At 43.8% G+C, this 140,062-nt stretch overlaps 8 protein-coding genes and 1 pseudogene across 13 annotated transcripts in view; 6 read left to right on the forward strand and 3 right to left on the reverse strand.

Annotated features, from left to right (window-relative positions):
* Window positions 1-8,178: 8,178 nt before the first annotated feature.
* Window positions 8,179-10,079, reverse strand: LOC105080257 (ubiquitin-conjugating enzyme E2 E1 pseudogene; annotated as a pseudogene).
* On the forward strand, window positions 9,974-14,246 carry NICN1 (nicolin 1, tubulin polyglutamylase complex subunit). The gene is made up of 6 exons (XM_010969182.3): window positions 9,974-10,209; window positions 11,375-11,551; window positions 11,804-11,917; window positions 12,384-12,455; window positions 12,763-12,867; window positions 12,942-14,246. The coding sequence occupies exons 1-6, from the start codon at window positions 10,078-10,080 to the stop codon at window positions 12,981-12,983; spliced, it is 642 nt and encodes a 213-aa protein (XP_010967484.1). The 5' UTR covers window positions 9,974-10,077; the 3' UTR covers window positions 12,984-14,246.
* A 148-nt stretch (window positions 14,247-14,394) lies between these two features.
* On the forward strand, window positions 14,395-19,550 carry AMT (aminomethyltransferase). Its single transcript, XM_010969181.3, has 9 exons — window positions 14,395-14,836; window positions 14,927-15,094; window positions 15,633-15,713; window positions 16,707-16,838; window positions 17,208-17,286; window positions 17,591-17,736; window positions 17,821-18,001; window positions 18,406-18,561; window positions 18,664-19,550. The coding sequence occupies exons 1-9, from the start codon at window positions 14,744-14,746 to the stop codon at window positions 18,840-18,842; spliced, it is 1,215 nt and encodes a 404-aa protein (XP_010967483.1). The 5' UTR covers window positions 14,395-14,743; the 3' UTR covers window positions 18,843-19,550.
* A 271-nt stretch (window positions 19,551-19,821) lies between these two features.
* TCTA (T cell leukemia translocation altered) lies at window positions 19,822-23,063 on the reverse strand. Of its 2 annotated transcripts, none has more exons than XM_045506045.2 (3): window positions 22,650-23,063; window positions 22,249-22,393; window positions 19,822-21,227 (listed from the first exon to the last, which is right to left on the reverse strand). In XM_045506045.2, the coding sequence occupies exons 1-3, from the start codon at window positions 22,870-22,872 to the stop codon at window positions 21,185-21,187; spliced, it is 411 nt and encodes a 136-aa protein (XP_045362001.1). In that variant the 5' UTR covers window positions 22,873-23,063; the 3' UTR covers window positions 19,822-21,184. The 2 variants fall into 2 exon arrangements, with proteins under 2 accessions (XP_045362001.1, XP_010967485.1); XM_010969183.3 differs by having other exon boundaries at window positions 22,249-22,303; window positions 22,650-23,061.
* A 202-nt stretch (window positions 23,064-23,265) lies between these two features.
* RHOA (ras homolog family member A) lies at window positions 23,266-68,291 on the forward strand. The gene is made up of 6 exons (XM_074344897.1): window positions 23,266-23,477; window positions 27,204-27,282; window positions 60,794-60,951; window positions 62,485-62,605; window positions 65,991-66,121; window positions 67,018-68,291. Exons 3-6 carry the CDS (start codon window positions 60,796-60,798, stop codon window positions 67,189-67,191), a joined length of 582 nt encoding a protein of 193 aa, XP_074200998.1. The 5' UTR covers window positions 23,266-23,477; window positions 27,204-27,282; window positions 60,794-60,795; the 3' UTR covers window positions 67,192-68,291.
* A 1,069-nt stretch (window positions 68,292-69,360) lies between these two features.
* On the forward strand, window positions 69,361-70,572 carry GPX1 (glutathione peroxidase 1). Its single transcript, XM_010969258.3, has 2 exons — window positions 69,361-69,729; window positions 70,009-70,572. The coding sequence occupies exons 1-2, from the start codon at window positions 69,469-69,471 to the stop codon at window positions 70,366-70,368; spliced, it is 621 nt and encodes a 206-aa protein (XP_010967560.3). The 5' UTR covers window positions 69,361-69,468; the 3' UTR covers window positions 70,369-70,572.
* Window positions 70,573-78,484: 7,912 nt separating this feature from the next.
* Window positions 78,485-111,770, forward strand: USP4 (ubiquitin specific peptidase 4). 4 transcript variants are annotated; one of them, XM_074344898.1, is made up of 22 exons: window positions 78,492-78,649; window positions 80,452-80,579; window positions 83,919-84,049; window positions 85,134-85,260; window positions 85,882-86,027; window positions 86,126-86,187; window positions 92,454-92,594; window positions 93,412-93,529; window positions 95,308-95,481; window positions 97,087-97,245; window positions 98,260-98,484; window positions 99,284-99,367; window positions 99,959-100,053; window positions 102,312-102,503; window positions 103,134-103,222; window positions 104,922-105,149; window positions 106,444-106,514; window positions 106,753-106,871; window positions 107,167-107,316; window positions 108,357-108,460; window positions 110,692-110,780; window positions 111,181-111,770. In XM_074344898.1, exons 1-22 carry the CDS (start codon window positions 78,549-78,551, stop codon window positions 111,337-111,339), a joined length of 2,892 nt encoding a protein of 963 aa, XP_074200999.1. In that variant the 5' UTR covers window positions 78,492-78,548; the 3' UTR covers window positions 111,340-111,770. The 4 variants fall into 4 exon arrangements, with proteins under 4 accessions (XP_074201002.1, XP_074201001.1, XP_074200999.1 ...); XM_074344899.1 differs by lacking the exon at window positions 92,454-92,594; XM_074344900.1 differs by lacking the exons at window positions 103,134-103,222; window positions 104,922-105,149; window positions 106,444-106,514; ... (3 more) ...; window positions 110,692-110,780; window positions 111,181-111,770 and adding an exon at window positions 101,576-101,672 and having other exon boundaries at window positions 78,486-78,649; window positions 102,312-102,451.
* Window positions 111,771-111,910: 140 nt separating this feature from the next.
* Window positions 111,911-120,161, forward strand: C17H3orf62 (chromosome 17 C3orf62 homolog). 2 transcript variants are annotated; one of them, XR_012500012.1, is made up of 4 exons: window positions 111,911-113,128; window positions 113,936-114,027; window positions 115,105-117,598; window positions 119,153-120,161. XR_012500012.1 is itself a non-coding variant. In XM_010969189.3 (3 exons), the coding sequence occupies exons 1-3, from the start codon at window positions 112,632-112,634 to the stop codon at window positions 115,368-115,370; spliced, it is 855 nt and encodes a 284-aa protein (XP_010967491.2). In that variant the 5' UTR covers window positions 111,911-112,631; the 3' UTR covers window positions 115,371-117,796. The 2 variants fall into 2 exon arrangements, 1 of the variants encoding a protein (XP_010967491.2); XM_010969189.3 differs by lacking the exon at window positions 119,153-120,161 and having other exon boundaries at window positions 115,105-117,796.
* A 1,820-nt stretch (window positions 120,162-121,981) lies between these two features.
* Window positions 121,982-140,062, reverse strand: part of IHO1 (interactor of HORMAD1 1) — a 19,258-nt gene continuing 1,177 nt past the window's right edge. The window contains exons 2-7 of the mRNA XM_010969190.3: window positions 138,418-138,592; window positions 136,926-137,089; window positions 131,273-131,321; window positions 131,002-131,089; window positions 124,785-124,891; window positions 121,982-124,443 (exon numbers count right to left, since the gene is read on the reverse strand). Of these exons, the coding sequence (XP_010967492.1) occupies window positions 123,298-124,443; window positions 124,785-124,891; window positions 131,002-131,089; window positions 131,273-131,321; window positions 136,926-137,089; window positions 138,418-138,592 (1,729 nt within the window). The 3' untranslated portion in view covers window positions 121,982-123,297. The remainder of the gene's footprint in view (window positions 124,444-124,784; window positions 124,892-131,001; window positions 131,090-131,272; window positions 131,322-136,925; window positions 137,090-138,417; window positions 138,593-140,062) is intronic.

Here is a 140,062-nt window from a genome sequence, read left to right on the forward strand (position 1 = left end):
GGCTTCCAGATTTGAGAGAAACAGGGCCAGGTCTCTGTCTCCTTCTCTTTTTGTTCACATGGCTGGTGGCCACCCTGGCCTCACCTTGGTGGGGTCTTGACACTTGCTGATTGTGGGAATAGTCAGGGACCAGTGAGGGAGGGAAGAGGCTGCAGGAACCTCAGTGAGGAAGAAAAGGCAGGTAGCTCCAGGTCAGCCAGCCCCTTTCAAAGAGCAAAGAGGCCTGGGGCCAGTGTTTGGACAGAGGTGTCCTCAGGGTGGCATTCTTCAGATCCTGACTGTTAAAGGGTAAGGAACTGGGTGAAGGGCAGGGAAACAATCAAATCAAATCCGAAAGCCCTTTTCTGAGCAACTACTCTGTTCCCAGACACACAAAAAGGCCAGTTTGGAGAACTAGAAGTCATAGTTAGGAAAACAGAGGAGCCTGTGTTTCAGCTCCTCCCAGGGAGAGCTGTACCAGGAAACAAGGAGGTGTGTGGGGAGGACTCAGGCAGCCTGGCCTAGTCTGAGGAAGCCACCTGGAGGAGGGGGGTCACTAAAGCTGGGTCTTTGCGGAGAGGAGCAGCTAAGGTTCCTGCTGGCTTGAGGAACTCCCTGGAAGGGCTCAGCAGTAGCAGAGCCTGTGCAGGCCTGACCAGACGGACAAGAATGGGGCAAAGGTGACTGCCTGAGTGGGCTCTGACTAGGCATCCCAGACTTTGCTGGAACTTGCCTGATGACTCTAAGCAGAATGGTCTGGAGTGGGGGCCAAGCAGGGGGAACTCAGGGAAGGAGGTTGGGAACAGACAAGATAAGCCAGCTGAGCAGCCTCCTGCTGGTCCTGCATTGCCCAATGCTACAGTCATCTCGTTCCAGATTCCTTTCATAATGGGATAAAATGTACCAACAGTAAGGCCCAGAATGGGGCCTGGTGGGGTCCAGTGACTTCAGTGGCAGGACAGTGGGTCCTGGGAAAGCCAGTGAAACACAAACATTCCTGGCTCTCTGTCCCCAACAGCTGCAGGAAGCTGCTTCAAGTCCCAGCTGTACCCAGCAGCCCCCAAGGACCAGAGAAAGTCTTATTCCCTGCTACCTCCTTGATTGGACACACACGCTCCTGGATGGGAGCTGCTGAGTACTCCGTGGCAGAGATGGTGGGGCTGTCAGCTGACATTTGGGAAGACAGCACAGAGCCTGTCTGGAAACCAACTCTGAGAAGGAGGTACCATGGATTTCATGCCCTGTGGCAGGGTCCCCAGCCTTCCTTACCTCCATCATCTGAAGAAGCTATTGGCACCTTTCCTAGACAAACACTCCCTACACACACAACTTTGCCTATAATTTACAAGGGTCCCAAACATCCTGTTGTACTTGCAGGGACTCCAAGCTAGAAGCCCCTGCAGTGTGCTAAAGGTCCAAGAATTCCAGTCTGGTTTTGCCCCAGTTGGCTAAGCCTTGGGGCCAGCTCCTGGCCATCATGACTTGCATTGCCTTCTTGAGCCTGAGGGTTTGGGCTAGGGGAGCCTCCAGGGGCCCATCTGCCCTACTGCCTCCTTGGAGCTACTTCACATCATCCTATTGGAGATGGTATAAAAGATAGATCGGCTTCAAACCCTGCTGAGAATCCAGACCTGTACTCGCCAGAGCTGGGCTGTTATACTTACACTAGGGACCCCCTGATTCCCAGAAGCATCTGCTGCCCCCCTGCCTCCTGCCCATCCAGATGGGACTGGCTGCCAACCTGTGGGCCTCAGGGAGCTTTTGAATCTCTGGACTCTCATTCACACACGCCCTTCAACACACCTTTTGGGTTTTTGTTTGGCTCGGTTTGTTTTTTTTCATTTATCGGCTCTATCAGTTATTCACCACATTTATTGAGCACATTTACGTACCAGGCCTTAAGCTAAGCATAGCCCAAGTCCAAATTATGCCCAGACTTCTGGGTCCTTCCCAAATCTCACACCCTCCCAAACTTCACTGCCCACCCAAGACAGCCCTCCCAAATGGTTCATCTTGAAACCGAATTCCTCTTATGCTCATTTTGCCTAGTATGGCCACCTCTAGGCAGAGCCTGGCCTGTTAGTCATGTTCTTGCCACCTCTTGCTGCCAGCCAGCAACTCTGAACCTACAGTTAAGAAATGAGGAAAGAAATATTGCCTACCCTAGGAGCCAGGAGGCTTTTAACAAAGGGCCTGGCTGAATCCTGGCAAGAGTATGTTGGTCTATTTATTTTAGACGATAACTTTTGTATTTTGGGTTTTGCTCAGAGTACTTATCACTACTGGACATTGTATGTAAACTGATTTGTCTTGTCTCCTCCACTAGAATGAAAACTCTGTAAGACCAGAGACTTTTGTTTACTGCAGTATGTCCATGTGAAAAAAGTACTCAGTAAATATTTATAAAATGAAAAAAATTCATGGAGTTGAGACCAGATTTTATATACAACATGATTTCCTTCTGCCAGGATCGAACACCTATATGGCCACTCTTCAGCAGTATGGCCTTGGGCCATTTATTTAATTTTTCCACTAATTTCTTACCTGTGATATTAGAATAATTGTGATTTGTATCTTGAAGGGGAGTGGGATGAGGGAAGAACACAAGCGTAAAGAGAACAATGCCTGGCATAGAGTGAACGCTAAGTAAATGTTAGTGGTTATTATCATTGTTGCTATTATTATTCTGCTTTGTTCATTCAACATAGCTAGGAGATTTCCCCACCTGGATCAGAAACTTGATTGTTCTTGGAGACGCATTATGACAAAGGTGCCATTCATTTCGTATAAGTTTATATATTGACTCTTTCTGGATCCCCAAACATTATGAGTAAGAGCAGCTTGTGTGTGTGAGTGTGTGTGTGAATGTATGTGAGTGTGTGTGTGTATGTGTGTGTGCAGTGCATATGTGTGTACAGTGCACTCTTGGGGGAGACTGGCTTTCATCATGTTCTCAAAAGGTCTACGCCCAACAGAAGTTAAGAAGGACTGGGCAGAGGGCCTGCCTGTAGGAGACTTTGAGGCAGCCATTCCCAGAGTCCAGGTGTAGACCATGCCAAAGGGAGCCTGGCACGGTCTCCTTGGTTTTGATTACTGATGGAATTCTTGATATGATCATTGCTTTGGTAATGCTAGGAAATAAGGTCTGGGAAAGATTTCTGGAAAGTTGAGGGTCCAAGACTCAGGTAAGGAATATCATTCCAGGGACCCAGAGCCCACCTCCCACCTACGCTGGCTCCACCAGCCTGAATCCTAGAACCTGATTCTCATGGGCGGGAGACTCTCCATTCCCCAGCAGGTGGCGCTGCTGTCTTGACTATGCCGAGGGTTGCCAGCCAGGAGACGTGTTCTCAGAGGGCTGCGACCTGCTCTAGGGGAGGATGCTGGTAGGGAGGAGTGGAAAGCCTTTCCATTCATTACCAAATTGAGCAAACACTAATTGAATATCTACTATGTGCCAGGCACTGTTCTAGGTGCTGGGGATTTAGCCGGGAACAAGACAAACCAAGTCCTGCTTTTATAGTGTTTACATTTTACAGCTGTGCTGTCAAATATGGTAGCCACTAGCCAAATGCTACTATTGGGCACTGGAAATGTGACTAGTATGAATTGAGAAGTGCTGTAAGTGTGAAATACATACCTCATGTCATGTCAAAAATTTAGTAAAAAATAATGTAAACTATTTAATGTTTTAAATATTGATTTTATATCAATATTTGATGGAAATGATTTTTTTTTGTATTTTGGGTCAAATAAAATATCTTGTTAAAATAATTTAACCTGTTTCTTTGACTTTTTTGACGTAAGTACTAGGAATTTAAAAATTACACATGGGGCTCACATTTGTGGCTTGCATTATATTTCTGTTCTACAGGATGATCAGACAACATGTAAACAAATGTGCAATACTATGTCAGGTGAGGAGATATTAGGGCTAACTGACATAAATCTGTGAACCTGGGACAACGTGGAGGCCAGTGTGGCCGGAGCTGGGGAGTGAGGAGTGTCAGAGATGAGTCAGGAGAAGAGGGCGAGAGAAACAGCTTAAAAGGATTATTGCTTATTGCTGTATGACCATTTTAGGAAGAAGTTTGATGTTGCTGATTAAATTTAAGGATGTGCATTCTCTCATAGCCATGATCTAGCAAATTAACTCCCAGAAATAAATCCTAGAATAGCAGGATTTTTTTTTGATTGAAGTATGATTTTTTTTCCCAAAGTTTTTACTCTAAGAACCATGTATACTTTTTTTTTTTAAATTGAAGTATGATCAGTTTACAATGTGTCAATTTCTGATGTACAGCACAATGTTCCAGTCATATATATATATATATTCTTTTTCATTATAAGTTACTTAAAGATATTGAATATAGTTCCCTATGCTGTACAGTAGGACCTTGTTGTTTATCTATTTTATATATAGTAGTTAGTATCTGCAAATCTCAAACTCCCAATTTATTCCTTCCCACCCTCTTTGCCCCAGTAACAATGTTTGTTTTCTGTGTCTGTAAGTCTGTTTCTGTTTTGTAAATAAGTTCACTTGTGTCTTTTTAGAACTACATACACTATTAAAATGACTAAGGACTTGAGTGATTTTATGTGAGTTATATCTATAGATGTTTATAATATTAGAAATTAAAACCAAAGAAAATTTAAACTATTTGCTTATTTTAAATAAACAGCAATAACAACAATATAGCAAAAAATGCTAAACAGAGTTTTTTAGGTTAAAACGAAGGGACACTAGATAGTAACTTTTTTTAAATTCCTTTTTTTGGGGTGGGGGGAGGGAGGTAATTAGGTCTATTTATTTTAGACGGTAACTTGAAGCCATAACTTAAAATAAAGAACACTAATAAAGGCAACTTAATAGGTAAATATAAAAGCCAAGACCATGATACTCTTGGTTTGGTATGTAGTTTCTCTTTTTTCTACATGATTTAAAAGGCAAATGCATATTTTTCACAGAACTGGAAAAAATAATTTTAGAATTTGTATGGAAACACAAAAGACCATGAATAACCAAAACAATCTTGAGAAAGAACAGAGCTGGAGGAATCACACTCCCTGACTTCAGCCTATACTACAAAGCTACTGTAATCAAAACAGTATGGTACTGGCACAAAAACAGCTGCATAGTACATTGGAACAGAATAGAGAACCCAGAAATAAATTCACACACTTATGGTCAATTAATCCATGACAAAGGAGCCAAAAAAATACAATGGAGAAAAGACACTCTCTTCAACAAGTGGTGCTTGGAAAACTGGACAGCTACGTGTAAAAGAATGAACTTAGAACATATTTCAATACCATATACAAAAATAAACTCAAAATGGATTAAAGATCTAAATGTAAGACTGGGTACCATAAAACTAGAGGAAAACACAGAACACTCTGACATAAATTGTAGTAGTATTTTTTTTGGATCCGTCTCCTAAAGCGAAGGAAATAAAAGCAAAAATAAACAAATGGGACCTAATTAAGCTTCAAAACTTTTGCACAGCAAAGGAAGCCACTGACAAAGTGAAAAGATAACCTACTGAATGGGAGAAAATATTTGCAAATGATATGATCGATAATGGGGTTAATATCCAACACATATATATAAACAGCTTATACAACTCAAAATCAGAAAAACCCCCAAACAACTGGATTGAAAAATGGGCAGAAGAACTGAATGGATATTTTTCCAAAGAGGAAATGCGGATGGCCAACAGGCAAATGAAAAGATGCTCAACATCGCTGATCATCAGGAAATGCAAATCAAAACCACAATGAGACATAACTCACACATGTCAGAATGCCTATCGTCAAAAACTACACAAACAACAAATGTTGGTGAGGATATGAAGAAAAGGGAACATTTGTATACTGTTGGTAGGAATGTAAATTGGTACAGCCACTGTGGAAAATAGTATGGAAATTTCTCAAGAAAACTAAAAATAGAAATGTCATATGACCCAGCCATTCCGCACCTGAGTATATATCCAAAAAACCTCAAAACACTAATTTGAAAAGATACCTGCACCCCAATGTTCATAGCAGCATTATTTACAATTGCCAAGTTATGGAAGCAACCTAAGTGTCCATAAATAGATGAGTGTGGTATATTTATACAATGGAATAATTTTAAAAAAAATAATGAAACCTTGCCATTTGCAGCAACATGGATGGACTTGGAGGGAATTATGTTAAGTGAAATAAATCAGAGAAAGACAGATATCATATGATACCACTTATATGGGAAATCTAAAAACCACAACAAACTGGTGGACATAACAGAAAAGAAGAACTCAAAGATAAAGAGAACAAACTAGTGGTTACCAGTGGGGAGAGGGAAGAGGGGAGGGGTAATATAGAAGAAGGGGATTAAGAGGTACAAACTACTATGTATAAAATAAACTACAAGGATATGTTGTACAACACGGGGAATATAGTCAATATTTTATAATGACTATAAATGGAGTATAACCTTTAAAAATTGTGAATCACTATATTGTACATCTGTAACTTAAATAATATTGTACATCAACTACACTCCAATTAAAAAAGCTTTAGGAGGGAGGGTATATAGGTCATTGGTAGAGTGCATGCCTAACATACATGAAGTCCTGGGTTCAAACCCCAGTACCTCTATTAAATAAATAGATGAATAAACCTAATTAACAACCCCCAAAAAGATTAATTTAAAAAATAAACAAAGAAAAATTTTTAAATTTTAAAAATCTTTTAAAAAGGCAAATGCATAAAACAATGATTATAAGCCTATGTTAGTAGACATAAAATGTATGAAAATATAATTACAATATGAAGGGGGAGGAACAGAGATGTATAGAAGCAGAGTGCTTGTCAACTATTGAAACTAGGTTGGTACCATTCAAAGTAGCTTGTTAAAAATTAAAGATGTCAATTGTAATCCCCAAGTAAGCCACTAAGGAAATAGTTCAAAAATACACAAAAAAGGAAAGAAAGGAATCAAAGTGATATTGTATAACAGATCAACTAAAATTTTTTTAAGGCAGAAATGGAGTAAATAAGGGTCCCTGAACCCAGTTCCATTGTGTGTGTGGAGGCTTCCCCATGGGGTATCTGAGAATTCAACTCAGGTCTATGCAGAGATGGAGTCAGATCCCAAATGGCAAGGGCTCAGTCCCACAAGACTGCCCTCTACTTCAGACACTGGTCAGACACAGGTCCAGGTTGTTACCTGTACTTCTAACCAATTGGTTACAAATGAGATTCCAATAACCCCCTCTGATTTAGGATGCCAATCACAAGTCCAGGTTGTCACCTGTACTTCTGACCCACTGGCTATATATCAGAGGTTGTCATGACCACTTCTCAGTTTAGGACAGCTCACGGAACTCCAGAGAAACATTTTACTCACTTGGTCACTGGTTTATTACAAGAGGATTATTAAAGGATTCCAGTCAACAGCCAGATGAAGAGATACACAGGGCAAGGCATGGGGAAGGGGCACTGGAGCTTCCATGCTCTCTCTAAGCATTCCATTCTCCCCAAATCTCCACGTGTTCACCAACTCAGAAGTTCTCTGAACTCTGTGCTTTGGGGGTTTTATGGAGGCTTAATTACATAAGCATGATTAATTAAAGCACTGGCCATTGGCGATTGACTCAACCTCCAGCCCATAGTTCCTCCCTGGAGGTCTGGGGAGTGGGACTAAAACTTCTCCTGACAACCAGCTCCCACCCTTGGGTGGGATCCAAAAGTCACTTTCCTGGAAGCTATTCAGGAATTAAGGACAAGAGACCAAATATTATCCCATTGTTATTATCCCTCAGGAAATCCCAAGGGTTTGGGGAGTTGTGAACCAGAAACTGTGGATGAAGACAAAATACATATGAGAAAAGTGTATTATGGTGATTCAGATTATCTGTCTATCTATCTATCTATCTATCTATCTATCTATCTATCTATCTATCTATTTATATCTTAGAATTATAACATCATATGGAGGAATTTAGGAATAACAACAACAAAAACCCCATAAAATATACAGAAAACAAATAACTAAAGGTCACAAGTAAATCCTTCTTTATCAGTAATCACATCAAATATAAATGACTAAACCTTCCTATTAAAGACAGATTGGCAGATTGGATTAAAAAAGATCTATATGCTATCTAAAAGAGACTCACTTTTTTTTTTAATGCCTTCATGAGCATGTTTATTGTGTTTGAGATGATAACATCAGGTGCTCTCTGAGCTACAAAGGGTAAAAGGAAATCCTCTCAGTATGAACTGACAAAGGTAAAAGGTAAAACATTTTTCACAACAGCATGAATGACATACTCAGAAATAGATCTGGGTTTAATACAAATGACATAATTCCTAGTCATCTATAGCTACTTTTATAACTTCATACAGATAACTTCATACAGATAATGAAATATAACACTAAAATGCACTATAGTGTCTGGCAGATTCAAGACCAGTATCCTTAGTACATCACAAAATACATTTTGATATCCCAAAGAAGCAAGGCTTGCAAGTAGGCATTTTAAACATAACAAATCTACAGCTACAAAATTCTACTCTTGATAGCATTTACCTTTTGGGGGAGTCTCCCAGTCTCCAAAGGATAAAAGCAGAGAGTAGAAACAGTATAACATATACATAGAAGTCCATATTGTAAAGGCTATAAAGATTTGCAGTACAGTGAGAAGATGCCTCTGCTCCGTCAGACTGTGTACAAATTATGTTAATTATGTTGTGCATCTCTTGGTCCACTGTCTGGCTATCCTGTCATGTTCTGCTCTGTTGGTCAAATACTGAGTGGCTATGCTTCCAACCACAGGATCCGCAGGATTGCAGTTTGTCAAAAGAGAACAAATTGACAGCAAAACCTTTGAAATAGTCAAAGCAGGGCTCCAGTTGTCTTTAATGATGTCCAGGCAGATGACTCCCTGACTGTTGATGTTGCAGTGATAGACTCTGGTACAGAAAGTAACCTTTAGTGGCTTAAATGGATAATTGGATGAAAATGTGATATTCAGAAAAAACACCACTTTCATATACAGAAACTGGTGGACCAAGTATAGTCGATCTCCATTCATAAATGTTATCTCCTTTAGGCCCAGCACTGCAGTTAGGGAAGACTCACTTTAGATAAAAGAACACAAAGAGGTTGAAAGTAGGGGTGGAAAAATACATCCCATTCAAATAGTAACCAAAAGAGAGTTGGGTTTTGTTTACCCATTCATCTGTTGATAGACTCCTGGGATTTGTTCACTTCTTTTTATTGTTGAGTAGTATTCCTTTGTGTGGATATACTATAGTTAGCTCATCTGTTCATCTGTTCATCTGTTGGACGTGCGGATTATTTCCAGTTTTTGGCTATTATGACATATGCTTTCATTTCTCCTGGGTAAATACTTAGGAGTGCAATGACTGGATCATACTGTAGTTATAGTTATAATTTTAGTTCTTAAATAATGAACACACACACACACACAAAAGGCCAAAATGCTTTTCAAAGTGGCAAGAAATTATCAATAGATGAGGGATCCACACTTTTGTTAGTCTTTAATTTTAGCCTGTTCAGTGGCTGTGTAGGGGTCCTAATATGTATTTCTCTGATGAATAATCATATTAAGCATCTTTTCATGGGCACATTGGCTATTCACCTACTCTTGCGAATTCTCTTTAAATCTTTTGCCCGTTAAAAAAAAAAAAGGGTTAACATTTATTTTTGCAATTAATGTCGTCCAGGCACTATGCTCATTTGTGCTCACGGTTTTACGTGCTTTAACTGACGTCCACCCTGCATAGAAACAGTAACTAAGCGCGATTCGTAAAACTAACATGGCTCGGCAAGCCTTGTATGCAGAATGCTCGGCGGTTTCTGGGCACGGCCGGCCGTAGCTCTAAAGCTCGCGTGGTGATTGGCTGAAGGGGCACTTCCGCAGGCACTTCCGAGTCCCCGCCCGCCCCGAGAATCGGTGATTGGCTGGGCTGGCCGAGCGCGAGTCTTCTCGGGAGTTGTAGTTCTTAGGGTTCGGCTGGGGATGCCAGGAAGGACCATTGGTCTCAGGCCAGGAGCGGCGGTTGTGTTTGGTCGCCGCCGCGAGCACCATGTCCCGCGTGTCAGTGCCTTGCCATGTGAAAGGCACTGTGGCCCTGCAGGTGGGCGACGTGCGGACCTCCCAAGGCCGGCCTGGCGTGCTGGTCATCGATGTCACCTTCCCCAGCGTCGCGCCCTTCGAGGTGAGCAAGCCCCGTGGGCGCGACCGGTGCTCCTGGGTGGGGCTTATCTGGGAACTCGGGCGTGTCCCAAGCATTAAATATTTTTACAGAAAGCCTCTGCAGTGTCCACGCCCTTGCGAGTCAGTTAGCCATTTACTTTTTACCTCAGTTAACACATACTTACTAGAATGCAGCTTCCTTTTCTGTTCTCTTTCACATCTCTTTACCATATCCAGAACAGCGCTGGCACGGAAGTGCCAGGATAGTAGGCTAGGTGCTGGAAATACAGTTGTGAACCAAATAGAGATGAGAGGTCATTTTGTCCCTGGCCACTGGCTAGGTATCATTAGACAATGAGCTACCCCAAAACCTGCCTCCTACCCATTCCTACAGTCTCTGCTGGAGGTCAGGTTCAACTCATCCCTCATCAGGATCTTCCCAGGGGCTCCAGTTTCCAGTCTTTGGTTGCCCTTCCCCATCTGCTGGCTGAGTGACTGGACACACTGCGGGACCTCAATACAGCAGATAAAGTCCACTTTCTAATAGCCTAGCATTCACTCTCTGTCCCACTTGCCTTTTGGCCCCATGCACTTTGTCCTGTAGTGTGTGTTTCTCCACTGAGCTGTTCTTTAAGCTGGTAGACTTCACTCAAGGACCCAACCCTGGAAATCCTGATTTAGTAGGTCTGGGGTGGAGCCTGTACACCTATATTAAAAAAAACAAACAAAAACAAAAACAAAACCTCCTTGGGTAATTCTGATGAGTATCCAGTGATGACAACTGCTGTAGCTAGGCTGAACCATGCTCTGTTCCAGGGGTGTGCTGGGTTTTGTCACCCCTTGGTGCTCCTTTGGATATGCTACTTTTTACATTCTCCACCCTTCTTGGTCTACGTGGTGGACTCCTCTGTCAGGCCTCATCTGTACATTTTCTGCCTCCTCTAGAGTTAGGGCTCTGATCTCTGGCTGCATCTTGGACATGAGGCCAGATCTGAGGTCATGTTTTTTTTGTATGACATGCTCACTTAGACTGTGCATTCTTCTAAGAAAGCAAAATTTCTCTGGGTTTCAGTGGATTCTTGTTGAAATTGTTAGATTAGTAGGAATACATTCCTAAGTGGAGGAGGAAATGGTTCCTTTGTATCCTTCAGGCCCTGGGCCTGGGTCTGATGTTGTGTGTGTTTTAGTTGCAGGAGATCACTTTTAAGAATTACTACACAGCCTTTCTGACCATCCGTGTTCGCCAGCACACCTCAACACACACTCCGGCCAAATGGGTGACCTGCCTACGAGACTACTGCCTGATGCCTGACCCACACAGTGAGGAGGGAGCCCAGGAGTATGTATCGCTGTTCAAGCAGCAGGTCAGCTGGGACTCAGCATGGCCAGGGCAGCCCAGATGAGGGCTCACAAGGGGTCTGGGGATTGAGCCAGGATCCTAGGAGGGAAGGGGTAGGGGCCAGTTCTTTGGCAAGTGCCTTGGAAGAACTACTGTTCTTTCCTTCTCAAAGGCCTGAGGAGGAAGCACCTTGGCTCATTGCTGGTTGGCTCCTGGGCAGTGAGCTGGGGCCTCGCTGGTCCTTGTGTGTGTGTGTGTGTGTGTGTATGTGTATCAGATGCTGTGTGACATGGCCAGAGTACTGGAGCTGCGCCTGATCCTGCGACAGCCGTCGCCACTTTGGCTGTCTTTCACGGTGGAGGAGCTGCAGATCTACCAGCAGGGACCAAAGGTAAGTGACTAGCTCAAAGCTGGTGGCTGGCCCTTTCTCCAGGAGTCTCCTAGCTATGGCTGGGAGGCCTCAGGGTGCAGATGGGGGTGGGAGTGGATGGGTAAGGATGGGGAGACTCAGAAGGAGGCCTTCATGGAAGTTAGTGAAGTGGGAATGCTGGAAGCTCATGATGAGGGGTGAGGCCATGTCCCCATATCCCCTGACCTTTGGGGCTGCCTGCCTCTTTCAGAGCTGGAACCTTCAGGTGCCGGGAGACACTTCTGTTCCTTGTCTTATGGGGCTTCCTTCTGCATAGCAGAAGAGCTTAAGTAGTCTGTCTGCCCCTTAGAGTCTCTGTGGACCCCTGAACAGGATTTTCCCAGTGTCTGAGGCTCAGGGGCCCTCTCTCTGCTCTTAGGACCTTGGAATCTGGTTCCAGGGCTCTCCCACTCTGCCTGCCTCAGGGCAGTATGCCTTTGCTTTGCAGAGTCCTTCCATGACCTTCCCCAAGTGGCTCTCCCACCCAGTGCCTTGTGAGCAGCCTGCTCCCCTTCTTGAGGTAAGCCCTCACCCTGGGTGAGAACCATGTGTGAATAGTCCCTGGGGAACCCCCTTCAGCAAGAATCTGGGGCTGGACCCAGGGCCCTTGGTTCACTCTGTGCCACCTTCCTTCCGGGATTTGAGGACTCTCTGTCAGGGGCTGGGCTGCCTACTCCACAGCAGGCCCCATCCTCATGTTTCACAAGTCATCTGGGGATGTTACTGGTCTCAGCTGAAGAACCCCATAGCCCAGCTTGACCTCTCTGGAGTCTAAGGGCACTGCTGGGGAGAGACCCATGGCCACTGACCTCCTCCTTCTGGAGCAGGGTCTCCCAGAACCCAGCAGGGTATCCTCCGAGGTACAGCAGATGTGGGCGCTGACAGAGATGATCCGGGCCAGTCACACCTCCACGAGGATCGGCCGCTTTGATGTGAGTGATCGCTTCCCTTTTCTTGACTCCCATTGGCCTGAGCAGGTCAGATCTGATGGTCTTTTGTGTTGCAGGTGGATGGCTGTTATGACCTGAACTTGCTCTCCTACACTTGAGCCGTGACTCTTAGTCAAGACGATGGCCTTCCGTGCCCACCCAGGCCCGGTTTGGGCCATCAGAGGCCGAAGTGCTTTCCCTGTACATTCCGAGTGTTGCCTGCATGCCCATTCCGTCTGGGCCGTGTTCACAGATTCATGATTCTTGGGGGCTCAGTATGTTGCTTCAGCATGAGCTCCTGGAGGGGGCGCACTCTGTCCTTACCTGACTGCAACCTGAAACTCCTCTTCCTTCCCTAAAAACACTCCAATTCTATTGCTAAGAATCCCCTTGCAGCTTTTGTCCCTCCTGCCAACATGCACATTCCTATCTTCTGCTTGCTTCCTCACCCTGAGTGCAGTGGGCTGAGGTAACCTACTAAGACCTGCTCTGTCTAGCCCTGGAAGACTGCTGTAGCTTGGCACTCTGGTAGTTTGGAAGCCTGAGGGAGAAACAGGAGTCCCGTTTCCTCCTTCTGCACTCCCTACTGGCCTTCTTTCCCTTTGTGTTACACTCACAAAAAGAAATTTCCTGTCTAAACTCTGCTGCTTGCCTAGGGAGCCACACAAAACTGGGAAGATGGGCAGCCCAAGTCCCTTGGTCCCTCAGTTGGCTTCCGGCTGTGTGTTCAAATGGGTCTGCCCATCGAGTCTGGGTGGGTGCCACTGGCAAGGCCGGGGCCTGAAAATAAGTCCTGCCACCTGTCTGCCACTGACACAGCCCAAAGCACATCCTTGTCCCTCTCCCAGTTGCCCCTTCTAAGAGCCGTGCTCGTAGTGATCAAGCTCGGTAGGGGGTGGGTCCAAGTGAGGGTTCTCACTGGTGTCTTTAAGAGGCTGAGGTTTTCTACAATCCCAGGCCAGCAGCTGAATAAGACAGGCTACTCTTTCTTATGAGAAAATCCTGCTTCTCTCTAGTTTTTCCCCTGGGGGCTGTTATGAGGCAGTACTGCAACATGGGTTGGACCTGGAAAACTGAATGTCTGTGTAGCTCAACAGCTTTGTCGGGGGAGGTAAGCCACCTTTTGATGGCCACCTTCTGCTCTCACCCATCAGAGTTTATGCAGGTGGTATCTGCCCTCAGGGTCACTTGCTTAGCCCTGGTCAGCTTTGGATAAGAGGGTAATGATCACAGTCCTATGCTCAGGGAGTAGCAGCCCTCAGTGTGTATGTGTGTGACAGGGGAGGTCCCTGGGAGGGACCATGCTTCCTGCACAGCTGTGTCCCCAGCACCCAGCACAGGACCTAGTGTGCAGCAAGATCAATAAATACTTGTGGAATCCATCACTGTGCTGGCCGCCTATGTTTGCCCAGCAAGACAGCTGGAGACCCTCACATGAGGCTAGGTTACTTTGGTGCTCCTGTGGCTGGCTCCACCCTCCTGTGCCCTCTCCACCCCTTCCCCTCCCCCGTGTGACCTTACACTCCTGTTGTCCTAAACTGGTGATTCAGGCCTTTCAGCCATTTGCAGAACTTTGGCCCTTTGGAGGCAGGGCAGTCAGCCAGGGAGGTCTAGCCCCCAGCTCTGTTCCTGAGCGGCTTAACTGGCTCCAACTGTCCAGTTGGGGCTGGTCAGAGGGAAGCGCCTGGGGCTATTTCCCCGCCTATGGGAGTTCAGGCATTCTGTTCTCTAAAGCCCCGCCTGCCCTTGGGGCTGCCCACTCCCTCTTCTGATCCCCCCTGGCGGGGGAGAGACCTCTTCAAGCAGGGCCTGGACTACATCTCCCAGCGTGCCTGGCAGAGTGGTGGCCTCTGTGTGCCGACTGCACCAGTTGCGGGCAATGATGCAGCGGACTGTGAGCATGGTGTCCCGTTTGGGCTTGCGTCTGCAGGCGCCCCCCTTGGCCCTGGGCCGTCCGCTCAGTTGTGCACAGGTGGGATGGAGGGTGCTGGTGTGTGGAGGGTGGGGGAGGGAGAGGGCTGGGGTCTGGGGCCTTGGTGGCACTGAGCCCGGCCGCCCGCAGGACGTGCTCCGCAGGACACCACTCTATGACTTCCACCTGGCACATGGCGGGAAGATGGTGGCATTCGCGGGCTGGAGCCTGCCAGTGCAGTACCGGGACAGCCACATTGACTCACACCTGCACACACGCCGGCACTGCTCACTCTTTGACGTGTCCCACATGATGCAGGTGAGCCAGGGAGTGTGCTGACTGCGAGACCAGGGCTTCCTCCTCATCCACAGTGGTGCAGCCCTCGACTTTCTTTGCTGGGAGCTGGAGTCCAAGGGCAGCCCTCTTAGAAGAGATGGAGGTCTTAGGGGGTTAGTGGAATGTGGCCCCCAGTAAATTAACTCAGACGGTCTTCTGATCACCTCCTGTTTAATCTCTCCAACCTGCCCCCACTGAGTGATGTAACTCAATGTCTTGGGTTTTCCAGGGCTGCCACTCATTCTCATCCACTGTCCTGGGTATTGGTTTGGAAAGGGGGTATTTCAGGAAGGTGCTGGGCCTTTTCAAGTTCCCTAAAACCACAAGTATACCCCTCTGTATTGGCCAATGTAAGGGAGTCAAAGTGGCGTTTCTGCCACCTGCAGAACCAAAGGACCAGTAGTCAGGCACTTTGGCTGCATTGAACTGTGCTGTGGGTGGCAGGAAGGATGCCTCCTTGCTCTGTGGCTGTCTAGATTTAGCTATTGCAGTGGCCTGAGGCTTTTGATCTCTTTCCCAGACCAAGATATTTGGCCGTGACCGGGTGAAGCTGATGGAGAGTCTAGTGGTTGGTGATATTGCTGAGCTAAAGCCAGACCAGGTGGGCCCCTCTTTTATTTCTGCTCAGTGAGTGAGCAGTCATGAGCCAGCAAACCAGTCTGAGTCCCTGCTTCGGGCTTGGGGGCACAGTGTCTCAGGGGTTGCATTCTTGAGGGAGGAGTCCCTGAGTCATGTCTAGACACCCAGCTGTCTGCAGGGAGAGTCCTATCCCATCCCCATCACATCAAGCTGGGAGGCCAGAAACCCAGGTTCATGTCCTATTCTGTGACCTTCCATGGTGCCAACCCCTTATGATTCAAAGTATAGTCCCTAAACCAGCAGCCTTATCACCATGTGAAGCTTGTTAGGAATACACTTTCAGGCCCCACTCCAGACCTGTTGAATCAGAACCTACATTTTAACAAGATCTCAGGTGATTCATATGACCTCTTAACCTCTGAGGCCAGCCTCACAGTATTTTGGGACATTGCCGTGGAACACATGGGATCCTTAAGATAAACTTCAAAGCTTCTGTCCTGAGGTTTGGGGCCGGGGTCCTGGGGGAACCTGAGTGAAGAGGTCTTGATGCTAGACGGATGCCCTAGGTCTGGGTGGGAAAAATTATAGATTAAGTGTGAGATGAGGTGCTCAGTACTGAGTAGGGAGGGGTGCAGAGGCTCCACCAGATCAAGTAGGTCCCCCAAGGTGAGGAAGAGATAAAAATTTTTCACTATATGAGGATCAAAAACCTGGACTTGGATGGGTTGGTGTATAGCTCAATTGGTGGAGTGCATGCTAAGCATGCACGAGGTACTTGGTTAAATTCTCAGTACCTCCATTTGAAAAAGAAAAAAACCAAACAAAATGAAAAAAAACCTGGGGTTCGGCAGGGGTCTGGGATGACCCAGGCTTGCTCCTTGCAACCTACACCCCCAGCCCTGTGCATGCGGGTTCATGAGTTTGTGGTGGCTGAGTGGGCCCAGAGACGTGTCTGACTCACACTCAATCTTGACCTCTTGGATCTGGAGGCAAAGGTGCTCTGCTTTGATGCTAGGGGACACTGTCGCTGTTTACCAATGAGGCTGGAGGCATCTTAGATGACTTGATTGTGACCAACACTTCTGAAGGACACCTATATGTGGTGTCTAATGCTGGCTGCTGGGAGAAGGACCTGGCCCTCATGCAGGTACAGCCCCTCTGTGTGCTAAGTACCCTGTCTTCCTTGTTCACCACAGCATCCTTGTTGTCCAGGACAGACCTGGAATGGACAAGGGGCTCAGAAAATGGCTCTTTGAAAGAACAGCAGGCCTGAGCAGGCCCTCCCTGGAGCGTGCTAGGTGAGGGAGGTGGGGAGGTGGGGAGGTGAAGTTGACCCTGGCCCCTAACTGAGCATCCCCTGGTGAAGGTGGAGGGCTGGACCCTGATGTTAGAGCTGGCAGACCCGGGCGTAATATAGGAACCAGTCTACTCGGCCCAGCTCTGCAGCACCCGAACTACGGTAGGTGCTCAGTAAGTGGTCCTAGAGCTAATGTGCTATTCCTATCTTTCCTTTCAGGATGGGGTTAGAAAGCTTCATAACATGGGCAGTGATGTAGGCCTGGAGGTGATGGATAATGCTCTGCTAGCCCTGCAAGGTAAGCAGGACAGGCTGGGTTTGGAGTTGACTTTTGCCTTCCAGGTTTCCTCTATTGCTTAGCACAGAGGCCATGCCAGGAGGAAGGTAAGGATGGTGTGCTATTTGTGCACAATAATTCTAAGTTTGGTACCATGCCTTCCCTCTACCTGCGTCTACAAGGCTCCATGGGCTGTGGACAAGACCATCTTCACTCACCTACAGAATAGGGCTTGCTGAGGCCTTGTTCTAGTTCCTAAGGGCTGTGATCCAGCTTTGCAGGGCACTGGGACCCAGACACTTGGTTTCTGACTCCCTGGGTCCAGGCCCTACTGCAGCACAGGTGCTCCAGGCTGGTGTGGCAGATGACCTGAGGAAACTGCCCTTCATGACCAGTGCTGTGATGGAGGTGTTTGGAGTGTCTGGCTGCCGTGTGACCCGCTGTGGCTACACAGGAGAGGATGGTGTGGAGGTATGTCAAGAAGTGGGCACAGGGTAGTGCAGGGCACAGGGCTCTGGGACTCGCTGCCCACCTGCTCTCTGGTGTCTCTTGTAGATCTCCGTGCCGGCAGTGGAGGCAGTCCGCCTGGCAACAGCTCTGTTGGAAAACCCAGAGGTGAAGCTGGCCGGGCTGGCAGCCCGGGACAGCCTGCGCCTGGAGGCAGGCCTCTGCCTGTATGGGAATGACATTGATGAACACACCACACCTGTGGAAGGCAGCCTCAGCTGGACACTGGGTGAGCTGGGCTAGCACTCAGGCAGGGGATCCTGAAGGCTGGAGTGGCCCTTCATGGGACCAGCCAGCTCATGACTTCTTCCAAGGTTGTATAGCCTGGAGCAAGTGACACAGCCTCCCTGAACCTTCATCCTCTGAAGGCATCACAGTGGCTTTGCCCACTGAATGCTGAGGACCCTCAGGCTGAGGTGGGCAGCATGGCCTCTGAGACTAGCGGGCAGGAGGTGGGCAGCTGAATGACTCATTTCAGAGGAGGAATGGGGCCTGGGGGAAGGGGGCCTGGACCTTGGTCCCCAACTGAAGGGGCCTTGATGCTGGATAGATGTCACTTGGGGTCCTTGTTGCTAGGACCTCCTGTGGTCAGGAGTCCTGTGACTGTGGCTTAAGTCTTGTGTCATGTTCCAGGGAAGCGCCGCCGAGCTGCCATGGACTTCCCAGGAGCCTCAGTCATTGTTCCCCAGCTGAAGGGCAAGGTGCAGCGGAGGCGTGTGGGGTTAACGTGTGAGGGGGCTCCTGTGCGGATGCACAACGCCATCCTGAGCACGGAGGGCACCGTGATTGGTAGGTGGACCAGGGAAGTTGGAGAGTCCTTGTCTCTTCCCCAGGAGGGTGGGGGTACTGGACTGGCAAGGTGGCATTGACAGATGGCCTCTGCCCGGACAGGTACTGTGACCAGTGGCTGCCCCTCGCCCTGCCTGAAGAAGAATGTGGCGATGGGTTATGTGCCCTATGAATATAGTCGGCCAGGTACCCCACTGCTGGTAGAGGTGCGGCGGAAGCAGCAGGTGGCTGTGGTCAGCAAGACGCCCTTTGTGCCCACAAACTACTACACCCTTAAGTAAGGATGATGGGGCAGGGCTCTCCCCTCTAGGAGCCTTGCTCTGGAGGGCACTGTACAAGGGGTTAGTCAGGAAGCTGAGGGAGAACACACTATAGGTAGGTGGCGGCTGATTCCGGTTGAGGTGGGATACACCACCTGTCCCATCTCATCCAGTGCCGCTGCAACCTCAAGACCCCATTTCTCAGTAATGGAGCCCACATTCCCATTGACCCCACTCTTGCCTGCTGGGGAAGCATCAGTTCTGGCACCTCTCCCTCCCACTCTGCTAGGTGCTGGCTGTGAAGGAGAGGCTCACCTTTAGCCGGAGGATAAAGCCTGCCCAACCTACCTCACCACGGTTGTTCATACTGCAAAGGGTTATTACCTTGGGCAGTGCTGGCTACCTCCTCTAGTTCACTTTCCCTGGGCAGGAATAACTTTTGACTCACAGAGGGTTGGCCCAGTAGGGCTGCCGTGCCTGTGTGTAAACTTGGGGATGGCTGAGGGGGCATGGACTCACTCTTCCACGTTCTTAGTTGGTCCAACCTGCTGCCCAGTAGCCAATGCTGCCAGGCTCACCTCCTGTTCTGAGCCCCAGGGCTGTTGTAGGGCAGGCTGGGCCTCCTCCTTGACTTGCCTTATCCTGGGCTGACTTTCGCCCCTGGGGGTCATTACTGGACTCCACTGACTCCTAAAAACAACATTAAACGAGCTTTCTTCTTGCTTGCCAGTCTCTAGCTTCACTGTTCTCTGACCATAGGGTTCCTGGGGTGCCAAGCCAATGCCTTCCTTCCTGGCCTCTGAGACAGGCTCAGAGTGGGTTCCCCTTAAGAAGGGCAGGTCTATAAAAACTCATGGGGATAGTGCCTCTGTTGGGCACCCATCACCTCTGCCAGACGTTGCATTTTGGGTGCTCCAAGAGCAACAGCCCCCAGGGTATTCCCTCTCCAGTTTCCCCCATGCATGCATACTCTGTCTTGTCTGAATAACCACACAGCTGGTGCACTTCCATGTTTAATAAGCTATATCCTCAATTGAGCCTAGGGTGAAATGTGAGACCCTGACACCAGTTGTGGTGTTTGTAGGCCTAGGACTGCAAAACCATCATCTCCCACCAGCCAGAGGATACTCCAGAGGATATGTGCATGAGCTCAGCATAGTCCTACTCCAGTGCACTCTTCAGACTGTCTAGGCAAAGGCTGCCAGATGGAAATGTGACATTTAACAGAGGAAGCAGGCAGCGGGACACTGAAGTACCTGGTGGCCCTGCAGAAGCAGGCAGAATAGTATGGCCATCAGGGAAGGAGGCAGGTCTAGGGCCACATGGCTTTCAGGGACTGGCGTTTGCCACTTATACTTTTGGAAGCTCCCTTGGCCCACTGTGGAAGTGGCAGGTCTGCCTAGCTTGTGGCTCTTCCCTGTTGAGGGTTTTTGGGGGTCAACTAGTGGGGAGGAGCTAAGCCTGTACCCCAGGGTTTTGGGATGAAGCTCTTATGGTTCCAGGTCAAGACAGGAAGTGGTGAGGCCGCAGGGCTTGGTGGGGCCGCTCTGCACTAACTGCTTAGTACCTTCCTGTGGGGCAGGATATAAACCCACAATCCTGTGGGCACTTAAGCAGTGGGGATAGGAAGTCACCCCTGGGACTCAGCCTCTTTCAGGCACCCAGCTTCCTTCTGTGAAGGACTGAGAGGAATATAGTACAGTGCTTGGGAAAAGATAATTTCCATAGCCTGATTCATGCCTGCAGAACTCAGGATGGGCCAAGGGAGGTGGGTGTTCAGTGCCTCCATGTCCAAGGGGTGCCAGCTGCCCCCTGCTTTGTACTTGAATGGCTAGCTAAGTAACCAGATATTATAAGGCTGTGTCCAGGCTAGGATTCCCTGGCTCCCTGCCAACAAAGCCAAACCAAAGAAATTCCAGAAACTCAGGGCTTAGGGGAAAACAGACTTGCCTTACAAATTTCAGAGCTGCTCACTCAGGCTTACTCTCAGAAGGAAAAAATCTCTACAGGGTCATATCCCAGAGGGATGAGAAGAGGAACAGGATAAAGCCAAGACAGAAAATGGACTGTTCGCCTCCCCAACCCAGAGGCTTCTGAGCTGACCCCTGAAGAAGGAGGAGCGTGCCTTCTCTCCTTAAGGCACCCAGATCAGGGTAGAGGCAAACTCTTTACTGGCCCGGTGCCTGGGGCTGCTGGAGGCAAGGCCAAGGGCAGTGAAGGCCCATCCCTGCAAGTGCTGGGGTGCTCCCTGCCCCAACCCCCTACCCCGCTGCAGTCGTCCCTGGTGTCTGGGCAGTAGCAGAACCCAGTGTGGGAGCCAGCAGACCCGGTGATGTCCCTGGAGACCCCTCTGCTGCCTTCCCTTATTCTCTGTGGGTTTTGAGAGGCTCATTTGCTGCTGTTTCCCTGAAAGTGATGGAAAAGAGAAGAGAGGGGTTATTCCAGAGGCAGCACAACAGTCCCCTTTTTGGGGGCTGACCTGGGCTCAGTAAGGTCACACTATAATGTAGATCTCTCTGCTGAGGTTCTGGCCACCATAGGCCTGCAGGCTCGTTCTCCTTCTGGCTTCCCCACCTTGTGATGATGCTCCCATTCTTCCCCAGTTGCCCAGGACAGAAACTGGGCAGTGGCAGACGTCCTAACTGGCCTCTTGCCTTCTCTATTGGACCCCTTTATCTATTTGCCATGAAGGAGGCAGTTATAAAGGCAAATGAGATCAGGCCATGGTCTTGCTGAATCAGTCATTCAATAGCTTCCTGAGTCTTGGGACAGGGTGTTACAGGTCCTTTCAGGCCTTTATGTTTGAGCTCCAGTGTCACAGCCTTGTCTCTCCTCCAATAGTTACCCTTGTTCTTGCCTCTGGGCCTTGTTTTATTCATTCTCTTTATTTGGTACACTTTACCACCCCCTAGCCTTTGCCCTTAGCTTAGGTGTCTTTGGGATACACCTGCTCTGACAGCACTCCCCTTTTAAAACTCTGGCTCCTCTTGTAAGCAGGACCTGCGTTGTTCTTGTTCTCTAAGCCTAGTGTGGCTGCTGCCATGTGGAGCTCAGAGATCAGCTGAATGAGTTTATGTTGTACAGATGAAGAGGCTGATCCTGATGAGGCCAGGCAGTGCACTAAGGACAGAGGCTCCTGCCTTTCCAACTGAGGGGCTGACAAGTGGAACCCAACAGACTTGCCACTTCATCTCAGAAACTGTAACAATAATGCTTCCCACCCCACAGATTACTGAAAAGCATACTGATGAAATGTTCAGACATCAGTGTCACCCAAAGCCTGGGCTCTACTTGCAGACCTTAGAGTTTGCTGCAAAGGCCACTAAGCTGGTGGACTCCTACCCTGAGAATGCCCCTTCCCTGTTCTTAGTATAGGAGTGGCCTCTGCCTGCCAAGATGGGGTTGAGATGGGAACAGATTTACTCACCAGGAAGGGAAATGCGTGGAGCCATCAGGTGTGGATCCGTTCTGGCCGCCCAGACCTGGGGGCAGGAACACATCCAGAGCTGCAGCAGACTTGGGGAGGGTATCTGAGCAGTCATCAGCCCAGGTCAGGTTAGAGGCCAGAGATACTGTTTGATAGAGTGTGGTGGAGACCCTAAGGGATTATTGGTATTGTCTGGTGGAGATTCAAAGGAAGTTATAATGTGATGGGTGGGCTGGTGGGGTTTCTTTCATGAAATGGTATGTTGGCATGGGTCAGGGTATAGCGTTAAGTCGTGATGAAGTTCTCAGGGGACCAGGGGCAGTCTAGGGAGGTTCTGGGGAGCCCAAAGGTACAGTCGGTGGTAGAGGGGACGGCCAGCGGGAGTTGGTGGGGAGCCTCACCTGGGCGGTGATACAACCCGGTCACCGTACTCCCGTAGAACCCCCACGCCAGCTGGATGCCCAGAAGACTTAACACCAACCAAAGCAGCAGCAGCTTGAAGAGAGTCACGCGCATGTCCTGCGCCTCCCACTCCCGCAGGAACTCGCTGCCAAGGGCGCCCAGGGCGCCCAGCACCGTGGCCGACAGAGTCTGCAAAGACTGTCCAGACCAAGGCTCCGCCATGACTGGCTGGCGCCCCACCCGGACAACTGTCACCGTAGTCCCCACTGCGCAGGCGTCTGAGCTTCCGGGGCCAGGCCCACTAATGCGCACGCGTAAACCCAGGCAAAGAGCGCCTACCTCGCTTGCGCGAAGAGTTGGCAGTTCGGGGAGGAGTATTAAGACCGCGCACGCGCACCTAGCCCCACCCAGCTTACTTAAAGGATGAGTGACTCGGGGAGTATAAAATAGCAACCAGGTCTTTTATAGTCCCAGAGTTCCCGTGATGCCCCACGAGGCTGCAATGATTGGTTAAGAGCCTTGCTCTTAGGGCGTTGACGCGCTTCTGAGCAATCGTGGCTAGGCAACGAGTGCGCGCGTGTGCGCGGGACCGCGACTGGGGCCGGCTTGAGCCCGCTGGGCACACGGGGGCGCGCACGTCGTTCCCCGCCCTCCCGCCGCCGTCGCCGCCCGCTCTTGCTCGCTCGCGCTCCCGGCCCACCGCCCTCCGTCGGTTCTCTCGTTAGTCCGTCGCCGCCTCCTAAGCCACCCGCCGTAGTCTTCGAGCTTGCGACTCGCGGACAGGCGTCCTCGGCGCGGAGAGGCCGGACTCGGAATCGTCGCCTGAGGTGAGCGAGAGGTTTCCCTCCTGGCGCCGCGGTGCCCCGGGCCCGCCCGCCCGGCACTCTTCCGGCCGCCGCCCCGCCGCGGCCGCGCCCCACCTGCTGCTCTCGGCCCGCCGCCCCAAGACCCTAGCCCCTGACCCTGACTCCGGGCCTGGGACCCGTGCCCAGCTCCCCGAAGCCGCAGCCCCGCCCGTACAGTCCCCGGAAGCGCGCCCCGCGGCCTCCCGCGCCCCTTCCCCCGCCCCGCCAGGCCTGGTGGAGCCCTAGCCACCCGCCTGCGGTCCCCGGCGCTTCCTCTCTTAGGGCCCGGCAGGGCGGGGACTCCGAGTCTGGCCCCGCGACCCGCTGGGCTGCCAGCCCCTACGGAGCGCGCGTGGCTATCGGAGTTGAAATAAGAAAGAAACTTCACAACTCCATTTTGGCTTTTACATTTAATATGAAACATGAATCACCGTTTTGTACTGGGTGAAGTCCAGTTATATTTTGAATATTTTCTTCTTTAATGCAGTATTCTTTGAGATTGTGTAAGTAAAACATATTGTTGAAATCTTAGTAGGATTCTTCGGTATTGAAAAGAAGGGAATTTTCTAATTGCAAAGAACATTTTTCATGATTTAAACTAGCATCAAAATAGAGTATTAACTTACAGTTTTGCTTAGTCTGTTACTACCTTAGGAGTCCCCTAAACATCTGTCTTTTGTTACCGATTGGTTTTAGTTACAAGTTCATTAAGTAGCACTATTTGTACTCAAATTGATTTGGTCAAAACCATTTTTAGTAGTTTATGATAGAAAAGTGGCATTCTTTTTACCTTAGAGTCTCTTTCACTTGTGTTTCTTAATAGTTCTGATTTAAAATTTTTAACTCTGTTGGTAACTTGTTTGGTTCTTTCTGTGTTTAAGACAGTCTTTTGAAGTAAGTGTTCCTTGCAGGTGTGTAATCAGATTACATTCCTGGTGGATCTGAAGGGGGGAAAATACTTTAAAAAAAATTCTTTTAAACGTTGTATGTGGTGAGAATTTTTCAGGCACTTAGTGTCGTACACCCAGATAGTAGGATACTGCGTATGTACCAATGCATGATTGTCACTTTAGACATGGCTAAATTGGAAGAGTTTTTTTTGAGTATTTGGCACAAGTGATATCATTTGGACTGAAAATACAAGATTAGTTTTTAATTGTAAAGGATAACTTATTGAAGGATCTCTTTTGATAAATTGTCTGCTTTTGTAGAGCACTGGTGGCTCTTGGGGACGCAAAGTATATAAGATGGAACTTGGTTTTGATCAGTCTAGTACCAGACTTACCTGTTCTCCTAAAAATCTGTACTAGGGGGAAGAAGAGAATAGGAATCCACTGACTTTTTCATTGATCAAAAATTTTAGACCTGAAGGGAATCCTCAGGATTTGTAGTCCAACCCCAGTTGCAGGTGAGAAACTGAGTCCCAGAGACTTCGGTAAATTTCTGAAGGTCATGTTTAGTCAGGTGCCAGCCAGAACTATTTTCACTGTAAGATCTTCTCCATGTACTCCCAAACATCTTGCTTAGAGTCAGCTAAAATTCTGAACTTATTCCAGTGTTTCTCCTTATATATATATTGTTGATTTTGTATATAGTGAAAGAATCTGAAAAAAACCAAACAAATTTCAGTTCTTTAGCTTTTAGTCTTCTTTGTGTAATTAGATGATCCTACAGCAGTTGATTGAAATAGGTAAATGAATATACAAAGTCTGTGTCTGGCCTAGTCCCAGCTTTAGATGTTTTGGTTTTCTTGAGGACCAGCTTCTTCAAGAGGGAGGCCCAGACTCCCCTGCTCCAAATCCAACATAATTAGGCCCCAATAAGATGTTATCAGGTGACTACTGACTCTTGTGACTATTGAGGTGGGATGGAGAGAAACAGTGTATATCAAGTATATAGATTACTGAGTGTGTGTATGTGGTAGTGATTTTGCTGGAGTATTTTCAGTCCTGAGTCCTATTTTGTCTGTCAGTTAACTCCTTTAAAAGTTTATCCTGGTTGTGTAGGGGTGTAAGTTATTAGGAGAGTAAAAACAGGTAGGTCTTCAAGTGTTTCCTGTTGATAGGGTGGAGTCCAAGCAGTGACTGGAGGAGGTGGGTTGCTACTTTGGGCCTTCTTAATTGTACTGTAGCTAAGAGAATTATGTTAACTTTGCCGGAAGAAAGACTGATAATTTCAGTTTTTAAAATTACTAATTTGGGTTGGTGAGCTAATATAGACAGCACTTTGGGTTTAATTGCATTATGCTACTAGTGATAATGGTAAATATTAAATAATCACTGGGTTTTAATCATGTATATTTGTAGTTTTAAAAGGTCCCTAAAGGTATTTTGTCTTCCCTTATTCCTTTATGCACCTGATCGGAGAACTGTTTCTCTGCACCTTCACACTAATGTAACCAAATTTTAAATTTGTGTTAATATGTCTTGCTGTACTCTGCTCTTTGGGGACATGCTCACTGTTAAGTACTTGTGAGATTAATAAATTAAAATTTTCAAGATAGTTTGAAATTAGTAATTAGTGTAAAATTTCTTTTTCAAGTGTTTGTATTTCAAGTGACTCATTTTTAATCTGTGGTGCTGTAGTATTAAGTAAAGGCCTGGTATACTCATAATTATGATAGTCATGTGACTGAAAATCAGATAGGCATGAAGCTGCTCATTCTGGGTGTTGGTCTGAGTTTATTAGTGCTTCCTCCAGATGATTCTGAATACATTTTTATAGCTAATAATTATCAAAATATGGGATACACTGTTAAATTGGAGCCAGTTTGCAGTTAGTACCAAATTGAGCTTGATTTTTTTTTTGAGGGTGGCTAAAGTAAATGTGCTTAAGCATATTTATTACAGTATCTTAATTTTCAAGTGAAGGGAAAGAGAACATAAGCAGCCAGTGAAGTAAGTTTGGAATGGAGTGGAGTCAAGGGAAAAGTGGGAGATAAAATGAAATTAGAGAGGTGGGTAGAGACTACATCATTTAGAACCTTTTAGGACATGGGAAGTTCTTTGGATTTGTTTTGAGATGAGGAATCATCAGATATTTTTTAGCAGGTGAATGATGGAATCATTCATCAAGAGTAGGGGGTAGATTAAGTCCATTCTGACTTTAAACAGTAAACTGCTGCTGATGATTTCTGACAGAGGTATCAGATGGATCTCGTAATATTAATTTCCTTAACCTAATGACTTCAACGGTTTTCTTTTTTGAAGCCATTGACTTTCTGATAGTTGTCTTTTAGCCTGTATTTCTCTGTGATGCCTGTATTAAAAAGGAAACGTAATTTGATAAAGCAGGTCGTTCAGATGTTCTTGGTAGGCTGGGTGGTAGGGATACCAGTTTGCTGTAAAAATTTTTTTAACTTTGCTTTGTGTTTGTAAATTTTTATAATGTTGGAAAATTAATTTACATAGGTTTAATCGGCTTTGGGGTTTTGCTTTTAAAAGGGCAACTTTTTAAAAAAGGGCAAATATTTGTAATATTCAGAAAATAAGGTTGATGGTGTGCATTTGTTAAGTGAAGGAAGCCAAGATTTGTGTAAAAGTGGTGAATTTTATGGTGTGTCAGTTAAAATTAAATTCTGCACCCCCCCCCGGGGGGGGGGCATTCTAAATTCATGGAGCTTTGGGCAAGCCCATTTTACATCCTGTGCTTTGGTTTTTTTCCTTCTAAATGAATAGATGTAATTCCTAATTTTTTTTGTTTTTGTAGTGCCTTACGTCTGAGAAGTTCAAGGCACTTTGTAGAACTTCTGCCATACAGACTGTGGGTCTTGCAGCACATTTGTAAGGTATGTAAATGGAAGACTCTTCTTTCATTCCCCTTCCCCCATGGAAAAGAAATTATTACTTATTTTATATTATATATTAATGTAAGTTCTAGGGAAATGTGGGTACAACACTATTAATGATTCTCTTCCCTACCAATCTTGAGATGTTTATCTTACTCTGTAACTTTTCTCTCTGATCTTATTTTCCTGTCTCTGTAAGATATTTCTCTAACTTCCTTTTTCTCTTCTATTCTAAGCAATATTTCTTCCTTAGATGAAGATATATTTCCAAACCTCTTAATCTTTAAGGAGGTGGATTTACCATGTTATACATATACTTGTCTCACTTCTGGATCATTCCCATCTTGTTTCTTGTTCTTCATCTTTAAGTTTCATTTTTTCAATAGAGTAGTTTGGTCATCTTACAGTTTTCCCACAGCCTGTGCTGTGGGTATGTCTAATTATCAGTAGAAAATCAGCCAACCAGAGAATAAGGACCAGAGGACAGTCCTCCCTCTTACCAGAGGGGTCAGCAGTCATACTGGCTTGGATGGGAGCTATGTTAATAATAGTAGGTGTAACAGCCCATCCAGGGGCTATTTAGATACTTAAACTGATTACAAATAAAGGAAATAATAACATCTTAATTTATTTGCTACCATGTAAGTATCCTGGTCTGTTACCATTTTGATTACCTTTTCTTGTTCTCTTTGGGTCTGAAGGAACTGTATATAAAGAAATGAGCTGTTAAGGGGATGAATATTCTCATTTGGAGATGAACTACCTGGCATGGAAGGCATATGATGGTAGTTGTTTCAGTTGGCTTTGAAATTCTCCTTGGCATGGTAAGAGGAATGGTCAAGCTAGCTTGTGGTTTTGTCATTATTCGTTCATTGAACAAGTAGTTACTGAATAGCAGCTATGTGCCTGGTGCTGTTCTGGGACACATTTGAGGAAAACAAAGGTTCCTGCCCTCAGGTAGTTTTTACAGTGTCTTTATTCTTAAAAACACAAACATTTTTGAATCATTTCATCTGCTTTTTTCAGTGTCACTGATGAGAAAGGGGAAAGCACATCAGGTATTAATAATCACAAAAACATTAATATCCCTGCTCATTTTTGTTCTAGTAGGGACTACTGGTGATAGACAAGGAAGGAATAGGCTTGCCTTTTTTAGGGAATAGCATAAAAAGGTTTGAATAGCTGGAGGCTGTAAAACAAGCAGGAGGAGTAGAAGAAATAAAGTCTTACAGGTAGGCAGGGCCCAGATCTTGTAGAGACTGAATTTAGAATTTATTCAGAGTACATTGAGAAGCCATTGAAGGGTTTTTTTAATAAAGGAAGTGATGTGATATTTCTTACTTATATTTTTGGCTGCTCTTTGGAGAATATAGGGAGGCAAAAATGGGAGCAGGGAGATCTTTCAGAGGTTCTTTCAGTCCAGTGACAGATAATAGTGGCTTAGACAGAAATGGTAACAGTGGAAGTGGTAGAGTTCGTTGTAAGGGAGTGCTGATAGGCTTTGCAGATAGATTGGAAGATGTGGCTTCAAGAAGCTCTGATCCATGGCAAAAGATCAGCCCAGTGCAACTGCTGGACCCAGCACCACTGGGCATGATACTCTGTTGCTGTTCCATGAGGCTTGAAATTTCTCCTTTCAGCATATTCAAGTGATGCATTAGGGTGGTTTGATTGGATGACCTCCCTTAATAGATTGCAGACTGTGTTTCAAAGTTGTTTTCTCAGTTTTTTTTTTTCCCACATTACTGAGTTAAAAACAAAAAAGTAAGGTTATGGTTTTGCTCTGTAGATTTGCTTAAATCAGATTTTTTACCAGAAATGCCTATGGCCCTGTAATTACAAAGGATTTCTGCTGTAGACATGTGTGTGTCTGTTTATTTTTAAGCAGATTATTTTATTTCTCTGAGCCTCAGAACCTAAATTTGTGAAATGAACATTCCATTTCATAGAAATTTTAGATTAAGTAACATGTGAATAGCATAGTGCTCAATACATATTAGTTTTCTCCCTTGGTGGAAATAATTATTCTAACTTTGTAGATTCTTCAAGTGTATTTTTCTTTCAGGATATCAGTGCATTGTATTTATATAGTGACTGCTTTCAGAATGATGAGAATTTTGATAGGAAACTTAAAATTATATAAATTTCTTTACTGCCACCTGACCGAGTAGGTCAGGTTTGGTGTTTTCATTTTGTTTGTTTCAATATGTTTGGTGTTTTCATTTTCTTGTCTTGTTTAACAGTAGGAGTTAGTATTTTGGGACTTATGTCCTAGGGTTTTATCATTTTTATAAATGTTAACTGACATCACGAATAATAGTTTGGTAACATGAGACCATGTAAATCACAAATTGTCTAGATTCATTCTTGGGTCGTAGTAGTGATTCTGCCTTTATCTGACTCTGAGATCATTGAGTTCTACACTTAAGCATCAGTAAATAGTAGCAGCAGAGATGGTACTCTGACAAGTGGACAGAAGAGTAGATACATGAGGTGGAGATTTTTTTTCTACTGTTACTTGCTGCCACTACTTTTTATAACTGACGGGGTTTTGAACAATATCTAATCCATGCCAACTCTCATGTCCACTCATGTGTCTGACTGTGGCTGAAGAATCTTTAATCATGAAGTTAGAAGCATTTGTTTATCATGTATTGGCTATATGCAAACTTCATTTATCTTTCAGGCTTATTCTTTAGAAATTGTATTTTCCATTAATTAAGTTTTCCAATTTTATTAACCTTGCATCCTTACCATAGTCCCTAGGACAAAAATCCCTAAAACTTCTGGGAAAATGTTTTGAACCACTTTGTCAATTTAACAGTGTGCCTCAAAAAGCAGTCCCCCACAAAAAAAAAAAAGATTTTTTTTGCAAGAAAGAGGGACAAAAGAAGATAGAGTTTTATTTTACGAAGTTCCCGACTGCTCTAAATAGAGAGATTCAATTCCATCACTTTAAACAATTGTTTGTTTTTACTTTGTTGTTGAAACTTCTACATTTGTTATATGTACACTATTATTTTTTACCTTACTCTCATGGTGGTTGTGTCTAAGTCAGTGTGGTGCCCATGTGTTGTCCTCGGGTGCCTCTTCCATGGACCCAGAGAGCAGATGTTAAGTGCCGTTGTGCTGGTGTACTTTTACATAACTTTACTATTTGTTATTTAAATTTTGAGGTTTAAAGAAGTATGTTTAAGATGGATATTTAATGTAACAATACAGTTTTTGGCCATGAGATAATTTTTATTATGTGATTTGACAGTTTTATCGGAAAAACTGCATTTAGAGTTTTTTGTGGGAAAGTTCTTTTCTGGATAGTCTTTTGTTTAACTTTTAAAGTTATTCAGAAGGAAGCTCTGTTTATCTTTTAAAGGCCTTAAGTTCAGAAAAGAAAGGCAGTAGAATATCTGAGGTAAGAACATGGGCTCTCTGGAGAGACTGACAGTTAAGAACCAGCTCTTACACTTGACAGTTTATGACTCTGGATAGTAAGATGACCCCTTTACAGCTCAGTTCCTCTTCTGTAGAATGAGGATAACAGAGTGCTGTGAAGGTTCAGTGAGAATATTTAATATCCCTTAACTGTACACTTAAAAATGGTTAAGTTGCTAAATTTTGTTATGCATATTTTACCACAATTATTTTTTAAAAAGGGAAAATGCACTAGGCAAAAATAAAATAATACAGTAAGGTTTATTATAAAAACTATGTTCTTCCTATCCCAGAGTATAGTCCTTCTCTCATAGTATTGCTTCCTTTGGATCTCTGAAGATATTTTGGAGCAACACACAGCAGCCTCCTTAAACCTGCTCTCTGCACTCCACTCTGAGGTGAGCTCAGTAGACGGCTCTCAGCCCTGTCCTGCAGCTTTGTCATCGAGGGAGTGACCTGGGACCTTCTCTTCCTGCTGGCAAGCCTGCCTGCCTTGGAGCCCAGTGACCTGGTTGTTAAAGACAGTTGATTCTGCTATGACTGGCAAGGCCTGCAGCCAGGCTGGATGATCTGTGCAGTACTCCTATGCATCACTGGAATCTTGTTCGCCTGAGTGGCAGATGCAAATGTTAGCACAATCAGAAACACAGCTCCTTACCTGAAGAAGTAGTATCTCTCATCACTCTAGGCTCTGCCAGTACCTGCTGAACGCAGAACCAGCTTCATGCTGCCCCTCCCCCATGAGGGCCTTATATTTTATGATGGCCCTTCTCTCTAAGGGTGGGGCCTTAGGCTCCCTTCTGAATGGGAGGCTGTTCTAAGCTTATTTCTAAATTAAACTCATCCCTTACCCTGGGGGAAAAAAAAGAAATTTTAGAGCAAGGAGGTTGATAAAACATGTATATTAAATGCAGTGTAAGAGGGGTAGAGCATGAAAACAAGCCTTTCTCACAACTTAGCCTCCCAAGGTTTTTGCTTCAGAGAGAACTGCATACCAGTTTCCTGTGTATAAACCAAGTAACTGTTTCATACGTATCCTTCTAGAGATATTGTGTCCTTTTTGATATATAGACTGTTGCACATCCCACTGTTATGCATCTTATTCTTTCCCCTTAACAATAGGTCTTGGTGGTTATCTGGCAAGATAGTTAAAAGTATATACTGTGGAAAACAGTTTGGCAGTTCCTTAAATAGCTAAATATAGAATTACCATATGACCCAGCAATTCCATTCCTAGATATATACCCAGAAGAATTGAAAACAGGTACTCAAACAAATACTTGTACATAAATGTTCATAGTAGTACTGTTCAAATACCCAAAAGATGGAAACATTCCAAATGTCCATCAACAGATAAATGGATAAACAAACATACAATGGAATATTATTCAGCTGTTTTTGTAAACGAAGCACTGATACATGCTGCAATACGGATGAACCTTGAAAGCGTTAATGCTAAGTAAAAAGCCAGGCACAAAGGCCACATATTGTATAATTTCACTTAAATGAACTATGTAGAATAAGTAAATCCATAGACATACAGCAAATTGGTGGTTGTCAGGTGTTGAGGGTGAGGGGAAACTGGGGATTGAATGCTTAAAGAGTATGAAGTTTTCTTTTGTGGTGGTGAAAATGAATATGTTTTGGAACTTGACAGAGTTGATGGTTGCACAACATTGTGAATGTACTAAATATCACTGAATTAAACACTTTAAAAGATTAACTTTAGGGGCAAGGGTATATAGCTCAGTGGTAGAGAGTGCACTGGGTTCAGTCCCCCAGTGTACCTTTGTAAATAAACAAACAAATACATACACACACACACACCTAATTACTCCCTTCCAAAAAAAAATTAAAAAGGTTAACTTTGTGAATTTCACCTTAATTTAAAAAAATTTTTAATAGATGTTCAGGCCCCACCCTGAAGAGTTTTCAAATCTGTTGTGGAACCTGGAGAGGAATAGCAGTTTTTGTGCTAAAATGCAGGGTGCCTAGCATTGCTGAGACATCTCAACAGGGCATAAGACAGTTCATTGGGGCTCTTGGTCCGTTCTTCCCTGTGTGTCAGTTCTCCAGACAAGCATTGTCTTAGGGACAGTGTAAGTGGAGAATTGGGCTACACAAAGTCTGTGCATCTATTTGAGGTTCACCTTGAAATATTTACATTTTGAGGTCAGTGACATGATGCGATCTTTTAGGAAGCCAGAAGGAATGTTTCTTTGCAGCCCAGCCCCACAAAGAAGAATTTAAGTCTGGGATGATTTCCATTTGGCAGTATATTGGAAGCTTTGTCTTTGTCCTCTGCTTGCCTTTATGTACCTTAGGCCTGCTGCTCTCTATCTCCAAGGCACTTGAACTGACATTGACCTGTGGCAACTGCTTGATCAAGATGGCCAAATAATAATAGTACCAGGTTCAAGTTCATTATGAACAAATGGGCAGATGCTAGTTTGGGTCTTCTTGCCAGAGGTTTCCTATGTAGCCTGTAACAAATTACATGGCTTTATGTTTTTAATTTAATTTCCCAAGTGTTTAATGGTGTTTCCAGTGTGCCAGGCACAGTCCTAGGTATGGGTGAACCTGGAGTTGATAGGACAGGTTTCTGCCCATTACACTGACACAGTTTCTTCCTCTGACTTAAAGTACACATGTAAATGAATAGAATACATGTTACTTTCTTAACAAAGGACCAAACCAGTGGAATGGAGGAGGGTATTGGAGAAGACAGTGCTTATAAAAAGTAGCCAAGTTTATTGTTTGAACAAAAATCTGATTCCAGTTTGGTTGTTAATTTTAGGAATCTGGAGAAAAGACTGTAGTTTGACTTCTATTTTCAATTTTATAGTCCTCATAGCTTTGCTTCAAGAGGGTGCTTTGTAAGGCATCCTGTAAGCTTTTATTCATGTGTGTTTAGGTACAGGAAGTGTGGCTCTTGTACAAAAACAGATCTTAAACCACTGAAATAGTATCATTATGTTCTGGATAATTGAAGTAGGTTTCTTTAAGCTTTAAAACTTGTTTTATTCCTGTAGTGAATGTCTTCTTTTTCTCTCTTATAGTATCTGGGTCTTTAGCTTCCCTGTGTAATGATTGAGGTATTTCCTCCTGAAGCGCTTTTGAGGTCTGTACTTGGAATATATTGCCCTGCCTTAGGATTCTGGCCTGGCCTGAATGACCACCCTCCTGTTTTACATTTCTGAGCCTGATTTACAGGGTTTTCTCCTACTTACTTGTCACAAGCTACACCTCTTTCTCACCCAAGCATGCATTTTTCTAAACTGCTATGAATTGAACTACTGGCCAATTAGACTTAACAAAGTTGTCTAAAATAAGAGCAAATGAGTTCATAAGGGGGATCTGAGTTTTAACACTCCTTGTTACAGATAATTGAAGTTTCTGACTATATGAGGAGCTTCTATAATTCTCTAAGGATGAATTCTTAAACTACTGAAACAGTGTCCTAGGAGGTAGTTCACCACTGGTGTACATAGCTGGTCTTGTTGTAACTATTTTCTTTTTAAAATTTGCATGGAGCAAATAGGTTATATAAAGTTTCTTTGCTCCGGGAAACTTATTATTTTCAAATTTGTTATTCAAACACTTAACTGTTAAGTGCCTGTGCAACAATGGTGAATAAGAGAGATGATTCTTACACTAATACTCATTGGATTTTGGCAGGAAGGAACTTTGGAGGGGTATGATGAGTGAGGTAGAGAGAGATGTTACATGCTGGAGAAGTACCTAAAGGGGACTGATGTAAGTTGGGGGCTCAGGGATGGCCTTAAGAGAGAATGACTTAGTCTTAAGTATGAGATTATGTAAAGTGGAGGAAGGGTAGGTGGCATATATTCAGGGTAGAAGAAAGAGGAAGGAAGAAAGCATGGCTTAATATCCTGAGGTATAGGATATTTTATTGTTTTGGCCAAGGGTGGTTGTATGTGTTAGGCTTTATGATTTCATAAATTTATATGAAATTAAATTTGGAATTTATAATTATTTCCTTATCTTAAGTATAAAATTTTGTACACACATTTCATCCAGAATTTTTTTGCACCACTTGCATTGCCACTATTCCCTTCTACAGAAACTAACAATGGCAAAACCTAGGGTTGGGAGAAAGTTTTTATGTACTCTAGGATTATCAGTCTTCATAATGAAATTTACAAGATTTAAAAAAAGGTTTTTATTTATTTTTTGCAGGGCGAGGTAATTAGGTTTACTTACTTATTTTTGGAGGAGGTACAGGATATTGAACCCAGGACCTTGTGCACACTAAGCATGCGTGCGCTCTACCACTTGAACTAGTCTTAAAATTTCATTTTAAGTTTTCAAGTTTAGTTTACAAAAGACTAGACAATTTTTGCTTTTATAATAGTCTTATGTACAATATTGATTTGTAGCAATATGTTTGGAGAGAAAAACAGTATAACAATATAAAAGTTTAGCTGGGCATATGGATGTCAACAAGGTAAGTCTTGATGAATTAAGCTTCTAATCTGTTGTGTCTACTGTGTTTAATGAATGCACTAATAGGTAAAAATTAAGTAATGTCCAAAGCTATGCTGTATTAAATGCTTTTATTGCTTGGGTGGTTGAGAAATGGTAGAAAGCTTGCCATAACCACGATTTCTTTTGTGTAATTAGTCTCTTTGAAGAATTATGAAGTAAAATGATAATTATCTCAACTGTGCTGAATTAGTAATTTTTAAAGCTATGATTATTTTATCTGCATGGAAATTTATTCATTATCTTTCCAAAATATTGTAAAGGTCTTGATCCAGCAGAAGCAGCGTAGTTATTCAGTTGAATTATTTCTACTTCCGTTTCTTGGCTGAAGAATTGTTTTGTGCCTGCTTATAATGAATGTTTGGCTAATAAGTTTATGTATATATAATGCATTGTAACCTGATAGCACCATCTCAGATGTCTTTGGTGGCTCCTTCTCTGCCAAAAATGAGCTTGAAATTGTGCAGAGAGGCAGATTTCCTGTGAATCTAAGGAAATAAGTATCGTAAAATGTATAGTCCCTAAACAAGTTATCAAATTATTTAGCTAATTTAGTTTGTAGAATTCAAATTACCGTCTGCCTTGCAGTTTAGCTTGGAGGCATAACACACCAAACCCCCAACTCACCTAATTTAAAGCTTATTTTAATTTTCCAAGAGAAATATCAGGAGAGGCTTAATCCACTTCTCTGAGATAACAGCATGATAATCAGTCAAGGAAGAATCAGACTTGAGGGCATTAGAAAAGGTCCTCAAAAAGTATTGAGAGAAATATGATTGTGGGTTTAAAACAAATTGGCATTGGGTTAAGGATTTCATAATTGCCATTCAGAAAGTTCTAAAAAGTGGATATATTTGATGGCAAAACCTGAACTAAACTGATGAAAGGTTGTGTAGTATTTTCCTATTTAATGTGAATATCTGTTTATTTTACTGAAGAACTATCAACTCACTGGGTTTGTTACAAAATGTTTGGCATTTGCACCATATTGCCTTTCTAAATCTGAAGAATTCTGAATTTAGAAATGTCTGACCCCAACCAAGGCTTTTGGATGAAGAATTGTGGGCATATAGTTCTGGACAGTGAGAGATGAGCTGAGTCTTTTTAATGGGAAAGAGGAGGGTGGGATCAGGTATGGATGGGATGTGCACTTTGGGAAAATAAGTATTTGCTGAGCTGGTAAAAGTTTAATTTTAGGAAAAACATCTTTTTCAGATCAGGCCATATTATAAACTAGCAGTTGGAATTTGAATGAGTTGCCGTTTTTATAAAATAAGACCTAAATAATAGTGACACGGTTATTGAACATGAACCTATTTTCAGTATAGGTAAGCTCTTTTTGTGTAATATCTAATTTAATCTTCATACTGGCTCTATTTAGAAGGTTCTGTTCTCCACTTGACACATAAGGAAACTGTAAAGGGGCACAAAGCCTGTAAGATAGAGCCTGGATTAACTTTCAGGTAATGGAGCACCTTTGCTACTACTATAAACTGCCTTCTTTTTAGTCCTTTAATACCTATAACTGAAATTAATTTCTAAAAGAACCTTTTACTTTGGTTGGTCTATATGAGACCTATCAATGTAATGAGTATTTCTGATTTTATTGAGTAGTCTATATAGTAGATGCTGTATGCTCATGAGACACACCCGGGATGGAACTCAGATGTTGAAACCCCAAAATAATCTTTGGTCAAGTAAGATTGGTGGTAGTGTTTTGGGTGGGAAAGGGATGTGGGTAAGAATCACCTGGAACTCAGAGCTTTTGTCAGCTGGCCCATTCGAGAATCTGTGGATCGGATAGGGATTAGAGTGCATGTGATTACACTTGCCTCCAATTACAGTTAATGATCATTATTCACAAGGTAAGACAACCATAGTGGTAATGCACGGTTTCCAGGCCTTTTCTCTTTTGCTTGGGAACACTTAATAGAATACAAGTAAGGAATGCTTATACACCTTAATAACTCTTGGCCTCAAAACATAGTTATTTACTAGATTGGGGAAAGTTTCATTTTAGAAAAAAACACCACTATAGTCAGGTAACGTTGAGTCTGCTCTAATTTATGGATAAAATAAATTGCTTGCAATCTTCAGTACTTGAGCTATTATTAACAAATTACTTTTGATCCCCTATCATGAATCTCTTCATCATGGTTGAAAACTGCTGCCCTCTAAAATATTCCAAGAGTTCTGGTCTCTTCGTTATGGCTTTTTGCCATGTCTAAGGTGAAAAGATGGGTGTTTGGTCTTTTTTTCTCCTCTTTATGGTGGTATTTCATACATAAATGTAGGGACTAGGGAGTTCTATATACAGTGGTGTGTTACTTGTAAGTCTTGTTTGAAAAGAAGTGACTTCCTACTTGAGGAATGAAACTTAAGGCCAATTTGGGAAAAAGGGGAAGTAACTAAGAGGAAGTAATTTTGAAGGCTAATACCTAATTTTAGTAACTTAAGCTTTTGAAAGTTTCCTTTTAAAAAGTTAGAAAATTAACTCTTTCTTATACCAACAGGTTTTTAATCTATTAATTTAGGAAAGCTGGGTTTCTTACCATTAATTCAGTTGGTGAACACATACTTCTGTTCAGTGCTATTTTTGACCCTGTTAGGCATTGTAGGGAGTATGGAAATGAAGATAGTTATCCCTTGGAGGATTGGCTCCAGGACCCTGGCAGATGCTTCCATCCCTTATATAAAATGGTGCAATATCTGCATGTATCTTATGCATATCCTTCCATATACTTTGAATCATTTCCAGATTATGTATAATACCTAATACAATGTAAATACTATGTAAATACTGTAGTCCGTTAGTATCCACAGGGAAGTGGTTTCGCGACTTGCCCTGGATACCGAAATCTGGATGCTCAAGTCCCATAGTCAGTTGGATTCAGCCAACCATGAATCATGTATTCCTATTTATTGAAGAACGGTATATAAGTGGGGTTGTGGAGTTCAAACTTGTGTTGTTCAAGGGTCAACTGTAGTAAATTCAATGTAAATGATATGTAAACCTTTGTAGGCATGTGACAGATTCAAGTTTTGCCTTTTGAAACTGTCTGGAATTTTTTTCTCCTGAATATTTTTGATCCATAGATATGCAACCTGTAAGATGCAGGGTGCTTACTGTGTAGTCTTTTTTTACTGGTGCTTTTGGATAATAGTACCCAACAGTAAAACATTAGCTGTTATGTGCTAGGTATTGTTTATTCTAAATGCTTTCCTGTATTAATTCATTTCATAATTACCACTGTCCTGTGAGGGTAGGAAACATTTTCCCCATTGGTACAGATTAGGAAGTAAAGGCACAGAGAGAGGAGTTAAAGTAACTTACCTAAAGAGCCACAGCTGCTTTGAACCCTAGCATCTGATTCCAGAGCCTTCTGTCTACCAGTGCAAACAGTATTAAGTGATGCAAGCTTACACAATCATTTGGGAAACAGCACTGAGTAGACCAAGTGCTATAAGAGTTCAGGGATGAAAAAGAAATTATACTGGAGTAGCCAGCAAGTCATCTCTGGGAAGGGTGTAACTCTTGGCCTAAAAGGAGATAAAGGGGAGTGTTATGAGTGGTGCATATCTGCCCTTGGCAATGTTAAACTGCTTGAACACAGATAATCTTGTCACCTTATATAAGAGAGAGAGGGCAATGTGCTCCTGTCAGATTCAGTATATAGGAGGTTATAGAAAAGCAAGATGGATATCTGCATATGTACTACTTGCTTCCCCCTCCTTTTTTTGCTAATATACTGTATAGACCTTTCCAAGTCAGTAAATATTAAAATTTATTTTATTAATCATTTTTTAAAACATAATACATATATTTTGTAGATTCAGAAGATGTAAAAGGACATGTTTCTAGAGGCAACCATTGCCAAGAGTCTCTTGTGTATTTTTTGAGAGTGTGTATTTACCAGTGTTCATTGTTCTTGAATGAATGTTTTTTTCATATTATTTTTCATTAAAGGTTTTTACAAGATACTGAATATAGTTTCCTGTGCTATACAGAAGAAATTTGTTTTTTTATAATCTATTTTTATATATAGTGGTTAACACTTGCAAATCTCAAACTGCCAAGTTTATCCCTTCCCACCCCCTTTCCCCCAGTAACCATCAGATTGTTTACTATGTATGCAAGTCTTTCTGTTTTGTAGATGAGTTCATTAGTGTCCTCTTTTTTTCTTTTTTTTTTAGATTCCACGCATGAGTGATATCATATGGTATTTTTCTTTCTTTTTCTGGGTTACTTCACTTAGAATGATGATCTGCATGTTCATTCCTGTTGCTGTAAATGGCATTTTATTCTTTTTTGTGGCTGAGTAGTATTCCATTGTATAAATATACCACAACTTTTTTATTTAGTCATCTGTCATTGGACATTTATGTTGCCTCCATGACTTGACTATTGTATATAAGTGCTGCTATGAACATTGGGGTGCATGTATCTTTTTGAATTAGAGTTCCCTCTGGATATATGCCTAGGAGTGGGATTGCTGGATCATGTGGTAAGTCTATTTTTAGTTTTTTAAGGAACCTCCATACTGTTTTCCATAACGGCTGCACCAAACTACATTCCCACCAACAGTGTAGGAGGGTTCCCTTTTCTTCATACCCTCTCCAGCATTTATCGTTTGTGGACTTTTGAATGATGGCTGTCCTGACTGGTGTGAGGTGATAGTTCATTACAGTTTTGATTTGCATGTCTCTGATAATTAGCGATATTGAGCATTTTTCATGTGCCTATTGGCCATTTGTATGTCTTCATTGGAGAATTTATTGTTTAGGTCTTCTGCCTGTTTTTGGATTGGGTTCTTTGTTTGTTATTAAGTTGTATGAGCTGTTTATGTATTCTGGAAATTAAGCCTTTGTCAGTTGCATCATTTGCAAATATTTTCTGCCATTCCATAGGCTGTTTTGTTTTGCTTATGGTTTCCTTTGCTGTGCAAAAGCTTATAAGTTTAATTAGGTCCCATTTATTTATTTTTGCTTTTTGTTCTTCAGTAAATGTTAACTGTGCCCCTCTGCTAGACCCTGTTCTGTGTATTTGTGCATTCCACCATTACGCAGTGGTATTACAGTGTAAATACTCAGCACCTTATTTTTTAATTTAATAATCTATCTTGGATACTTAACCAGTCCTTGAAAGGGACACCTAGGTTTCTTTCTAATCTTTTGTTGTTACAATAATATAAATATTGCTGAAATGACCGTTCTTTTTTGTTTGTATTTTGTTAAGTGAACATAAATATTTGCATCCATGTGTATGTTTGTAAGGTAAATTCTTGTAAGTGGACTTGCTGGTTCAAACGATATATGCAGTTTAAATCCCTATATTGCCAATATTCCTACAAAGAAATTGCTCCCTTCATTAATAACAGTGTGCTGTTTTTATGGCTCAAACCTTTTAATACTCTGAAATTCTTCAGTCTCACTGGGGCTTACAATCCATTGATCTTACTACCTTTTTGAGGGGAGGTAATTAGATTGATTGATTGATTGATTGATTGATAGAGGTACTGGGGATTGAACCCAGGACCTTGTGTATGCTGAGCATGCAGTCTACCACTGTACCCTCCCCCACTTACTGCTTTTTCAAAGCCCCTCAGTCTTCTACAGTTCTCACTTTCCTCCTCATTCAATTTAGAATTCATAGTTCATCACTGTAATCACCCCCAGTATATATTCTTAACTCTTTCTCCTTTCGTCTTATCTATCAAAACCTTGGCCCTAGATTAAATCCAGCTAGTCACTTACTCTACCCTATCCATAACTGATTGTAGCTGGAGAAGGAAAAAAATACGCTGACTGGTATCACTTTGAACTTATGACCCCTAACCTCATAGGTGACCCTTTACTAAGTTAAGCATTGCCCAGCAGTCTCACTAAGATTCTTTAGTCCATTTATTCTGTTTTTAGGACAATATGGCACCCCCTTCTTTAGCTGAAGCTTTCCATTGACTTTCCGTTGTTTACAGAATAAAATACAGGTTGCTGTGCATGGTATTTTAGAACCTCCAGTCTAACCATCAGTCATCTTTCCAGCTTCATTGTCTCCTCTCTGAATTCTTAATTTAAGGTAATTTGCTCAGGCTGTTCCCTCACATTAGAAAGTATTCCTGAGCTACCACCACTCTTCTCAACTCCTTCCGGGAGGGGACTAGTCCTTATTCTTCAAGGTCGAGGTCAGATGTTACTTTCTTGTGAAGCCCTCTAGCAGAATTGCTTGCTTTTCTCTCCATTCAAACCAGAGAGTGTAAACTTCTCTTACAGCATTTAATTGCATTGTGTTGTTTTCTCTAAGAATGTGTTTCATATAAGGCTGCTCCCTAGTACCTAGAATAGGGAATGACCCATAAACTATTGGTTTGGATTAGATTTATCAAGGGTAGGGGAAATAAGAATTGAGACAAGGCCACTGGACCTGGCAAGGAGGTGATCACCACTGTACTTGAAGTAGCAGGTGGTTGGAAGAGTGACTGACTAGGGAGGAAGCATGAGGGATGGATGGGAGTACCTCCCAGAATTGACCTTAAAATGACCTGATATTTGCTGCAAATATTTTCCAGAAAAATCTGTAACATGAAATTATGGGTATGTCTTCTTTGGCAGATCCTTGTAGCGTGCAAAAAACCAGAGCATCATATAAGAATCCTGTGTCTGCCAGATAGCCTTGGGAGAATTGTTTAGAATAGTCCTGTCTTGTAGACTCTCTGTGATGATGGACATATTATATATCTGCCTGTCCAATACAGTAGTCATATGTGGCTGATGAGCATTTGGAATGTGGCCAGTGTGACCAAAGAAGTGAATTTTTATATTTGAATTAATTAAACTACTAAAAAAATTAAAATAGTCACATGTGACTAGTGACTGCCATGTTGGACATTGAGACTGTAACAGTACCACCTTTGGAAGTAAATGCAACCCAAACATTTCTATCTCTTGTGTCCATTCTTCAGGCAATGCTCTGCTTCCCTGAATACATTTTTTCATTATTTTTATTTTCCAGTTAATGACTTATTGAAGTCTGGCTTCCTTCTTGCTTGTGAATAATTTGTTGTTTTGTTTTATTTTATTTTTTTTAATTTTTTTTAATGGAGTTACTGGAGATTGAACTCAGGACCTCATGCATGCCTAGCATGCATGCTACCACTGAGCTATACCCACCCCCACCCTCCCACCCCCCAGCTTATGAATAATTTAGATATGAAAGAAGTTCTGCTAAGTGTGTTGAAGAGAACCTTCACAAGTGCTTCCTTTGAAAGGTGGATTGAATTCAAAATTTTATTTCTCTATATAACAGCCTACAGTGTAAATTACATTGTAGGTTTTGTTCATTCAGCAAACACATGTGGAGAGCCTACTGGTGTGTGGCACTACATGCTTGGCATTGGTGACATAAAGATGAATAAAACCATCCCTGCCCTAAATTAGCTGTCAGTTGGTAGGAGTCTCCCCCTCTACTTAGCAGAGGCTCTGGGGAGTGAACCCAGGACCTCGTGCATGCCAAGCATGCGCTCTACCATTGAGCTGTAACCCCCACTGGAGGAAGTCTTGTTTAAAGTAGGTATGAGGATTTTTATAAAGGAGATTGTGTGGGGAGGGAAAATGAAATGCAAGAAGAGATTAGGAAAGAAGTAACTTTGCCATCTTGAAAGGTAAATATTTGCTAGATAGACAAGAGGTGGGAAGGCTTCCTGAGCAGAAGAAAAGTGTGATATGCTTTTATCTTTTTTACTAAATTGTATTGTGCAGATGTTAATGGAACAAATCTAGAGTAAATTGGACCCTTTACCTGGGCACTTGGAGATGACCTTTAATTTCAGAGAAGATTGTTGGGAAACATTGCTTTTGCACTGTAGTCCTTAAAATCCAGAAGGTGTCTGCCTATGGGTAGCCTTGTGATCCAGGCTTAAATTTCTGAACTTTGATCCTTGAGCTGATTTTTCTGTTCCTCCATCTTTTTTGTCTAATTCTAGGTGAAGTTCTTGTTTGTTACATTAGCTTAATTACTTGGTAAAGCCAACTTTGTAGGCAGCTAGGTAGTTATTAATGGTTGGTATATAAACATATAGTAGGTGCTTGATATATTGTCATTGAAATGGCTCATGAATCCTGCGGTGCCTTAGTTTAAGCAACTTTCTACTTGACTTTGTTTCAGATAAACTATAATTAAAATCCCAGATCATGATGGTGTTTACAACAACTTGCTAGCTACACTTGTCACTTTAGACTCTTTGAGGAACTGTTCGGTTACTTTTTCACCACTCTTCATTAAGCAGATTTTTTACTTTGATTCTGCATTTTCCCTTTGATTATCCCTTCTTTCATATTAATAACCGTGACTCCTTTTATTTATTCCTGGAAGAGTTTTATTTGGCTTCTCTAGTGCCACCATTAAAATTTGTAATTTTTCCTTAGAATCCTGGACCTAGGATTACACCGTATGTTTTTCCAGTCTAACTTATGTTCTATCTATATTTCTTTGTTACATGCTTACTATTTCAGACCAACTATTATTTCAGATAAGGTATGAACTAAATCCTGACATGAGCTATCAGGCTGATTGCCTCTGGCAGCCAGCCTGTGGCCACTATAGATAAAATACAGGCACCAGCCAGCAAAGGAAAGCCTCCTTTTCTCTTGTAAAACTTATTTGCTTCTGTCTTCTAAATCATTGTGAAGACTTGGGCCTACTAATAACTTTTTTTTTAGTTAAAATGCACATAAAATTTGCCATCTTAGCCATTTTTAAGTGTACAGGTTAGGTGTATTAAATGCACTCACACTGTTGTGCAGCCATCACCACCATCTATTCCCATAGCTCTTTTCATCTTGTAAATCTGAAACTCTATATTCATTGTTATTATTCCCCTGCCTCACACCTGCAGATGCTCAAGTCCCTTATATAAAATGGCATAGTACAGTTGGCCCTGCATATGCACAATTTTCACGTCTGCAGATAAGGAGAGCCAACTGTATTTACATCTTTCATCAGACCTGGGATGTTTTTGGTTATTAGTCTTCAAATATTTTTTTCTTTTCTTTTCTTTTCTTTTCTTTTCTTTTCTTTTCTTTTCTTTTCTTTTCTTTTCTTTTCTTTTCTTTTCTTTTCTTTTCTTTTTTCTTTTCTCTTCCCTCCCCTCCCCTTCCCTTCCCTTTTTTCTTTTCTTTTCCTTTCTTTCTTTCCTTTCTTTCTTCCTTCCTTCCTTCACTCCTTCCTTCCCTCCCTCCCTCCCTCCCTCTCTTCCTTTTATTTTTTTTTTTTTTTGGTAGAGGGTAATTAGGTTTCCTTATTTATTTTTAGAGGAGGTATTGGGGGTTGTGTATGCCCAGGACCTTGTGTGTGCTGAACATGCGCTCTACCACTTGAGCTATATCCTCCTCCCTCTTCAAATATTTTTTTCTATTCCTTTCTCTGTCTTTCCCTTCTAAGAGTCCTGTGATGCTGATGTTGGTATGCATGAGTGTCTCACAGATTCCTCAGGCTTTATTCATTTTTTTTTTTTCTTCATGCTCTTTGGATAATTTCAGTTATCTTGTCTTCAAGTTCACTGAGCCTGTTCATATAAGCTGTTGAACTCTTCTGGTGAGGTTTTCATTTTAGTTATTGTACTTTTCAGCGCCAGGACCTCTGACTCCTTTTTAAAATAATTTCTCCATCTTTATAGATACCATCATTTTTATTCAGACATAATTTTCCTGATTTTCTTTAGTTCTTTGTTCATGCTTTCCTTTAGCTCGTTAAACATTTAAGGTGATTTAATGTGTATGTTTTGTAATTTTTTAATTGAGAACTGGATATTCTGAGTATTATGTTGTGGTAATTATAGAAATCAGATTCTTTACCACCTCAGGGATTGCTGGGTTTTGCTTGTTGAGGGCTGGAGCTGTCTATGACTTTAATAAAACTATTTTTGCAAAGTGTGTTCCTTGTTGTGTGTGATCATTCAAGTTTATGTTCTGTTGGCTTGCTGACCTGACAGATTTCCTTGAATGTCTGCCCAAAAGGGCATGGAAAAAGTAAAAAACAAGTACAGTTGACCCTTGAAAATGCAGGGGGTTAAGAGGCGCCAACCCCCCCCAATACAGTTGAAAAATCTGTGTATCACTTTATAGTTGGCCCCCCATGTCAGTGGTTCTGCATCCATAGATTTAACCAACTGCAGATTGTGTTGTACTATAGTATATATTGAAAAAAATTCACGTGTAAATGGACCCACACAGCTCAAATTCATGTTGTTCAAGAGTCAACTGTATTGTCTCTTTAAATCCCCTTCTACTGGGAAGCCACTTTGGCTTGTGTCAGTTGGAAACATTGGCCTCTATGCTGGCACCAGTGATCAGTTATCAAAACATACAACCCTACCTTTTTGAGGATGTGGTCCTTATTACCCATTCTGGCTCCCACCGGGAGCCTGGCCATGGCCCCTACTGCTACCCTCCTCCCACCTAGGGGATGGCATTGATGGCAGCTACCACAAAGCTGAAATTCACTGTAATTTACTGGACTTGTCATCAAGCTCCCAAGCTCCCCCCAGGCATTGCAAGGGTTCTGTTAGACTCTAAGAGTTCCAAAATTGTTGCTTCAGATAGTTTCTGCCAGCTCATTTGTTATTTCAGCAAAGGGATAGATTCCTAGAGCTTACTACACCTCCGATTAGAATTTGTTGAAGACTATTCTTTCCCCCATTGAATAGTCTTGGTAATATTGTTGAAAACCAATTGATCCTAAATGTGAGGGCTTACATCTGGATTCTCAGTTTTATTCCATTAATCTGTAGGTTATCTTTATGCCAATACCTTAGTGTCTTGATTATCGTTCATTTGTAGTTAAGTTTTGAAATCAGGAGATTCAGTCCTCCAGCTGTGTTGTTTCAAGATTGTTTTGGCTATTCTGAGTGCCTTGGATTTCCATATGAATTTTAGGAGCAACTTGTCAATTTCTGGCAAAAGTGCAAGCTAGGATTTTGATAAGGAATGCATTGAATCTGTAGATTAATTTGAGAAGTATTGCCACCTTTACAATATTAAGTCTTCCAATCCATGAACACAGATGTCTTTCCATTTATTTAGATCATCTTTTTGCAGCCCTTTCTCCCCAGCTTCCTTTTTCTCCTTATTTATGTGCCTAGAATCACAAGCATTTAGTTAAAGGTGTAGAAGCCTTGACTCCTACCACTTTGTAGAAAATAAAAGAGAAATTGCCAGAAACAGCAAACAAATAATGCCAATATAAACTTTTTGTTTTGTATGAACACATTTAATTCTCACAACTGCACTATGGGATAGAGCCTAATATTCTCATTTTACAGATAAAAGAGATTGAAGCACAAAAATGCTGACTTGTCCAAGGTCACATAGCTAACCAGTAAGGGACAGAACAAGGCACTGAACTAACAACAATCTGATCCAGAGTCCATATCCCTAAACACTCCACTCTCACTCTCCTCTCTCTACCCCAAACGTCAGAAAGCAATCCTGCAGCTTTTATTAGTGTCCTTTTCTCTCTTGCCTATCCAGGCAAATCTTGGTGACATCGTGAAAGATTCAGTTAATATATAACTTAAGGTGATTGATTACTCTGAATCATTTCTCCTTAACTGAGTTTTTGGTATATTTGATCAAAAGTCCTGTGGTTGTAAAAATCATGTTTCACATCTTCCCCAGTTTTCTAGCCTTTTATGACTTTTTGCACACATTCTTTGATTGTCATTTACACGCCAGAGGAATAGAGCTGCCAAATGGCAAATATACTTGAGTTGCTGTGAAGTCATTAGTTTGATTCTAGTGTGTCTTAAGTCTGTTTACTCTTATTGAGGGACGGATGATGTCAAGCAGGGGTTGTGGCTTTCTGAGTTTCAGGAAACTCTGCTCCAGTAAGACTGATCAGTGGTGGCCAGCTCTTTTTACAAGTCTAATGATTCCCTGTGGTGACTACAGCCTGTTTGCACTCCTGCTAGCCTTGCACAGTGTGGGAGTGGTCTGTCCTTCAGACATCTCTCAGCTGTTAAGAGTGGCTACTTCCTGCACTTGGGTAGGTAAACCACAACAATGCATTAACATTCAGTTCTCTCCATTTCACCCAGCAGTCTTGGTGATTTCCTCATGTTTGTGTAAGCATGATGTTGACTCACATTTGTCTGAATAGCTTCCTGAAGGAAGGCTCTCTGGAGCTGTTTGGTGCCTAGAATTTAGTGTATAAGATTCTAGAGTCTTCCTAAGTTAAATTGGATTGGGAATTACAAATAACTGCTAACTGAACCAAAGCAAATATTGTAATGCACTAATGATTGGCTGACTTTCTTATATTTTTAATCCTTTAGTCATTAGTTTTCAATTAATGAAAATATCCTTTTGAGGTGAATATCTTGGATACCTCAGTGGTTCTCAAAGTGGTCCTGAGACTAGTGGTATTAGCATCACCAGAGAATTTGATAGAAATGGAGATTCTCAGCCCCTTCCACAGAACTACTGAATCAGAACCTCTGGTGGTGTGTCCCATTAGTCTGAATTTAAACAAGCCCTCCCTCCAAGTGATTCTGATGCATGCTAAGCTTTGAGAACCTCTGATTTAGTGTATGTGTAGCTTTATTGTAGGAGTAAAATGAAGCACCCACCTACAGGTACCCCAGAATATTTTTTAGTGAGTCTTAATAGTTTCTCTGAAATCATTTTATCTACTTCTTAGTCATTGATAGTCTGACCTACAACTGTTAACTCTTTTGGCTTCTTTCTTTTATAAAATCGCAATCTGCATCTTTGTATGTTTCATAAGTATCTTATTTCCCCACTTGGATTGAATGTCTTGGTCTGAAGTAATCCTTTTTCATAAAAGCAGCTTTCTAAAATGGCCAATAAATACAGGGAAAAGTGTTCAACTCTATTAGTCATCAGAGACATGCAGATTAAAGCCACAATGAGATATCACTACACATCCAACAACTTGACTAAATTTTAAGAAGTACTGTTGAATGGAAAGCAACTGGAACTCGCATTTACCACTGGTGGGAGTGTACAACTACTTAGCAAAACCGTTTAATAGTATGTACTAAAGCAAAACATTCTCTTAAGTATAAAACCACAGAAATGTTTAGTAAATAAGTATACCAAACACATGTGCCTGATTTGTCATAGCAATATTCCTAAAGGCAGAAATAATCAGTCAAGAGCAGAGTACTGCACAGCAATGAAAGTAAACAAAATGCTATTTGAAGCAACCTGGATGAATCTCTGAAAGATTGTTAAAATAAAGTAACCCCAAACAAAATTTAAAATCCAGCAAAGAAATTTAAACCCAGGCAAAACAATCCACAGTGAAAGAAATCAGACTAGTCTAGGAATGACTTAGAAGGAAGGGGACACAAATGGACTTTCTGGGATACTGGTTGTGTTGTGTTGTGTTGTTTGTTTGTTTCTTTCTTTCTTTCTTTCTGGTTGTGTTGTTTCTTGATCTCGGTGGTGGTTTCATAAATGTGCTCACTTTGTGAAATTCATTATACGCAAATTTTTTGTATACCCCCAAAATTATCTCCTGGTGTATTAATTAGTCCTCTTAACACTTCTTTCCTTGTGCTTTATATCATGGTTTTCTTTATTGCTTCCTTCTGACATCTTAAGACCTTTTGAGAATTCAGCCTTTGTGTGTGTGTGTGTGTGTGTGTGTGTGTGTCCCTACCCCCACCCCACCTTTTTTTTTTTTTTTTTTTTTTTGCATGTACACAGTTTAAGTTGAGATTGATTGAGCAATAGTCCAGGAAGGTTTGTCTTTCATGATATAATCATCTACTAGGTGTTTGTTTGGGTTTTATAGGCTCTTATAAAATGCAGATGCAGCTGAAAGAGTTGAGCCTATCATTTATACTTTGTATGTTATTACTACAGTCTATTGGTTTTTCTCACACCTAGCTGAGAGCATGGCTCAAGGAATTGAAGTTTGTTTTATAAGAATTGATTTGGGGTAGAAAGGAGCACTAAATAAAGAAAGGCCAGAAAAGGTGCTGGCTGGTTGTTTGCTTTCATCTAGGAAAGCAACTTTTCCCTTCTGCAAATGGGTTCTTGCTTCATTGTTCTAAAACTTTCAGGATTAGGAATAAGGTAGTGGTTTATACTTAGGGTTCAGCATTACTCCATTTGTGTCATCATAAGGAAATGATCTTAGATAGACAATTTGGTAAAGCAGAAGAACTCTGGAATAGCCTAAATTGTTGGGATAAACCTAGGTTAAATAAAGTTTTAGCAGAGCAATATAAGAATTGGGGGCAGCACTCAAAAGCTTACAGATCATCTCATAATGAATGGAAGTAATCATTTTGGAACATGACCTCCACCATTAATAATATTGGGACAGACAAGAGTTGGGAGACCATAACTTTGAGACTAGCTATGAAACTTGTGCCACAAACTAAAGCTCTTCATTTCCAGAACCGTTTTGAGATCAGAGTTCTTTGGCTTACTGCTTGAGCTTGAGTAGAATGCATCTGCCAGAGGTAGTACTGGTCTTCACTTTGGATCAGCTGCTACTGTATCTGGGCTCTCACCAGAAGCTTGAAAAATTCTAGCTTGTGGTTTGAGTAAGCTGATTATTTTGCTGGTACTTTTGTGACTGCCTATGGAATTTTTCCCCCCAAAAGTTGGTATCTTGGATCCTGGGCTAGATGTCCTTTATAAGTAAGATCTTAAGCTAGTTTATTTTAGGAAAATTCATATAGATTGTGTCCTAAAATGAATTTTAAGCAGAAAGCCATTTTTCTGCTTAAAGGCTACTAATAATAAACAGTTGTTGCCAAATTAGTCTCCTAGTACTCTTGAGTAGTTCTTGGCCTGTGTAGATGGAAGTGGTTTGAGTTGCAGTTTATTCTCTTTACAGGTAGATTCTTCAGATAACTTAACCTGGGCAAAGTATAGGTCTCACCTGTTTAGAGCACTGTAGATAAACTCTATAAGACACATGGAGGTGAAGCTGGTTAGTTAGACTTGGTTCTCTAATGTTTTGAGATTAAAGATATATTAACAGTGTTTTGTTAGGTGAATAATTTCGTTTGAAAGAAATTTGGCCTGGTTATCAAAGCAAGCGGAGTTTGGGTTAAATAAAGTTTCAAATTTTATATCTGAATCAAGTCAATTTTTAATTTTGAATCTAAGATCCAAAAGAGCTCTGCTTTTATTGCTTTATAAATCCCAGGTTCCCACAGCCATCTCCTGAAGTTCGATTAACTTGCTAGAGTGGCTCACAGAACTCAGGAAAATATTTTACTTATTAGATTACTCTTTCCTATAAAAGGAACAGTCAGATGCATAGGGCAAGGTGTTTGGGAAGGGATGAAGAGCTTCCATTGCCCTCTTTGGGTGTGTCACCCTTATAGCACTTCCATGTGTCCACCAACCTGGAAGCTCTCTGAACCCCGCCCTTTTGGGCTTTGGTTGGGGGGAGGAGGGTCTCATGCAGATATGCTTGATTGCCTCACTGGCCAGTGGTAATTAATCCAACCTCCAGCTCCTCTTTCCTATTTGGGGGTGAGGGGTGGACTGAACGTTCCAACCTCCTAATCACATGGTTGGTTCCGCTGGCAACCAGTCTCCATCCTTAGTGATTCTCCAAAAGTCACCTTATTAACTTAAACTCAGGTATGGTTGAAAAGAGCTTATTATGAATAACTGGATATTCTTCACCTAGATCACTCTGGAGCTATTTGAGGACAAAAGACCAAATATTAAAACAAATAACTCTCCCATTGCTCATATCACTTAGGAAGTTACTAGGGTTTTAGGAGGGAGCTGTGTGCCAGGAACTGGGATGAAGACTAAATATATATATATATATTTCTTACTATAAACATACTATCACAATTATACACTTAAAATTGGTTAAAATGGAAAATTCTGTTACATATTATTATTGCATCTAAAAATAATCTAATATACCAAAAGCCATTGAATTGTATACCTTTTCGCCCAGCTTTATTGAGATATAATTGATATGAAGCACTGTCTAAGTTTAAGGTGTACCAAGTGTTGTGTTGATACACTTATATTGCAAAACAATTACCACCAAAGCATTAGCTAACACATACATCATGTCACATAATTACGGTTTCTTTTTCGTGGTGAGAACATTTAAGATTTACACCTTTAGCAACTTTCAAATATATAATATAGTATCATTAAACTAATAATCATTATATGCTATGCATTAGATCCTCAGAATTGTATACTTTAAATGGGTAAAAGGCAAAAGATTTAGTTGATCTGAAGAGAAGCCAGAGTGTTTAAATGGGTAAATTACATGATATGTGAATTGATTTCAATAAAAGTATTTTTTAAGAAAGCTTTTATATGTGTGTATACACACTTTATAGAATACTTATATATTCACACTATATAACACACACTAGAGTAGCTTCTTTTCACATGTGCCATGTTCCCCCCCGTCCTTCTCGCCCCCTGACCAGTTGGATGTCACATGCCTTTCATTGAGTGTTAGTGGGCACAGGGTTCCCATGGCATGTTTGCTTTGTAGACCTGGCCTAGTTTATCTGTTTACTGACAGAAATCGAGGCTAATGGAGTTTGATTTGTAGGCCTCTTTGGCAATGAGTAAATCCTTTGTTGTCTCTCCCAGTTGCACACATTACATTTCAGCCACTTCTTTAAAAACATAAGTTTTTAAAACTATGTACCTTTTGCTAGAACACTTTTTCAGTTTGAAAATAAGTATATTTTAATAACATACTGCCCTTATATTCAGTAAAATCTAGTAATTGTAAGCTTCTTTCCTCATTGGTAAATTGAATAAGTATACCTGCCTCTGCAAGTTCAGGATCAAATCAGTTCCTATCAAATGTACATCAGGAAGTGCATTGTGATAAACCAGTGTAGGTAAGGTATCATGGTGGCTCATGAAGGTCCACAGAGTTTGTTAAGATCTGTTGTAGTATAGCATATTTTGAAACTCCTGACACCATTTGTATCATTAAAGAGAGAACCAGAAGAATGACTAGCATAGTGTGTTTTTTGAAAAAGTTGTATGTCACGTTGTAGGGTGAGGCAGAAATGGAGTCAGGAGCTACAATTAGCCTGTATTAGTGGTAGGCATCCCTCTCAGACATGACAGTGGTTGTCCTCCAAGCACCCAACCCTCTGATGGGGCCAGTGAAGGTACATGCCTTGGAAAGTGCTTCATCATCAGTGCCAGCAGAAGAGTTCCCCTGAAAAGGGGCATTGCTCTGAGTATAACCATGTCAGCTAGGATTTGAACATCACAGAAAAGATGTTCGTATTCTCTGTTCTCAGTGCTTTCAGGAGAGGATGTTTATGTCCAGACAGCCCTTACTTCCTCTTGTGGAAGGAAGGTGGTGGTTTCCTGGAGGGTGACCTCTTGCCATTCATTCCCAGCACTACTCCTCAGCAGGGCCAGTACTGTCCTGAGTCCCAATCTTTGATAAGTTTTCAGTCTTTGAACAAATAAAATAAAAGTTCCTGCTTTCTAATAGAAACTTTTAAATAACACTTAGTAATTTTTTTTTATTGTATTTTATGCTTTAACCACTAGATCATTGAATGCCAGCCACAGACAGCCACCCACGTGGCCTGTTGGGTTTATTCTATTGCTGTGTATCAAGTATAGCTTAAAGTATCAATATCAAGCATTCTAGATACATTTGGAAGGTCCTTCCTGACTTTTTTGGTGTGGTCTTCAGTAACTTTGTCAATGAGACTGTACCAGGAGGACAGTGGGGCTTCCAAGTTGCCTACAGAATAGTAATTGACAACAGAGCAAGACAAAAGAGGCAATGCAGGCTCCAAGTCCAGGCCACCTTAATTTGTCATTGTTGTGGCTGGTTTTGAGATGTTGCACCAGTCACTGATACTGCATATGTTCCCATCCTGGGAATGTTCTTGGTCTTGAAAATCGGGCCAAGGCTGGGCCCAATATGTTTGATACACTGTCACCCTGTGAACAGTAAAAATTAAGAGCAGGCATCTTTGTTGTGGTGCTGCCTGGCTTTCTGACGGCATTTTCCAGGGATGTTTTTAGACATGAAGGATCCAACTGCAACACAGTGATGATAGGAAGCATGTACTTAAAACTGAAGGCTTTTGAAAGGCAGATAGCAAACATTATATATGGTATATCAGGCCTAAATGGGAAGCTGGAATGTTGAGTCTCCAGAAACATCCCCAGTAAGTCAGATAGAAGTAGCTTCAGGTTGATTTACTCTGGTAGTCTAGCTTTTCAAAGGAATGCCATTGAAATTCTCTGCTGAGCATAGGGCATGTCTGGGGCCAGTTAGTATTCCACACTGAAGTCTTTTTCAATATTTTAATGCTTGGCCTGTGGAAGTTTGATTGGAATTTCAGTTTTTTGAGTCTTTATAGGGTTTAAAAATCAGTATTTTGGGGAACCAGTCCCCTTCTTTAGGCTTTTATTCCTCTGTGTGTGGATCCCACTCAACATATCCTTGCCACATTAAGGCAGCTGGGAATACAGCTCTAAGTGGGATAGGCCAAGCCAGAAGTGCAGTCTCTGACCTAAAGGAACTTAAACCCAGGAATGGATATGAGTCAAGCACAAAGAAAGAAACTGCCACATCTCACCTAGATTAGGATGCCTGGTATAAGAACCAAGACTGGTCCGAAGCCCCACTTGGAGGTAACATCTTATTTCTGGAAGTGGAAGATACAGGACCAGAAAATAGACTTTGGAACAGAAGGTGATAGTTGAGATGACAGGTGAGTTACTCTTTTCTGGGGAAAAGGAAACATTTATCAAAGAAAGCATTGCTTTATAAACAGACTTATACTGTATAGCACAGGGAACTATATTCAATATCTTCAGTAATTTATAGTGAAAAAGAATATATGTATGTTCCTGTATGACTGAAGCATTGTGCTGTAAACCAGAAATTGGTACATTGTGTATACTTCAATAAAAATATATTTTTTTGAAAAAAGCATTGCTTTCAACACAGATGGAGAAATTTTACAAGGCCAGTTAATGGACCTAGATGTGTGATAAAGAATGAAGAGAAGGTAGGAAGAAAAAATAGGTTACTCTTAGAATTTTAGAGGACCATAGAGATAAAACTGATGTGTCTTGACCTGATTTTGGCATTGAGGATCTTATAAAGGCCTTTGAGCAAAGGCATGATGGACTGAAGCCCAGGCATAGGAATGGAGGATTTGATTGCAGCAGGCAGGATAGAAGGAAAGTGAGGAAGCCAACCAGTTAGTTGGATTCTTTCTTTTTTCCAGGTAGGGAATACTGAGGACTTGAACTGAAATACTGACTATGAAACAATGAGTGTGTTAGGAGTATAATTTTGTTTTCATCACCAAGATTGATGAAACTAGGGAGAGAAGATTTGGCAGAAGCTTGGATGATGTCTTGGAGATGTTGAATTTGATGTGCAAGCAGAGTACAGAGTTTAGGTGTGTCAGGAGTTTGAGAACAGGGACTGGGTCAGAGATAGAGACTTGAGAATCACGTGCATAAAAGTGATATTTGAAGAACTGGAATCCCCAGAGATAGGTAGAGTATTAGGAGAGTGAGGTAAAAAACAGTCTTGAAGGGAATGGTTAGGTGTGGAAGCTGAAGCTAAGGAAACAGAAGACTTAAGAGATCAGTACATCTGCATATCATGTGAGGGAGGGCCAAGGATTGGGAGGAAAGGTGGTAAAAAAATGTCAAGGAGAATGAGGACTGGATTTTGTGAAGGTAAGTCATTGGTGACTTTTGAGAAAGCTTCAGTAAAAGTTTGGGCAGAATGCAGATTTAAGCAAGTGAATGGATATGAAGCAAGCAGAAATGTATACCTTTTCTTTGAAACAGACCAGAGAGAGGAATGTAAGTAGAGGAAAACATGGATATGGAAAGATTTCTTGTTTTAAAATAGGGCACCCTGCACTTTATTGTAGACTGAAAGAAGGGAGCTAGTAGAGAGGGAGAGATGGGGGGTGGGTGTGGAATACCACAGATATGGCAATACTGTGTGCACTGAAAGGGCCTAGAGGACCTAAGGTTAGGCCTGGGCAGGAGAGAAGAGACCCTAGGAAGGAGTAACTGCTGTTCATTGAGTGTGTCTTGTAATGCCAGACCCAGTAAGAGATGCCTACATAGATCCCTACATCTCCTCTGAAAGGGGTGCTGCACTGGAGGGCTGTGGTTATGGGCTCCTGAGAGTCACTGAACTCTCTACTCTTGTGTCCTTTGAATACAAAGTATGGGATTACATGGGACACTGCATGTAACCTGTCAGTTGCTTTTCTTGGGCACCCATTTCTGTTTGCGTATGGATGCGAAATATATTGCAACATTGGTTGTCTTTGTTTCATTAGCTGTAACCACTTAATAGAATTTGCTGATGTTTGGTCCACAGCCAGAACACATTTTTGTCTGTGTGATTTGGGAAAGGCTGGTCTTGTGATGGCAGAGAACATAACTTGGACTGGATATTTTCTGTGCCCTTTTACCACCATGAGAGAGCTCCTTTTGACTTGATTGAGGGTGACACAGTAACTTACATTAAAGATTTTGAACTGAGGAAAGAAAATAAGAACTTTTAAAAGAAATATACAGTCCTTGCATAGTATTACAGGTTACTTAAATATGGAAAAATAAACCACTACTCAAAGCTCTTGAGAATCATCTGAGGCTGAATTGAGCCTAGAAAATGCTACCTCTGGCAGAAAGACTGCAGAGAGTACTCAGCTTGGTTTCCTTCCTCAAGCTGGCAAGCCATGTACTTGAAAATATACTGGATTATAACAAAGTGGAAAGAAACGATACTAGAGTAAAATTTCCTGCGTCATTTCAGGAAAAAATAGCAAGTTTCATTTTCTGATGTTTGTACTTTGTACTTGTCAGCCACACAGGTTGAATTGCCAGACTCCTAGCATCCCACAAATCAGCGTGTAATTGTAGGCTTTCATTTTCATTTGGTCCCATAACCACTTGTAATTTCTTTGTCATCAATAGAGACTGAGTGGTTTTCCACTTTTCCTGGGCAAAATGTTCCCCAAGAAAAATTTTCTAGAGCCTTTTTGGTTGCTCCCTGGCATTTTCATTTTGTATGTTCTTAGCAACATTAGATTTAGAGTGATTATTTCCTTTTTCTCTTTTTTTTTTTATAATGAGAAAGGATGGGGGGGTAATTAGGTTTAGTTATTTATTTATTTTTAATGGAGGTACTAGGGATTGAATCCAGGACCTCATGCATGCTAACACAGACTCTATCACTGAGCTATACCCTCTCCCAAGGAATTATTTCTTTAAGAATTGAGTACCTTCTAGGAGGGATGCTATTCAAAGATGGCAGCCTTTTTTTTGAACCAGGGACTCCCTGATGCATTTTGTTTGTATCCTGTAAGGTCCTTGTTGCCTGACTTGGGATATAAGCCAATACGAAGTTAGGCCTGAGGAGATGTGTAAAGTACATAAAACCTTGAGATGAATTTGAGAGCGTGATAAAAAGTAGAAAATGGTTTATGAATCCTATCAAGATGTTAATGGTCAGACTGAACATAGGGGAAGGACTTCTATTAAAGAAATTCATAGTGTCTATGCCCTGGATTATTTCCTAGGAGACTGAAGATGAGGCAATGTATCTCTCCTTTCACATTAAAATTTTTTTGTTTTGTTTTTGGATTTACTAAATACCAACTGCTTGTCCAATAAAGTATTGAACTGTATAAGGCTGTGAAGAATTTAAGATATGTCCTTTGTTTTGAGGTAATTTACTGTCTGGGAAGGCAAAACACAAGTGAAATAAGTACAGGGCCTTGAAGTAGGTCCCATATTTATTAGGAATCCAAAGCAAAAATGGAGGGAGGGATAGAGGAGTGGAATGGGTGGCCAAAGTGCTTGAGCTATATAGTTTAAATGGCTTTTCTCAATATAGTACTGTTTTGATTGCATGGTCTTATTGTTTAAAGAATTGGATTGAACACATATCCCCTTTATATATATATGCTTATTGTTGTGCTTCCAATTATTAGTATTATCCTCAATCCTCAATTTGCTTTTTTTTGCAAAAAATAAAAAACTTTTAAAATTACTAGATCATATTGTGGATTTGGTTAAAACTTTTGTGTATATTCTTAGTACATAATTCACTGCATTATATCACAGATGTTCTGAAAACTCCCAAGTAAGTGATGGCAGTGTCAGCCATTCCCATTATAGGACCCTATGCTTATGAGTTTATGTGTATTAAAATTTAAAGCTAACTTACATTTTCTAGACTAAAAAAAAAAGTTTCTAATGTTTCCTTCATGTACCCCAATGGACTGTCTCACTACTCCAGTTTGAGAAATGTTCCGTTTAGATAATATGATTTTGTCAGTATGTATCATTAAGGATTAGTTTGCTGTAGGTAACAGAGACCTGAAAAATACTACCTTAACCAAGACAGTTATTTTTCATTCACATAAAAGAAGTGTGGAAGTAGGGAGTCTGGGGCCGAGGTGGTGGGTGGTTCATCAAGATCATCTGGGATTTAGGCTCCTTCCACCTTTTATTCCTCCAACTTCAGACTGTGGCACTCATCCTGACATTCTAGGATTACTGTTTAGAAAACAGCCCTGACTCCAGGTTTAAGCAGCAAGGAGGAAGAGGATGAAGGGCATGTGGGTTCAACATTAAGGAAGACTTCCTGAAAGTCCCACAAAATACACTGACTACATCTCGGGGTCTGAAATTTTGTGCATGGCCATACCTAATGTAAGGGAAACTAAGAAATGTAATCTTGTAGCTGGGCAACAAAGTGCACAAGTTAAAATTGGAGAGCTGTTCTAAGAGGTCATGGTAGGAAATGGAGTTGACCACTTGTCTATATGCCAAATGGAGAGAGTTTGTTTTTTTGTTTTTTGTAACAGCTTTACTAAATATCCACATACTTTACAATTCACACATTTAAAGTGTACAATTCAGTGGTGTATAGAATATTCATAGACTTGTGCAACCATCATTTTGTAAAAATTTCATCACCCAATAAAGAAGCCCCACTGTTCTATTAGTAGTCATTCCGTGTTCCTCCCTCCCCCCAACTCCTTTCCCCCAGCAATCACCAGTATACTTTATGTCTCTGCATTTGCCTTATCTAGACATTTCATGTAAATGGAATCACAATATGGGTTTTTGTGGCTAGCTTCTTTCCCAAATTGTAATGTTTTCAAGGTTCATGTTGTAGCATGTATTGGAACTACTCCCCACACTTTATTGCTGAATAATATTCCATTGTGTAGCTAAACCATATTTTATCCATTCATCAGTTGTTAGACATTTGGTTTGTTTCTTTTTGACGATGATGAATAATGCTGCTGTGAACATTCATGTACAAGATTTTGTGTGGACATATGTTTCCATTTCTCTTGGATGTATATGAGTAGAATTGCTGGATCAGATTCAGTCATATCCTTTGCCCATTTTTAAATCGGATTATTTGTCTTGTTATTGAGTTGTAGGAATTTTTAATATATTTGTGGTCCAAATTTACATCGATTGCAACCTCACAAGAGAGCCTGAGCCAAACTACCTATCTAGGCTGCTTTTTTTTGTTCAGTTGTAAGAGTTCCTTATATATTCTCGATACAAGTCCCTTATCAGATAGGTTACTTGCAAACATTTGCTTCTATTCTGTGGGTTGTCTTTTCATTTCCTTGATGCTATCTCTCTTTTTTTTAATTAAAAAAAATTTTAGTGGTGGGGGTAATTAGGTTTATTTATTTGTTTAACAGGGAAATACTGGGGATTGAACCTAGGACCTTGTGCATGCATAGCGACCACTCTACCACTGAGCTATACCTTCCCCTCCTTGATGCTATCTCTTGAACCACAAACGTTTTTAGAATTTTTATAAAGTTTAATTTATCTTTTTTCTTTTCTGGTGATAGATATATTTGTGAATGTACTATTCACAGTATACTGGATAAATATATTATTCACAACAGCCAAAAGGTGGAAGTAACCCAACTGTCTATCCAATGAATGGATAAACAAGATGCAGTATGTACATTACAGTGGAATATTATTCAGTCTTAAAAGGAAACACATGCTACTAAGTGAAGAAACCTTGAAGGCTTTATGCTGAGTGAAATAAGCCAGTCACAAAATCACAAATACTATATGATTCGACGTACATGAGGTAGTTGGAGTAGAAAAATTCAGAGGCAGAAAGTAGAATGGTGGTTGACGGGGGTGGGTAAAGGGTGTTACTGTTAATGAATATAGAATTTCATTTTTGGCAGGCAAGAATTCTACCACTGAACCACCAATGCTAGAATTTCATTTTTGAAAAGTGAAAATAAGTTCTGGAAAAGGATGGTTGTGATGGTTATACAAGAATCTTGAATATATGTAATGCTACTAAACTGTTCATTTAAACTGTTAAAATGATAAATATTGTGTATATTTTACTGCATTTTTTAAAAACTAAAAACTATCTTAAGGTAAGAAGCTCTTAGATTTGGGTCTATAATCCGTTTTGAGTTAATTTTTCTAAATGATCTGAGGTATGGTTCTAACTCCTTTAGAATGTAACTATTCAGTTGTTTCAGCTCCATTTGTTGAAAAGACTGTTTTTCTTCTGTTGGATTGTCTTGGCATCCTTGTTGAAATTTGCTTGACCCTAAATGTGAGGGCTTATTTACTTCTGGACTCTCAGTTCTACTCCATTAGTCTATATGTCTGTCTTTATGGCAGCGCAACACTGTCCTGATTACTGTAGCTTTGTAGTAAGTTTTGAAATCAGGAAGTATGAGTCCTGCAGGTTTGCTCTTCTTTTTCAAGATTGTTTTGGCCATTTTTGGTCCGTTGAATTTCCACATGCATTTTCTGATCCATTCATTGTCAGTTTCTGAAAAGAAACTAGCCAGGGTCTTGATAGGGATTGTGTTGAATCTGTAGGTTAATTTGGAGGATATTGCCATTTCACAGTGTTGTCTTTAAACCCATAAACATGAACATCTTTCCATTTATTTAGGTCTTTAATTTCTCTCAACAGTGGTTTTTTTGTTTTGTTTTCAGAGTATGTTTTGACTTCATTTTAAAAACGTATTCCTATTATTTTTGATGCTGTTGTAATAAATTGTTAATTTTATTTTCAGTTTGTTCACCGCTGGGGTATAGAAATACAATTGATTTTTGTATGTTCATCTTGTATCCTGCAACCTGGTTGGATTTATTAGTTCTAATTTTTTTTTAGTGAGTTCTTTAGGATTTCCCATACATAAGATCATGTCATCTGCACATTAAGATAATTTTACTTCTTTCCTAATCTGGATGCCTTTATTTCATTTTCTTTCCTAATTGCTAGAACCTCCAGTATTATGTTGGATAGAAATGGCAAGAGTAGACATCCTTGACTTGTTTCTGATCCTGAGGGAAAGTTTTCAATCTTTTCACCATTAAGTGTAATGTTAGTTATAGGGTTTTGGTATGACTTTTTGGTGCTAAGTGGAAAGGTGTACTAGCATTTTGTGTTTTGGTGTCCCCCATGATCAGAAAAGTGTGTCATAGCCTGAAGCTATTGTGGCTTCTTGTACATTCTAGACAACACTTTTGTCTTATGTTTCAGCAATGGCTGCTATCCGGAAGAAATTGGTGATAGTTGGTGATGGAGCCTGTGGCAAGACTTGCTTGCTCATTGTCTTTAGCAAGGACCAGTTCCCGGAGGTGTATGTACCTACGGTATTTGAGAACTATGTGGCAGATATTGAAGTGGATGGAAAGCAGGTGAGTATACTTTCCATAACAACTGGTACTATTTTGCATGTTAGGCTACTCATAGAGCCTAGAGAAAATTAGGCCTTTTTGTCTTTTCAGTACATAATATAACAATAACAAAAATGTTAGAATGAGAAATCCATTCTCCTCCTGCCTTTTAGCTCAGTTTTGTTCATTTTTAACTGTTATCATCTAGACTTTGTCCACATTCATTTCACGTTTCGTGTAGGGAAGCTTTAGAATATGTGTTCTTTCCATCTTTATATTTGAAATTTAGTTTGTTGCCAAATGGATAATAACTAAAATGAACCTCTTTATATGCATGGACTTTTTTTCCTGTCATAGTATTTCATTAAGTGCTGAAGTATGAGATACTAGGTCAACAGATCCTTATCGATCTATGTTTCTCAGAGGGTCATACTGATCTACACCACCAGCAGTGTGACATTTAAACAGCATCCTCACTTTTTTTTTTTTTTTTTTTTACTTTAACAGAAACAGGCTGCTACAGTTGCTTCAATTATCTGTCACTGGTGTTGAGAACAGTGGTCCCCATGTCTGCCCTGAAAGCCCATTGGAAAAAGTGGGGCAATGCTTTTCTGGAATTAGAATATATATTTTTTCCCTGTTCTGCTCCCTTTTGTTATCAAAATAATATTTTACCCAGATTCCTGTACATCTTTTGAAGAGGAATGAAATTCTCACTGCAAATGGGTCAGCTGAAAAGAAAACTAGAACAAGGGGCTCTTCTCCAACACACTCAGTCCTCTTGGGCATTCAGTCACATGTCTCATAGTGCTAATTTATTGGCTTCCATAATACCATCTCCTTTCTTCCTTCTCATGTTCCTTCTTTACCTACTACCCTTTTCTGTTCCAGTATTACTTAGCTTCATTTTGTAGGACCGTGTGTGGAAAGCACATTAGGCCAGCTGCTTAGAATTCTAGGGTTCCTCATTATAGGTTGTCTTAATAGTTCTCTGAGCATGAGTAAGCTGCCTAATCTTTGAGCCACTTTTCATTTGTGAAGTGGTTTAAACCATTTTATGGTTCACATCGGGGGTCTATAAAGTAACCAACAGCATTTGAAAGCATCAAAACATTTGGCAAACGGGACTGAACTGGACAGCATAATGAAATTATTTCCATTCATCTCCTTTAGTCATTAGTGATGGCCATCTATGTAAATTCTGAGCATTTTCAGATAGTTTTTCTCCTTTCTTGTGGATTACTTTAACCTTTGTGTTAGTGCTTCCAAGGTTTTCTGTAGACCTGGCCTCGTTTTTCTGTCTCTCTGACTCTCTTTCCTCTCTATAACTTTACTTGCCTGATGTTTATAAAAATTGCAGTTTTTAGAAATTTCAATCTAAAACAATTTAAATACCCTTTCTACCTTCAGGCTTGATTCTAACAAAATTGAACACTCCTTTATTTTACTATTTTGGACAGTTTTTCATTTGAAGGTACTATGGTAGGTGTTACTTATTCTGAAAGTAAGTAATAGGATTAACTTGCACTCTCGTGTTTATTTTTCCTATCACAGGTAGAGTTGGCTTTGTGGGACACAGCTGGGCAGGAAGATTATGATCGCTTGAGGCCCCTCTCCTACCCGGATACCGATGTTATACTGATGTGTTTCTCCATTGACAGCCCTGATAGTTTAGGTGAGTAGTGCTGCAGCCTGATGTTTGCTCTGTTTTTACAGGGCAGCAGGTGGGCCAAGGGTATTGTCATTATTAACACAAACAGTCATTAAGGGACTGCTGGTGGCCTGGGCTGTTGCTGGGGAGATAGGGTTAGAGCAACCCTTTCTATTCCATGCTTGTACTCAATTCAGGGACAGTACTAGGGGGTGCTCTGAGACTTTGAACCACTTGCTCAAGGTCATGTGGCCCAAGAGCCAAGTTGAGATTGAACCCCCTGTGTGGTGTCTCCCAGAACTGAGACAAAGTGGGTGCTCTCTGCTATTGCTTTACTTTGGTTTGTTTTTAACAGTTGTGTTTTAGTTTGGATTTTCAAATTAGTCTGGCTTCCTTTAGGGGCCTGTTGGAAGGCCTTGTAGTCCGGGGCAGAGCTTTAGGCCACAGGGAAAACAGTGTCATGTGACACCTTCCCCTCAGACACACACACACACATCATGGACTTTACCTAAATCCTATAGAAATGAGCAGGACTTTGTGCCCTTTGTTTGTCTAATCATCCAAGGTATAATCCTATAGGGACAAAAATACCTTTAGGGCAAAAAAAACTATTTATCAGTCTCACTTTTCTTTTAAAAATGTGTCTCCTGGAGGACGGGAGAGGGGAAATGTGTCTCCTAATCTTGAAGGAAGTCTTCAGCTTTTAACCTCTGTCTGTTTATTATGACTTGTTTCTTGCTCTCTCCTCCCCCAGAGGGCAGGTCCTAGGGAGGAGAGCAGAGGTAGAAAGTAAAGAGGCAAAGAGAGATTAATCTCCCTCTCTGAAGTACAAACACAACTGGAGATAATAGGGTCTGATGTTGGAGAATGCTGTGCCTTCACTGATGGTCATTACAAGACTGTGATAGGTAGGTGGGGCCCCTTTCCGAAGCTGACTAAGCTAACTTGGTTTTGCCAAAGGCCTTTAAAAATTCTCTTATCTTGGCTAGGAAAGGGGAAGAATTCCACCAGTAGTTTGCCCGAGTAAAATGTGTTCATGGGAGCTCAGAAGTCTGTATCAAGAAAATGAAAAGCTAATGTCAGCCTAATGCCAGATTGTTTTACCTGGTTGGGTGTTATACCATGGCTGAGTCTAGGTGTAGCATAACAAGTTTCATCAGCAATCAGAATGTTGGTGTGCAAGTTTCAGCCCTGTTGCTGGCCAACCCTGTGATGATAGTTTACTTTTTGGAACCTCTGCTGTCACACTGGCAATTGGTCTAGAGTCTAGACTCTAGTTGTGACCTGGGGTCAGCACACTTCTGTAAAAGGCTAAATATTAAATATTTTAGGCTTTGTTGGTCATGTGTTCTCTGCTGCATCTACTGAACTTTGCCACAACTACTCAACTCTGCTTCTGTAGCACTAAAGTAGTCATAGAAAATATATAAATGAATGAGCTTGGCTCTCTTCTAATAAAACTTTACTTATAGACTCTAGGCAAGATTAACTTGCTGATCCCTGATCTAGATAAGGATTCCTTTTCTCTAGCCTTACGGAATTCCCAAAGGCTGTTAAAATACCCCATTGTAAATCCATGTGAAGTAATGTGCCTGATGTGATCAGATTACTTTGAGGGTGGAAGGGTGGATTGCCATCACTGAATTAAAAAGTAAAAAATTAAGTTTCAAAATTATTCATGAAAGGTGAAGACAAGTCAGAGGGAATTCATTTTCATTTTACGTATTCTCAATTCCAGGGGGTGGGGGAACTACTGGAGTATTAATTTCATATATTCAAGCAAATAATTATTGAGGGCCTACTTATGGACTTTATATTCTAGAGACAGGGAGGCAGAAGAACAAAAACAACTTTAAATCCAGTTGCAAGAAATGGTATAAATAACATTCATAGGGCTAGGTATGGAATGGGCTAAGACAGTATCCTCTTTTAGAGCATAGGATGGTCAGCAACCTCACTGAAAAGGTGACTTCTGAGCAGAGACCTAAGGTAGGTGAGGGAGGTCAATACAGATACCCAACAAAAGAACTGCCCAGGCAGGGGGAACAGCAGGTACAAAGTCAGAGGCAGGAAGAGGAAGGAAGGAGTCCAGTGTAGCTGTAGCAGAGGGAGTGGGAGTGAAGTTGCAGAGCTGTGTGGTTAACGGTTTGTACCTCTCCTTTCCTCATGAGTGAGATAGGGAAGGTTTAAACAAAGGACCGATGTGATCTCACCTACCCTTTAAAGTGATCGCTGTTGCAGCTGAACTGAAAACTGACCACAGGGTGCAGAGATAAGAGCAAGATTTAGTGCTGAGGGTATTTAGCTTCACCGTTAGCTATGCTGACCCCTTTTCTCTTTATGGCTCTGAAGACTGAGACACTGCACTTCTTTGGGAACCCCTTTGTTCTGGAATAAGGCTTTGAGTTTCAAGTTGTCACATTAGTGATTGACCCTGTAGCTGCTGTATAGCAAAGGAAAAAAGGAAGCAGACAACTGTCTGCCTTGTGTGCTGAAGAGCAGAGCACTGAATTACAAGCGTTTCCTGACCTCATTCATGTAGCTTCTCTACGTGTGTTCTTTTAGCCAGAAGGCAGAGCATCTTTCTATGTTCTCAGTAACTCCTACCTTTTGGTAATGTGTCTTGAAGTCAGAGAATGAACAGTTTACTCCTAAAATACAGTCTCAAATTATAGCCAGTACTGTTTAAACGATCATCATACTGAGTACTCTGTATGCATTGACTGAAAATAATGTTCTGTGTAAGGTATTAACTGTATTCCTCATTTTATAGTATCATCCCTGACACTGAGATGCTAAAGGTGGTGGGTGTGGGAGGTTGAACCCGGGTCACTCTTCCACTATGATGTACATACAACCTTTTAAATTACTGCAGTATTGGTAAGAAGCTACAACTGGTTGTCACTCATTTTCAAAAGCCACTCAAGCCACTCAAAATACCAGTAATCCACAGGGTGAGTCATGTTGAGGGTCCATGAATAAGGTGTAGAGAAGGCATGTGGACCATGGGCCAGCTGTAGCTGCAGAATGAGGACTCCTGTAAGATGTGGTCAGAATCATCTGCCAACAGTGACATGCATGGCTGGTAGGGAGGCTTCTTCCTTGTGGCAGGTAGCACCATTGTGGAGCTATCCTATGTTCTGGATCCTTTTCTCCTCCAGAGCCTTTACGTGGGACATATCTCCAGAAGAGCTGAACTCCTTGGTGGGACTGAGAAAAATTGGTGATTCTGTGTTTAAGGGAAGGGAGGTTAGATTTTGCCTTTTTTGTAATTTTGAAACTGGTGGATTCCATTAAATGCCCAGCATACTTCTCAAGAAGATTTTTTGTAATTTAACTAGGGGTCTTGGAGATTCTTCAAGATAGAATTGTATGTATCCCTAAATTATGTGCAATTTGCCTCTTTCAGAAAACATCCCAGAAAAATGGACTCCGGAAGTCAAGCATTTCTGTCCGAACGTGCCCATCATCCTGGTTGGGAACAAGAAGGATCTTCGAAATGATGAGCACACAAGGCGGGAGCTAGCCAAGATGAAGCAGGTATGGTCTGGGGCAGGGCTGTCTTCCTTTAGCATTCTTGAACCCAGGCCCCAAGGTTGGAGGTTCAGGGAGAAACCAGCAGAAGCCCTCACAGGTCTAGCTGTTTCAGAGAGAGTCTCAGAAGCCTCTCTCTGTCCATCTGGCCCTTATTGACTTGGGCCTGTACAGAGGGTCCCTAACACTCCCTAGTTATTAGAGATGGAACCTCTCCTGTGAGGTAGTGCTGTGCCCTTAAAGATTGCCTGCCTAAGATGGGACCATCAAAGTAGTAGTCAGCACTCCAGATTCAGGAACTTTATCAGGCTTTTGATTTCTCTCTCTAGTTACTATCTTTATATATGTGAGGCCAAAGCTAAGTTGGTGGCAACTGAAGGATTAGGAAATCCCTAATGCCTTTATAAAAGTGATTTTGAAGGTGACATCTTGGCTTCTGAGAAGACAGGTGGCCCAGTGGTAGAGGACTTCCCTATTAAAGGAGAAATGCCTTGAAGTCTTAGTCCAGGTTCTCCCACTGAAGTTTCTCTTGTCTATATGTCAAAGTCATGATCTGTTTCCTTCCCTGGGCATTCAGTCCTCTGTGAAGCTAACTAAGAAGACCCAAAGGCTTACCTTGGGTCAACAGCTTGAATAATTTTGCCCTTGATTCCCTCAGCCTTCCAGGGCTTCTCTGGCCTCTCCCTCTTTCACTCTACTTCACAGAGAAGAGCTCGTTTGATAGGGATTTTATAGTGGGGGTGGGGGTCAGTCCCCACATATGAGTATCATGAGACGGAACTCAAGTCTGGGAGTTTGGCAGCTTTTTAAAAGAAGTCTTTTAGCTGAATTTGAATACTCTACACTTACTTACTATATGTATGTAACACTGTTAACTAAAAATGCTCTCTTCTCTTTGCTAGGAGCCAGTAAAGCCAGAAGAAGGCAGAGATATGGCAAACAGGATTGGTGCTTTTGGGTACATGGAGTGCTCAGCAAAGACCAAAGATGGAGTGAGGGAGGTTTTTGAAATGGCCACAAGAGCTGCTCTGCAAGCCAGACGTGGGAAGAAAAAATCTGGGTGCCTTGTCTTGTGAAACCCTGCTGCAAGCACAGTCCTCATGCGGTTAATTTTGAAGTGCTGTTTATTAATCTTAGTGTATGATTACTGGCCTTTTTCATTTATCTATAATTTACCTAAGATTACAAATCAGAAGTCATCTTGCTACCAGTATTTAGAAGCCAACCATTGATTATTAATGATGTCCGACCCACCTGACCCACCAGGGTCCTTCTGACACTGCTCTAACAGCCCTCCTCTGCACTCCCACCTGACACACCAGGCGCTAATTCAAGGAATTTCTTCTTGCTTCTTTCTAGAAAGAGAAACGGTAACTTTTGTGAATTAGGCTGTAACTACGTTATAACTAACATGTCCTGCCTTTTATCTGTCAGCTGCAAGGTACTCTGGTGAGTCACCACTTCAGAGCTTATTCCTTTTAACAGATGTCATTGGCATAGCTCTGGGGTGCGTATCCAGTTTTTTGAAAATGTGCTCAGCCAGAAAGGCCCAAGTCCAGGCAGCTGTGGCAAAGTTACAGTTCTGTGGTTTCATGTTAGTTACCTTATAGTTACTGTGTAATTAGTGCCGCTTAATGTATGTTACCAAAAATAAATATATCTACCCCAGACTAGATGTAGTATTTTTTGTATAATTGGATTTCCTAATACTGATATTTGTCATTCCCACAGAAAGTGTATTGGTTTTTAAAAAACAACAAAAAAAAAAAAGAAAGTGTATTTGAAAATAAAGTCAGATGGAAAATCCATTTTTTAAATTCCCGTTTTGTCAGTTTCTCTGATAAAAGATGACCATATCACCTCTTTTCAGTCCCACATATCCCAGTACCCGCTTCCCCAGAGCTGGGCTAAGTAAGTAGGAATTTGGTTTTATGCCTGAGGCACTTAAGACACTTCAGAAGGTGGCACAACCTGTCTCACTTGGACTGCAGGGTCTGGCTCTAGTTCACAGTGCTCGCTCTTCTCACTGTATCCAGGTTCCCTCCCAGAGGAGCCACCCTTTCTCTTGGGTGGCACTCAGTTTCTCTCTTCTCTCCAGCTGACTGAACTTTTTTTCTGTACCAGTTAATTTTTCCAACTACTAATAGAATAAAGGCAGTTTTCTAAACTTCCTGTATCCTGGTGTTTGTGTTGCTCTCTCCAGGGCTGGGAATGGGAGAATGGATTCTGCCTAACTCACCTTGGAAGGTTCCTTCAGGGTGCAAAGTACTGGCTTGCCTACCCCCACCCCAAATCTGGTACTAACCGGCCTCCTCCCAAAAAGGTCGAAATGATTGCCTTGCGTTACATTCAAGTTCAGAGTGGGATGGGGTGGGGAATGCCGCCTACTGAGGGGCACTCATTCTTCTGGGAGGATCTTAGGAGTATGTTATTTTCCTCTTACTCCATGTTCATTTTCAGTGTCTTTTATTTCCAACCCTGAGCTCTAGATGAAGTAGACTAGGCATTTATGAGGATGGCCTGAAATCAGCTGCGTCCCCTTGGCCTGCATGCTGTTGAGGTCCCCTCCACGAGTCTGGGTCAGGGCCTGGGCAGTGACCCCAGAAAACCTTTGTAAGGGCAGTGCCGCACTGCGGTGCATAAGTCGGAGGGAGACGAGAGGCCTGCACGTGAACACTGTCTAGGGCAGCCCCAGAGTGCAGGAAAATGAGTTTGAAAGAGCTGGCTTTTGGAGTCCAGCCCTGGCTGCCCGCCCCAGCTCCCCAGCACTGCCCACCCTCCTCCAACTTAGCCTTCCTAGAACCACGGAGCCTCAACGCAGAGAGAACTTGCCTTGGTGGCTGCTGCCAACTACACCATCACCTCAAGTCATAACTCTCTGCACCTCATGACAGGGCATGTCCTGCAGGAGTAGTAACATGGCATAGGCTGGGAGGGCTGTGTGGCCACAGGCAGTGCACGCTGCTGTTGCTGGCCAGTCTTCTTGGGCCAGGCCCCAATCTCTGAAGAACCACTGAGAAAGAATCCAGAGCCCTCTCGGGCCTGGGCCCTGGGGTGGGTAAATAGCGCGGCTGCCAAGTGCCGACGCTAGCTGCCTCGGAGGGACCAGACGCGCCCGCGGCTCCGCCCGGTGGTCTGGGCGGTTCCCGCATCCGGCCTGCCGCACCCTCCCGCCTCGCGGGTCACCAGCCGTAGGAGGGCGGAGGCCGGATGAGGAGGGGCCGAGGGGGCGGAGCGGGCGGAAAAGTGCGCCATGTGACCCCCGTTGTTCGCCCGCCTGTTAAAAGGAGGCGCCTCCAGGCCTCTGTGCTTTTCTAGTCCGTGGCTCTCCTTTATTTCTCCAAACCCACGCCATGTGCGCGGCTCAGCTTTCCGCGGCTGCGCTAGCGGCGGCGGCCCCGCGCACGGTATACACCTTCTCTGCGCGCCCGCTGGCCGGCGGGGAGCCGGTGAGCCTGAGCTCCCTGCGGGGCAAGGTGCTGCTCATTGAGAATGTGGCGTCGCTCTGAGGCACAACGGTCCGGGACTACACCCAGCTGAATGAGCTGCAGCGGCGCCTCGGGCCCCGGGGCCTGGTCGTGCTGGGCTTCCCATGCAACCAGTTTGGGTATCAGGTGCGCGGGGCCGGGCGGGGCGTGGGTGGGCTTGCGACCAGGGTTGGGAGCGCAGGCGGACGCCCGTCTGGGCCCGGTGATCGTGCGCCCTGGGCGCGGAGAGACGGGCCACCGACTTGCTTTCCTCCAGACTTCGTCCTGGCTGGGGTTCAGGCCCACCCTGGGGTTGCGCAGGAAAGGTAACAGTCCAGTAACTAATGGAAAAACTCCCATGTTTGTGGTCAGAAGGCTTACCCTCCCTTAGCAGCCTCGGGTCCCAGCTGCTCTTCCCTCCCATAGGAGAACGCGAAGAACGAGGAGATCCTGAACTGCCTCAAGTATGTCCGACCAGGAGGTGGGTTCGAGCCCAACTTCATGCTCTTTGAGAAATGTGACGTGAACGGCTCAAAGGCGCACCCGCTCTTCGCCTTTCTTCGTGAGGCCCTGCCCACTCCCAGTGACGACGCCACTGCCCTCATGACCGACCCCAAGTTCATCACCTGGTCTCCAGTATGCCGCAACGACGTCTCCTGGAACTTCGAGAAGTTCCTGGTGGGCCCAGATGGTGTGCCTGTGCGCAGGTACAGCCGCCGCTTTCTGACCATCGACATCGAGCCTGACATCGAAGCCCTGCTGTCCCAGGGGCCCAGCTCTGCCTAAGGTGCCCCTCCTATCCCTGCTGCTTGGCAATCACAGCACTGCCCTCTGGGGATTTTACCCATGAAGGTGTTTCCTCTAAACCTGCATGGAGGGAATGCCTGATGTCCAGGAAAATCCCCTGAGATGGGTGCTGTCCTGTCTATCCCGGCTTCCCCTTTCCCAGACCACAGCATCTCACTAATAAAGTGCTAGTTGTCAGCAGAACTGTGTGTGTATGTCTCGTGTCACTGTCAGCTGGGGGCACCTCATTGTCATAGGGCTAGGAGCTTAAACACCCTCCCTTCACCCTCGGCCAGCCCTTATCCTAGCCCAAGCCTGAACATCCCATCCTTTTGTCCGCAGTGGAATACACTTCCCATGTGGGAATCCTGGCTCCTGTCCCAGCGTTTCTCCCTTTGCCAGGACATGCAGTAGGGCCATCTTGAGGCCCTGTTAAAAGAGAAAGTATTTCAAAAAGAGGAAGACAAGTCAAGGGCTGACTGCCTAACCACTAGTAGTTAGGCCTCTCCTTTCTGAGTACTGGCTCAGTTCGAAATGACCTTCATAAAAAATAACACAGCATGGGCTCCCACTCACATTTAGAGTCTGTGGCCTTGTAATGGCAGAACCAGCCCAAACTGGCCCTACTCTGTGGATAGCAAGATAAGAGTTGTTTTTCAGAGACAACAGAACAAAACCTCAAGTCATGCAGCTGAAGGAAGCATGCACAGAGGAGAAAAGTGACCTCTAGTAACACCAGAAACCAGAGTTTCTCCTCTCCCCCACCCCATCATGGGACCAAAGAACCTGGACACAACTGGAATCTGAATGCTGGACCCTTTCAGAAGTGAAGAGTCCATTGTCCAGAAGATCTGGTACTAAAGCCCCCTTTACCATACCTTACCATAAATGGCCAAGTTCTAAAACCCTCCAGTACAAACCTGCCCCATCAGCACTTCCACATACCAACCCGTGCTCCCTAACTCAAAAAAGTTTCACCAAATCCCAGGTCAGGGAAACAGATTGGAGAGCCTTGCCTCCTGTATCTTTGCTGCTCAACCCTGAAATAAAGCTCATTTTCCAAAAGCTGGTGCCATAGTTTTGGCCTCTATGCGTGTCGGGCAGTGAGCGCTTGCTCAGTAAGCCTCTTCAAGTGTTAGGACCATACAGGCCCATTTTACACAGTTGGCAGTTCATGCAATATGACATCATTTTTCCCATTACTTTGCTAGATCTTTGCATAGGGCTGCTCAGGGCTTCTATTGTGATGCTGTCCTTACTGGTTGCTGCTTCTCATGTACTCAGAAGAGTATACAACTGGCTGTTCTGACCATGCCCTGCGTGCACTTTGCAGTTAGAATTGCGTGGTCAGGCTCAGGGTAGCGGCATATCTTGGAGGCCAGCTGCTGCTTCTCAGGTGTGGCTCAGGTCCAGCCTCTCCATCTGTTGTCCCTCTGGCAATAATCTTTTGAGACAGACCTGGAGTTACTTCCTATCAGTACAAGGGACTCTGCATGGCTTGTATGCAGCTTCTATTTGGACCAATGAGGATCCAGATCCGAGTTATTAGTGTCACTTAGCCCAGAATGTGGTCCAGAGGTTCTGGGGTCCTAACATTCATGCTTAAATTGGTGACTCAGGTCCCTTCTGTGTCTGAACCAACTCTAAGAACTCTGCCCTAAGCAGGATTCTTTTGCTGCAACCCTCCCACTCTGTCTGCTCTTAGGTCATTAAGCAGGTGTTGTGTTGTGGCTTCCTCTCCATCAGAACTCCTGTACCAGCCCACCTCCCTTTAGCTACAAGGCCTACAAAATCCCCTCTGAAATGACCAAGGCAGAGCTCTGTTCTCCCTTTAGGTCCCACCCTACCATGCTCCTCTGAGAACCAGCAGGCTTGACGATACCTGTGAGTGACTGGCCTGCTTCCCTAGAGGGCCAGAGTCCTGGAAGTGGAATGGGACTGAGCCTCTCCTCGGGGTCCACAGAGCTTGCTGTATGACATGAATCAGCAAATGCCTGGCAATTAATATAAAGACAAAAACTTTCCATTCACCCAGGGCCAGGGCATTTTGAGGATCATTGGTAGACTCCAAATCTGGCTCCTGGAATGGAGGCTAGCAACCTATACCTAGGCCATCTGTGACCTCCTTTAACCCAGAGTTCTTCCCTAGAAGCCCTTGGCTCCTTTATTGCAACACTTATCATTCAGTCCTGTGCCATGTGCTCTGCCGGGTGCCAGATCCAGTCCTCAGAAAGACAGAAAGACTCTATCACTACTATATGCATGTTTAATTCTATGGGGGTAGGATGGGGTATCCTGAGAATAAATTAAAGGGCCTGGCCCAATAGGGACAATCATGCTTGCCTCTTGGAGGGAGTGACATTTCATAAAGAAGTGTCGGCTGGGAATAGTGCTTGTGGACTGAATGTCCCTCAGCACTTTGTGCAGTGGCAGGGGGGCAGCTAGAGCTGAAACCAGACAGCCAGTGCCCGACAGGTACCAGGTCCTGTTCTAGGAATGAAGAATAGTGCCCCAGAATCACCTGGGTGCTTTTTAAAACCTACCTGCACGGCCCAGCTCCAGAGATAACTGATGGGGAAAGTCTGGGGATTTAGGGTCCTACTCAGTGATCTACAGATGAACCCCTAAAGGAAGACATCCTGCTCCAACTCTCCCCTTTCCTACAAGGGGCTAGTGCGGCCCAGGCCACACTCTCTAGTTAGGCTCTGGGATGGGAACCCAGGGCTTTCTAAAATGAAATGACTGCAACCTCTTTCCCCCAGGCTGCCTGCTGACTCACCCCTCGTAGCCCACTTTTTCCCCCCTTAATTTATGCCTTGGTCTGCCAGGGAAAGGAACTCCTGAGATTCCAATGTGGCTGACCCTGGCTGGTGAATTTTCCTCTTGAGACTTCAAGCTGCCTGCTTCCCTTAACTGTCTTTTCCAACTCCCTCTTTTTCAGGAAGGCTCAGAATAAAGCCAGTGAACACTTCATCTTCCTGCCCAAGAAACTGGACACCCTTTCCCAACACACACATTCTTTCTCATTCAACCATGTAACCGCCACTGGCTCAGACCTGCACCCACCCCACACCCCACTGTGAATCAGCAGGTCAAATTAACAAGTAAAAGTGAAGGAATCCCAGTGAGCCTGCTTGACGTCCTAGCCTTTGGTGTAGTGCCTGCAGGACATTGCTTGATCTGGGAGCAGCAGCCGCATTTAGGCCACAGGTCTTCTAAGAAGGGGAAGGGCCCTGCTGTTACTCAATTAGGTTCAGGAGCCTTCATTTTAGTCGTTCTTCCAGAAATGCTTGTTTTAGATTTTTTTTTTTTAATACAGTAAATCTGATAAAATATGTATAGGTACATTACATCACCAAGATGTACACACTAAACATTCTATACAATTTTATTTGTCAATTATACCCCAATACAGCTGGAAAAAAATCTGATAAAATTCACTTGGGCAGGCATGTCTTGCACAATTGGCCCTTTATCAGATGACTTCCTTGTTCTGTTTCAATGTAGTTCCACAAACAACATTTAAAGCAAGCTTATTTTCAGAGAAGCATTCCTGGCCAGATGAGCCTTTTCTCGTTAAGTTTTAACCTCTGGGTAATACTGAGTAAAAAATGCTGGCTAAAGATTTCCCTAAGGCAACACAGCTTGGATTTATAAAGAATGGGCAGGGATCCCTGCCAGAGTACTCTGAATTTGGCAGATTTTTGTTATTGCAATCACCAAGTAGGCTGGAAGAGCATGCCTTCACAGGTGTGACATACCTAGGCTGGCAGATAAAGCCCAGCTGGAGCTGGTCAACAAGTTAATGGACATGTACCTCGCATCAGGCATTGCTGGATTGGGAACTGGGACCTGGGACCTCAAAAGAGAGATTTGCCCAAAGAGTGAGGTTTCATGGGCCCTATGGGAAACAGAGAAGCAAGCTTGAGATTTCAGCTTTACTCTATCCAAGAACTCAAATCCAGACTTGTCCTGTGAGAAAAGAAAAACAAAATCCACTAGGTAGGCCACTTGCTGGTGGGTATGCTGTTAGTTGCATGTAGAAGCACTGAGATTGACGGGATATGACAGTGATGTGCTAGGCAGAGGCTTCACCCTGCAGACTGAAACCCCATACCCAGCACCCTTCCCAGGTCCAGTGTAGCCAGAGCCAGCAAGGCCAAGGTAGGAGACCACAGAACAGGCCTACTTTATCCAAATGGCTAGAGTCTGAGCACTATCCAGGGGAATGTGCAGCCCACCTTGGGTGGTGTCCTACAGTCCTGAAGGCTGCCTGGCTCCCAGAGAGGCAAGTGGAGGGGATCTGAGCCTCCCTGCAGAGGAAGTAACTGCTGCCCCAATCCCCTCTGTCCCCAGCATGTGACTATGACTGTGTACTGTGTGTGAATCTAAAGAAGTACTGGTCAGGGTGCGGGGTATAGCTCAGTGGTAGAGTGCGTGCTTAGCACGCACGAGGTCCTGTGTTCAATCCCCACCACCTCCACTAAAACAAAAACAAAAACCTAATTACCTCCCCTTACAAAATAATTAATTAATTAATTTTAAAAAATAAAGAAGCACTGGTCCCCTGAGCATTCCTTGGGACACTCATTGATCTTCAAAGGCCAGGGGGAATATATGCATGCCTTTGCTTCCTACAGCAGTTGCTTAAATTTCCTTCCTAGCAAAGTGCTGACAGAATCACCCTCCATGCTCCTCCAGCACTGTTAGCACACGACACACTATAAGGACATGTAAGAACATCTTCCCCAACCACATTGGCTGTGAATACATACGAGATTATTAGCCAAATGAAAAAATGACTACTGTCTAGATAATTCTTTCATTCATTTACCCACAAAATGCATACTGAGAATTTACTCGGTGCAAAGGGCAAACGACACACACAATTAACATCTAAATACATGTTTCTGGGGAAGACATCGATGGTAATAGAATTAGAACGGGAAGAGAAGACGCTGGCCGCACCCACGCCTGGGGTGCAATACTGTCCCCGCCCAGCCAGGGCTGGCTACAGACAGTGGCATAACCGGAATGGAGACTGTCCAACAGAACGAGTCTCCAAAGTAGGAAAAAATGATCCTGCTTCCTCTCTGTGAGATTTGTTCAGGTTTTTGCCTCTGTCACCTTCCCCAGTAACACAACCCTTATATAAGAGTTGAGAATGTCACTGATAAGACATTTAATTCTCCCATTTAATTCTAGAGCCTTTTAATTTTTCACAGTCCCCTGGGCAGGGTTAGGAAGCACAGGCAAGAAGCAAACAAAAAATATTTCTCTCCTGATGCTACCTCTAATCAAAAGGTGCCCAATATTTGTGAAGACTGCCACATGTGCCCTGTGATTGCTTGCTAAGTGTGGACCAACGGTGACTGGGGAGAGGTAACTCCAGGTAGGTGAAGAGCAAACCATAATACCAACCAAGGCAAGAACTCTATGATTCGGAACCAAATATAGCTTAGTTTACACACCCAGACATTACAAACCCTCAATTAGATCATCACAGTCCGAGATCAAGCAGTACGTGACCAGTCAGCCAGGCCTGTTCCCTCTAGCTCCTTTCCTGCTTTCCTTCCTGTTCTTGTGACCCAAGCTCCCCTGGCAATGGGTGGGTTGTTCAGTTCTGGGGTTTGATTATGGGGCCAAGTGAGGGCTCTACCAAGCTTACACCTCTCCCTAGGGTAAATGGCCCAACAGAGGGCACAGTCTGGGGGCCAGGGCGTCTCCTAAATTGAATCACTCAACATGTTTCCTCACAAATCTGCAGGTCATGCCCACAATAGTAGGAATACACAGGCAGATGCTCATTGTTCAAGACGCCAGGAAGCCACCATGCAGCGCAGGTTCTCAACAGAGGCACTGGGGATCTAACTCAGGACCTCAAGGCATGCCAAGCACGGGCTCTACACTGAGCTGTACCCCCTACCCACTGTGAGTTCTCAGTTTTTTAACATATAATCAAGCTCACAAAGAAAGTTTTAAAACTTTGAAAATGATGCTGATCTTCTGATTATGAAGTTTCACTTTATTCCCTGCATTTTAACTACTGGCAGTTAGTAATTTAAATATAAATTTTGAGGAACTACCCATAATAGGTGTACTATTTTTACAGCTCTTTAATAGCGCTGAAGAGATCCAGGTTTAAAAAGATTTTCCAAAGTTTTAATTTTCATAAATTAGGTTTTGTCCCCCTTTCTGGTGGTGCTGACGACTTGTCCTACTTCCTTAAGACTCTGACCCATGCCATAAATGGTAGAGGAGAAACTGCTAAAAAAAGAAGAGGGAAGTAGACACTCTAATGTAGGTTCTGAAGTAATGTCAGTAACCCAACTTTCGTTTTCCATAAATAGGATGAAAGGCCCTGTTTCTCCTTGGAGAACATTTTTAACAATTTCATAGAACTTTCACAGAAGGGCACTTGGGGTGTCAGTGTTGGTTCCCCAGATGTAGAATTATCACATGATGGTAACTTATCTGCAGGGGATTAATTGCTATGTGGTTATTCAAGGTTATTCTACCCAACTGCGAAGAGGCCTCCGTTACCAGATGGTGGGTGATGGATGTCCCAGAGAAAGCAAATTAATTTCAATTAGCCAAAACCCAACATAAAAACAGTCAATCTGAAAAAAAAAAAAAAAAAAAAAAGTAAATCTGTTCAGATGACCTATTACACCTTTACCAGGCCAGATTGCTCTCTTCCACCCCCAACACTAAACATGGCTCATCTGTTTCTCCTCTCCTCCCTCATGGCCACCTCTCCAAAGGTTCCTAGTAGGTCTCTGGGCTGCACCACTGGGGGTATAAAGCACCCTCAGTCACTTCTCTTTGCTCTAATACCTCCTACAATACCTGTGGGCCATTAAAGGCAGGTCATGTGGCCCCTCCCACCTCCCTTCTAGCTTTAGCTCTTGGGCCCTTTCAGTAGTCTGCACCCAGCTCAACTGGCCTAATCCTCACTCTTTGATCCCGCCCTGCTTGTTCCAGAAATTCTCTCTGATCCCTCGTCTGCCCATGCACCATCATTTCTATGCTTTCTTCAGGATCACACTTAAATGCTACTCAAGTCAAAGGCTCCCTTTCACAGCTCAGGGTCTACAGTCTTTGGTCTGTACCCTTTAATGACATACGCACTGCTTGGTGCTGGGGTTATTTGTGGAAGATCTCTTTTCCTCTATTAGATCGTATAAGGAAGGGCAGGTACTGGGTCTTATCTTATTTTTCTCTGAGGACAGGAACTGCCAGACAAGTGAATGCAGACTCACGTAAGCCAGATGTCTGGCCTCCTCCTTACTTTGGGCTTACTGCCCCCTCTAGGAGGAGGGCCGTGTTTTTTGTATGCAGGGTCGAGTGGGAAACATACGGTGTTCAGGACATTGTATTTTATGGCAGCAACAGATTAAGAAGCATCCTGACATTCAATGTGTAGAACACACCTGGACTTCTCCTTCCTCTGCTGCTATCGCCCCTGTACGGCTACGGTGCGGCTGCTTGCCTTCCTGACAAGGTAAGCAGCTAGCTCAGTGGAGGGCCTGTGGAATAATGCCTTGGCCAGGTGATTCTGGCGTCCAGACTGATACCGCTAATGACTAGGCCACACAGTCCAGACCTGGTCCACGGCACTGGTTCACCTGCCATTTTCCAAAATCCCTGTAGGGCCTCCCAGACAGGGACTCGATCCCACGTTTGGGCAACTAAGGACTCGCCTAAGGTCTCTGCTGAAGGCGGAATAGTTGGTGTTAAAACAAGAAAATCTAGTTTCAGGGCTCCTCGCACCTGGGGCTGCGTTTATTTAAAACCAGGATAACCCGCAGGCCCGGAAAGGGTGAGAGAGGGGTCGTGGGGGGCTGCAGTCTGACTCCTTGAAATCGCTGGGCTGGAGAGAGAAAACGTGCCGTAAGGCCACCGCACAGCGCAGCCAGCAGGGCGGAGGAAGTCGCAGCTCCCTCCCTCCGCGCCCGCCTCCTCTTCCGGGCCCCTCCCGGCTCCACCGCGAACAGGAGGGAGAGGGGCGGCGCGTGGGGGCGGGGGAGAGGCCGACGCGCGCAGGCTCTCCCAGCCACGGCGTGAGGAGGGGCTTGGGCGCGCGCACGTGCGTGCGTGCTTGCGTGTATGGGCGCGGCCCACAGCACGCCGTGCGTGAGGCGGATGTCCGGGCCGGCTGAACCGGGGCCGCGGACGAGATGGCGGAAGGCGGAGGCTACCGTGAGCGACCGGATGCGGAGACCCAGAAATCCGAGCTCGGGGCCTTGATGAGGACTACGCTCCAACGAGGGGCGCAGTGGTGAGCGCCGGGCCCTCCTTTCCGCCTCGCAGAGCCAGGGGCTGGGGTCGGGCGGTCAGGCCGGGCCCTTCTTTCTCGGCTTGGGTAGGGGCCGGGAGGGGGCGATGTTAGTGACTCTGAGAGAGTGGCCCGACCCCTACCCCTTAAGAGAAGGAGCCTGAATCACCTCCGGGAAAGCGTGAATGGAGCTGAGGGTCGTCACGGCCCATTCGGCGCGCTAGGAGGAGGACCCGGCGGAGGCTAGCGCTGCAGGATGGAAGGGCGTGCTCACGGGGACTTTCAGGATGAGGAGAGTCCTTTACCTTGAGGATTCGCTGTCAGACTTCGGGCAAAGGTGTCCACACCTCACAGACCCTGGTTCCCTACTGTTAAAACTAGGGTAACGATATTTGGCCCCTCCTTCCCCAGCCCTCAGTGAGTTGAGGCGTAGATTAGAAGTAGACACTTTGTAGCTCGTAAACTGCCGAACAGATGCCAAGGTCAGAAGCTCAACAAATGTCTAATGAACGCCAGGTTATTTTGGTAGCAAATGTCAAAAATAATTGTGGCAGCAACATTTCGGAGTGAGAGAAGGGGGTAGCTTAGAGCCTTGCTAAAAAGAAAATTGAAAGTCCGGGATTTAGAAGAGCAAGTCTGACTCGAGGTTTCTTAATAAGTTGTCTAGTAGAAGCGACGGTACTTCCACTAGTGAAGAGATTCCTGGGTGGTATTATTGTGTGGGAGCAGAAAACTTGGTCTTGATTTTGCAGTGAATATGATTGAACATTCCTCTTTAAGAAACTATGGTGGTGATGATAATGGCACTTATAGTGACAGAGGAATTGAGCAGGGAAGAGAAACATTGGGATGAGGAGAAATTCAGGTACATCTTTACAGTGTTCTTGAGCTAGCCAAGCTGTGGAAAGCAGGCAGGCAGAAGTACTTTTAGATGTTATCCTCAGTAGGTGTGTTATATGAAGAATGCTCAGCAGAAGCAGAGGAAGTTTCAGATGGACTAAAATCACACACTTAAAGTGTTTGGAGGGAAAGAGCATTTTAGAGATTTAGATATATTTATGGATCCTTGTGGCCTCTGGAAAGCTACCTGATCTCTGAGGTTTGTTGGTTTTAGAATTTGAAGGACTCACCAATATAAAAATTGTTATGCTTTGTTCCTCCACAGAGGTTTCCTTTTCTCTTAATTGTAAAACAGAATAGTGACACTTTAAATACATAATCAAATCAACTTAATGCTTTTTGACAAGATAAACATATCAAGACACTATTTTACATATATATCTATACATGTGTTTATGTATATATGTACATACACATATGTATATACACACGTTTTTTGATGTTTGGTCCTCAGAGGAAAACTGAAGTAGATGTTATTATCTCATTTTTAGAAAGAAAGTTGGCTTAATACTGTTTACATCAAGCAAAGCAGTGTAACCAAACTGTCTACCTGGACACGGACCTCTATAAAGATCATTATGAAATTAATGACATGTTCGTTAGCAAACAAGATTTTCCCCATAGAAAAAATTTATTTAAACAAGCATTTTGAAGTCAGTCAACTTTCTTCCTTTCATTTATTCATTATTCTTTCAACAATCATTTCATTTAATGGATCCCATCCCTGGACCAGGATCTCTGTGCCATGTGGGTGCCTGGGGGCTGCTCCTGCTCTTGAGAAAGTGTTTTTTAGTGGAGATTGCTTGTTCCTTGAATGGAAACACCATTAAAAAAAATTAAGAGAACAGCTGCAGAAACTTACTACCACAGCTTCTCTGGTACAGTAAATTTTTGTCTGTCTCTAGGTATCTTATTGACAGCCGGTGGTTCAAACAGTGGAAGAAGTATGTGGGCTTCGACAGCTGGGATATGTACAATGTGGGTGAACACAACCTGTTTCCTGGCCCGATAGATAACTCCGGACTCTTTTCAGGTGCAGTATCCTGTTGCTTTTCTAACTGAAATGTCCACCTGGGTAGTGGCGTGAGGTCATGTGTATCTGTAACCTGGACATTCCCACTGTGAGGGGATAGAAACAAGTGTCCTTGACTTGTGTCTATAGCAGTAGTCTTTACAGACCCTCAGGGATAAGTTAGGCTGCTTTTTTCCTAAATTAACTGTTGTTAATGAGAGCATGCTTCTAGCATTTTAAATTTCTCTCTCTCTTTTTTTCATACTAGTTCTGCTAGAGATTTCACTTTTAAATTAGTATATTGAATGAAAAGAAGTACAAAATCATTTTGAAATTTGACCTGGAATCTGAAATTTGGGAACCAGAATTTTCTGTGTTACCTTTACAGTGGAACCAATAGTAGACCTGTCGCCATTCATCAAGCATTCCTGTGATGACTGTGTTTGTCATAGAAGTAGTGTAAGGAGAGGTAGCAAGTCAGTAGAATTATGACCACAGTCAGCTCCCAATGGAATAAATGGCTGAAAAAGTGATGTATGACACACCTAAGCTTGGCTTGCACCTATAGATGTACAGAGATGACAGTTGGCCTTTTCTAGGCTTTGTTCTGCCTGGCTTTAAACTCCCTTGCAAACAGGACAGAGGTGATCTGTTGCCTGGACCACCAAATCAGGGCAGCAGGAAGGCAGACAATGCATGAGGCTTGATTCAGGTTCCTGGGTGTTTTTAAAAGTGAGCAATGCTTCAGCATAGACCTTGTTTTAGGGGAAGTCTGAATGACATAATAATGTCATATGCTTTCTTTCCTGATATGGGTCAGAGGGTAGCAGTATACCATGAAGTTGCCCCAAAGGATCATTGCATTATGTTTGCACCTTGTCGTTTTCTCTCTTGTTTTTTGGAAAGGAAAATTCTTAAGGCTTTTAGTAGTAATGGTGATGAGAACACTGGAGCTAGAGGGTCCCTCTAAAGTCATTTTGTGTGACCTTCGGCTAAGGGCAAGCATTCCTTCTGTGGTCTTCCAATTTGATGTCACCTGACTTAGGCTGGAAACATTTGTTGCGTGCTTGGAAAGTGAGAAAGTACATTCTGTTCAGACCCTGGAATACCAACAGTGCAGGAATGGCCTATCTCTGGCCAGTGAGGGCCACCCTCTTAGTTCTTGGGCTCTTAGTCACCTGCCAGTCCCAGTCTGGCTGCCTTCCCTTAGAGTCATGGGAGTGGCCTGCAAGGGGCTCTTGAACGTGTGGAAAAGAGCGGGTAGAACATCTCCTTGCTGATGTCTGCCAAGCACTCCTTTCTCATTTCCACCTGTGCCCCTGCTGTATGTCTGGTGGAATCCCTGTGCTTAGACCAAGCTGTGCTCTCATTTTCCCCCTTTATTTGCTTCTCTATTGAAGAAATTTGCAAAGACTAAATTGTCATTTCAAAACCCCTGTGTGATTTTTAGCATGATGCCCTTGGACTGAGCCAGTGTTAAGTGAAAACAGTGAATTGCATTGAAAATTCCAGTTACGTTTCCTGCCTTTGCACTATAGTGTCATAAGAATGATTTGTTTGAGAAAATTGTCACTTAAGCTTCAGAGGAGAAAACCCTGTGGAACTGGTGTACTTGGGGTTGATGATGCTGAGCGCTCTTGGTTCCTTTCCCACATTTAAAGATTTCTGGCTATTTGGTCCAGTAGAGGTGACCAGACTTGCATAGGGCTTCATGTTAGAAATGAAGAAACTGTGTGTCTCCAAGTAAGACAGATGAATAACTTACGAGTTTTAATTTGCAAATCAAAGAAAAGTTTGGAGTTTAGGTGTCAGTTTTTTCTGGAAGTTCTTGATTCAAGTAGACTGGTAAGTACAACTCCTGGACCATCCTTCTGTTGCTAAGTAGAAAAGATGTGGTCTGTCAGTGTTCATAATCATGTCAGAGCTGCTGTGGAAAGTGGTTGGCTCATCAATGAGGAGGATCCACCATTTTTAAAAAAATTATGGCAAAATACACATAACAAAATTTACCATCTTTAATATTTTTAAGTGTACGGTTTAGTAGTAAAAGTATATTCACATTGTTGTGCAACACAGCCAATCTCCAGGACTTTTTTGTCTTGCAAAACTGAAACTCCATACCCATTAAGCAGTGATTCCCAGTCTCCTTCCCGACTCCAGCCCCTGGCAACCACCATTTTACTTTTTGTCTCTGAGTCTCACTACTCTAGATACCTAACATAAGTAGAATCATACAGTATTTGTCTTTCTGTGACCAGCTTATTTCATTTAGCATGATGTCCTCAAGGTTCATCTATATTATGGCATGTCAGAATATCCTTCTTTTTAAAGGTTGAATAATATCCCACTGTGTGTGTATACCACATTTTGTTTATCCATTTACCTGTCTCACCTTGGTATTCCTGTTCTCCAAGGCTGCTTCATTCCTTTCCTTTTTCCTTGGAAATGAAAAAGGCAAAGGTGGATCAGATCTGAAACTCCTTGAGTAGGGACAGTAGACCTGATGGGATGAGGGGGTAAACTGGTTTGAAGGGTGATGGGAACCCCTGGTCACCTTGTGAGTGCTGCTTTTGGTTTTTATTTTTAACGTTGTCTGCCTTGAGTTACAGATAAGTTGCACCGTTGTGAGTACTTTTGGTTTTCCCAGCTTCTTGGCTTCCACTGCTGTGGGAGTATGTGTTGATGGGCAGAGGCTTAGCAGAGAGGCTCCCTTGCTGGGAAGTGATCAGTCTCCCCTTGATCCAGTGCATTGGTCCTCCACTGAGAGTGTGTTTCAGACCGTGGATGTTCTTTTCTGACTCCCAGTCATGTGGCCTCTGGGGGTGGGGGTGTAAGATGGATGGTTAGCGTGTTAAAGATGTTCTCCCTCCATAGGGAGGTGTCCAGTTGGGTTTTGACTGGGAGTGTTGAAAACTGAGAATGCTAAATGACTCTTGGTAAAATACATTTAACTTCAGTGACTCATTTGTTTGCTTCCTTAGTAAATCTTTCAGGGGAAGATGATACCTGACCTTAATGCAGTTTCACTAAACAGAATATTGTATTAAATATTTATAATAAACAATTTTAATTGTGGAACCCTGTAACACTTTAAAAATGTAAATTAGCGTTTTTCTTTCTTCTCTTTCCTTCTTCCTCCAATTATGGAATAAATACAAGTTCCTGTAAAATGTTCAGAAAGCATGGCTAAAGACAGAGTCATCCAGGTCCGCTCTGTGTTATGACCAGTGACAGAGTTTTGGAATTTTGTACCTGTTCCTATAAATACTTCTCTTATTTCTGAAAAGTACAAAAGAATCATGTAAAACAAACATTTCTGGGGAGAAGGGCAATGAGTTATGTGCTGTTTTCCTTTTTCAGATCCTGAGAGTCAGACCTTGAAAGAACATTTAATTGATGAATTGGACTATGTATTGGTCCCAGCTGAGGCCTGGAACAAGTTACTAAACTGGTATGGCTGTGTAGAGGGCCAGCAGCCCATCGTCAGAAAAGTGAGTACATGAATTGTCACACCTACTGGTCAGTGTCTGGAAGTGCTCCTCGGGGGACACTGACTGGTGTTGGTTTCCTGGGGTACTGAATGTACCTAAGAGGTTGAATGGAGCCCTCCAAACATCAGCTCTACCCAGTGGCTTGGGCTGTGTACAGTGGTGTCATGAGAGCACTTTCTGGAAGGTTCTATGAGAAAAAGTTCAGTTGGGCTCATATGGATGTACAGGAGCATATTGCTGTGTTTACCTTAACCTTTCTGTTACTGCTTTTTCCCCTTTGCTTGAGAATCTCTGGCCGGACTGTTGAGTATCTCAGAAAACAGGTGTTTATAGCCCAGAGAACAGCCTCTTGAGGGAAGGCAGGCCCTGGAAGAGAGGCCCAGGTTGTTAACCCCACAGGACTTGGGAGAAGACCACCACCCTGATTCCCATAGTTGTTTGCTTCTCCTGCCAGAGGTGGGGCATCACAGGAGTCCACAGGCCTGCTGATGTGTAGGCATTGGGTAAATTTCTTTCTGTGCTTGGTGTGTAGTTCCCCTTCTTAGCAGAGTAGGAAAGGGTTGCAGTCCTGAGGCCAACTTCTAAGAGTCACTCCTCAGGGCCAGAACTACCTTCTTCTTTCTCCAGCTTGAAACCTGGGACCCTGAGAGGGGTTAGGAATCAAATAGTTAGGAGCATGCCAGTCTTCTGCAGATGTCCCTTATTGCCCACAGTCCTGCCATGAGGTGAGCATTCTGCCAAGGGATTTAACTGTATTCTCTAGGCCTCTAATTCCACAGACCCTGCAGGGGAGGCATCATGATCCCCACTTAAAAATGAATAGTGACTTTCCTTTTGTGCAGTGTGGTTGCTAGCTCTGGTTCCATCAGGGTGCTCTTGGTTGGCCCTAATCAGTGGAAATAAGATTTTTAAACTCCTAAGGCAGATGCCAGTGGCTTTAGAAGTCTGTACTTCTGATCCCCTGATCACTTAAGGAAACTGATTATCTTGTGGATTCTGCCTTTTGCCACTGATGAGGAATGTAGCTTCCAAGATGACCCCAGCGTGGAACCATTGCTCCTTCACCCATGCCTCTTGTTCACAGGTTGTGGAGCATGGCCTGTTTGTCAAGCACTGCAAGGTGGAGGTGTATTTGCTGGAGTTGAAGCTTTGTGAGAATAGTGACCCCACCAATGTGCTGAGTTGCCATTTCAGCAAGGCGGACACCATTGGTGAGTAGCTGGGCCGGGGTTTCAGGTGTCCATGAGAGTGCAGGGCATTGCAGCTAATGGGAGGGAAGTTAGGGCACCCTCTTCAGACTTGTTACCCAGACAATTTCAGGTTGTGGTTACCAGTCCTGAGCTGGGAGTCTGCTGCCCAGGGCGTTCTTGTGGAGAGCTCAGCCTGGGAATCATGTATGATATACTGGGCGTGGTCTCTGCCCATTTAACATATGGTAATAGAGGTGAAGAAATGCAGGTTCGGAGAGGTTAAAACTCCTTATTCAGAAATCTCAGTGACAAAGGGGCAGAGCTAGTCTTTGAAATCAGATCTCTCTTAATCCAAAGGTAAGTTTTCTGACTTTTCCATGTTGCTTCTATACTATAAGAAGGGACCCACATCACCAAAAAATGAGAAGTGTACAGACAGTTTTTGGGTGTATGAGTGCAGGAGAATGCCCATGGAAGACATTTGGCCTTAGGAGTCACGAAGGGCTGAGGTCAGTCAGAACTTCTGATCCAAAGCATCCTGGGACCATCTGAAAAGGACGGAGGACAAGCATTAGCTTGCTGTGGCTGTTGTTAGCCTTGCATCTGGAGAAAGCCCTGAGTGATGTTTCTGCCTCTCCCCAGCAACCATCGAGAAGGAGATGCGAAAGCTGTTCAACATCCCTGCAGAGCGTGAGACCCGGCTGTGGAACAAGTACATGAGCAACACCTACGAGCAGTTGAGCAAGCTAGACAACACTGTGCAGGATGCTGGGTTGTACCAGGGTCAGGTAGGTGCTCTGCCCAGGGTGTGTGGACAGGTATCTTGGTTCTGAGCATATCAGAAGTGAGATGGTTTGCACATTCCTCATATGGTTTCCCCTTTCAGGTGCTAGTAATTGAGCCTCAAAATGAAGATGGCACATGGCCAAGGCAGACCCTGCAGTCAAAGTAAGTGAACTTTTTCTCCCTTGTGGCTGGGCACACATGTGTAAGAGAGACACCACCTCCTAAGTCAGTTACTTCTGCTAAGAAAAATTTTTCTGGATCAGATGAAAAACATTTGATTTTATATCCAGAGTCTATCATGCTGGCCTTTGGTAAGCAGCATGCTGGGCAGCCATCTCAGGGAAAGCTGTCATGTGTGGGAACAAGGCGGTGCCTCCCTGCTTGCTGAGAATGAGGGAAGGGAGAGAAGGGGCCAGGATCTGGGAATGCTGCTCTGCCAAGGGGCTGCTCTGTTTCTGTCAAGGGTTGATCTTCTCCACCTGTCCTTAGAGGCTTTTATGGAAAAGAAGAGGGCTTAGACATGGGTTCTTCTATGACTTAAAGGTAGTAGTTTGATCACACCCCACTCTTTACCCAGGGACCTGTTCCTCATTGTTGCCCTTGTCGCTTGCTGGGGGAATCACTCAGCTGCTAAACTGGGACTTCAGGCACCTGTCTCAGGATATGTTCATGTGTGCTCTGGAGTTAATGCATGTTCTGAGAAGGAGACAGAACTTTCTCATGGTGTAAGATGGGGAAACTGTCAGTGTTCCAGTAGTTACGCGGACAGTGTTGGTCTTTGCTCTCTTCCCTCAGTTAGGCTTGGCCAGAGCCCATTTTGCAGCTCCTTTGAAATCATGAAAGCTCTGAGTTCTCTCTTGAGAAACATGCAAGACTACGCAACATTTTGCCAACAATATCGGGTTTTATACAGAGCCGAGCCATGGACTTCAGTTTAGGAAGCCCTGCTCACCAGTTCCTGACAAGATGACAGAATAGCTCTAGTAGGCAGAGTAACGATTCCCCTCTGCCGTCGTCCCCAGGGGCCACATCCTCATCCCCAGAACCTGTGAATATGTTAGGTCACATGGCAAAACGGACTCTGCAGATGTGATTAAGGATCTTGAGATGGGGAGATTATCCTGGATTATCTGGGTAGGCCCAGTGTAATCACAGGGGTCCTTATAAATGGAAGAGGGAGACAGGCGAGTCAGATGCAAGGACAGAAGCAGAGTCAGGGTGATGAAATGTGAGAAAGACTCAGCTGGCCATGAGCCAGGGAAGTTGAGCAGCCTCTAGAAGTCCCTAGAGCCGCCACCAAGGAACACAGCTTGGCCCACACCTTGATTTAGCTCAATGAGAATCATTGTGGACTTCTGACCTCCATAAGTGTAAGATAATAAGTTTGTGTTGTTTAAGCCAGTAAGTTTGTGGTCATTTGTGTCTGCAGCCATAGGAAGCAAATACGGTAGCTAACTCCCTTCTTGGGACCAGAAATGCCACAGAACTGAGAAAAAACATAAAAACTGTGACAACCCCCTGGGGAGACAGAAGGTGATTGGCTTCTAGTCTGTGAGGTAGGGTTGACAGCTTGGAACAGAAGATCCTGGGCATACCGGCCACGGAGGACTGTTGGGAAAGTTGTACCTTTTTCTCTTCCTACTGTTGCTTCTCCCCATCCTTTCCACACCCTGAGGCCTAAGAGATTCCAGTAAGGGAAACAGCTTTTGTTAAAGAGCAGTGCCTCACTGGGATTCCTTAAAAGTTGGAGTCTCCTGGTAAAGGGTGTCCAATGGTGAATGAGCTCAGAGCAGAATTCCTAAGGCACATTCTCCTCCCCACCCCCCCAATAGTGCCAGACACTCATCTAGATGTCGAGGATACAGCAATAAACAAAGCAAAGTCCCTGTCCTCAAGGAGCAGAAAACACATAAATAAGAAAAACACACATGTCCAGTAGTTTACAAGTACTTTGGGAAAAAAATCAGAAGAAAATCAGCAAGGGTTAAGGCTTTGGGCATATTTAAACAGGATGATAGGGAGGCCCCACTGAGGTACCATTTGCACATGGTCAGGAAGGAGGTGAGGGAATCAGCAGTGAGGGTGGTGCTTGATGAGGAGAACGGCTTTGTGAGGCAGAGGTGACAGCAGCCAGAGAGATCCTGAGGCAGAAGCAGGCCTGGTTGAAGACCAGCAGGAGTTTGTTGTGGCCGGTGCTGGGAGGGATGACAGGAGGGTTGAGGGGATGAGGCCAAGAGGTGATGAGGTGATAGGCCCTGTGGTCTTTGTGAGACCCTGGATTCTAGCTTTGCCTTCCCGTGAGGGAGGGAGCTCTTTGAAGGTGGTGTGTTGAGGGGAGTAGTGTGATCTCACCTGGCAAACAGCTCACCAGGAGCCATAATGAGAAGCTGACAAGTAGAGTTGGAGTAAAAAGAAAATGACATGTTGATAGGCTCTACTAGTTGGAACAGAATTCTTATTCTGAGTTGCTGAAGAGGATGGAATAAGTGTGATGAATATCCTCAAGCAAAGAGGAAAAGAGGTACGTGAAACAGGAGTAAGGAGACATACTTGAGAACAGAGAATTCAGGGGTGGGTTGTGTAGCAGAATGGACGTAGCTGAAGACTGAATGAACAAATTGGAAGATCAGTTTGGAGGCTTCTAGGAGGTATTATGAGGGGATAGAGGTGGAAGATAATAGAAGCAGAGTGCTTTGGAGGATGGGAGTAGAAATGTCAGTATCCAGATAATAGGAATCTCAGGAAAGAGAAGACATCATGGGTAAGGGGAAGAAAATGTTAGAAGAAATAGTGACCAAGAGTTTCTCAGAAATTATCAAAGAGAAAACATCTTAAATGTAAAAAATGCTAAACCCAAAAGCTCACAGTGAAATCCAGAAGATGTGAGGGAGAGTATACAACTAATGAAGTGTCCTGTTGACCAGAAAAGCAAGGACTTGGTGACTTTGGAGTAAGCAGAGATTTCTTGCACATGACACAGCACCACAAACCATAGAGGAGGAAGTGGATAGAGTAGATGACTTTTAAACAAAAACTAAAAAGGTGGTCACCTCAGGGTCCAGGATGACCACTGGAGCTGACCCAGTCATACCTACATTCAGGAAGCTAGGAGGAAATTTCCCAGAAATCACATATAAGAGCTCCCTTTACATCTCTTTGGCCAATTATGTGACCACACCTGGCTTCAGAGGAGGCTGGGAAATGCCTTTTAGCAGGTTGCAAGGTGTCTAGCTAAAACTTGGGCTTTGTAAACTAAGGAAGGGGAGGTGAAAGGAAAAAAAAACCTTTTTCTTTATTCTACCAGTACTTCTGGCACCAAATGTGTGGGAGTTTTTCCTCATACCAGGCAATTCTCTGATACCAGCTGGGTGTCCTACAGTTTAACTCAATTCTGACTCTGTTTATCTGGAGATAGCCCACAGGTTAAGGGCTCAGTCCCTCCCCACCCCATCCTATGGGACTTTCCAAAAGTCATATACATGAACCGAGGTGTGGTTGAAAGGTGCTTGTTATGAATAACAAAAGACACTGCTTTTATCTTTATCACTTTGGAGCTATTTCAGCAACCAAAGACAAAAGACCAAAATATTTATTTCTTATTATAAATCACAGTACCGCAGGAGGTAACCAGGGATCTGCCATACCTAGAAAGGGAAATTCAAATGGAAAGGCAAGAAAGAAGGGGGGAAAAGATGACTTTTGGGGGAAGTATACTTAAAGGGAAAAGTACAGTAATTAGAAAACATGAGGAAGCTGAGTTAGAGTAACTGTAGATGGATTAAACTCACTAGTCAAAAGACATGAACTCTAATCAGATTTTTTAAATCAGCCATGTTCAGTAGCATGTTGTCTGTCAAAGAAGACAGAGGTTAAAATTGAGGGAATGGGAAAGTATGTCAAGTGAATATGTCATCCAGAGAAAGTCACTGATTGGCTTATTTCTTTTTTTTGTTTTGTTTTTTAAACCCACCTGCAGAATCAGTTTTACATATATCTTGGCAGGAAGACAGCATAGTGAAATTGTTTCCACTCCTTTAGTCACTAGTGAGGGCCACCTTTGTAAATTCTGAGCATTTTCAAATAGTTTTTTCCTTCCTTGTGGATTATTTTAACCTTTGTGTTAGTGCTTTCAAGGTTTTCTATAGAGCTGGCCTCATTTTTCTGTCTCTGACTCTCTATACTGTCTATAACTTTTCTTGCCTGATGTCTATAAGGCGTGGTGAGTTCTGTACCATGGTCCCCTTTGAGACTTTCTGCCCAGAGCTGGAAGAGGCCAGTGTTCCCAAAGCGGAGATGTGAACTGCACGCAGATGAGTGTTAACAGTGTTGGTGTAGGGAGATCACAGCTTAGGATGTTGTGAAGACGATGAGGTTTCTGGCTAAGAGTTTATTGTTATTATAAAGGTAAAGCCAGATGCTCTGGATACCTGAGGTCAGTCTTAGAGGGTGGATTCATTCTCAGAGCAGCGTTCAGCCTGGAGAACATCTGAGAGGCAAGCAGAGAGCAGTGGAGCAAGGAGGGCAGGCATGTTATAGAGCCTTAGCTGTGGGTCAGGGCTTGTTTAGCTGTGATGATAACAACCTGACATGCCAAGGAGCAGGAAATACCTCAGTAGAAAGGTGCCAAGAGACCAGAGGCTTGACGAGAATATCTCTTAGGAGCGGAGGGGTCCTTATTTGGAGGTGTAGCCACTGTCTTCAGAATATCTGTGGCATGACACCCAGTCATAATTGAGTGAGGTCTTGCCTCACTCAATGTTACCTAATAAGTCAGGTGTCCCCACCAGTGCCTCCTTCCCAGCTTACGGTGCCCTAGGATGTGCTGTGAAGCTGCCTGATGACAAGTGACAAGTGCCCAAGCATTTCCCAGATACAGATCACTTTTGCACAGAGGTCTTTTAATTTGTCTGTCAGGGGTAGAGTTAAAGAAAAAAAATAAAATAAAACTTTGTACTATGTAAATTTTCAAGCATTTGTAAAATATTCTTGTGTACTCATCATGGGTTTCTTTTTGACTGAATTTACACTGAAAACTACTGGCAGTATTTCCTAGAGCATTTTAAACAAATGCCAAGTAAAATTTAATTTGTTTTCTTTCATTTCAACCAGATATGCTGTCTGTATAAGAAATTGACAGGTCTTGGATACGTGCAATGGCTTCTATGGATTTTTGCCCTTTTAAGTTCAGGGAGTAGAGTAAGTTACCAGTGAACAGTTACTAAAAAAGGGGAGTGTTAAGCTGTATGTCTTGAGGTTCTATGTCAGGAGTTGAATTTCACTGTCTTGTAGTACCTGTCTCCAGACCTGAGATCACTGAGTCTGCCACATCAGACCAGCCTTGGGTGGTGACTCTCCTGCCTGCCTAGGAGGCTGGGAATACTGGCATCACGGACAGGCCTCAGATGTGTGCTTCAGTCACCTGTGTGGCGGAAGCTCTGGCGGGTCTCACTTAAGGAGCTGCCTGAGTTCTTGGGATCCTTTGCAGCGTGAAGATGAGGCTCAGTGAAGCAAATGCTCCTCAGGATTAGAGAAGGTGCATTTCCCTATGGGAAGGTGAGAGGCTGGGGAGCCTTCTTTCCCCCTCCCTTGCTGTGACCTCAGAGTATGAAGCAGAACTTGGTTCCTGACACCCATTTAGGCCCCGGATAGTCCCTGACATCTGCCTAAAAGTGTGGGCTTAGGATCACTTCTTACCTTTGCTGCCGCGTTCCGCTTGTAAACCCAAATCTAGAAGGGAAAAATAACTGTTGTATGTATTTGAAAGTGTAGCATGATTCACTTCTACATGTTTTTGTAGATTTATGGATTTTAGGAGAAAATTTGATAAAATTGTTATCAATATAAGATTTGGGGCAATTAGCCCTTGAATTAATTAATCTGAAACCTAGGAATAAATCTCAAATAAGATGCTGTGAAAAAATGTTGAAACATGAGTTTGAAAGAGAGAGGTTACTCACATTTGGTAAATTGGAGGACACAAGCAACTCCCGTTGAGTAGCGCAGTGCAACCCAATTGCCATTTTTCTGTTCTAGTGTGCTTATAGCCAGCTGTTTAATTTGGGTCACGTATTTTTGAAGAAATTCATCCCTTATTACCATTTTTCTGTCTTTCACTGGTAACTCTTAAAATTCAGGGAAGCTTATGATTTATAAATCAAACCCAGATACCCTGAAGATCAACCTTGTGGTTCATCCTGAAAGAGTCAGTATATGACCATGTGGACAAATGAGACTGGAAGACCAGTTAATTTCTTGACTCTCACTTAAATGAAATTTATCTTCAAGTAGCATGAAAATAGTCTTTTTGCATTTAATTTTAAATAACTGAATATAGAGGACATTTATTTCTTGAGAAGAGACCTAAGGCGTTAGATAGGGATGGCTTTTTGCAGAAAGTCAGTAGCATTGTTTCTGCTTCTCTCTCCCAGATCAAGCACTGCGCCTAGCAGAAATTTTACTACCTCTCCAAAATCATCAGCAAGTCCCTATTCCTCAGTGTCTGCCTCTCCCATTGCAAATGGTGATAGCACTAACACCTCTGGGATGCACAGTTCCGGTGTCAGCAGGGGGTAAGAGCAGGTCCTTTCACTTTGCTTCCCTTCCCTCCCAGTCTTTTCCCAGGCTGGACAGCTCCTCTGCTGCTGCACTGAGCACAGTAGGATTAGGGTTCCCCATGGGAACCTGCTGCATGTGGTTTCTTGCTCCATTTCATACCCACAGTAAAATGTGTCTCCTAGTTCTGACTTACATGGCTTGACTTCCTATGAGCTGGTATTTTCCCCACAGCCTGAGTCACTTGGTGGTCATGGGGTCACTGCGTTTGTCTGTGAAGGGGTGGTTTGGCTGTGTGGCAGAATAGCTAAGAAGGGATGATTCCCAGCTGTGGGCGAGCCCTGCCTGTTTCCCCTCTGCATGGCTGTGATCCTTTCTTCAAGCATTTCTGGAGCACCTGCCACACAGTGCAGACAGGGTGGAAGAGGAAGGTGAGGTGAGAGAGTGCATGCATGCTCAGGCACAGTCAGGACGGAGTTGGCCTGGTGGGTGGTGGCAGGTGCAAGCTTTGATCTTGGTAACCACAGTGTTCTTCCCTGAAGTCACCTGGCAGGTAGCCTTCCGGTGGGATACAAAATTAGCATTGTTAAAGCCTGAGAGCAGAGAATTCAAATAGCATTTCTCCCCTTACGAATGTGCTTACTGTCTGTTATGTCAAATCAAGATTGAGTGGTGGTGGGGAGCTGGAGGGCTGGAGAGGGAAGTAGAGAGAACTTGTATCATGGAGTTACTACCAGGCAAGGATTCTAGAGGTCCTGGAGGAGCCCCAGGAGGCATCCTGAAGGCATGTGTGCATCATTTGCTTTTATTGCTGATGTGGGTTGTGTCTTCCAGTGGATCTGGCTTCTCTGCTTCGTATAATTGTCAGGAGTCCCCATCGTCTCACGTGCAACCTGGGCTCTGCGGACTTGGAAACCTGGGGAACACCTGCTTCATGAACTCTGCTTTGCAGGTAGTGGGGAGAGCTGCCGACTCAGTAACATTGTGTCTTCCCAGTACTTGAGGCTTGGGTGGGTGTGGCCTGCTCAGGTGTTGGGAGGAGCTTCTCCCAGGGGTCCCTTCCAACCTTTTATTAGTACTTCAGGGATCCCTGCCGGATCATCTCCCACTAGGTAGTACAGAATGGCCTCATCAGTGTTTGTGGCTCCAAAATGTCTTCTTCATCAGTTCTAGGTTTGGTTTTGCAATAAAAATATTTTGAATTTTGTTGACTATTAGGGAATGATCTCCTCAGAAATTACTGAGTACTTGCCTGCTTGATCTCTCTTGGGATGAGAACTCACAGCAACTGGTACCAAGCAAAATTATTCCTTGCTTAGTTTGACGATCTTTTCACCAGTGAGCTCTCTCTCACTTCATGTACCTGACTGTAGAAACTCATAAAATCCTCCCTTGGACACTTCATTTATTCATTCATCTCATATGTATTGGGCTCCTACTCTCACAGGACTAACCTGGGCATGAGCTAGAGTTAGTGTCCAACTACAAAGTTAGGAGGGCACAGTCCCTAAGACTGCCTTCCTTTATTTCTGACACCAACTGCACGTTTTGGGGTCCCAGGACCACCCTCAGTTTTGTTAATTTGCTGGAAGGACTCATGGACTCACTTAAAACTGTTATAGTCACAGTTATGGTTTGTTGTAGGGAAAGAATTCAGATTAAAATTGGCCAAGGTAAGAAGAGAATAGGGCAGAGTCCAGGAGGGCACCCAGTACAGAGCTGCTATTGTCTTCTCCCTGTGGAGTCTGGATGCTTTACTTTGAGTGTTGCCAACCATGAAAATTCATCCAAGCTTTGGTGTTCAGAATTTTTATCGGGGCCTTATTACACAGCATGATTGATTGCTCAGTGGTTAAAGATGGCTGGCTTTATTCTGGATGGCTTTATTGCTGAATATATTCAAAGACTTAAGGCAGAAGTTATACCAATCATATAAAAAGAAAAATTTTAGACTATCGTATCTCATAACTATAGACACAAGTAATGTAGATAAAATTTTAGCAAATCAAAATCAATGAGATATAAATAAAAGTGGTAACACATAACCAATTGGAGTTTGTGCTAGGAGAACCAGATTGGTTTAATGCCTGGAAGATGAATCGGTGTACATTCAACAGTAACAAGATAAAGGAGAAAACCATGTGAACATTTCAATAGTTGTTGAAAGAACATTGGATGAAATTCAGTACCCACCTTCATTTTTTAATTTAAAAAGTTAAAGTTAATATACACATGTACAATATTATTTATTGTTTTCTCTAATGTCTAAATTTTCCTGATTTTCCCCACATGGTTTTTGGCTCTAGTAAAACATTTTGCCTTCAGCCTACTTATGTTTTGTCTTCTCATGAAACAGTGGAATGGCACTTTCAGTAAAAGAATTACCATCTTAAAATGATATCTTAAAAATTATTAACTTCTGTTGAATAGAAAATTGCTGTGTGTCAGGCACTTGGTGTACATAGCTTTTGCCTCAGGGAACTTGTTTCAGAAGATAGTTCTTAGTCAGTGAGTGTGAGCTAGGAGACAGCGTCCCTGGGGTGTTAACCACAGTGTGGCCACCAGCGTGGGTCTCTGGGAGGCTGTGCCTTTCTGTTGTGAGCCCTTCAGAGAATCTGCTGAGCACTTTGTGTTGGAGCTGACCCTCCCTGGTCCTTTAAAACTGGGTTTATCTTGTGTCTCTGCATACTCGCCCCAAAGAATGTGAGCTGTGATCGTGTTCTCTTTCAGTGCTTGAGCAACACTGCACCACTGACTGACTACTTTCTCAAAGATGAGTATGAGGCCGAAATCAACAGGGACAATCCTCTGGGAATGAAAGGGGAAATCGCAGAGGCCTACGCAGAGCTCATTAAACAGATGTGGTCTGGAAGGGATGCTCACGTGGCACCTCGTATGTTCAAAGTAAGTTAATATATGTGCCTCCTTTTTTCCCATTTCGGCGAGAATGCTTTAGTATTGTAATGAAGCATTCCTTTTACTTGCATTTTGGGATTAAGATGGGCTCTGGGACTAAAAGCACGCGTGATCAGATGCTTCTTTTCTGTTGTTCATACACTTATCTTAGGTGATTTAGCTGTCACCTCTGGGCTAAGGATACTTCCGAAATCATTTGTGAGCTGATTGCTCAGAATGCTGTATTCCGGGTAGCAGTCTTTAAATGGTCAACATCCTAAGCCAGAGCATTTCCTGGAAATTAGACCATCAGGATCATCTGGAGGGTATTCCCATTTTCTCTGAGCCTAGAACCTATCTATACACTGTGGTTTGAGTTGAGCCCCCTAAGTCAGGAATTGGGTTGACATATTTGGAAGGTGGTATGAGGGGCAGTTCTCACCTTGGGTCCGTCAGTTGGGAACATGGGGAGATGGGTGAACTGCAGCGGGCACTTGAAGCAGCTTGAGTTTTCCAGTGCCCTGAATGTTTTTCCCTGCTGAAGGGGACGCACCTTGCCTCCATACATTGAAATCTGAAAATACTGTGTGGTTCAAGGAACCTTCATGAAGCATCTGATTGAAAGAAGGAAAAGAAATAGCACCTCAGCTCAGTGAAAAAATTAAGATCTGTGATTGTTTATTGAAATTGGAAAAGAATTCTTTTCATTCCCATGGTCACATTAATCCTTGGAAAATATGTGTAAGTCACTACTTACATATCAAGTCATAAAGGGACTACAACTGGGTGACAACACATTGGACTCAAGCTACTGTAAATACACAGTTGGCAGACAGTATTCAGAGACTTTAGGGTTAGTTCTCTCTCTGCACTGTGTGGTATAGTAGCCACTAGCCACTTGAAATGTGGTTGTTGTGAACAAGGAACTGAGTTTTTAATTGTATTTAATTTTAATTAATTTAAATCTAATTAGCCACATGGGGTTGGTGGCTACAGTATGGGGCAACATGGGTGGAGGGCAGTGGTTCTCCAGCTTTAGGATGCATCAGAATCTCTGGAAGGTCTTGTTAAAACACAGACTGCTGGACCCATCCCCAGAGTTTCTGGTTCTGTAGGTCTGGGGTGGAGCCTGAGAATGTGCATTTCTAACAAGCTTTCAGATGATGCTCATGCCGCTAGTTGGGCACTGTGCTCTGAGGATCTTTGCTGTAGAGCAAGGTAAGGGAGGCAGTTACTTAGGGCTAGGAGGGCTGTTACGTAGAGGAGGATCACTCTGTGTGATGCAGGTACCATAAGTTCTTAGAGAGACTCTGAACAAAGAAAGTAGTTGGTGAGGGATTCATGTTAGTACTTAGGTGGAGTGGCTACTGAGGATGTCACCCTTCACTCTTCTCTTAGGGTAGTGGCCCAGGTTCCAGGTTTGTAGTTTTTCAGGATTTTAGATCCCAGCCCTCGCTCTGGTGAGAATTACTGGCCTTTAGGCCCTTGAGGAGTTAATCAGGTTACTCGACCCGGTGGTATTTTTCTCCTTTATTGTCTCTTTGATGACAGTTTCCCATCTGACTTCACTGATTCTTTATATCATGTCTTCTGATGTGGTTGCTTTTGTTGTAGACCCAAGTGGGACGTTTTGCCCCTCAGTTTTCTGGCTACCAGCAACAAGACTCTCAGGAGCTATTAGCCTTTCTTCTAGACGGATTGCACGAAGATCTGAACCGAGTGAAGAAAAAGCCATACCTAGAGCTGAAGGATGCCAATGGGCGGCCAGATGCGGTATGATACTGAAGATTTTGAACAGTAGTATTCCAAAGAAGCTGCCTCCTGTTAAGGGTTGCAGGGACATTCTTCTGGTCTTGGAGTATTGGTGCCAGGGCTCTTGTTGCCCCTCACTGTTGTTGGTGACGTGGACGTGCAGTCTGGTAGAGAAATGCATTGCAGGTCAGGAATAGGCTAACTCTAGTTACCCCTAGTGCTCCTGCCTGGACTCCTTCAAGTTAGAATCAGTTTGTTTAGTATAATTTCATTGGTGAACGGACCAGAGACTAGGGCACTCTGAAAACTGTAAAATGCCTGTAATGTGGGCCTTTGGGATTATTACCGCTCTCATTAAAATTCATGTATGATTATTAAAATAATTGTTAAATTATTAGGGCACTTAGACTTTTTGCCTTGATTTTCAGATCTGTGCAAAGGGAATTTAGTATTTAAGTTACCTATTACATTGGGATGTTCGATATGAATACTTTTAAGTGACATTCATATCTTAAAGGAAAAACCATGAGTTAGCTAAACTATAATACAAATTAAAACCTCATTTTTGAATCATCAGTAACCCTATAATGAAAAATATGAAAATGAATAGATGTATGTATATGTATGACAGAACTATTATGTTGTGCGCCAGAAATGGACACAGCATTGTAAACTGGCTATACTTCAGTTGAAAAAAAGAAAAAAGAAACCCTGTAGGAGACAGTCTTTGCCCTTGTCAGGTCTATGTGCCACAGTGTTCTCAGTGCATTTGTCTCCCCAAGGACCCACAGACTCCTTGCTTCCCATAGATCCTATGTCAGCACTTTGTTAAGTGTGGGGTTGGGCATGGTGCTGGCCTGTGGTGTGAGTATGGTCTGCTAAGAGCCCTAGCCCTCTCTGGCCTGGACCAAATTCTTGGCTGTGCAGACTGCCTCACGGTCTTTTCTAGATTTTGCTGTGAATTGTTCTGGATACAGGGGTTAAGGACTGATAGGTGTTGAGAATATCTTATTTATCCCTTCTCCTTTCTTCCAGGTGGTGGCAAAGGAAGCCTGGGAGAATCATAGGTTGAGGAATGACTCTGTGATTGTGGACACGTTCCATGGCCTCTTCAAATCTACTTTGGTTTGCCCAGAATGTGCTAAGGTTTCTGTGACCTTTGACCCATTTTGCTATCTGACTCTCCCACTGCCCTTGAAGAAAGATCGAGTTATGGAGGTCTTCCTGGTTCCTGCTGACCCTCGCTGCAGACCTACCCAGGTAAAGAGAATCAGCACCCTCCTGGTGCCCTTTGTTGTGAGTGGTCCCCAGACCCAGAGTCAGGCTGCATCTGTCTGCTGCGTTGGAAGCTCCGTCAGCTGCCTCTTAAACCCCTTGGTGCTTGCCTTGAGTGTGTGTGCCCTTGGCCTCCATCAGACCTTTGAGTAATCCCATATCATTTAAGCAAATTGTGAAGGTCCTTTGGGCTTCTCTGTCACTTTTATCCCCATACTGCATTCCTTTGACTAAAGGAACCTGGCTGATCTGCTAAGAGGTCCTTGAATCTGAATTTTAGGGAACCAGAATCAGGGTACTTTGCTCGGTCAGATTCACCCCTAAGTCAGCTGGGAGAGCCTGGCTAGACCGAAAGGCCAGGTGAGAGGAGTGACCTGCTGGTCTTGGTGTCCAGCCCTGCTGATGGCTCCCTGCGTGGCTGTACTGCTTAGTCTTCTGGCTTTATTTTCTTCATCTCTAAAGAAAGATGACAAGGACTGGTTGGCAGTTTGTGTAATTTTAACATTTCTTTAGTGGAAATAGTGAGCAGCTCCAAAACGTTAAGAATAATAGATAGCAATGTTTAGGAGGAAGAGAGATGGCCCAACTCCTGTGGTGCTACCAGAACAGAGAGGCAGGTGCTGATGCTGAAGACTTGCCTGTTCTGCTGGCCACTCTTCTGGTCCCTGAGCTCATCACACACTGTTTCTGGAGGAACACCTTTGCCTTCCAAGATGTCTCCTCCTGGCTCATCTCCCACCCTTTGCAGAGCACCCTTGTCACCCCTCCCATCTCTCCTTTGCAGTACCGCGTGACTGTGCCGCTGATGGGGGCCGTGTCCGACCTGTGCGAGGCTCTCTCCAGGCTGTCTGGCATTGCTGCAGAAAACGTAAGGCAGGGTGGTCTCTCAGCCTATGGGGGGTACTTCGTAGTCCTTTGGAGTTAATTTTCAATCTTGTAGCCACTTTTGGGGGATAATTCTTATCGGCAAGCACAAATATGATTATATCTGGATGTTTCAGACCCTCGCTCACGGAGTACACTGTGGCTGAGACCATCCCTTCATCCCTGGGAACACTGTCTTTCCTCCACTGAGGTCACACTAGCCGTGGTCAGAGGGCCAGGGGTGGGGCTCTGCTCTCACTCTACCATTGCTTCCTACCTGACCTCTTCTGTAATAAGCTGGAAGTTCTTTCCTATCCCAAACTCTGTAGGTGTGTGGAGTGACTTGATAGAAATCTTTATTTAAAAACATTTGCTCATGCTGGCCTTTCTGCTGAGCCTAGCCCTGTGTAGAGGTGGGGAGAGTGAAGACCTCCCCTTTCATCAGGACCCATCCTCCTGGGTGCCTCCATCGGGACTGGTTGCACGATGATCTCTGGAGGCAATGCTCCAGCAGCACAATTTTTCATTTCTGCCTGGGTTTTAAATAGGGGTACTCTTACCATTTTGTAATCTTTCTGTTACTGTTGATTCTTAGATGGTGGTCACAGATGTGTATAATCACCGGTTTCACAAAATTTTCCAAATGGATGAGGGTTTAAACCACATCATGCCTCGGGATGACATTTTCGTGTGAGTACTCTGGTTTATGCTGCAGGGCCGAAGGACACTTTCTAGAGGCTTTGCCTTGTTGGTGTCTCCAGAGCAGAAGATCTGACGTTTGGTGCTCACGTGGATTTGCCCCAACCCCTGGTTGCAAGAGATGGGTGTGTTCAGAGAATTGTGAGCAGCCATCAGTGATGAGTACCTACTGGCACTTCAGCTAGACATTCCAGATAAGTCTCCTCAGCTTGGACAGAGCTTTTGTCAACAGTTGCTGCCTGTTAAGAAGGCCTGGCAGTGGTCCTGCTGTCAGAAATGCTTTTCTTAAGAAGAGCACAGCTGTCTGAGGGCCCACGGGAAGGCAGGAGAAGGGACACAGTACAGGGAGGGTCTTGGTCCTTTCTCCAAGCCACAGGTTCTTCAGGCAGGTGCCATCTCAGAATGACAAGAGAAGGTTGATTTAAACAGCCTTATCCAGCTGTAACATCTGCCAGCTCTGAGTTTCAGTTTTCTCATCGGTGGGGACAGTACACTCCAGCTCCAGCTGTCTCCTCGGCCCCTCCCAAGTCCTCTTGCTTCAAGGCTGCTTGGTGTCAGTGTCTGTGTGTCCCTCTCCCAGGTGGGGCCGGGTGGAATGTGGCCTTGCTGAGCTCCCACCCAGACAGCCAACGTGTCTCCCCCATTCCCTTTCACTCAGAAACTTGCCTCTGCTGAGAAAGGCTTTCAGGATTTTGTTTTGGTTTTTGTTGTGGGCTGAGGAATGCAGTACACATATAAGAGGCATTTCCTTCCCCTTACTTTGCTGGGCCTGTGACTTCTAGGTCACTCTGAAAGGAGCAGTTCATGACTGCACACAAGATGTTCATGCTTGCATAGACTGCCTCCCCACTCCCCGGCATCTTCCCCCGGTTTACAAGTGGAGGGTGCCAAGGCTCACACTGGGCTGCAGGGCTGGGGCTGTCCACTTCTGACCCCAAGTCCTTAACACCACCTCCCTCAGTTCTGGAAATTAATGTTCACACACATCTGAGCTGAGAAGAACTGGGGCATCACCTTGTGGGGAGCTTGGCAAACCACCATCAAAGGATTTCTAAGGGCTTGTGGGCTGACCGACAGGAAAGCAGATTGTTTTTTGAATTAATAGTTGTCTTATGAAACTTATGGCGTCTAATACTTTTTAAGCATGTGATACGCTGTGCTACTAAGTTACTTAATTCTTACCACTGCACTGTAAGGTGGGTGATCCCATTATCCACTGGGTAAGCAGGCTTAGAAGTTAAGGTGTTTGGCCTGGTCACAGCAGCCAGAAAGTGGCACTGATGGACCTGGAACGTGGGCCGGCCTGACCCAAAGGCTTGATTCTTGATCTTTATGCTCGACCACAGGCTCCTCACCCTAGAGCACACTTTGAACATTTTTGTGTGTGTTTCTCTGAACTCCTCCTGTATATATTACAGGCAGGACTGTACCAGGCATCTGGGGAGGGTTGTGTGTGTGTTTGTGTTTATAGTTTCCAAAAATTGAATCAGTAAGTTTGTGTCTCCCCCTATAGGAAGAGGGAAAGACTACAATCGGTTGCCAGCAATTTTGGTAACATCTGTTCCAGGATAAAACATCTATAAATCTCCTCAGTCCCATGTATTCACTAAGTAAGACACATTTTTTTCAAAATCATTGATTTGTATTTAGCAGTTTCTTTGGTTACCTCTGGTTTTTAAAAAATTAAATATGATTGTTTTTTACTTCAGTGTTTTTGAACAAAGATGGCAAACAATTAGTGTTACAAATTTGTTTCCTCATTTGAATTAAAGAGCTTTTGCCTTATATTCTAGGTGTATATCCTTGTACAATATTTGGTTTTCTTAGAGGGCAGGGCACTGAGAATGCCTTTTTAAAAGTTGAGCTCCTTGCTAGGTGACAAAAGATGATCCTGGTGGCCAGGCTCCCCTGTGTGCCTGTGTGTCTGAAGTGATGGTCCGGATGACGGCTGCCATCTGTGTTGAGTCCCAGTTGAAGGACGACGGAGTTTGAGGCCATGGTTGGGGGAAGGGGGATCACATTAGCCCCAGGCCCCAGGTTGTGTAGGGTCACATTGTGCTGACAGTGACCCTTCTGGGGATTCCTGACCCAGGCTCTAGAATTGTCTTGGAAATGGTTTATCCACCTTTTGTGCTGAAGTCTGCTCTGTCCTAGTGACCATAGTCCTGGCCACCATGTAGCTGCAGCTCAGATCTTCGTTGCTCACAGAGACCTTTTGCTAAAGGTGCCCTCTTATGTGATTGACACAGGTATGAGGTCTGCAGCAACTCCCCGGATGGCTCTGAATGTGTCACGCTTCCGGTGTACTTCAGGGAGAGGAAGTCCAGGCCGTCGAGCACTTCCACCGGGGCGGTGCTGTATGGGCAGCCACTGCTGGTTTCTGTCCCCAAGCACAAGCTCACCCTCGAGTCATTGTACCAGGCTGTTTGTGAGCGTATCAGGTTGGTGGTAGGAGTGTGATTTGCTTGCTATCTGAAATAAGGCAGGCCCAGTATTCGTAGTGACTGCCCCCTGCAGAGTGCCTGTGTGGACCCTGTGTGTTCGCTTCTGTTAGAAATGCAGTTGTGCCCACCCCTGGGAGGGCCAGGGAAGGTGCTGTTGGAACAGGACACCTGGCACATCTGAAGCACCATGACACTGGGCACTTAAGCTTCCTCTGGTCACTGGAATCATGTCTTTACCCCCATCAGTCACCTGCATGAGGGAGTCTAGTGCTTTGATGGCATTTTATATTTGAGTATAATTTCTAAAGTACCCTACTGTCATTCTGAAGCTGTAATTAATGTTACTGGGAAATAAGTTTTTAAATGATGGTGCTGTGTGACACTTATCGAAGATTTGAAACAGACTTTCTCAGAGTCTTCAGTGACCTGGTAGTTGGACATCTTATCTCTTGGGTTCTTCTCAATTTCTTGAAGTGTTGAGCCATCACATAATTTTTAACGCCCTTTTATTTACATAAATTACCTTGTGAATAGCTGAATATAAAAACTAGGAACTACTTCTGGCTGAGTAGTAGAGAAAAATAGGTAAATGTTACAACTAACAAACAATTCTATCTTTCTTTCAAGCCGCTATATAAAACAGCCTTTGCCTAATGAGTCTGGCAGCTCGTCCTTGGAGCCGGGAGCCTGCAATGGCTCCAGGGGCAACTGTGAAGGTGAGCGCTTGCCACACTGTGGGGCTGTGACCGACCAAACCCCTCCTGACCTCCCCCTTCTTCCAAAGGTGTGGTACACATGGGATAGGGAGGCTCTGAGGCTGGGCTGGGGGCTCTGCCTAGAGAGCAGACCCGTCTGCACAGCTCTGCTCTGCCAGAGCCCACTGTCCAACTTTGGCACATGGTGGAATCTTTGTAGGCTAGGTTTTACCTCAGGGAGCCTGAGCCTTGCGGGACTGAGGGACTTGCCTGGAGTCATGAAGCAAAGTCAGGATTTGATTGTGGAGTGCACTTGACTGCCTCCACAGCCTGGCTTCTGTCTGCAGAGCTGTTATCTTGGCTCTGACCTACCGCCTTGGTGCGGCAGCCACCCCGGGGAAGACAGATGTTCTGTGCAGCCAATCAGGAGGCGGAGACAGGTTCTCTTGGGCGTTTCTTTATTTCTTCCCAGGAAGCCACAGCTGGAAAAGCAGTAGCATAGGCTTGTTGCAGGAAACCCAGAGCCCTCACCATCCTCCTGTGGCCTAGTGCTCACAGGCTCGTCTGTGACCAAGGAGCTCTGCCTGGCCTGCATGTGGCTGTCACACTTCTTTTTGAGGCCTAGGTGACTGGCAGGGTGGCTTTATTCCTAGAAAACTGTAAGTGTTCTCCAAGTTAGTGTTTCCGTTCCCGTGGCCTGACGGGAAACTGCACTGCGTTGTCCTGGGCCCAGCCTGTCCTTCCTTGTGAGTACTCCAAGACACAGTCTTCGAAAGGGAGGATTTTCATGTAGAATGTACATCCTCCTTTCCTCAGTTTCCACTTCTATTGCTGTTTCCCTGAGTATGTAAACTTTTTAAAATCTTCTCTTCCCCTATTACTTCTACATCACCTTTTTGAGTTGTCCCCATCTTTGTTGAAATTATTTATCTGGTACCTTAACTTTCCCCTTTGGCTGCCCAACAAAAAAATACGAGGCATATGATCATGTATCTTTTCATAGTAGCCACATATACTAACCAGTTCTCTGGAAACACCTGGAAAATTTACTTATCAGCATATGTCTCTAGAATGCCTCTTAAAAACTCTTGAAACTCTGCGATCTTGTATGAATAAAGAGAAAAAAGGGAGGGGAGGGTCTTGCATGCTGTGTTCCCCAGGCCCCAGCAAGTCACCTGCACTTGAGAGACCTCAGCATGTGCTCGTTGAAGAGACAGCACGTTTCTTGTGGAGGAACTGAAGACCTTTACTTCATATTTGTGTTCATTATAATATATAAAATTGTGCTTTTAAATTGTTTCTTACCAGACTGTCTTCTTGAGTGTTGAGTATGTATTTAATTTTGGTCCTTTTCTCTCTGTGGGCCTCATGATCAAGTTGAAAGTCACGCTGTGCGGGGTGAAGTCCAGTAAAGTACCAGGCAATGAGGAGCCCAAATTTAAGACTGGCGGGACTGCTGACTCACTTTGTACCCTTAGCTAATTCCTTGAACCTCTCTGGGCATGTGCTTTCTCACCAGGGAGCAGCAGTGCCCACTTGCCTGCTTACCAGGTTTGGGGGACGGTCACATATGAAGTCAATCGTCTGGTAAAGGGTGGATATAGTTTCACGTACCCAGGACAGAGTTTGGAAAGAAGCGCCACAGTTAGATATGAAATAAAAATTTCAGCATTGAAATGGTAGCAAATTATGTATATGTTCTTTTTCATTTGTGTGCTAGGAGAGGACGAAGAAGAAATGGAGCATCAGGAAGAGGGCAGAGAGCAGGTCTTAGAAGCAGAGGGCAGTGGGGAGGATGAGCTGGGAAGTGACCATGGTGAGACCACTCAGAAGAAGATCAAAGGCCGACCCTGCCCCAAAAGGCTTTTTACCTTCAGCCTTGTGAACTCCTATGGCACAGCTGATATAAATTCCCTTGCAACTGATGGGAAACTGCTTAAACTCAACCGTAAGCACTTTTTCTGACCTTTCAAACTGGGCTTTTGGGGACTCAGGATCTCTTGGAAGATCCTTGCACTCAGCACTCAATGCATTGGGGTTTCATATTCTCATAGTGTGGCTCCAGGAACAGACACTTGTGTGATCCTTGGCTTGAAGCTCCCTAGACTGTTTCAGAGCCACGACACCCCTCTGCCCCTCACCCTGGCCTCTTCATCAGGCTTTTCTCTTCAGTCCTGGATGACTTCAGAGGGAAGCGAGCCCTCCCTCCATTCCCACCACCCTTCAGGATCTTTGCTCCAGGTTGATAACACTTGTGGCCCCCGTGGTGGCAGCATTCCCTCAGACTTACGAGCACAGAGGCACATTTCTTTTGTTCCATAAGAATACTCAAGAAGTGTGACCCATCTAGAGGATGGCCATGGATTTCACAGGCTGTTACTTGGAGCCTATAATGGGAACTGCCATACAGACGGGAAGAGGCACCCACATGGATGGGTGTTGTGTGTGAAAAGCACACGTGAATGAAGACGCCTACATGGAGTGGAGAGGGGAGCTGCAAAATCATCTCATGTCTTCAGCTTCCTTCACTGGAGAAGAAATTGGCTAGATGTCCTCTAGCTAGCTAGTTTTCTTCTCTTTTTTTGAATGTCTTAGGGAAAAAAATTTTAACAGCTTTATTGAGATAGTTTTAGATTTTTATATCTGTCTTTCTGCAGCTCCCTCCTCTCTGTGGGGCTTCCTCCTCTTTAGTACAGCGTCTTGCAGATTCTAGCTAACTTCCTGAGCCCTGGTCGTTGACTCCTCAACTCAGTCTTCCTGTCTCCCTCCCCGACTCCTGTGTTGTGGCCTGGACGATGACTCCATGCAGTAAGCGGGGGCAACGTAGGCATCACCTTGGTTTTTTCCTTCTCTCAGGGATCTCACTCTTGCTCTGCCTAATATCTAGTGTCTGAAAACAGTTGTTTCATCTATGTTGTCAGGTTTTCTTGTGGTTTAAAGTGGGAGGATAAATCTGGTCGCTGTTACTCCATCTTGACCTGTGCCCTTTCAGAATTCTGTATAGTTAGTGCCTTTGGAGTGTATCTGAAGCATTGAGGAAATCTTTGCCAAAGGATTTGGGGACCCAGATGTTCAGAGTTGGCTGCCTCAAGGCAGAGCATCACTCTTGGCAGTGGTGGGTGATGGGTGAGCAGGTGTTGATGGCGCAGCCTGAGGGTGGTCCTTCTCACTCCTGTCACCTGGGGAGCCCCTCCTGTTGCTGGCCATTCAGTAATGAGTGACGCTTTGGTCCTGCTCCACAGCTGGATCCACACTAGCCATCGACTGGGACAGTGAGACCCGGAGCCGTTATTATAATGAGCAAGAATCTGAGGTAGGTCGCTCAGGATTCTTGGTCCGGGGTGTGTATTAGGGTCACTTTCAGCAGTTCCACAGCAACTTAGCGAATTACATTTTAGGCTGAGAATAAAAAGCACGTAAAGATTTTGTCATTATGTGTTCAGAGGCTCCAGAAAGTACATTATATTCCAGGTGTAAGAGCTCATGAGGTTGTGGCTCAGCCTGGTGAGATCTTGTTTCCTCAGCAGAACTCAGCGCTTTGTTCCTCACAGGTCTACGAGAAGCACGTTAGCATGTTGCAGCCTCAGAAGAAGAAGAAGACGGCAGTGGCCCTGAGAGACTGCATCGAGCTCTTCACCACCATGGAGACCCTTGGGGAGCATGACCCCTGGTATGCAGCTCCCCGCTCTGGGCAGGGGCACCCATGCACCCCAGGACTCTGAGATCTGCTGGGACCGTCTGTGGACACAAAAACCCTTTGTATTTGGACGCGTCACTTTTTTACGTGGCTGACCCTGCAACACAAGTCTTTCTGTGTAAACTGTGTTTTCCAGACTAAGAAAGCCATCATTCTGTTTTGGAAGGTGGCGTAGAGACCTCCCTGCCCTGAAGCTCTGTGCCTGAGTGCCCAGGCGGCACCGGCTCCCTGCCTCCCCACTAAGCTGAGGTTTCTCTTATCTCTTCAGGTACTGTCCGAACTGCAAGAAGCATCAACAGGCCACAAAGAAGTTTGACCTATGGTCCTTGCCGAAGATCCTGGTGGTCCACCTCAAACGTTTCTCCTACAATAGATACTGGAGGGATAAGCTTGATACAGTCGTGGAATTCCCAGTCAGGTGGGTCCCTGGGCCTCAGTGTTATTAGGAAAATTAAAAAACAGGCAGGCAATCTAGGCACTGATTGGCTGAGGGTTTTGCTACCAAAGACTTTACATTAAGATGTGTGTTGCTGGGCTCCGGGAGGTTAGACTGTGGCTCAGTCCCACCCCACCTCCACTCCTGCCGCATCCTCCCACGTTCTCCAGTAGAAGCACTTCCCTCTCGAGTCCCTCATGCCCCCTAACTGCACTGGTTTTCCCACCCATCATGGGGCCCAGGGAGCCAGGGCTCAGCGGGTCAGCACAAGGACATGCTGCATCTCATTAATGCAGGGGGACAAGGAACCAGAGAGTAATCTCCTGGGGAGAATTGGATTATTGGGGGCCACACATGAGGGTACAGATCCACCACAGTCATGCCCCCAGGGTAGAGACTGGAACTGGCTGCCGGTGTCCTCTCAGGTGCCAGGCCACAGGGTGTAAGTGACACAGGAAAGTAAGTCAACAAGGTAGGCATTCCTCCACAAAATGCAGATTTAAAAATGTTTTGGGGCTGGGGAATGTAGGTAGATAGATGCAGGAAGTATAGACGTGTCAGTGGGAGAACTTAGGTGGTAGGTATATAGGTATTTGTTGTAAAATTCTTCTGTGTGTTTGAAATTTTCTTTTTTCTTTTTCTGTGTGTTTGAAATTTTCAAAATAAAATAGTAGGAAAAACGTTTTCTGGGGCCTGTTTTGGTATTTAGCTTAAATTTTGATAGTTACAGCCATTTCTGTATCATTGCTGCAGCCGTCTGGTCTGCGCCCAGAGCCTTTCCTTGCCGTTAGGTCTGGCGCTGGAGTTACCAGGGGGCTTCTTACTTCTGTTGGAATGTGTCAGTGGTCAGAACAAAACCCCAGCGCCCCTTCTGCCTGGTCTGTTCATTCATTCCTTCTGCAGTTCGTTCCTGAGTGCCTCCCTGTATTGTAGCCTGTTGCATGAAAGGGGTTGCTGGGTTGCACCGACTTCTTTCTCTGAGTTTAATGTACTGAAGGGCTGTTTTTGGTTTCTGTGCCCAGAGCTCTGAACATGTCGGAGTTTGTCTGTGACCTGTCAGCAAGGCCTTATGTGTACGACCTCATTGCCGTGTCCAATCATTATGGAGCCATGGGGGTTGGCCACTGTAAGTACAGGCATCTGCTTCCTTCTGAGATGTTGAAGTGCCCTCAGCCAGTCATCTTTCACCAGCCTCTCCCTGTGTTCCAGGCATTGCCCTAAGCACTTGACTTACACAGCTCCTTGGGGCCTTGGGTTTCAGGGTTTTCCATACTGCTGCCCCTCCATTTTTTGGTGGGACAGTGGTTCATATTCTTTAATCCAGTAACCCACCTCTGGGAATCTATCCTAAGGAAATGACTTGACTTAGGGAAAAAGCTTTATATGCAGAGATACTCACCTATGTATAATAATGGAAAATTAGGGACAGTATTGGTGATCAGCAGTTGGCACTACTGTCCGTCTACTTGGTGGAAGAGATCACAGCCATTGCAAGATAAAATTAATAATAACATGGGGAAATGCCCATGATACGGTAAGTGAAAACCATTACACAAAATCACATCATTATAGAAGGTAGTATTGCAACTACATTAAATCAAAAGACAAACTATGACAGGAGAGGGGAAAGCCTAGAAGGAGAGATACCAAAATGTTAATTTTACTTTTTTCTCTTTATTCATTTTTTTTCCAAGATTTCTATAATGTGTAGGATTACTTTTATTATAAAAAGGCCTAGTATATTTTGTTACTTGTTTACAGAAAGGTGTTAGTGGTATCGGAGTGAGAAGCTGGGTTTCCTCATGTCTCCTCTGTTGCATCCGCACCATGATAAATGCCACTACACCCACTGTCAGGACCACAGGAGATGACACCATGAGGTGTTAGTTCTGTGTACACTCACAGTGGATTATGGAACTTTCCTAAACCCCCGTCTTTTCCCCTATGCTGATAAGCTTCTCTTGGCCCAACAGTCTCTTCTCCTGCCTCTCCATTCGTACCATATCACCTCCTGGCTCTGATGGCTGGTCAGTCTCCAGCCCTCAGGTTTACATTCCAGGCCATCAGAACAATGGGGAAAAAAGAGCACGACCTTCCCTTTTAAGCAGAAGTCCCCCTCAACTCCACTATATACATCTCATCAGCTATAACTTGCTCACGTGGCTACCATCTAGCTGTAGGAGAGGACTGTGCCTGTTTGAAAATTGGGGCTCTGCTGGAGTGGCTGTTAGCAGTCTGATCACGTCACATCCTGCAGCATTTAGCTCTCTGCAGCTTTTTCTCCCAAAGTTAATTTTGATCTCTGTGTTCGTATAATACTGGACAAATGTATTCATTTTAAATTGCTATTTTAACACACAAACATTCTACTTGGGCAAGTTTCTTAGCCTCTGTATGTTTCAGTTTTCTCATCCAGGAGATTAGGCTGGTTGTGTAAGGGCCGACATTAGGTATGCAGTTGTCTAACACCAAGATTGCCACTGTTAATACCAAGCACAGACAGTGGGGACAGGCTCTTGGCACCTCCTCTGTCACCTGTACCTTCACCTTCACTTGGTACAGTAGATGTTACAGTGAGGAATGGTTAAACAGCTTACCAAAGCCACACAGCAGGTTGAGACTAGAAACCAGATCTTCATTTGATTCTGTCTTTAGAGTCTGGGTGGAGCAGGAATTGGACATTGCTGCTGGGATTGCTGTTGTAAACACATCCTGCTTGGAAATAGTGTAAAATCAAAACCTGAAGTGTTGGCTGTGTGAAACGCTTGGACCAATGTGAGGAACTGTTACCCAGCCACAGACTCTTGACTCATCGTTTTCGAGGAAGATAAATTTAAGTTTTCTTGTCCACATCCCAGCTCTGCAAACCCAGACACCTAGGGTATCCCTCACTGGGATTACCCCACAGGCTCCAGAGGGAGTGAGAGGCAGTAGTAGCCAGCCATCTGCCCGGATGAAGTGGGGGAGTTTGACTTGGCGTGTTTTTGAGAACTGTTGTTTTGCTTAAATCTTACAGTGGCAGTTCCTTTTGTGGATCTCCAGCTCAATTATTCTTAGCCACCATGAAGATTGACAGTGGATTCCTCTGTTTTTTGGATTAGTTTTCCAAAATTGCTGTTTAAAACCTTGATCCCTGGCAGCTCCGTTTTTACCCTTTAAGTGTCTTTTTGAGAAAGAACAGATTTTTTTTTTTAAAGTATGAGTTATCTTTGGGTTGTTAGGACATAAGATGTAAATTACTTTAAATTTCAGACTCTGTTTCATTTTTTGGAGTTTTGTTGCTGTTGAGTGCCAGCCTAATGAACTAGCCAGGTTAGCTCTCTGGTGACTATCGGGTATTCTCTGTTGATTCGGCAGACACTGCATACGCGAAGAACAAACTGAACGGGAAGTGGTATTACTTTGATGATAGCAATGTGTCCCTGGCCTCTGAGGATCAGATAGTGGTGAGTAGGCCCTAATACCTAGTTCCTATTCTTACCTTTAGGGATTAGAACTGGGAAGAGTCTCCTGGGCTAGCTGGTCATTTTGTCATTCTGCTGGGGCAGTGGGAGCTGGGTGTGGCAGAGAGAGTCGGCTGCCATTCCTTCCCAACTCTTCCTAAATGAGACACTCAGCTCTCCTCAGGGTCTGTCACAGGGCCCCTGCTTGTCCCCACTTCCTGGGCAGGGTCAGTATGAGCCAGCCTCAGGTGGAAGGGTCCTTGCTGTCACCCCTGTATGTGGGTGCACAGGGCAAGATGGTGGATCCCCAAGAGTGGTGTGATCTAAACAGTAAGAGAAAAACTGGGAGGGGAGTGATTGATTTTTCCAACCAGTGAATGGACTTTCCCTTCTTGTGTTTTAGACAAAAGCAGCTTACGTGCTGTTTTATCAGCGTCGAGATGATGAATTTTATAAGACACCTTCACTCAGTTTTCCTGGATCCTCTGATGGTGGGACAAGACCAGGAAGCTCACAGCAGGGCCGGGGGGATGATGAGGCTTGCAGCATGGACACCAACTGATCTGCCTCAGTGACCCTGCACCACAGCACCAGTGTAATCCCCCCAGAGAACATCTTTGACATTGAAGACTGCTAGTGTTCCATCTAAAAACTAGATGAGGAAATTTCCTTCTTTTATGAGCAGAAGAAAAAAAAAGACCCTTTTTGCTCAGAAGGGTTATGTCAAGAGGCTGAATTATTATTTTTTTATACAGGTGGTGAGAAGTTTCTGTAAAAGCTGTGGAGCTGGAAAGGGGATCAGGGGTGGGGGCACACAGTGGAGGATGTCTGATGGATTCCAAAGAATGGAGAGGGACACACTGTAATTGAGCTCAGTGTGGCTGTGAAGACCTGGGGCAGGCTGCCCTGAGTCCCTGGATTTCTGATTCTGGTGCTGATTGCTGGTCCCCCTGGTAGTCTGCCCACAGTAAACCAAGCCTCGAGTAAATTTGATGTCGTCTCCTCCCTTGCTGTGCACTGAGATGGGATTATATTTCCCTAAAAATTAGCCACTGAAGCCCATTTCTGTTTCCCTTTGAGTCATCTTTCCAGCCTTCTTCCCCCTAATGAAATGAAGATACTTGGTGTTGGGGTTTCCTGGCCCTCAGTCTCGGGAGCCTAGCAGTTGTCAAGCCCCCACCATCCTTGATGAATTGAGACAGTGGGATACCAAGTGGAACATTGATTAGATCTCACCTAAAAGAAGTCCGTACAGGAAACCACTAGGTACTGTGTCCCATCCAGTGGTTTCTCTCCATGTTGGCTTGAGAACGGAACCTTCCTGGGCTTGAAAAGGGCTCCCGCTCTGGCTGCTGACTTGGTTACAAGTGAGGTCCCCGCCCCTCCAGCCGGTTCTCGGCGGCCTGGCCTCCCCACACTTGTCCCTGTCGCACCCCCACCCACCCGAGGCCGCGCTGCGTGGGTTCAAAGAGCCGGGTCGTTGGGGCTTTTTTGGTCTGACCTTTAACCCGAGGCGTGGGGGTTGGGGCCGGGGGGCACTGGCGATCGCTCGGGTCGCGCGGCGACCGTTGGCGGGGTCGGCGGTGTGGTCGCGCTGCTCGGTGAGGACGCGCGGTCATCGAGGGCCGGCCGGGCGCAGGGTGGGGTCGGGTCAGCGGCTTGAGGGTGGGCGGGCGTGGGAGCCGAGGGAAGAGGGCCCGGTGGCCCGGGCGCTCCGGTGAGATCCTGGTTCCTCCCCCCGGAAAACCGCGGGTCTCACCCAACACCCCACCGCCGGGGAGGAAAGCGGCTGGAGTGTGGGTCCCCCTGCTCCCTGGCCCGTGGTGTGGATCAAGCGCAAGGAAATCGTGGCAAATGCCCCATTCGGGAGTGGTTTGCAACCTCATCTGTCACATTATTCTCGCGTTGCTCTCCATTTCCAGTGTATTAAATAATAAAGACATGTCTGAAAAACTGAGAAGATGCAGAAAGGAGCTGACTGCAGCCATTGACCGAGCCTTTGAAGGAGTCAGTCATTCCCAGGAGTGCTCAGGCCGGCAGAGGCTGGAGCTGGACACAGCGCCGCTTTCCTCCCCACTCCCTGCGCACCGGCTCCTCTGCAGGAGGCACCCGCTGGCAGCCTGCTCCTCTGCGGCTCCCTCCTCTCCTTTTCCCTGTGCTCCCGAGAATGGGAGCCCTACCTTTGCGCCAAACCATGGTCCCGTGAATGCCAAGCCACACACTTTTTGCCCCCAGAGAAAACCTCTGACCAGCAAGGAAAACATCCTGATGCATTCCTCCATTTTGGCACCTGAAAGGCAGTTTTGGAGAGCGGCAGGAGATGGGGAGAACTGGAAAAAAGACAGTCTAAGGTGACTCCAATCTGATAGGTTAATAGTTACATCAGGGGATCTCATATCTGAAAAAACCTATTGAAGATCCTAAATCTGGCTTAGAAAACGTGTGTGTGTGTGTGTGTGTGTGTGTGTGTGTGTGTGTGTGTGTGTGTCTGTGTGTCTGTGTGTGTGTCTGAGTGTGTGTCTGAGTGTGTGTGTGTATGAAGGGCTAGGATGTCTCACCAGTCATGGAAACCACTGCAGTACTGACAGGGATAGTGAATGTTAACCTGATTTTAGAAGTCACTTTACTCCAGTGTTTTTTGTCCCCTCTGGGGAGAGGCTGTTGAATAGCTGGGCCCTGCTTCATGACTTCATCCTTGCTCTGCTCCCCTTCCCCACCCAGGAGCTTTTAAGATTTTTCCCTGGGATAAGGTCTCCGTTAGACCTTTTTTTCTCCCAGGTAGCTGTAAACTGCCTGGTTCTAGACATCTTGATTTGGGGCAAGGAGGACCATGTGGGCTGAAACTTCAAGGTCCTGCTGTCACAGCTGTCCTGTAGACAGAGACTGAAGAAGCCATTTAATTGTTTCAATTCTACAAATATTTATGCTGGTGTTCACAGACACTAATGGGCAATCCGATGCTCATGAGTCATTCTGATGAGGCTATTAGTCAACCTCCCTGATTTAGCAGTTCCCAGTTGTCCTCTAATCACAGCATAAACGACAGTTTAAAGTTACCCATTTTGTCTTTAAGATTATCTAACACTGAGTTCCCCTCCAGTATTTTCTTGAAAGAGGATCTAATGCCCCACCTTTTTCTTTTCACTTGGGGGCTGCAGGAAAGATACGGAGAAAGATTTGAAGGTTGATTCAAACCTGCCACTGAGCAGTTCTAGCCATGAGGTCACAAAGGATCTGCTTGATATGATCGGTGAGTACAGAGGGCCAGTCCATCCTCTCCCTGGGAGGACAGGTCCTGCACACAGGCTCCGAGTCAGGAAGTGTGTTATAAAAAGACCAGACTTATTTCTCATCCATTGACTTGGTAGATTTGTTTTGCTCACGGCAGGCTCTGTGCTTAGAGCCCTCATGAGCTGAGGGCTCACACATCAACTGGGTCATTTCATAAATGCACACTTAGAGCGAATCCCTGGAGGCCAGGGACAGCAGCCCCCTAGGTTGAGCTTAGTTCTGAAGGAAACAGAACATAGGCGAAGATGGGGTGGGGGAGTGGTCCAGCTGGGGTGGGTAATACAAGGTTAGACTCAAGGTTAGAAGGCAGAAGCTCCCCTGTAATTCCACCACAGAGACAGCCACTATTAACACAGTGATGTGCATCCTGTCACATTTTTCCTACACATACACCTGTATATTCTGTGTGTGAACTACGTGAGCCCTATTTTAAAGTGACACACTACACAGTGGACAAAAGGCTCCTAATTAAGGGATATGCACATTGCCGTGGGGGCTGCCTGAAGCTGTTGGCTCTGAAGGGTCTCCAGGTTATGAGGATGGAAGGAGGCCTGGTGAGGGGAGGTACTTGCCCAAGGCCATAAAGCAGGACCCCTGCCAGCCCACCGCTTTGGTGAACTAGGTCTCCTCCAGTAGCTCCAGGAGGTGAATGGAAGTGATCACCACCTTCGCTCACCTTGCAGGGGCCTTGCCGATGGCAAGCAGCATTTTGCTTACCCAAAAGATCCTACTTTTCTTACACTGTCTGGTCATTCCTGCAGGTCAGGGAGTTCCCTGAGAGCCAGGACAGGTGCAGGCATCTCTGTATTACACCTTCCTTGGAGACTGGCAGGTGGTTGGGGTCAATAAATGCCTGGGCTTAGAAGGAGGGCACCAGGCCCATCTTAAAACCCGGCAGCCCGCCGGCTCTGGGGCACGAATGGTGGCCTTGCCCAATCTCAGGAGGTGGCTGCCCATTTGTGGTTTATAACTTGCGCCTGGAATGTCTTTAGAATCCCTCACTGGATTTGTAATGCTGAATGTTTTTATTTTTAAGACCATACAAGCATTCGAACTATTGAGGAATTGGCTGGAAAACTAGAATTTGAAAACGAGTTGAACCGCGTGTGTAGTTGCTGTGATGATTCACCCTTCAAGGAGGAAGCCTGGGCCCTACTGGTGGATGACAGCCCTCAGGAGGCCTCGGATGCCGACCCTGGCAGCCTCAAGCAGGCTTTCGATGATCACAACATCGTGGAGACTGTTCTGGACTTGGAAGAGGACTACAATTTGATGACCTCTTTTAAATACCAAATTGAGTAAGGACGGTTGACTTCAGCTTTGACTTTTTTACAGCAGGAGACTGAGGATGGGGCACCTGTGCAGAGCAGTCAGTCGTCGTTGGGGGCCACATTCTTCAAAGAGTTGGCAGAATCTGAATTACCCCCAATGTTTTTAACTTCTAGTTGTGTCTCTTTTTGAGCTGAGAGCCCAGGTTTTTTGTTGTTTTCTTTTTTAATTCTTTTGCTTTGAAAATGTTTCTTATTGTTGTTGGGTTGTTTTTTTTTCTCTCACTTTTCTTGACATCTTGAATGTTTCTTTTCTTCCTTCCTCCCATCCTTCCTTCCTTCCTTACTCCCTCCCTTTCTTTCTTTCTCTTTTTTTTTTTTTTTTTTTTTGATTGATGTTCAATATACCCAGTACCCAAGGCAGGTACGGGTCATGGGCCTCCGCTGGTCTCTTGGTGTTCTTTTCCATGGGCCCCTGAAAAAGTACATGGGCTACAACCAGGGTGGGCTTTCCATACCCCCAGGACCAGCCCATTCTAGGTCAGCTCAGCCTGTATGGTGTTGAGACAGACCTTGGCCCCAGGCCGTCTGCTACTTTTGCACGCTCTGCACATAGAGCTGCCTGTCTCCTGCATGTGCCCCATGCCCTCATGTCCAGACCAGCCTTCCCTCAGTCCCTCCATCCCTGCCACTGCCCAGCTCAAAGGCCTCTGCAAAGACCTTCTACCCTCCTACTTGTGTCAAAGGGGCTGACAGCATCCCTGGTCCCCTCCTAACAGGACATTCCCATGAGGCCTCCCTACCACCCCCCCCCCCATCAACACCTGGGCCCTCAGCTGAGGGAGGAGGGGAGGGATAAGCACAGATCCTGAGCCTCATCCATCCCACTCCAGGCCTGGACACCTTGGAGGCTACAGGTGGTTTCCATGACAGTGACCCTGCTGGGGCCAAATGGACAAGGGAATGAAGGAAAGATCAGGCCACTGCCCTCTTAGGTCAGCATAGCAGCAAAAACTTAGCAGGGCTGTCTCTAGCCCCACCCCTAGAGAGAGAGGACATCATTAGAAATTATTGGACAAATCTCTCAAAGCCATGATGTTCTTCCAGGAAACCTAATAAGCTGTTGGGCAAGGCGTGGTGCCTCCCAGAAACTGAGTCTCAGGGAACTGCCCACCTCCCAGGCTGATGTGGGAGGAGGTGGGTGAGAGGGCTGGTGAGGGGGCTGTAAGACCCAAAGCCCAAAACAAAGAGCTGGGGAGGAAGGCCCAGAGGCCTCAGACACCCTACCAGGCCATATTTTAGTCCAGAGACCCAGCACAGGGCAGGCCGCAGAGCTGGCAACACTCCTCCACTGCAGGTCTGGAGACCTGCGTGCACTTACTCCTTAGTGTTGCAAGACCAGGCACCTGTGCACCCTGAGAACTAGCCTCTGGCCACTTTGCTAGACGGGCCTCCCCTGCAGGCACAGCCACCACCACTGCCCTGTCTGGGGTAGAGGGCAGGACAAGCTAACCAGAGGCTCTTCCCAGGCCACCTGACACTCATTCCTTGCAGGTGGCGGCATCCTCAGTAAGTACTCAGACTAGAGTTGGGGACCAGGGTTTTCTTCCTGAGCAGGAAGGACAGGAACAAATGAGAGGAAATGCTCACAGCCTCTTCTGCTACCCCGCTGTGGGGAGAAGGGGCCGTCTGGATGGAGAGATGTCTGGCTACTTGATACTCAAAAAATCCAGGTCTCCCAGCAGTGCTCTCTAAATAACACGTGCTGATGTGGACACTCCCCTATGGAGGAGATGGAGCTTAATCCCCAGCCCCCAGCCCCTGCCTCACCACCCCTTGAGGGTGAGCTGGACTTTGTGCCTGGCTTCCCAGGACTAGAGCAGGGAAGAGAAAGCTAGTAGATGACGTGGAGGAGCCTGCAGACGCCGTGTAACCAACGACGAAGGTGGGCCAGCAGTGATGTCCTGTGCACTCGCCCACCCTTGTGCAGGTGCAATGAGAAAGGCACTTTGTTTCCGTGCTGTTCCTACCAAACCCTCATCCCTCAGCTAATCAGGAGACGAACATCAGACAAACCCAGACCGGGGGGCATTCTGCAGGATACCAGGCCAGTACTCCTGACTGTCAAGGGCATGAGAAACTGCCTCAGAGCAGTGGACGGACACTGAGGTAAATGCAGTGTGGTATCCTGGACTGCGTCCTGGAACAGAAAGAGGACATTAATGGAAAAAAAAACAGATGCAATCTAAATAAAGTCTCAAGGTTAGTTAATATTTCTTAGTTTTGACAAATATGCCACAGTTATGCAAGATGTTAACATTAAGAGAAGCTGGGTGAAAATTTTTTAAAAAATTTAAAAAGACAAAAAGAAGCTGGGTGAAAGGTGTATGAACTCATTATCTTTACAACTTTTCTGTAAATCTGTTATTCTAAAATTAAAAAAATTTTTAATGTAGTCGATCCCAAGTTTGAGAGATGTGTGTGAGCACATGGGCAGAAAATTGTTAGAGAAGGGACAAGGAGGACTTAAGTAATTTTTTTGTCTGTATTTCTTTGTTTGTTTTTTGTTTTTTGGGTGGGAGGTAATTAGGTTTGTTTATTCATTTATTATTATTATTTTTAATGGAGGTACCAGGGATTGAACCCACGACCTCGTGCATGCTAAGCACTGCGCTCTACCACTAAGCTATACCCGCCCCCCTTTTTGTCTGTATTTTTTAATTTATCTGCAGTGGACACGTTAAATGGTAAGTTCTTCCCTAGACCCTCCTCATAGTGGCTCCTACTGACCACAGAGGGTCATGACCCTCCAGATGCTCTGCCAACACAAAGCCATTGGCAGGTCTGCGAGGGGCGCAGGCACTGAGGGCAGGAGAAATGGCGGCCTCACGCCAAGCCCTACTCTCCTTACGACCTTGTTCCCCTGTGCGCAGGGATAGAGTTGTTTTGAAAACCCTCATCTCCACCAAGCAGCCATCACCTGCCCAGAGGTGACCATCACAGTTTCTGGGGCCTGGGGCAGGTCCCAGGCCTGCTGCGGAGGGGGTGGGGGGGCTCAGCAGGGCGCTGATGGGGGGCCCACCCTTCCCTGTGGGTGCTGGACTCAGGGCTGGAAGCTCTAGGTGTCCCCGAGCTGTTTCTCAGAGCTCAGTTCTCATTCCCCAGGAGAGGTTTTGCAGAGGGAGTGGCTGCTAGGAATGGGGATCCAGCCCTAGCCCTACAGGACTAGAATGAGAAGGTTTTTATTGCCTGCAGCAGAGACTGCCTGCAGCCCGTGAGGTCGGAGTGTGGTGGGAGAAGGGTTCAGGATCTCCTTGGCTGGATAGACCAATATACCTCTGTTTTAGCAAAGCTGTTACGTGAAAATTCAGATTTTCCGAAGGGCTAATTCATCCTGGAATCCTTAAATGAGGAGCTTTTCCTCACTGTAGAAACACAGCTGTTCAGTAAAGCAGGTGAGCCCTGAGCCTCTGGCATGCCAGTCCCAGAGTAGCAGGGGTGGCCACATGGTTACTTCCCTGGGGACTTCTGCCTCTTGTCTCTGTATCCCTTGCTCCCCAAGGTGCCCAAAGGAGACCTTCCTGCCTTTGTCATCTACTTCAGGGCAGCAGGCAGATGTGTGCTCATCTGCACAGAGCAGGAGTCTGGAAAGTGGATCTCCAGGGATTTATCTGGAGGAAGAACAGGAACGTAGAACATTTATTTTAATAAAACTTCCTCAGGTTTGCACAGAGCTGGGACCAAAGACTTCTTGGGGAGACATTGTTATTTGAGAAACTAAAAATGTTTTACGTCATTTGGTTTTCTCCCCTGCAGTTCATCTTGGCAAACCAAACAATCACTGAATTGTTTCCGTGGAAACACCAAACTGCAGTTTGGATTAGCAGAATCAAAATAGAAACAAGGCAGCTTCAAGAATAAATAGGAGCTTTGGAACCTGCTAGTCGCCAGCTGCAAGTTCAAGCAACAGCACAAGGCATGTGAGAAGCTGGGCCCATTTAGTCCAATAAGGAGGAGTTTCCAGGTCCCCTGGATGCATCCCACCGGGTTGGTGCCAAAGTCACTAGAAACCAGCTCTGTATGCAGACTGATAACCGCTGTAGCAATACTTAAGGCAGGAGCTGGTCTGTAGAAGCTAGGAGAAGCTGGGGGGCGGAGGGAGTGGGAAAGCCAAGGAAGAAGGGACAGGAAAAAGGAGAGACGAGTGAATGCTGAGTGACGGTCCAGCGAGGAGGGGAGGTCACAGCTGAGCCCTGGGAGCAGAGCAACAGTTCTTTTAAGAGGATAATTCAAGGATGTCCAAGGGCTGGAACGGTGACCCTGCACTCAGCCCCATCCGGATTGCAATGTTACTCACATTCCTGGGCGTGGCTGTCTAGCCACATGGGTCAAGACTGGAGTCTGTATTCTTGCCAGGTGGGCTCTGGGGGGCCCCTGTGGTTAATAAGCCTCTGTCTCTGTGTGGCTCCAGCCAGCACAATCAGGCACACAAGCCTACCTTCTCAGGGTTTCTTCCCCATGCCTCCTGCTCCCCTTACTAGGGAAGTGGGAGAGCCACCCCCCACCCTCTGCCCTGGCTCCTTGGCATTCTCCTGGACCCCGCAGTCCCAGGGAAGACTCCAAGGGGTCCGGAGACCTGGAGGAAGGAGACAGACAACCTTGGGGTCAAGGGGGTTGTTCCTGCCTTTGCACCCAGGAATGTGCTGTTGGGGCAGCAACACCATCCTGCAACTGGAGGAGTTGTGAGCTGTTAAGGATCAAAGAAATTGATGAAAAGGATTTGCAAAAAAAGCCAATCTCCCTCCTCTTGAATGGCCAGCCAGGGACTCACCCAGTACCCCGTGGTACCTCACCTAACTGAGGCACAAGACGTTTAATGTGGCAGTGAAGACCGGTGAATGAGGAAAGCAAACCGGGGAGGCTGCTGCACCTGATTATGGTCGTTACTAAAAAGATTGTCATCCCAGGACATTCTGAGGTTCTGGCAATTTGCTTTCTCCCTGGAGTACGTGGGAGAACATTAGTATTTTAGGTTCCAGCTAAATATTTATAGAGGGAACAAAGTTTTATTCAGGAAGTCTACTTGACAGTGGATTCCAATCCTGGTGGGGAAGGACTTTCTGTGATAGGCCTGTTCGAAAATGCCTGATTTATTGAAGAGTTTTGGCCTAAAGCCTGGCATGAAGAAAAATTTCAGAACTGCTCTAACCTTGTAGGAAGCAACTATCTTTTTTGAGGGCAAAAGGCTGTTATTTTCTGGGCACTTTAGGTGGGAGCTGGCCTGGGAGAGAGGAATGGGCATCTTACAGAACCCTCATCAGGAGCCCTTTGCAACTTCTGAAACAAAAGACAAAAAAGGGAAGTTGTAAAAAGATGCTCAAGAGACCCAACTTTCAGGACAGGCTGCCAGGAGCAGTTTGAATGATAAGCAAGCAATCCCTGCCCTCTGCAAGTATTTATCAAGTGTCAGACACTCTCCTGGTTGCTGAGGATACAGTAGGGATGAGGCAGATGCTGCTGTTGCTTCTGGAGTTTATATTCCACTGTGTAAGGTGGGCAAAGCACAAAAATAGTGATTTCATACATCATTTCAGATGGAGCTGTGTGAGGAAAATTAAAACAGGGTAAGGGTGTGGGCAGTGAGTATGGCGAGCTCCTTCAGAAGAGGTCAGGAAAAGGCCTCTCTATAGGTGACATTTAAGTTGGTACTCGAATGTCAAGACAATTAGGGGCTGCAGCTGGCTTCATTTCCATCCTCAGGCTGTAGCTGGAGTTGTATCAGAGGGAGGAACCCCTAGGTGGGCCCGAGGCCAACAGACCTCCTACCACATCCTCCCCTGTGTAGCCACATACGTCTCTATTAGCATCCAAAGAGCCAAAAACGTTGTGTGCTCCAGGGACGTGCCTGGGCTGTGTCATGCTCACCAAATTTGGCAGGAACACAGTAGTTATAAAAAAAAAAAAAAAAAAAAAAAAGTCTTAGGAATAAAATAAGAAATAGAATATCCTTTCCTGATGACTGCCAGAGACAGGCAGTATAATTTTAATTAACCCAGCCTTGTTAGGAGATAAATTTACTGCTCATTCTACAAAAACACCCAGCTCATGGAACACTGAGTCACCCTGACCTTTGACTTTAAACAAAATGAAATACTTCTGAAGAAATACAGGATTTCATAACACACAGCAGAATCAAAGAACAGAGGGTCCTGCTCTGGCATTTCAAAGTTGAACAGACCCTTCAGTGAGAAGGCCACAGTCATAAATACTGGTGGAGTTCTCTCAACAGGGTTTCAACTTTGAATTAAAATGATTAAACTTTTCAACCTAGAGTAATAAAACATTTCCAGATTCAGATCTCTAGTCTACAAGCATGCTGAACTTCTGGGCAGCCACCTGTAGTCAGTCTGGGAACGGCTGGAAGGAATCCTCCGTGTGGCTGGGCTCCTTCCTCCCTGCCTTCCTTGCACAAGCAGAGAAAACCGGCAGGTGAGGCAGTGGATGCTGGTGGGGGGTAGGGGGTGACCAGATATCCAGTGAGACCCACAGGGAGAGGAGAGGCTAGGACAGCCTGAGGCAGAGTCTGCACTTCCTCGGCCCTGGGTGGGGAGGGGGCAGGTGGCTGCTGCCATTGCCTGTGGCTACAGACCACAGAAGGCCCTTGGTCTGGAAGTGAGAGTGAAAACCACTTAAGCTGGTGCCTGGTACCCCTGCCAAAGTTCTTGCAGGCAAATTAAACTCTCCCAGATTTTTGTGGGATACATACTCCTGAAAATAAAGAATATAAAAATAAGAAATCAAGAACCACTACTTTTTATAATGGTCCACTCAGAGGCCCCAGTGTCATTTACTGTAGAGGCTTGAAAAAGGGCAAATTCTGGAAGCTGTCTATCCATGAGGATTTTTACTTTCATAAGAAAAAGAAGAAAACAAAAAAATCAGTTTGAGTAGGGTGTGGTTTATTCAAAATCATCTTGTTAGAAGTGTAGGGAAAAAAAGTGTAGGGAATAAAAAGATAGTAAGCATCTTATCTATTTGATCTCCTTGAGTAAATGGATGGGAGATCAGTTCAATCAACTTAATAAAAGAAAAAGCATGTATGATTTTAAACATTTTATCTTTATTTTTTGATTTATTTTATATTACAAAAGAAATATATATTGCAAAAATTCAAAAACTTTAGCAAGCTATAGATGGAAAGCCCAAGTCTCATATAAGCCCACTGCTCTCCAGAAATGATACAGGGCCCACAGCTGCCCTCATTAGGTTTGAAAGAGTGGTTGAAAACAGGACAGGGGAAAACAGCCAGGAAGAGAAGTCGAACTGTGTGGCTGTAAAGAGTGCTGCTCCGGGCATTGTTTGATTCAGGTCACCTGTCTTATACTGGCAGCTTTAACACTATTTCTCTATTCACAAGAATTCTGACTTAATGTGTCCTATAATATGTCCATTGACCAAAAAATGCACATGCTGTGGCAGCAAAAAAATAACAATTTTTATATAATATATTTTTTTTAAATCCTGAGGCCCGGAAAGGTATTGGTCATGTGAAGGAAATGTTTTGAAGTCCAAAAATGTTGTGTTTGGGAGTCAAGCTGCCACAGCAACAGCTTTGTGGGAGCCCTTCTGCTGCTGGATATTTGATAGGGAAGGCAGCCCTCCTACCAAAGGCGGCACCCTCTCCCGATGCCCCACACCCGGGCTGTTGCCCCAGCTCTCACCACCACCATCTTCCACGTTTTATTCCCATGAATAAAGATGCATTTATCCCATATGCCCTGTCATGGGCAGCACCTGGCACCCAGAATGCCAGATCTGCTCCCCATCTCTGCATTGCCCACCCCCAAGCACAGCCTCTGACCCTGAGAGTCCCAGGCAGGCTTCAGGGACTTTCCAAAGTGTTCTGGGGTATCTTTCCAGCTGAGACCAATAAGTCATCAGCTGAAGTCACTACGGGCTGGTCAGAAGCCATCATCGCTGCTATCAAAACCCAGGTCATACAGCATGTTCTTCCCGGGCTCCTTCCAGAGAGGGGGCTCTCTTCTGAGGCTGAGGTCGCTGAACCAGCTTATCTGGTGGTCCCCCTGGGAACTGTGAGAAAGCAAACTGTTGTCTTGGGAAGAGTGCCCGCTGAGCTGCAAGAGGTTCCCTGGCACTGCCCTTGCTGTCTTACTGGGCATGACTCTTCCTCCCAGAGCAGGGCAGACTGGCTTTGTGGGGCTCCGGAGGCCCTGAAGATGCAGAGGCTGAGCAAGGGGTTCCTGCTGCCCAGGGAGGGGCCTCTGTGGGTCAGAAACTGGAGGCTGAGAATATTTAGAATTGGAAGCACAGGTTTTGCTGTGGGTTTGTTCTTGCTTCCTGGCTAGGCGCCTGCCTTTGGGGGCTTTCCTGGGCTGCTGCTGCTTGCCTCTCCTCCCTCTTTCTACAGTTCTGCCTTTCTGTTCAGTCACCATTATTTGTTCACAAGGGTCACAAGAAAACATGCCTTTGGCTTGACATTTCTGGCAGGTGTTCTTAATGTTGGCTGCAAAATTGTTCAAGTCCAGGGATATAAGCTGCGAGGCTCCTTGGGAAACCAGGTCCCTGTCACTAGGAACCGTGTGGCTCAGGATGCCGGAGCCTTGGTTCTCGGAGCCTATGTTAGTAATAGCCCAATTCTGGCAGTTAGCCTGCACTGCCTTATCCTTTATTTGCCTGTTTTGTTTGCCAGTTCCAAGTGCCAGCCTCGCAGCCTCTTCTTGGAGAGCATCCCTCTGTGTTCCCTCACCCCAGACACCAAATTCCCCCGGCCTCGGGGTGCCCACACTAAGGTTGCTTGCAGCAGGGAGGGCCCGGGCCTGCCATGTAACTGGTTCCTTAGAGTCATATTTGTCCTGCCTGGTGAAACTGAGGCTCTGAGCCAGAGGTGGGGAGGTCTGGGAAGTGCTGTCTTTCACATGCCGGGGTCTCTGAGGGACGGAGATCAGCCTCTTTAGCTCTGCTAGGACACTGGGCATATTCAGCTGGCTTAGCTGCTCACACAGCTGCTGGAAGTCCTTACTCTGCTGGGCAACTAAAGCTTCAAGGCGCTGCAGGTTGGACTTCATTTCTATAAACTCTGCTTGTTTCTAAAGAGAGGCAGTGAGAAAGCAGAGAGTTATGGACAGTGCAACTCAGAATGTACAATAAAATGTGTGAACAAAACCAAGGATGGGCCAGCAGAACCAAACCCTGTCCCTTGTTGGGTACCGTACAGGGGAAGCACGGTACCTGTAGCAGGACCCCTAGGGTCCACATCCTGCCGGAGGACCTTGGGGGAGGAATCTGGCCTCTTTGCTGGCCTGTTACCAAGGGACCTGTGGTGGCCTCTGTTTTTGGCTGAAAATTTGCAATTTTCAAGGTATCTTTCAAGGTCTTAGTAACAAAGCCAGAAACATACTTGGGGAAAGAGGTCAGGGTTTACACTTACAGCTTCAAACCTCTTTTGCAGCTCAAGGATGGCCTGCTGCTCCATGTTGCCCTTGTCCTGCACTGTTTGCAACACCAGATCACTCTGGGCCTGCATGGTCTCCTGAACTAAATACAGAACAAAGACAATTCACCACGTGAAGACTATGGTATGTGCCATCCTGCCCAGACCACAGTGTTGGAGAGGGAGGAGCTGGAACCTGGCAGGGGCTACCTGAGCCTGCTCTGCTAGCACCCGGGAGTCTAATCTTCCAGATCAGCCCCGGTGAGGAGAAGCCAGAACAGGGTGGTTCCTCCACTATCTCTTCTTCCCTCCCTCCCTGACAACATCCTGGCCAAAGGAGACTCAACCCTAGCACCTGCTAGGGGCCCTGAAACCTGCTGCCTTCTCCATAGCCTACCTTCTTGGCCCTGTCATTAGCGTGATCTTTCTAGAACATAGATATGATCGTGCCCTCTCTGAAACCTTCACTGAAACTGTCAGTGGCACCCCCCCGGCCACTGGATGAAGTCCAAATCTTTCAATTGGCTAACAAGACCCAGGCTCACTTCCCTTTATCCACTATCCTCTGCGTCTCTGAGCCCTGTTGCTACGCCATCTCTCCCTCACCATGGGCTGTTGTCCATGCTGTTCCCTCAGCTTAGAGTACTCCTGCTTCCATCTGTCACTCTACCATCCCCTCAACCACCACCTCAGTCCAACTAATTCCCATTCTTCCTTCTGCTCTCAGCAGTCACCTCCTTGGAAAATATCATTTCCTGTCTGGCTTGGGTGCTGCTTCTCTCTGCTGGTGGCACCATGTGTGCTCTACCATCACTTACGGTCCTTCACTAATTTCTCTCCTCTTTACATTTGGGCTCTAATGGGTATGGTGACCTGAGTGCCAAGCACTCAGGACTGGTACCGATTCCCCTCTTTTGCATGAGGAGATTTTACACACACACACACACACACACACACACAATTTATTTAAAAACACATTGTGTTGCAATTAATTATTGCCATCCTCTTGCTGAACAACAGGTCATGTGAAGATGCTCTTACATTTATTCAACAAATACTTAATGAGTATCTACTATACTAGGGCACTGAGCCACGTTCTCTGGTTATAACCAGGGATCAAAATAGATAAAGCTCTCTTGAAATTACTGTTTAATAGGGAAATTACTATTTAATAGGGAAAACAGGTAGTAAATGAGTAACTATACAAAGGACTATTTATAGAAACTCTCAAGGAGATATATACCAAACTGGAGACCGTGTAACAGGCAGATCTAGTCCATTCTTGAGGATGAGTTAAGACTTCCCTAAGAAAGTGATATTTAGCTGAATTATTGTTAACCTATGGGGAAAAGAATATTACCAACAGAAAAAAAGAGCAGGTTCTCCAAAGAGGAACCATGAAATCAGCATGGCTGAAGCATGATGGGAGAGGGGAAGGTGGCCTGAGTGGAGGACACAGCCAGACAGAGGATCTGTAGCCTGATTCTAAGACTTCATTCATTGACACAGGTAAGCAGAGGGTTGACATGATTACATTTTCCCTTTAAAAGGAGAACTCTTCCTGCAATGTGAACTAGTGAGGGAAAGACTGGACACAAAACCAGAACAGAGATCAGAATTGACCCAAATAAAAACAGTGATTTGAAATCAATGGGGAAAGGATGGATTTTTAAGTCATGGCATTGGGACAAATCAGTTAGCTATTTACAAGTTAATTAACCTGGCTCTCTACCACAATCCTGTTAAGAATATCAAAGCTCCACAATATGTTTTAGTTTAGAAACTATCAGAAGTTCTTTTACTTCTTATTTAGGCTTATTTCAAATGCCTGTAGAAAAGGACAAAGAATTTTAATGGCCATTTAAAAACTCTTTTCCTGGCTTTTTCTCCTTTAGAAAATAAAGCCTGAGCTCTAAGAGGGAAAGCACAGGGAAATTTTTATAAAGTCACATACATCTTAAATGCATAACAAGTACAATTTGCAAATAATCAGGAATAATACACCAGATATTCTATTTATTTTCTCATAACTATATGGAGTGTGTTTGAAGATTCTTGACAATTTTTTTTCATTTTAGATGAGTAAAAGGCAATTTGGCAACAAGAGAGTGCTTAACCCTTCACAATAAATGGAAGCAAAACCAGAACATCTGGTGCTTAAAGGACAGGATAAAAGACTCAAATTTAGTCTTCCTTGAAAACTCACCTCTCTACGACAGGTGCTTTGGTTAGTTCCCTATGTTCTAACCATTCTGTCTCTATTGTCTTAACTCAGGGCAGGGGTACCTAATATTGGTACCTAATACAGGCTCTTTTAAGTTCAAATGATTTACTTCAGAGCTTCTCTTTAGAATAAAACATAATTCCCTTCCTGAAAGGAAGCTTATATTTCAGTTTTCTTATATTAACATAAATTCTAGATAGTTTAACAATTTTAATATAATTAAATAAACCATAGAGTACAAGAAGGAAACATGGTGGGAATTGTAAACTTGTAGTGGAGAAGAGCTTTCTAAGCAAAACATAAAGCCCAGAAGCTACTGAAAAAAATGGGTGTGTCGTGTGTTAAGTTTATTCCTAAGCAGTTTATCTTGTATTGGAATTATAAATGGCGTCTTTTTTCCCATTACATCTTTTGTTAATTTCTGATATCTTACTAAATTATTTTATGGTTTGTGACACGTTTCTGCTTGAATCTCAGAATATCAGGAAAAAAGATGAGACTTGAAAAATATCACAGTGGGCAGAGGGTTCCAGGTAATGTAACCAAGCAGGACCCTACTGGGCCTTCCTGGGGTAGACCCCTCCCCCATGTCCTCTACTGTATCTCCTCTCTGAAGTACCCAGATAATTGTTTCTCATGCATATTTCCTGAGTTTTTTAAATGCTAAAAGTCACCACCAAATGGAAGAAATTAAGTACTTGATGATCATGAGCAGGTAGCCCCCAGACCTGGCACCTAAGGATTGATCATCATCAACCAGAGAATTGTGCACAGCTGATCACAGACCCTGGGACGCCTCTCCCTCAGCAGGCCTTAAAAATGCTCAGCTGAAACCCTTTGAGGAGTTCAAGATTTTCTGGGGCATAAGCAACTCGTTCTCCCTGCTCGGCCCAGTAATAAAACTTCCTCTGCTCCGAATTCTGTTTGGAGCAGTTCAATATTTTTTGGCCACACTGTGCGTCTAGTACGTGAACTTGTGTTCAATAACAATTTTGGCTACGCCAGCCAGGAGTCTGTGCCCAAGGCCAGCCCTTCCCTGGGTCCCCAGCAGCTGCTGGAACTCATTTCACTCCAGGGAACTCAGAGGGACTCTCCCTGACAAGCACTGGCCATCGAGCAAGCTGTATGGAGCTAAGAAACGTCTGGTTCAGTGTAGCTTGCGGGTGAGTAGCTCCAGCTTGCACAGGCTGGAAATTCTCTCTGTTCCATCTGGGCTTGTTGCAAGCCACTCTATGTCCATTCTCTTTCAAGATCAGAGCCAATTTGGAGGCCTCCGTCTGCGAGTGGAAATGGAATTTTTAGATTACACCTCCTCTGATTGTCTGTGAGACTGGAGCCTATTTGTTGTTTGTGTTTTTGTGTGTATCATTCTAAGGTGAGTGTCCCAGGCTTGCGCAGGATGGGAAAATTCTACCCTCTCCATCTGGGCTCATTCCCTTCCAGGAAGTGAGCCATTCTGGGCCCACTGGGAGCCACTCTTGGTCCATTCTCTTTCAGGAGCCAGGCCACTATGGAAGCCTCCATCTGGGAATGAAAGTGGAATTTTTGGACTATACTTCTTCTGATCTTTTGATTGTGGGACTGTGTTTGTTGTTCGTATGTGTGTGTATCAATACTCCCATTGGCTGGTTGAGATGTCTTTAGTGATTACTGAAGCTTGCTTCACTTGTGATGACACCAGAGTATCCTCTATTGCATTGGCTTCACCGGTGGCAGAACATTGGTTGGGATTTTCCCTTTTGGGACTAGCCTTGAGCATTCATTCAGCTTCATCTCTGATGGGGCGCTGTTTGGGGGTTCTCCCCTTTTGTATTGACAGGACATTGGTTGGGAATCTCCCTTTTGGGGCCAGGGAACTGTGACTCTGAGAGACCACTCTGAATTGCTGTTTGCTTGATATTTGATAACATCGGCCGTCGGTAATTTTAGTATGGACGATCACACACCCTGAACACTGTGCCTATTTTCTATGGTACGTATGTAGAGCAGCTTTCCTTATGGTATTGGTCACAGTTATTCTAGGGTCTATCTACATCTGTATTATTCTAACAATATTCTATAATTAAAAGTATAATTTTTTAAATAAAAATAAAATTATAAAAATGTTGCTCATGTTTTCCTATAGCTCTATTTATGATTTAATCACCACACTTGATATTGATTCATATGGAATTAATTTTGACATATAGAGTTGTCTATTTTCCAAAAATAGATTTTGATAGTGGCCCCTCTTATTTATTTTCCTAATGATCACTTTTTTAATAGAACTGATATCTATTAGGTAAAAGTACTGCTTTCTACTAACTACCCCACCCAAACTCAAGATGAAGTGGGATGGTCCTTGGTGTCCTCAGCTGAAGAAGAGGAGTTAGGTTAGGTTAGGTGACTGAGTAATTTTGGTTGTAGAGGCAGACTGAGACTGGGGAAAGATTTCATGACCTCCTTCTGTGAAGGCATCAATTATACAATAACCCAAGAGAGTGCTTTCCCATAGTACCTTCCCCCTTCCCTTATGAGCAAGCTGCAAGCCTATAGGATGCACTGACTGGCAAGTTCAATTCTCTAGGCTAGTCGGACTGGGCACAGCCATACGACAGAGGATTTGTCTGGTTCCTCTCTCAGTGACTAACTTCCAGGTTCCGATCACTACCTACTAAGAAAGGGAATGATTCTGGACACGCCACTTGTGCCTACTTTAAAGAATGACCTGGCTTTCTAATTAATAAAACGTCACAGTGTTTGTTACTGTTTGCCTTATCAATGTGGCTCTCCTGAGTCTTACACTCTGAAAGATAAGGAACGTCAGGGGTGAAGCATCAGTATTCCTATGCCTACTATAAGCCAGACTCTGTTATATTCCTCTCTCTGCCTTGATCCTGTGTTGGGCCCTTGGGCACTTCCATTCCCTATTCTGGGAATGCCACACCTTTGCTGCAACCTTCCTTTTTGTACTTCACCCAGTTTCAAATATAGCAAAAAGAGTGCTTTCCTTGGGCACTTACTGATGAGTTATTTTATCATGTTAAGCAAAAGAAGCATCCTTTTTGCTTCTGCTCTTTGACTTGCTACTTGTAAGGGTAACAGTCCTAGGCTTCCAAAACTGGATTTCAAACAGATGGACAGTTGCCCCAGCTCAGGTTGGAAGCCAGCAGACAGTAGAGTGCTTCTTTGCAGACAGATGGGGATTAATTTCTAAGCTACACAAAGGCTTAATTTTTGTAAATCATGAGCAATCCATTCCATGGCATTTGAATAAATTGACTTCAATTCATTTAAAATAAAAAATAAACAACAAACAGACAAATGCAAACAAGTGCAGATGCAGTTATCATCTTGCTGTTTAGCTGAGAAGCTGTTGGTTCTAGGGAAGCATTTGCCTAAGGAGAGCTGTGTAATGGTTCTCTTCTGTTAAATAAAAGCCTGGACCATGGTTTCACCTAAACATAAATCACTAACTGGCAGAGCAGAGGACTTTGCAAACCACAAACTGTAACTGAAATTGAGAAAGATGCTATGGTTCATTACAAAACATTGAAATGAAGGAAGCAAGAAGAACAGTAGGTGACTGAAGTATTTCTAACTCCTAAAGGAGCAGTGTCTTAATTTCAAAGTCCTAAAGGAACAAGGGAGTCTTCATAGTCTTCACAACCAGCAATTCATTTGGGACTCAGGGTTGCTGTTGATTCACTTCAGGCAGTAGGATGAGAAATCTGGCAGAACTATCTGTCCTGAGGCTGCAGGATTACTGGGTGCAGGATTAGTCCTTCGAAAAAGGCATCGAGGGACCAGGGCATTCCCATATAGAGATGGGGCCCACTACCCAGTTTAGCGAGCTCCACATCTCTTCAGGGCGAATCTTACGTACCCATCCTCTTATCTGAAACGCTGTATGGAACCTCACCACTGGCAGAAACCTGGCTAGGGTCAGAAAGTTCAGGGTCACTGCTCGCCAGTGCCCCCTGCTGATAACCTCAAACATGAGACACTCACTTGTCTTGGCCACAGTCTCCAAAGAATCCAAAATAGATTGGCTTCTTGAACTGAGATGTTCCTCAGATTTTTCCACAGATGTCTGTAACTAAGAAACCCAAAATTAAGAAATAATTCACAGACTGTTGCCTTATTTTACTAACTTAGCAAATTGTCATTTAATGATAGAGTAATTAAAATATTGCCATTCTACATGAACAAAGGTCAATATAATTATTCAACTTCTTAAAATGTAAGATGTTCTAACTCCTTGAAATGTGGCTGTACTTACCCTGTGAATGCCTTCTCTGATATGGGAAATGAAGTTGTATAAAGTCTCACTGAAATAGGGGAGAAGAAAGAAAATATTTGTGAAATATTGAAATAGTATGTAACAGAATTGATTCCATGAATATGGCAGGAGTCTACCTAGTGTAGCATTAAAGACTCAACCCTGAGAAACCTTAATGTCCATATGGAAAAAACAAGAACACTGATTTTTTTTGTAAGTATTTCCAAACCACTTGTTTTTTAAAATTTATTCTATGTAGATCTTAAATGAGGATAAACTTTAGCAAGTCAAGTGGTTACTACAGTAGAACAGACTAGCTTTCCTTTTTATGGCAACATGGCTTCAAGATAGTGACCTCTTTCTGGTAGTCCAAAATTCCCAGACACATCTTAGTCTAATGAATATTATTTTGACTGTAAGAAAGAGGTAATAGTATAGAGACTATTCTGGGAACAATATTAATTTCTAATGAAAAAGAAATTATTATAATTATTCCTCAAATATCCCACTTTTGAAAAAATTCTTGTCTATTTTTGCTTTTGTTGACTGTGCTTCTGGTGTCATATCCAAGACATCACTGCCAAGGCCACTGTCAAGAAGCTTTTCCCCTCTGTTTTCTTCTAGGTGTTCTACGGTTTCATGTCTCGTGTTAGTCTTTAATCCATTTTCAGTTGATTTTTGTGTATGTTGTAAGTTAAGGGTCCTTTTCCATTCTGTTGCATAAGTATCTAGTTTTCCCAACAATATTTGTTGAAAAGATTATCATTACCTCATGGTGTATTCTTGGCAGTTCTAATGCTGTATTAAATATTTAAAACATACTCCCATAAATGATCCATATGATAAAGTACAATGCATTAGAAATGACTTTGTAGACAAAATAGAAATACAATCATTAAATATTAAATTTAAAAAGCAGATTGAAAATAGTCCATAGGAAATAATCCCATTTTTATTTTTGAAAATACGTGAAAATAGAGCAGAGTTATATAAAACAGTGTTAATGGTGGTTTACAGAGTAAGCTGATTCAGAGGCAGACTTGAGAGCCTGACAGACTCAAGATCTCTGCCCAAAACTCCCACTCAGTTTAGATGTGCTCCCTTGGATGGAGTCTCTCCTGACGCCCCCAGTCAGAGCTAGAAGTCTGTCCTCAGGGTTCCCAAAGCATTAGCTGAAACCTCTACTACAGCATTTACAACTTTGTACTTAGAATGAAAGTCTGGATTCTTTTTAGGGGGGCTGTTCTGTATCTGACCCTCTTTTCTGTTTGAGGAGTTTAGGGATTTGAGATGAAGCAGAGTTTCTTTCCTCTAGAGGCTGAGAGTGTCAGTGGCTTGCTTTCTGAGCTTTTCCTGAACCTTGGGCTCTCCCCTCACACATGCCTTGCCAGACTGGGAGTCAGGACAAAAAGACTGTGAGCTCTTCCTCTGGTGTCTGTGGCTATAGTGGTAGACAGATGGAGCTCCATGGGACTGGTAAAAGTATCCAGGACTACACTGACTACAATGCAGGGAAGGGTCCAGTGCATTCTGTGCAGGGGGTAGTGGGTAGCAGAATCTGCACTGGACTAATTTTGAGACTTGGTTTGGGAAGTTGTCCATGGCAGGTAGTTGTTGGCAATTGTATGATTGTGGCAGAAACTTAAACTGGCCTAATTTTCTTCCTTGGAAATTGTAATCCTGTTTTACCTATCCCATCCCTACCCAATGCACTCTCACCCAGATAGATTACATTCCTGGACTCCCATGCAGCTAGGTGTGGCCATGAGAGTAAAGTTTAGGCAGTGGGAGATATAAGTGTTGCATGCAACTTCCAAGGAGAATCCTTTAGGGAAGATACCTTCCTTCCTTCCTTCCTTCATCATCCATCAGCTGTCTGGAACTCTGATGTAACAACTCCAGCAGCCACCAAGCAGTATGAGGATGTGTGTGTGTGAGGGGGTGTAGATCATACTTTAGTGATGGCAGATCACACTGATGGAAGGACCCAGATCCTTGAGGACCATGGAGCCACCATTTTAGCCCTGGACCACACACTTTAGGATGATTTTTGCATTAAAGAAAAATAACTTTTTAAGCTTCTGTTACTATAAGAATGAGTGTATACATGTCAATGCAGTTGAACATAATTCTAATAAAATGAACCATTCAATATCTTTTAATAATTTTTAACACTTTAAAAATTTAAATTGACATAGGAAATTAACATGTCTGTGTACACAGTTCTATGAGTTTTAACACAAATTTAGGATTCATGTAACCACCACCACACTCAGGATATAGGACAGTATCCCAGAAAATCCTTCATGCTGTGTCTCTGTGGTAAAGTCCAGCCCTCGGCCCCCGAACTCCTGGTAATCACTTATCTATTCCCCATCTCTATAGTTTTGCCTTTCTCAGAATATCATATAAATGGAATCATACAGTATGTAATCTTTGACTGATTTCTTTCACTCAGCACAGTGCCTCTGAGATTCATCCATGTTGTTGTGTAGCAACAGTTTTTCTTTTCCATTGCTGAGTAGTGTTCCACCACACCATAGTTTGTTTACCCATTCACACATTGAAGGACATTTGGGTTGTACCCAGTTTTTGGTGGTTATGAACAAGGCTGCTATAAAATTTACTGGATAGACTTTTGTGTAAACATAAGTTTTCATTTATCTAGGATACATGCCTAGGATTAGAATTGCAGAGGCATATAGTAACTTATGTTTATTTTATAAGAAACTGTCAAACTTTTCCACAGTGGCTGTATTATTTTGCATTTCCACCAGCAAGATTTCCATGTGGTATATATCCTTGTCCAGCACTTGGTATTGTCAGTTTTTGTTTGTTTTAATTTTAGCCACACTAATAGATAAGGAGTAACATCTCATGATTTTAATTTGTATTAACTAATGGTGTTGAGCAACTTCTCACATACTTATTTGTTATCCTTATGTTTTCCTTAATGTTTTCTTTAATGGAGTATCTGCCAAAATCTTCTCCCATTTTTCATTCAGTTGCTTGTTTCTTATTGTTGAGTTCTGAGAGTTCTTTTTATTCTGGATACAAGTCCTTTGTTGCAAATGTGGTTTACAAATATTTTTTCCCAGTCTGTAACTTGTCTTTAAGTTTTCTTAACAGTGTCTGTTGCAGAGCAAACATTTTACATTTTGGTTAAAAACGAACAAAATCGCAGAAAACTCAAGGCTAGACTTTGATACTTCAGGTTTCCTTCTCCAATCCATCTGCTACCATTTATTTTTCAGGGTCCTCATATGCTACATGCACACCATCCAGGGCTTAGTTGCATTCAGTGGGAGAGATAGGATAAAGTATGCGTACTCCATCTTACTCAGAACCAGAACCCATTCCAGTAACCTTTTAATAAATTTCTTTTTCATTTAAATGAACATTTCTGTTGCTTACAACTAATATCTCTGGCCCACTTGTATAATTTATCCATCACATATCTGTTTCCCTGACCACACTGAGAACTTCAAAGACAAATACCATTATTCTTCCCCTTGGGATCCCCAGTTTGCAGTATTGGGCCTAGCATAGTGTTTGTTGAGTGAGTGAATGAACAAATTTCACTATGGTGATTAACAATCACTGAAAAAACATGGTTCATTTTATAATCTATTTGTGGGCCTTAGGTTATACATTGATTATGAGACTAATCTGTTTTCTCAAACATGACTGATTAAAAAATAATAATCTTGGTAATGACCATCTATTGTCTGGTGTGCCCAGCGTCGTCCTCTAATGGGGAACTGTTTCTTTCTGCACCCAGAAAGTGATTCTAGTGAGGACTTCCAGTGACACTCCCCTCCAGTCACCCTCATGACCTAATAAGCAAGCCTATCAGAAGTTTTCACTAGGATTTTCAAATTGTAACTAAGGGAAGTGAGTCTCTTTCTCTGTGTTAGTGGGAAGCTGGTCTCTAGTAGGAGAGAATGAAGTATAGATGGAGAGAGGAGCACAGAAGAGAGACAGATTCTGATTTGATTTCACTCCCTGTCCTTTCCAGACTGGTTAAGAGAGCTAATATATCCTCCTTTTTGTCTAGGCTAGATTGGGGTGTGTTTTTATTTGCTACAAAAAGTCATAACAAATGCAGTCTGAATGATTAAGGTTTCTTTTAAGATTTCTTAACCTTACACGCTCTTTCCATACATTTGGGAAAATATGAACTTTCAAAACACAATATGTAAATCCATGTATTCTGGATTTGTAGCATCTCTTATGTTTGAACTCTGTAAAATGCCTTATCACTTTCCTGCTTCCAAATTTACAGTAGTATGCTCTCTCTCTCTCTCTCATTTAAAAATTTCTCACTCCTCACCACATTTCTGGTAAGCACTTATTGACAGAAAACAAGAAATCTAAAATCTTGGGGTTTGTTTTTGCCAGGATTTATTAAAATCAGTATCTTCTGCCTAGCATTTAAATCACTCATAAGCTTCAATTTTTTTAATGGAGAAGAGATTCTTCAGTGTCCTCATCATTGGTTCTCTCTATAGAAATACTTTTTTTTTGCCATCTTGTAAATAATTGTTAACAGAAACTCATCTCACTACAAAAAAGAGAAGGAAATGAAATGTAAAGAGAAAGGAGAGAAGGAAATAAGGAAGGAAATATCAAGAGAGACTTAATTTTTCACAAAATTTTTTTTAGCTACAGAAAGCTTGATCAAACAAAATATAATCCAAAAGCCCAGAGAACAAAAAAATTAAGACTAATCTATCTGAAGCAGTTAAGAGGATGAGGGCTTGCTCATGTGCAGTACCCTACCATAGTTAAGAGTCCTAGAGCCTGGATTCCTAGGGGAAAGAAGTCTGTCAATATCCGGCAAATGTTTATTTATCAACAGAATCAAATACTTCAAATAGAGCATTCTGTCTTTCTCACTAAAGGAAAACAGGTATACAGTGGGAAGGATACCTAATCTTTTAAAGACTTTTAAATATTCCTAGTCTAGAATTCTTTAAGAAATTCTGGTTCTTTCAACATGAAGGTACTGGTGGTGACACTAAGCAATATAGCTCCACTATCACAGAAATAATAAAGTATATTTCTGCTTGGGTTTTATTTCTGTGATACCTAAAGATGTCCTGATAACGTTACCACAAAGTGAACTAGTTAATTTCCTCAGTGTCCTGTAACTTACTTATTTACAAATTAATATGACAGCCCTAATATTGCTCATATACATACAAACATATGTAATAAGAATGTGTATGAAATTTAGGGTTTATCTTTAAAAATGCCAACATTTCAAAGTGAGAAATTCAGCCTGAACTGTGACTTAAGAATTCATGTGCTATATTCTTGACCCTGAAACAAATGTTAACTAATTTCCTAATTCTGATGATCTGAAAAGGAAACAAAGGGCAGAATTTTAGGCAGAATAGACATAACATTACTTGAATATTGCATTTCTCTGAGAAGTCCTTTACCTTAATATCCAGATGGGCCAAAACTATGGCAGCCATGTTCAAATCTGCCATAAGTCACACTGACAAGGAAGTAAATTAATAATTATTAGATGATCTGCAAAGGCAAGAGTGCTATTATGCTGAAATTGAATTATTTGACTATTGACATTCCACTTTCTGTTTCCCTCAGAAAAGAGTTGCCCCATCCAGTTGAAAGATTTATGTACCTGTCACATTTGTCTTTTGCACTTTTCTTTTTCTCCTCAAACTGTTCCAAGAGGCCTTTTGATTTTCCAACTGACAAAGGAAGAGGAAATAAGTCTCCATCTTTTGAATCTCCTCCAAACAGCTGGGGTTTTGTTTGGTACTTTGTAAAAATACTAGGTTCACTCTGTTCAATGGAAAAAAAAAAGTCATAGCATTTCCCACATGAAAATATTTATAGCATTCACTATTTTCTGTACAATGCAGAGTCACACTTAAGTGCAAACTATAATACTAAAATATAACACCATATGTAGTATTTCCTTTTTATTTCAAATGCATCAGAAAATCATATTAAAATAAAGCAACTTTTTTACTAACATAGTTTCTGCCTTACCAGCCCAGAGATATTTAAAATGTCAGCTAAAATGGCTTAAAATCAACTGCATAAATTTAAAGGCAACAACAGAAAATTATGCCATCTCTGAGATGATGTGTTAAAGTTTTTATACTAGTAAGTTTAACTCAGATTGCTGTTGCTCAGCTGCTGGTGAACTAGACTTGTTGATAAGTTTGACATGGAATGCTGGCACATGGTGAGCCATTTCCTGCATTCTGAGGCAAAACTTAAACATTCAGGGAGTACATTTACTCCTTCATATCACTGGGTACCAAGTTATGTAATGAAATACTTATTTCAGAGTACACCTTACTACCTTAAAGCACTGACCTAATCATATTCAGTAAGTCTCTATTTAATGCAGTTAGGTCTGTGTATAAAGTTAAATCTGGTTCTAGACCAAATAAATAAAAATATTTCTGATGCACAAAAGACAGGCTGGTCTCAAAAAAATTAAGGAACTGGAGGGGAGAATACAGCTCAGTGGTAGAGTGCCTGCCTATCATGCACAAGGTCCTGGGTTCAGTCTCCAGCACCTCCATTTAAACAAACAAACAAACCTAACTACCTCCCCCCAAAAAAGGTTTTAAAAAAAATCAAGGACTTGAGACTGTCTTCCTCATTCTGGCCCTTATTCATCATCTTAGGTCTCAGAATCCTCATCTTCTTCAAGGAGCTAATATGGCAGAGTAAACTAAAATCCACAAAGCACCTAAAGTTTCTTAGGAGAAAAATGTCCATATAAAATACAATTTGTTAATTTGCTCCTAAAGTTCTTTTTTCTTTTTGAGTCCTCACAAACAGTAGTACAACTAGTCTTAGAAAATGTCACGTACTGAGAGAATAGAACGACTAGTCTTTGACACTCCCTAGGAGTGGTCAACGTACTGGCACTATTCTATATTGTTTTAGTAATGGAAGAAACTGCAAACATAAATATGTTTTCCATTTCAGACTACCCAGTCAAATGAGTCACCAATCAAGTACAAATCTATTTTAGGAGAGTAATCCTTAGACATGTACAATTCTGAAATACAATCCAGCAGAATAAGTCTTTATAGCTTATCTCCATAATGGTTATGAAACGTGAGCAGAGATATGGAAATCAGACTCACATCCAGAGAATTTTGTTGTGACTGTTTTGGATGTCTCAAGTTTACACCAAAGTCCAAGGGTGTTGACAGGGTCTCTGAACTTTCTGGACAGAACTGGGATCCAAAAAGGAACTGGGAATCACTGAGACTGGAGTAATCAGTCTGATTATTATTCCAGTTAGATGACTTAGTGGTTCTGAAATTAAGCAAGAAAATAAAAGCATATCAAGTGGACAAAAATTCTGAACAAATGAAACCATAATTCAAAACTATTTCAGAATATTCTGGGCAGAATGCTAGTTTGTCTTGACCTCCTAGTCCCCTGCACACTGACAATACTACCTATAAAGAAACGCAAGGAAATTCTGAATGCCAGACACTCATTACAACACCCTGGGAACAATCTGATGGAAATTCAAACATTGAGGACTAACACCATTATTCCTTGTGCAACAATACTGTGGCTATAACACCATTTTGAAGATTAAAGGTCATAAAATCTTTAGGGATTAAGAGAACATTATCTTTTAAAAGGTTGAATTTGTTCATCACTAAGAGAATAGATATAAAGTATAGCGTAAGCATGTAACTGTTGCAGTAGTCAGAAGTAATAAGCCAGGTTTACACACAACCACATGGATAGGTCTCAAAAATATAATTTTGCGTGCAGAAAAGTGTAAAAATCCAATTAATATTCTCATTTATTACTGTAAATGTATAAGCCTACATCATATACACCAGGTATGTAAATGTGTAGAAGATGAATTGGAAGGACACACATTAACTCTCCTACAACGTGTGGCTATAGGGAAGAAAAGGAGCAGGATTGGAGGGAGAGAAGGAGCTATAACACAACACAAGATAGATCTAGATATGGACTGAATATTTGTGTCCTCCCAAATTCGCATGTTAAAGCTCTAATCTCTATTGTGATGGTATTTGGAAATGGGGCCTTAGGGAGGTAATTAGTGTTAGAGGAAGTGAGGAAGGTGGGACTCTTACGATGTTGATTAGTGTCTTTATAAGAAGAGACACCAAAGAGCTTGCCCTCTCTTTCTCTCTCCACCATGTGAGGACACAGAAAAAAGCAGTTGTCTGCAAGCCAGGATGGGAGACCTCACCAAATGCCAATCATGTTGGCATAGGGTTCTAGGGCTTTCAATCTCCAAGTGAGAAGATAAATTTCTGTTGTTTAAGCCATCCAATTTATTGCACTTTGTTACAGCAGCCCAAGCAGACTAATACAGGCCTCATCCAGACTGAAGAATATGATCAACTCAGATTTGCATACAGGAAGATCCATTAAACATTGTTTTCAAGACAAGGTGGAACCCTTTCACACATTTAGTGTCTTTTCCTTGCTTTAAATATTTCCAGCTGTTGACTTCCAGCTTGCTTCCCATCAATACCTATGTCAGTCTTTAAATCTCACATATGAAGGGGATAATGATATTGAAAATGATACAAACACATTTGAATACAGTGTACTAAGCCTATTTCAGAGACAGCACATAAGTAGGCATATAAGTAAAACATATAGTCTTAAAGTTTTTACTTAAGACATCTTAATAATAATTTGTTACTTAATGCTGTTGTATAACCCAAGAAAACATGCTTTTCATTAAAACACACACATGCAAATTATTCCTTTTCCAAATGTTAAATT

Source organism: Camelus bactrianus, chromosome 17 (assembly GCF_048773025.1).
Source record: "Camelus bactrianus isolate YW-2024 breed Bactrian camel chromosome 17, ASM4877302v1, whole genome shotgun sequence".
Taxonomy (NCBI): Eukaryota; Metazoa; Chordata; class Mammalia; order Artiodactyla; family Camelidae; genus Camelus; species Camelus bactrianus.

Excerpts from the sequence above, each read along its gene's own strand:
- AMT (XM_010969181.3), top strand. The coding sequence starts at position 14,744 with ATGATGCAGCGGACTGTGAGCATGGTGTCCCGTTTGGGCTTGCGTCTG. Across the intron at positions 17,737-17,820 it reads CAGGAGAGGATGGTGTGGAG|ATCTCCGTGCCGGCAGTGGA; the intron begins GTATGTCAAGAA and ends TGTCTCTTGTAG. Across the intron at positions 18,002-18,405 it reads CAGCCTCAGCTGGACACTGG|GGAAGCGCCGCCGAGCTGCC; the intron begins GTGAGCTGGGCT and ends GTCATGTTCCAG.
- RHOA (XM_074344897.1), top strand. The coding sequence starts at position 60,796 with ATGGCTGCTATCCGGAAGAAATTGGTGATAGTTGGTGATGGAGCCTGT. Across the intron at positions 60,952-62,484 it reads TTGAAGTGGATGGAAAGCAG|GTAGAGTTGGCTTTGTGGGA; the intron begins GTGAGTATACTT and ends TTCCTATCACAG. Across the intron at positions 62,606-65,990 it reads TGACAGCCCTGATAGTTTAG|AAAACATCCCAGAAAAATGG; the intron begins GTGAGTAGTGCT and ends TGCCTCTTTCAG.
- TCTA (XM_045506045.2), bottom strand. The coding sequence starts at position 22,872 with ATGGCGGAGCCTTGGTCTGGACAGTCTTTGCAGACTCTGTCGGCCACG. Across the intron at positions 22,394-22,649 it reads CGGGTTGTATCACCGCCCAG|TATCTCTGGCCTCTAACCTG; the intron begins GTGAGGCTCCCC and ends TCTATCAAACAG. Across the intron at positions 21,228-22,248 it reads TCCACGCATTTCCCTTCCTG|GGAAACAGCAGCAAATGAGC; the intron begins GTGAGTAAATCT and ends CATCACTTTCAG.
- USP4 (XM_074344898.1), top strand. The coding sequence starts at position 78,549 with ATGGCGGAAGGCGGAGGCTACCGTGAGCGACCGGATGCGGAGACCCAG. Across the intron at positions 93,530-95,307 it reads TCATGAACTCTGCTTTGCAG|TGCTTGAGCAACACTGCACC; the intron begins GTAGTGGGGAGA and ends GTTCTCTTTCAG. Across the intron at positions 100,054-102,311 it reads CCTCGGGATGACATTTTCGT|GTATGAGGTCTGCAGCAACT; the intron begins GTGAGTACTCTG and ends TGATTGACACAG.
- NICN1 (XM_010969182.3), top strand. The coding sequence starts at position 10,078 with ATGTCCCGCGTGTCAGTGCCTTGCCATGTGAAAGGCACTGTGGCCCTG. Across the intron at positions 10,210-11,374 it reads CCAGCGTCGCGCCCTTCGAG|TTGCAGGAGATCACTTTTAA; the intron begins GTGAGCAAGCCC and ends TGTGTGTTTTAG. Across the intron at positions 12,868-12,941 it reads CGAGGATCGGCCGCTTTGAT|GTGGATGGCTGTTATGACCT; the intron begins GTGAGTGATCGC and ends TTTGTGTTGCAG.
- C17H3orf62 (XM_010969189.3), top strand. The coding sequence starts at position 112,632 with ATGCCCCATTCGGGAGTGGTTTGCAACCTCATCTGTCACATTATTCTC. Across the intron at positions 113,129-113,935 it reads TGGAAAAAAGACAGTCTAAG|GAAAGATACGGAGAAAGATT; the intron begins GTGACTCCAATC and ends TGGGGGCTGCAG. Across the intron at positions 114,028-115,104 it reads GGATCTGCTTGATATGATCG|ACCATACAAGCATTCGAACT; the intron begins GTGAGTACAGAG and ends TTTATTTTTAAG.